The following is a 133,194-nucleotide window of genomic DNA, read 5'->3' as shown; positions in this document are numbered from 1 at the left end:
GCTGGACTGAGATGGACTGGGCTTAAACTGGGCTGGACTGGGACAGTCTGGGGTGGTACTGGGATAGTCTGGGCTGATATTGGGATGGACTGGGCTTAAACTAGGCTGGACTGGGATGGTCCAGGGTGATACTGGGTTGGACTGGGGTAGCCTGGGTTTGTACTGGACTGTGCTGGGCCCTACTTGGCCGTACTGGGTTATACTGGGCTCTACTGGGTTGTACCGAGCTGTACTGGGCTGCACTGGGTTGCAGTGAGCTGTACTGGGTTATACTGGGCTATACTGGGTTATACCGGCTTATACTGGGTTATACTGGGTTGTAGTGAGCTGTACTGGGTTGCAGTGAGCTGTACTGGGCCGTACTGGTTTATACTGGGGCCATCCTGGCGGTTCAGGCCGTGGATCAGCGCTGTCATGGAGCGCTTCGTGCTGGGGAACCGGGCGGCTCTGCAGGTACGGGGGGAACGGGGGGGATTGGGGGGCTCAGGGGGGCTCAGGGGAAAGGGGGGGAATGGGAGGAATTGGGGAACAGGGAAATGGGGGAGCAGAGAAATGAGGGAGCAGGAAATTGGGGGTACAGGGGGGGATTGGGGGTGCAGGGAATTGGGGGTGTAGAGGGAGGAACTGGGGTTGCAGGGGGAGAATTGGGGGTGTAGGGGGAGAATTGAGGTTCGGGGGATTGGGGAGCAGGCAAATGGGGGAGCAGGAAAACGGGGGTGCAGGGGGGAAATAGAGGCTCGGGGAAATGGGAGAGCAGGGGGGGAATTGGGTGCAAGAAAATGGGGGAGCAGGGAAGTGGAGGAGAAGGGAATTGGGGGTGAAGGGAAATGGGGGTGCAGGGGGAAAATGGGGAGCATGGAATTCGGGGTGCATGGAATTGGGGGTGCAGAGGGGGAATTGGGGGTGCAGGGAAATGGGAGTGCAGGGAATTGGGGGTGCAGGAAGGAATTGGGGGTTCAGGGGGAAATTGGGGTGCAGGGGATTGGGGAGCAGACAAATGGGGGCGCAGGGGGAGCAGGGAATTGGGGGTGCAGTTAAATGGGGGTGCAGGGGGAGATGAGCACCCCACAGACTGAACCAAGAGCCCCAAGTGTGGTGCCCCACTGGGGTGGCACAGCCACACCAAGGACACCCCAAAATGTCTCCCAGCCCCAGCCCCATCCCAGACCTGCCGAGGGGTTTGTGCTGCAGCTGCTCTGGGGTTGTTTTTTTTTCCTGTTTTACCACAAATTAGCAAATCTGGGTTATGGCAGCAGAGAATTGTCCCAAAAAATCAGAGCCTGGGGACGGGGTGGCTCCCGTGGGCGGGGGACAGGAGAGTGACATGTTTTCCCTGATGCTGCAAGCAGGCAAAAGAGGGTGAAACATCATTTTTGGGGTGACAAACAGCCCCAAACTCTAAAACAAATGGGTTAAAGCACTCAGGGCTGCGGGGCTGGGATGGTCCCTGGCCTCACCTGGTGGCTCAGGTGAGTTTTCCTGGAATCCCAACACACCTCACTCACCCCAAACCTGAGGATTTAGTGCCAGAAATGGATCCCAGGGGTGCCAGGAGCTGGTCTGGAGGTCAGAAATAGATCCCAGGCAGCTCCAGTGGTGCCAAGAGCTTGTCTGGAGGCCAGAAGTGGATCCCAGGCAGCTCCAGGGGTGCCAGGAGAGTGCAATCTGTGGGTGCCACCTGTGTTGGGTGGCTCCAGGAGCACTGATGAGGACAAGGGAGCAGTCTGGGGGATTTTGGAGGACAAGGCCACGCTGCTGCCGTGCCTGACACCTCCCATCCCTGCAGGATCACATCCAGCAGCACCAGGAGATCCACGTGGTGATGGGCAACGAGGCCTGTGACCTGGACTCCGCCGTCTCCGCGCTGGCCCTGGCCTATTTCCTCGCCCAGGTGAGGCTCAGCCACCACCCCAGGGACCCCTGATGGCCTCGGGGACACCTCCCTGGGTGTGACACCCCCTTTGCTGCAGACCACCCCGGCTCCCAAAGCCGCCTTCGTGCCCGTGCTGAACATCCCCCGCGCCGACTTCGCGCTGCGGACGGAGACGACGTTCCTGCTGCGGGAGCGGGGCATCCCGGACACCTCGCTGGTCTTCAGGGATGAGATCGACCTGGGGGGGCTGCACCACGCTGGGCTGCTGTCCCTGACTCTGGTGGATCACCATGTTCTGCCCTGGTGAGCTGGGGGTGGCACCTTGGGGACAGCCAGGGGACAGCAGAGCCTCGATGGATTTTGCTGTGGGATGGGGGGGATCCTGGACACCTCGCTCGTTTTTTGGTGTGAGATTGATCTGGGGGATGAGATGGACCTGGCATCATGCTGAGCTGCTCTCCCTGACTCTGGTGGATCACCATGTTCTGCCCTGGTGAGCTGGGGGTGGCACCTTGGGGACAGCCAGGGCCACCCATGCAGAGCCTTGGTTGATTTTTTGATTTTGCTGTGGGATGAGGGCATCCTGCCTACCTCACTCATTTTTTGGGATGAGATGGACCTGGCACCACGCTGGGCTGCTCTCCCTGACTCTGGTGGATCACCATGTCCTGCCCTGGTGAGCCAAGGGGTGGCACCTTGGGGACAGCCAGGGCCACTCACGCAGAGCCTCACTTGATTTTGCCGCCCAAGATGGGTGAAATTGATAAATTTCCAGGGAGTTTTTAGGGAAAAAAAGGAATAAGGGGCTTTGGCAGGCTCTGACCCTCCCCGTTGCCCACCAGTGCTGACGCTGCCCTGGAGGAGGCCGTGGTGGAGGTCCTGGATCACCGACCGCTGGAGCGGGCCCGAGGCCCCCCGTGCCAGGTGACAGTGGAGCCCGTGGGCTCCTGTGCCACCCTGGTGACCGAGAGGATCCTGCAGGGCCCCCCGGGCGTGCTGGACAGAACCACGGCCGCGCTGCTGCACGGTGAGCAGGGCACAGCGGGGGACGGTGGGGCACAAAGGGACCTGGGTGAAAATGAGCCAGCAGTGTGCCCTGGTGGCCAAGAAGGACAATGGCTCCTGGCCTGGATCAGGAATTGTGTGGCCAGCAGGAGCAGGGAGCTCATTCTGCCCCTGGACTCGGTGCTGGTGAGGCCAAATCTTGAGCGCTGTGTCCAGTTCTGGGTCCTCAGTTTGGGAAGGATGTTGAGATGCTCAAACACAAGGCTGGTGAGGGGCTGGGAACACAAACCCTGTGAGGAAGGTTTGAAGGAGCTGGGGATGTTCAGCCTGGAGAAGAGGAGGGTTAGAGGTGCCCTTATTGCTCTCTACACCTTCTGAAGGGAGGTTGTAGCCAGGTGAGGTCAGTCTCTGACAGAATCAGAGGACACAGCTTCAAGCTATGTCAGGGATGGTACAGGTTGGATATTAGGAAGAAATTATTCACCAAAAAAATTAAAAAGTACTGGAATGCTCTTCCCAGGGAGATGCAGAATCACCATCTCTGGATGTGTTTAAATACACACTGGACATGATGCTATCTAATCTAGTTGAGGTGTCAGGGCATAGGATGGATGATCTCAGAGGTCTCTCCCACCCTCATCATTCTGTGATTCTGTGGGGTCCTGGCTGAGCTCTGTCCCCGGGGACGGTGACACCACGGCCCTGCTTGTCCCCACAGGCACCATCCTGCTGGACTGCATCAACCTGAGCCCAGCTGCAGGCAAGGTGACCCCCAGGGACGTGGCCTGCGTGTCCCTGCTGGAGGAGAGGTTCCCGGAGCTGCCGGCCCGTGACGCCGTGTTCGGAGCGCTGCAGGCGGCCAAGTTCGATGTCACAGGTGGGTGTGCCAGGCCAGCGGCACCCAGGTGTGTCCCCCCCTCTCTCCTTGGGGACAGCAAGGTGACCTGGGATCATTGCTGGCCACCTCCCAGGGCTGACGACAGAGCAGATGCTGCGGAAGGACCTCAAAGTCCTCTCCAGTGATGAGGCTGTCGTTGGCATCAGCGGCGTCTTCGAGGACTTGGAAGTGAGACTGGGAGCTGAGGGGGAAACTGAGGCAGGGAGTGGCATGCTGGGGACATCACGGTGACACTGAGACCCCTCCCCTCTGCCCAGACCTTCCTGCTGCGGCCTGGCTTGCTGCAGGACCTGGAGGCTTTCTGCCAGGCCCGTGGCTACGCCGGGCTGGTGGCCATGACCGTGTCCTTTAACCAACACCACGAGCCCACCCGCAAACTCGCCGTGTACAGCGCACAGGAGCCGCTCCGCGGCACGGTGAGTCAGGGAGCCACGTCTGGGCACATCCAGCCCTGCTTTGCCCCACAACCTGGCAGTTTTGGGGGTGCTGGGCAGGTCCCAGCCCCATGTTTGCTCCCCCACAGCTGTGCCGGGCTCTGGAGGAGGCGACGGCGCCGTCGCTGCTGCTGCGGCCGCTGCCCAGCCCCTGGCCCTGCGTGGCCGCCTACGCCCAGGGCAACGCCGTGGCCACCCGTAAGAAGGTGCTGCCCATCCTCAGGGCAGCTCTGGGGGGTCTGGGGGCTGCAGGGGGCCCCGAGGAAGAGGTGGTGCCCCCGCCCACCCCCATGAACAGCCTGGTGGAGGAGTGTCCCCTGGCACAGGCCGTGCCCCCGCTGTGCCCCCAGGATGTCCTGGAGCGGGTCAGCCGCATCGCCGCGGGGCAGCCCCCGGGCTCCCCGAAATAACAGAGGCACCCCCGTGGATGTTTGAGGTCTGGATGAGAAGCTGGGGTCCCTGAGTAGGCCCCCGTGGGGTGCCTGGGTGTGGGGGGGTGGCAGCTGCCTCTGTTAGAGCTCAGCTCGTGGTTTGTCCCCCCCAATGGCTCCCTGTGCCCCAGTGGTCCCCAAGGTGGGGTTTTGGGGGTGCCATGGGCAGGAGTTGCACCCCCTTGATGAAGGCGTTGGGGTGGGGGAGTTAAGGAGTTACTGATGATCTTCCTTCCGTGGGGGGCAGAGGGAGGCCCCAGAGGGTGGGTCCGGACACGCAGCCGTCCAGAACTGTCACCGTTTTCCAAGGATTAAATTCCCCTTTAAATTTCTTCCAGTTGTGGCTCTTGGCTTTTATTCAGGGACGGGGTGCTGCCCCACTCGAGCTGGGGGCGCGCCCCCTCTTTCCCTGGGGTGCAATCCCCTCTGCAGTGGGTCAGAGGAACATTTTGGGGTGTCCAAGGAGGGGGCGTCAGTGCAGCCACGCTCCCGAGTCCAGCCCAGCCGGGAGGAAACTGGTTGTGCCATAAAAAGTCGTGAATTTCAGCTTTTCCCAGTGGATTTGGCTGCTCCAGGAGCAGAGGAGGGAGCGAGGAGCTCCTGCACCCACCCCTTGGGCCAGCACAAGGCATTTATTTCAAGGGTGGAATGTTTTTCCCAAAAACCCTGACCCGAACACGACATGGGGCTGGAAAATCCCAGCTCCCACCGGAGCACAGGGGAAAGGCTCTGTCACCCAGCACGTGCTAATTAATATTTAATCCTGGCACTAATTAAACTATGTACACCCGCACCTAATTGCAGAGCCCTTCTCGGGTCAGGCCCTGTCCGGCCTGGGGACAATCCCGGGTGAGGAGGGGACCCCACCACGGTCCTGCCCGGGGCCACAGAGGCTGCTCAGGGGGGTTTGGGAGCTTAAAAATAGGAACAGATCCTAAAAAAAGGAGGGAGGTGAGGGTTTGGCGGCGGTGGAATGCCAGCTGGAGGCACTGTGGGCTCGGAGACAGCCGAGCATTGGGGTTGGATCCTGGTTTGGCACCAAAGCAGCGGGGTTTGATCCCAGTTCTGCTCCTAAAAATTGGGGTTTAATCCCAGTTTGACATCCAATCCTGGTTTGACACCAGAACATCTTGGGTTTAACTCTGGATTGGCACCAGAATATCAGGGTTTAAACCCGGTTCTGCTCCTAAAAATTGGGGTTTAATCCCAGTTTGACATCCAGTCCTGGTCTGACACCAGAACATCTTGGGTTTAACTCTGGTTTGGCACCAGAATATTGGGGCTTAATCCTGGTCTTGCTCCTCTGGGATGTTCTGGGAGGCATCAAAGCTGCCTCTGCACCATGAACTGGTTCCCTGGGGAAACTGAGGCACCACCATGCAGCCCATGGGAGACATGGGAGTGGGAAAAGGGAGAACTGGGAGGATTTGGGACTCGTGGGCTGCTCCTGGCAGCTCCTGGCACGTTTCAGGGGGGTGGCTGTGTCCTTTGCAGGTGGGGCAGGAGCTGGGGGCTCCCTGCCCACGTCACCACAGCCAGTGCCTCCAGCAAGGAGGGATTTTCCAGAGGGATGAAGCCCCAAAGTCCCCGGGAGCTGGGCGAGGATGGTGCTGCATAAATACCGCGGGGTCAAAGCACTCCAGGTTGGCTTCTCCTCCAGCGGGGGGGGATCAGGCAGTTCAAGTTTGGGCTGAAAAAGCCAGGAATCTGTAAAATGCAAGAGGTGATGGGTTATGGGAGCGCCCAGGTGGTGGCTCAGGTGGGTGCTCCTCAGAGGGGAACGCTGGGGGTGCCATGGGCTGGTACTCACACGCTACAACACTCGGGAGCTGCTCCACTGTCGCTCCCGGCCGCCCTTGGACCTCATCTCCTGCACAGCACCAGTCTGCAGAGAGGAGCTGTCAGCACCTGTGCCACCCCCCTGGCCCGGCCAGGAGAGCCAGCACCCCAAAACAACACCCAGAAAACAACCCTGAGACCCAGCACCCCAAAACAACACCCAGAACCCCAAAAAAACACCCAGAAAACAACCCTGGGACCCAGCGCCCCAAAACAACACCCACCAACCAACCTGAGACCCAGCACCCAACTTTGAGATCCAGCACCCCAAAACAACACCCAACACCCCAAAACAACACCCACCAACCAACCTGAGACCCAGCACTCAACCCTGAGACCCAGCACCCCAAAACAACACCTAGCACCCAACTGTGAGACTCTACCACCCCAAAACCAACACCTACCACTCCAAAAGCACCACCTAAGACTCAGCACCCCAAAACAACACCCACCACTCAATTTTGAGACTCTAGCACCCCAAAAGAGCACCCAGCACCCCAAAACAACACCCAGCACCCAACCCTGAGACCCAGCACCCCAAAGCACCACCTGTCATCCAACCCTGAGACCCGGCACCCCAAAACAACACCCACCAACCAACTGTGAGACCCAGCACCCAACCCTGAGACCCAGCACCCCAAAACAACACCCACCAACCAACTGTGAGACCCAGCACCCAACCCTGAGACCCAGCACCCCAAAACAACCCTTACCACCCAACTGTGAGACTCAGCACCCCAAAATAACACCCAGCACCCCAAAACAACACCCAGCACCCAACCCTGAGACCCAGCACCCCAAAACAACACCCAGCACCCCAAAACCACCACCTATCACCCAGATGAGAGCCCCACCACCCCGACCCTGAGCCCCAGCCCCCAGCCAAGCCCCCAGGGTACCATGGGCAGCCCCTCTCCCGCAGCCATGTCCCCGGAGCCGATGTGTGTCAGGTGCACGAAGTTCATGGGCTCCCCGATCATGGAGCGGTCGATCCGTCTCCTCCTCTTCTTCTGCGAGGGGATGAAGGCCATCAAACCCTGCTGACCGCCAGGCCCCCTCCCCAAAATGGCTGCACAGGGAGGTACTCACGGGCTGGGGCTTCTCCACGACGCAGCAGCCCAGCTTGTGCCAGAAGTCGCTCATGCTGGCGGTGGTGGCAGCCAGCGTCCCCCCGGGCAGGGTCACTCCATGGGGACACCTGGGCAGGGTGGCACAGCGGGGAGAGGAGCGGCTGGCTGTGGGTGGGAAGGGAGAGTGATGCTTCCACGCCTCCCCAAAGCAATGGTAAAGCAATTTCCCATCAAGCAACAAAAGGCAGAGCCCGGGGTCACACACAGACCATCCAAGGGGACACCTGGGCAGGGTGGCACAGCGGGGAGAGGAGCGGCTGGCTGTGGGTGGGAAAGGAGAGTGATGCTTCCAGACCTCCCCAAAGCAATGGTAAAGCAACTTCACATCAAGCAACAAAAACTAGAGACCCCCAGCAGAGCCCTGGGTCACACACACAGCTAATCCTGTCATGGCAAGAGGGTCCCAGGGACCCTGAGCATCACACAGAGACCCCCAGAGTTGTCCCCATGGCCGTGTCTGGGCTTTGTCCCCCGCTCCAGGGCAGGACACAGCTGAAGGATGCTGCGGCAGGATGGGGGGGATGGAGGCAGCCATGGCAAATCCCAACTCCCTGAGCCAGGCAGCTAAAAATATCCCGGCCTTTCCGAAAAGGGGCCGGAGCTTCAGCTCTTCCGCTCCTGCTTCTGAAGAGCAGATGAGAGAGAAATAAACAGGGACTGGTGGGATTTTATCCCATACTCCCACGGTACTGCCTAGGGTAGGCAAGGAGGTGTGGAAAGGGGGTTTGACCCCCAAAATGGGGGCTTCTCCTCATGCTAAGGAGAGATAACTCCTTAAAAAATTAAGGAGCCAGTGGCACGCAGGGAACTCACCCACCCACGAGGGGCCGTGGCCGGAGCTCAGCCCGGTGTCAGCCACGGGAGAGCCCCCACGGGCGGTGGGTGCCGGAGCCAGGGCTCCCTCCGGCGAACGGGACAAGTTCCTTCCGCTGCCCCTGCGCCGGTGCCGCCGGATGGACCAAAGTCCGGCCGCGCTTCCTGCTGCCGGCGGGGAGGAGCGGGGCCGGGGGCAGCCCCCCAAAACGGGGGGCTCCGCCTGGGCACAGCCCTGTCAGCGCCTCCGGCCAGGATCTGTCCGCAATAACCCCACGGAATCACCCTCCAAGCGGGCATTCCATGGGGTGGGTGCTCTCTGTGCTGCTCCCCCATAACCAGAGGACCCCCGTGTCCCCCGCCGTGTCCCCCGCCGCGTCCCCCGCTCTGTCCCTCACCGTGCGCCCATTCCCGTTCCCCGGTGAGCCCCTCCGGGAGCGCTGGGATCGGGCAGGCTGTGACACGTCCCGCCCGGTGCACACCGGCTCCGTGCCCACGCCGTGCCCCCCCTGCCAAACCCAAACCCAAACCCGGCCTGTGCCCCTGGCTGCGGGGCTGATGAGGAGGGGGCTGAGGGGTAAATGAGGAAGGGGCTGCGTTTCCTTCCCAGCCCGATTTCCTCAGCAAAATCAGCGCTGGGATCCGGCCGTGCAGCGGCCGGGCCTTGCTGGGGAGGCGCCCCCCGAACTCAGCACCGCAGCCCCGGCCGCTGGGAGAGCCTCGGATGAACCAGCAGCGAAACCTCCGGGCTCCGCACGGCCACGACCCCCTGCCCGCAGCCCTCAAAGCCCCCAAAGCCCCTCCGGCACCCGCCAGGGCCTCACGGCCTCGACAGGGCGGCTTTGGGCCCGGCTCCGGGCGGCTCTGGTCGGTTCTTGCCCCCCGATCCCCGCTTTGGGGGTCGCACGCCCTCAGCCCACCCTGCGAGGAGCCGTGCCCGGGTTCAGCCCACCGGGGCAGCTCGGTAGCCCCGGGCAGGGCGGTTTTGGGCCCGGCCCTGCCGGCACAGGCAAAATGACTTCCCGGTTGGGAAAGCACCGCCGGGCTCTGCGTCACCCGCGGGCTCCGGGCAGGGGGGTCCGCTCCGAGCCCCCCAGCACTGGGATCACCCACTCATGGGGTACCCTCGGGGGTCTCGGAGGGAAGGCCAGAGTGTGGGGACAGGGCTGGACAGGGGGACAGTCCTGGAGTGCCCCGGTTGCGGGCCCGGGACCCCCGGGATGGGCGGCAGAGTGGAAGTGACCGTCCCTTCTTTGCGAGGGACGGTCCCGGTGCGACCCCAGGGCTCCGCGGGGCTCCGGCACTCCGGGGGTCCCAGCAGGGTTTGGGGGTCCCGGTAGGGTTGGTGGGACCCCGCAGGCCTTGGGACCCCGCTGGTCCCAGTGGGGCTGGAGAGATCCGGTGGATCCCGGGAGGGCTCCCCGGTTGAGCCAGCGAGCTGCAAGGGGGGTCGTCCCGCCGCCCCGCTCCCGTTCCGGTACCGATCCCGGTGCGCTCTCCGCCTTCCTACGGCGGTTCCGGGGCCCTTCCGCGGAGTCGGAAGGGTTCCCATCCCGGCCCGTTCCCGTCCCGGTGGCGGCCCCATTACCTGTCCCGGCGCGGGAGAGGCTCCCGGGGCCGGTGTCCTGCTCGCAGCCCCACGCGTGGCTCGGAAGTCCCGGTCCCGCTGCCGGTGTCCGGCTCGCAGCGGCCCCAAGCGTGGCCCGGGAGTGCAAGTCCCGATCCCTTTATGAGCCCCGGTCCCGGTGCTGGTCCCGGTGCCCCGCTCGCAGCCCAGGCGTGGCTCGGGGGTCTCGGTGCCGGTTCCGGTGCCGGTGCCTCGCTCGCAGCCGCAGGCGTGGCCGGGAGGTGCCGGTGCCGGTGCCCGCTCGCAGCCCCAGGCGTGGCCCGGTGCGGACGCGGCGCAGCTCCCGCCGCCCGGCGCGGCTCGGCCCGGCCCGGCCCCGGCACAGCGCCCTCCCCGGGAACCGCCGGCACTGCGGCACCGGGAGGAACGGGGGGACCGGTGGGAATGGGCGTCGAGGTCCCGGTAGGAATGGGGGTCCCGGTAGGAACGGGGGGACCCGGTAGGAATGGAGGGCCCGGATCCCAGTAGGAACGGGAACACGGGGTCCCGATAGGAATGGGGGGCCCGGGTCCCGGTAGGAATGGGAACACGGGGTCCCGATAGGAATGGGGGGTCGGGGGTTGCAGTAGGAATAGGAGTCCCAGTAGAAATGGGGTCTCAGTAGGAATGGGGTCCCAGTCCCGGTAGGAATGGAGGTCCTGGTAGGAATGGGGAGCCCAAGTCCCGGTAGGAACGGGAGTCTCCAGGGTCCCAGGAGCAGCAATTTGGGGATTCTTGAGGTCCTGTTACGGCTGGGGGTCCCCAGCTGGGGTTCAGGGGTTTGGGGTTTCCAGGAGCGCTGGGGGAATGCCAGGGGACCAGGTAGGGCTGGGGGTCCCCAGCAAGACTGGGGTCCCCAGGAAGTCCCAGTTATGCCCCCGAGCCTTATTTCTGCTTTTTCCATCATACACCAGAGCCCCTGGGGCACCCGAAGGCGTGGGAACACCCTGCAGCTGGTGTTGAGCGGTGTCACCACTTCCAGCTCGGTGCCCTTCCGCTTGCACAACATCTGGTGAGCTGCTGCCACCACCATTGTCCTATCACTGTCACCAACACAGTCCTGTCACTGCCACCACCATTGTCCTGCCACTTCCACAACTGTGGTTCTGGCATTGCCACCACAGTCCTGTCACTGTCACCACACAGGAGACGCCCCTGTGTGAGCCTCAGAGTGTCCCTTGCTGTGTCAGCCCCCAAATCCCAGCCATCCCCACTGCTCCCACTGCAGAAATCCTGAACAAGGCAGCACTGTCCCCACTCACTCGGGTCTCTGTCCCACGCCTGTCCCCAGCCATTGGGTGGCCCTGGCTGATAATACCCCAAGTGTTTGTGACCTCATTTCATTTTTTTTTTTTTGTGTTTGTGCTGCCAGAGGACATTTTCCCCCTTGCAGCCCTCCCAAAACCCACAGCAGTGCCTTCCATCCCCTTGGGGTTCAGCCCCATGTCCCTTCTCAGAGAGGGACACCACAGTCTTTGGGCTGTCACACGAGCAGGTGACACCCCAAAGACCAAGGAGATGGGTGACATCCAGCTCCTTATGAGGCTGCTCAGCCAAACTGCACCCCATGGCCTGGGGGACCCCCAAAAACCACAGCAGCTCAACCCCTTGGAGGGATCAGCATCCTCCAAAGGGCTCCCAGCTGGAATTTTCCCTGCAAGGGTCTAATTTGGAGCAGGATGCTCTCTGCCCATGACAGTGCTGAGAGGAGGAGGAGGAAGAGGAGGAGGAAGAGGAGGAGGAGGCAGAAATAGTCTGGCTGAAAGCCGAGCACTGGCAGAACAGCTTGGCACCATCAGAAACGAGCTGCACGCGGGGAACAGGGAGGAAAAAAGAGAGGAAAAAAAAACCCTAAAGCACCAAAAGAATGCTGATCTCAGGCAAAGCCCAGGGAGAGGAAGGCAAGGGCTGCTCGGAGCCTCTCAGGTGCATGGATGTGGCCTGTGCCCCCCAAAAAAGGTGTTTGGGGTCTCAGGGGTGCTAGGACAGACTCCCTGGTCTGAGGGGTTGCATTAGGGTTTGCTTTGTTGTCAGCTGTGGGGTGAAGTGGGGTGTGAGGTGCCCCCACCCTGGCCCTGGCAGTGATTGATGCCAGTTTTGGGTGGCTCCCTCTATTTCTAGTTCCACGTCTGGCTTCGGCCACAAAGCTGGGATATTTTTGCTGTGTGGCTTTAGGCTCAAATAGCCTCAGTCTCAGATTGAAAAAATAAATAAAAATAAAAATAATAAAAATAAAAATAATAAAAATAAAAATAAAATTAATAAAACTAAAATAATAATAATAACGTAAAATAAAGTAAAATGAAATTAAATAAAGTAAAATGAAATGAAATGAAATAAAGTAAAATGAAATAAAGTAAAATAAAATAAAATAAAGTAAAATAAAATAAAATAAAATAAAATATAGCAAAATAAAATAAAATAAAATAAAATAAATTGAAGTAAAATGAAATAAAATGAAATAAAACAAAATGAAATTAAATGAAATGAAATAAAATGAAATGAAATAAAATAAAATAAAATAAAATAAAATATAGTAAAATAAAATAAAATAAAATAAAATAAAATAAAATAAAATGAAGTAAAATGAAATAAAATGAAATAAAACAAAATGAAATGAAATTAAATGAAATAAAATAAAATAAAATAAAATATAAAATATAAAATATAAAATATAAAATATAAAATATAAAATATAAAATATAAAATATAAAATATGACATATAAAATATATTTTTAGGGGGTTTCTTGGAGCCAAATTTCCCCATGTTTGACCTACACAATGCCCTCCCAAAGTCTGGGGGTACCACATCCCCCCATATCTTCACATGCAGGTAAAATAAATATTCCCCAGCTCCTTCCTGGCTGAAAATTATCCCCCCAACACTCAGCCGAAGGTTTCAGGAGCGAACCAGGTTTAACATATCCTCGCCTTGGGGGTCCAGCACGCAGCATCCCCGCCCCTGCCGTCCTCCCTCTCCCTCCCTCCCTCCCTGGCGCGGGTGGGAGCCGCTGACTCATCTGCCATCATCACCACCATCATCATCATCGCCATCCTCCCCCCACGAGGAAGGGCAGTTCGAGGGGCTGCATTGCAGACCCAGCAGACAAAAGCGACGCCGCTCCCTCCGCCCGCGGCTCCCCGGCACAAAGAGCCCGGCCCGGCCCCGGCTCCGAGCGCAGCGCTCCCGGCACCGCCCGCCCGACCAGGTAAGGGATGCTCGGATGCTCGGGAGAGGATGCTTGCTGTCCCGGCAAGGATTTGGGTGCAGGGAGATGCTGGGATTTATTTTTGAGCGGGGAAATGAGCTACAGGCAGCGGGGATTTAAGTGGAGAAAGGTGGGTTTGGTTCCATGGGAAATGATCTTTTTTAGGGGTGACACGCCACACAAGAGGGGTTTTCCCCCTATATTCATTCCTTTTTGCTGGATATTTAATTATTTACTTGTCACTAAACTCTCTTTCCCCTTCTCTTGTCATTAAACTCCAATTTTTCACTATATGGAGTTTAAAAATCCATCACCACAACGCCCATCACCATTAATAATTATGTGTCGTTTTGCTGCAAAAAACTCACTGATAGATCCCTAGGGATAAATTCCCAGGGAAGAGACTATTTTAAAGTCCTGTGGCTCAGTTTACCCGGAGGGGATGACACAGGAGCCTTTCATAGCCTCTGAGTGACATCCAGAACCTTTTAAATTTAGCAGCTGAACGCACCGATCCAAAATATGCCTGAATCATCCTTGAGAATTCTGATGTTGAGGCAGGGAATCAGCAGGAAAATGAGGATGTTTTGGGTTAGTCTGGGCTTTTTTCCCCACCTCCGATGCCAATCCGGGAGGTGAATGACATAACCCTGCCAGGCAGTGACTCAGCTCCACCGAGAAAAGCTGAGCCACGTCTGGTCCTGCTCTTTCCCAATTTTCTGGTGGATCGGGGTGGGGCTGCAGGGGGAAATTCTGCAGCGGGGATGGATGGATGGCACGGCAGGGATGGGTGGGGTGTGGTGGGAATGTCGGGCGAGGCTCCTTCCAGCCCTTTCTAGAGGGTTCGGCCAGGGGAGGGAGGGATGGGGTGGGATCAGGGGGGAGGGGGATGCACAGGGACCCTTCCTCACTGCCCGTTCCGTGGGGATTCAGCACAGGGAAAGGTGTGGAGGGGTGGAAAAAGAGTTTATTTAGGTGCTGCTCTCCCACCTCTGCTCTGCCAGAGCTGGCAGGAGGGATTTCAGGAGGAGCAGGTGGGAAGGGGTTAATGCCCACTCTGATTTCACGAGGAGCAGGTGGGAAGGGGTTAATGCCCACCCACTCTGATTTCAGGAGGAGCAGGTGGGAAGGGGTTAATGCCCACTCTGATTTCAGGAGGAGCAGGTGGGAAGGGGTTAATCCCCACCCTGATTTCACGAGGAGCAGGTGGGAAGGGGTTAATGCCCACCCACTCTGATTTCAGGAGGAGCAGGTGGGAAGGGGTTAATGCCCACTCTGATTTCAGGAGGAGCAGGTGGGAAGGGGTTAATCCCCACCCTGATTTCACGAGGAGCAGGTGGGAAGGGGTTAATGCCCACCCTGATTTCAGGAGGAGCAGGTGGGAAGGGGTTAATGCCCACCCTGATTTCACGAGGAGCAGGTGGGAAGGGGTTAATGCCCACCCTGATTTCAGGAGGAGCAGGTTATCCTAAAAAAGGATCTCCTCTTTTTAGGGGGTTATCCTAATAAATTTGGGGATTATCCTAAAAATTATATCCCCCTTTTAAGGGACTAGCCTAAAAAGGACATCTCCTTTTTTGGGGATTATCCTTAAAAAGGATCTCCCCTTTTTAGGGGCTTATCCTAATAAATTTTGAGATTATCCTAAAAATGATAGCCCCTTTTTAGGGAACTATCCTAAAAAGGATATCTCAGTTTTTAAGGGGTTATCCTAAAAAGTTTTGGGGATTATCCTAAAAATCATAGCCCCTTTTTAGGGGATTATCCTAATAAATTTTGGGATTATCCTAGAAATCATAGCCCCCTTTTTAGAGGGCTATCCAAAAAAGGATATCCCATTTTTAGGGGATTATCCTAAAAAGCATATCCTCTTTTTGGGGATAATCCTAAAAAGAATAACCCCTTTTTAGGGGCTTATCCTAAAAAGGATATCTCCTTTTTAGGGGTTATCCTAAAAAGGATCTCCCCTTTTTAGGGGGTTATTCTAATAAATTTTGAGATTATCCTAAAAACGATAGCCCCCTTTTTTGGGGACTATCCTAAAAAGGATATCTCCTTTTTTAGGGGGCTATCCCAGAAAAGATATCCCCTTTTTTAGGGGACTATCCTAAAAAGGATATCCCTTTATTTGGGGGTTATCCTACGGGACAGCATCAACATAGCAACACCTGAAATTTCTACCCACTTTGGGCCAACTCCTGTGTTTTTAGTCGAACTTTTCTCTTCCTTTTCTTCCCCCTCGTGCCCTCCACAGTCTGAAAATGCTGGACACCATCAGCAGCCAGTACGACTCGTTCATCTACTGGAGGATGCCGATCCCACGGCTGGACATGGCCGAGCTGGAGGGGCTGGGGCTGGCAGACCTGGCCCTCTACAAGCCCAAGGGAGGCCTGGGCAAGCTTGCTGAGCACCGAGGCAGCCAGGAGCTCTCCCAAGAAGAGGACAGTCTGCTGCAGTTCAACAGCTTCAATTTCTGGCGAGCTCCCATTGCCAGCATCACCTCCTTAGATTTCGATTTAATTTGAAGCCTTTCTCTGTCACTCCTCACCCCCCTGCTCTCTGCCTTTCTGCCAGGATTTGGTTTTGGTGTCACTTTGGAGGTTGTTGGGTTGGGTTTTTTTTTTTTTTGGTTTCTGGGTGGTTTTGTCATTCATCATTCACTCAGCAGCTCACCGTGGCCTTGATGGTGATGGGCTCCCCAAAAATCTTCAACTCCACTCTCTCCCTTTTCCTCCTGGAATCACAACAGCACTGGGGGCAAACACGAGGGGAAGGGGCAGAAACAGCCCCTCCATTGCCCCTCTCAATTCCCAGAGGGTTTGGGAGGTGCTGACAATTTCTCAGCTCATTTCTCGAGTGCTTTTTTAAGAAACTCGTTTGTGCAAACGAGGAGCAATGGGAATCGCCCTCATTTTGCAGAAAGCATCGACCTCTGTGCTCCCCTGGCCCAATTTCTCAAAATTCCTCTTTGTCCCTTAACATTCCCCTTGGGAATGCAAGGTGGAAGAGGCAGGGATGTGCTCAAGATATCAGCACAAACCTTCTTCTTGAGGAAAATAATCACTTTGAGCCTTGTGGTGTGAGCCTAAGCAGAGAAAATTATGTCCAGGAGGGTAAATAGACATGGAAATGCTCTGACTTTGCTTAGGAGGGGTCAAGGTTGGGTGTTTATTGCCCCAGATTTGATTTTTTTCATCCTTTTTTTATGCCCCACATGGCTTATTCCCAGTGCTGGGTACATTGAAGGGCGATGGGGCAGAGCTGAAAGGTGGATCATGCTCCCAAATGAAAATATTTCAGCTTTTCCACCCACTTAATCCCTTTAAAACCAACAACAAACAACGCTGCGTTCATTCAAGTGGAAGCCTTGAGTTTTCTCCGGGGAGATTTTCACCTGCTAAGGTTTATTTCTGAGCATCATCTCAAAATGGGAGGAAAAAAACCCAACCTGGAATAATTTTTGGCTTTTAAACAGTTGGGGTTTTTTTCCCTTTCCAATATTGTTTTCTGGGATTGATTTGTCTTCTTGAATGTGCTTTTTTTTGGGTTTGATTGGGATGAAATGATGTGGAGCATCCCAAAATCATCCTGAGAGTTGGGGGGTATGTGGCTGGGGGCAGGCAGCACTTTAAAACGTGCCAGAAATAGGCAAAAAATTGGAAAAAATCTGCATTCTACTATGAAAATTGGTTGCAGCTCTCCTGTAATCTGCAGAAATAATCAAGTGTGCTGATTTTGAACCATCTGTGTAAAACCAGAGATGAAAAATGTAAACTCTCCTCTGCAGAGCTGTTTTGACTTCTGTGTTCCCAGCTAGGAAAACCTGCAGGAGAAGTATTTATTATGAAACTTTAAATAAAATCAGTTCAAAACATACACATTCATGTGGACATGCAGACTGGTATCAAGTTTTTTGGCATTAAAATGTCTCAAATCTCTTTACAGTGAGCTGGGAACTCACCCCCTATGTCTTTGCAAATGCTGTGGAAGACTTAAGCATGGAAAAACTAAGCCTAAAATATTATTATAAGCACATTAAGGATATTATTAACACTTCAGCTTTTCCAAGCCTCACGGGAAAACACTACAGAGAAGAAACAGCCCCTAGAGCTCCAATTTTACCTCAAAAAATGGACATTTTGGGCAACTCAGGGGTAATACCTTGGGTTAGGGGGGTTTGGCAGCCTGAGGGGAGCTAAATCCTGGACTGGAAGACGCTTAGAGGGGACAGATATACTCAAACTACTGAAATACGCATATATAAATACAAATATATTTACAAATCACAATTAACAAAGTTTCAAAGCACATCTCAACCACCCGGCCTCCGCGAGCCGCGGCCGCCATTTTATACTTGGCGCAAAAACGCCTCTGCCGGATCTAACTCTTGGAACCCCTCATAGGCCAACCCTACAGCTCGATATCCTTCCGCCAGGGGAAACCCCTCCCCTGCCAGGCCTCTCCTAACGGCTTCAGGGCGGGAAGGACGGCAGACAAAATAAGGAGAAATCTCCGCATTCCCCACAGTTCCCGCTGAGCGCAAGTGCGGGGCCAGCCCGATTTTTCTGCGCCGCCTTGGGGAACTCTTTTGTTGCAAGTCCTGTATCCTTCCGCCGCCTCACGGGCTCGCCGCCGGGGCCGCCATTTTGTGAGGCCGCGGCGGGAGGGGCGGGGCAGGCGCGGACCTGGGCGGGGCCGAGCGCCGTCAGCGGGGCCGCTGAGGGGAGACACCCGTGAGGGGAAGGGCTGCGATCTTGGGGGTCTTGAGGAGGGGGGATCCCCGTGAGGGGCTTTGGGGACCCCCATGAGGGGAAGGGCTGCGATCTTGGGGGTCTGAGGATGGAGGACCCCTGTGAGGCGTTCAAAGGACTCCCATGGAGGGAGGAGCCTCTGAGAGGGGCGATCTTGGGGGGGTCTGAGGAGGGGGGACACCCATGAAGGCTTTAGAGGGCTCCCAGTGAAGGAATGAGCTGGAGGAACCTCAGGGGTGATCTTGGGGGTCTTGAGGAGGGGGGACCCCCAAAGAACACCCAGAGAACAAATCCCATCACAAACATCCCATCTCGCCCTTCATTCTTACACCAGGGCAAATTCTCACTCTCTTCCCTTCAGCAACCCCTAAAACCACCTGATGTAATGTCTTAGGTGACCTCAAGTGTGAAATCCTTGGGATAAAACCCCTAAGATCGCTCTCCAGTAGAGGGCAGATGGGTATTTAGGAAAGTAAAAGTGCTGAAATGTGGCCAAACACGCCCAGCGGCTGCTTCCTGCCCCTGAATGTTTTCACCAGGGGAGATAAGGGAGGAGGATCCTACTCCTGGTGTAAATAAAGGTGGTTCCAGGGTGACTGGCTACTCCAGGTCTGGAGAAAATGGATTTGGCTGATTGCAAGAGAGGAATAATGAGAATTCCTGCCTGTGCCAAATCCAGAGCGCAACAGTTTGCTTTGCTCTTTACCGCCAGCGTTGAGTGTTTTGCTTTGTGTAAACACTGAGTAAGGAAATTCCTGGATAGGCAGGTCTAAGAAATGTGTAGGTTGCTCCTTATTTATTTTATTTATTCTATTTACTCCATTTATTCTTATTTATTCTATCCCATATTAGATGGAAATAAAGAGGTTTCCCATTGTTCCTTGAGCCTTATTTAGTCTGGGAAAATCCATTTGACTTGGTTCTAAGTGCAAATTACTCACAATTTTTCTAATAACTCATCAAGTTAATTTTTGTGCGTTTGGGGAAACCCCAAGTGCTGTTTCTCTGCAGTTTTGAGGCTGCTGAAAATTTTTGGGAAGCTTTTTTTGCCTCATCCTGCAAACACTTCTGCATGTGAGTACTTCATTGGTCAAGTGGGGCTGTTCACCTGGGTGAATGTTTGCTTAGTAATCAGAGAGTGCTTTTGAAACGGAATTAATTTTTGAGATCCTGACATTCCCACCCAGAAAGGGCACAGGGACAGCCCTGAGAGGTGAATTTTGCATTTCCCACGAGATGGCATCAGCAACCACTTTAATTGTAACAAAACCATTTAATTTATCACTTCCACATAAAGACTTTTCTTGTCTCTCGTTTTTAAATGGGAAAAAGGATCTTTAGCTGGGTTAAAGGGGAATCTGGTGCTGAAAAGGTGCTGAAAACTCCATGCTTGGGCTGTTTTCACCTGCCAGCCCAAATATTCTATGAAACAAACCTGATAAACTTGCTAAATTAGATAAAAGAAAAGAAAAAACAGATTGCAAGGGTTAAATGAGAAGAACTTTAGGTGAACTTCCCTCTGTGTGCCTATAATCTGTTGATCTCCGAGGAACAGGATCTCTTTTTTTCCCTTTTAAAGAGGAATTGTGGGTTCTGTGCACTGAGCTTGCGCCCTTTAGGTAATTTCCTGCCCCATTCTTCCATTGAATAGGAGCTACTACGGTCAATTGCAGGAAGAAACATTGTTTTTGGGGCTGAGAAGGTTTGTTTATCTCATTTCAGTCAATATCCCCTTGCAGTGAGTGCTTTTTGGGTGATTTATTGATTTAATCCCAGTTCCAACTTAATTAAAGGAACACTGATGGATACCAATAAAAATAACTTAATTCTTATTAAATTTTAAATGTCTGATGTTGCCGTATGCAGCCCTTGATGTGCTTTAACAGTTGTTTAATAAATAATATTTTAAAAATAAGTAATATTTTAAAAACAAATAATATTTTTAAATAAATAATATTTTAAAATAAATAATTGACTTACATAATTTATTTTAAAAATAAATAAAAATATTAAAAATAAATAAAAAGCAGTTTTAATAAATAAAAACTGTTGCAGAAGTGGATTGACTGTAACATACAAACCTGGATAAATAGTTCAGAGTGAAACTGTCTCAAATGTTTCCTGTCCCCATGTTGAGGCTCTGATAACTCCTTCTCACAAAAAGGTTTCTGTTGTTTTTTAAAATCATCTTTTTATGCTGTTTGACCTTTAATTAACTTTGAATTTAGGAATTTGATGAAGTGGAAGTTTATCTCACCCCTTACTTCTCAATTCCTTTCTCTTCCCCAAAGCTAAGCAATTTTTTTTCTCGAGTCTAGAGACAAGTAATTGAAATTCTTGGAGCCGCTGGTGCCACAGCCCTGATTTGTTGACCCGTGGTGCTCGAGTGTTTTCCTCTCTGGCACCCAGCACAGGCCAGGTCCCGTTTCCTGCCCTGGGAGCAGGATGCAGCCAAGGGAAGGGGCAGGGAAGGAAGCTTTGCAGAGCCAGGGCTGCTCCAGAGCTTTTCATTTGTGTGCTGCTCCTTATTAATGTGCACGAAATAAAGTTATTCAGGCTGGGAAAGGCCTCCAAAATCATCAATCAAACCTTGAAATGGACTTGGTGATCTTGGAGGTTGTTTGGGCCTCCCAGCTACGCCGAATTTACCCTGAGATCTTTGTTTTGCTGAGCTGCAGTGGTGTTGTTTTCTTTCTGCTAAAACCTGCTGTATTCCCACATTGTTTTCCATAATCCCAGGAGTCTCAAGCCACACGCTGGAGCCTTTCCCCTTCAGTTTCTATTCAAGGAAGAGGGGAGGAAACCCTGACTCTTTTCTCTGCTCTTTGCTTCATTTCCCAAGGCAAGAGGGAGGAAGTGGTGGAAACAGAAGCTGTGGATTGTGCCACCCGAGTGCCAGGAGGAGCAGGGTGAGGAGCAGCCAGGTTCACTTCCAGAGGGAAAAACTTCCAGCTCCTGAGTGCCACTGTCCCCAGAGCAGGGTGGGCAGCAAGGTGAGGTTAATTCCAGAAGGAATTATTCCAGATCCTGAGTGCCACTGAGGAACAGGGTGAGGAGCAGCCAGGTTCAATGCCAGAAGGAAAAAATTCCAGCTCCTGAGTGCCACTGTCCCTGCTAGGAGGAGCAGGGTGGGCAGCAAGGTGAGGTTAATTCCGGAAGGAATTATTCCAGCTTCTGAGTGCCACTGAGGAACAGGGTGAGGAGCAGCCAGGTTCAATGCCAGAAGGAAAAAATTCCAGCTCCTGAGTGCCACTGTCCCTGCCAGGAGGAGCAGGGTGGGCAGCAAGGTGAGGTTAATTCCAGAAAGAAACATTCCAGCTCCTGAGTGCCACTGTCCCCAAAGCAGCAAGGTGAGGAGCAGCCAGGTTCAATTCTAGAAGGAAAAATTCCAGCTCCTGAGTGCCACTGTCCCCAAAGCAGCAAGGTGAGGAGCAGCCAGGTTCAATTCAATTCCAGAAGGAAAAAATTCCAGCTCTGAGTGCCACCGTCCCCAGAGCCACCTGTCCCTGCCAGGAGGAGCAGGGTGGGCAGCAAGGTGAGGTTAATTCCAGAAGGAAATATTCCAGCTCCTGAGTGCCACTGTCCCCAAAGCAGGGTGGGCAGCAAGGTGAGGAGCAGCCAAGTTAAATTCTAGAAGGAAAAAATTCCAGCTCTTGAGTGCCACTGTCCCTGCCAGGAGGAGCAGCCAGGTTCAATTCCACAAGGAAAAATTCCAGCTCCTGTGAGCTCATGGGGTCTGAGGGCTGAGTGTCCGTGGGGTTTCTTAAACCACACTAGAATATTTTGGGTTTTTCCTGGAAACCCAAGGCCCTCAGGAGGAGAAATGCCAATTTGGCTGTTGTCTCTTTGGCAGAGACTGTCCCTTTGTCCTGTGGGGAACGTCCCAGTCTGGGATTAAATCATCCAACCCCTGAAACCCCAACCTGTAACTCCATCATTTATCCAAAACTTCATACTGGCCCATTAATATCAGCCTCAGCCCACCTTGTCCTGCCATTAAACTGCTCTGTAATCTCATTATTTTATGAGCCAGACCCAAATGAAAGCAGGGCACAGCTCCAGAGCTCTGCTTTGTTTCCTCAAGGGATGTCATTCCTGCCTTGCCTCCTGCCGCCCATTCTCGCCGCGTGTCCCAGGGATACTCGATTATTTGGATTAACTTCGGGGCAGGAAAAGAGGATTAGGAAGCAGAGCAGCTCTGAGAGACGGGTTACATCAGTCCTGTCTGTTTACAGACTTGCCCCGCTGAAAAAACAATTTTCTAAAGTTGTTAATTATTCTGAATTATTTGCCAAATTACTACAAATCATTCCTGGCTCGGGACCCGCCAGGGAGACAAAGGGGGAACTGTTTAGGTGGTGCTACCTTCAGTCACTCACATGAGCTTTCTCCTCCCTGCTTGGCCCAAACTCTGCCTTCCCAAAGCAAAAAAACTCATGTTTACAGATTTAAAATATTTATTCTCTGGAAATTTGCAGCTCTTGCATGTGCTTAAAGCTGCTTGGGAGCTTAGAGCCAGGAATTATCCAGGAGAGCTTTCTGTTCCTCTCCTTCACCCTGTCTGGGCTGGAAATTCCATTAGTGAGGCATCAAAATTAAACTTTTTTTTTTCCTCATGTGGTTCTTTTAAGATGAAAATGTTTGATTTTGGATTTTGTCAGCCCCATTGGGGTGAAACACTTGAATATTTCAGACTTGGAATTGCCTTCTAAGAGGCAAAGAGTGGAACAAAGAGGAACACAAGGTGGATACTCCTGATCCCGGAGGTCTCTGTGCCAAACCTGGAGCTCAGGGATGATTTAGGATTCCCAGTAGGAGCTGGGAATAATCCAGGTCTCACCAACAAAGCAGGAATTGCTCCTCATCCCTCCATCAGGAAGAAAAATATTTTTTCTCATTTCCCTCCCAACTTTTCCTCACTTGGAACTCTTTTATTTTCTTTGCACCTCTTTCCAACCTTTGAAATTCATCCAGGTGGGATCTCAGCTGCCTTCCCACATTTCCCTACGTGCTGTGGGATCACCCACCATGATGGCACTGTCACCTCCTATAAATCCTGGCATCTATAAAGCAAAATTTCTCTTTTTTCCTCTCTTTCTGGTTAAATCTGGGGCTGTTCCTGCTGCGCCCCCTCCAATCTCCCCTTCCTGCCATGCCAAAAAGTGCTTTGAAACCTCGACCTGCAGAGATCTGAAACTTTCCCCCAAAATTCCACCCAGCCAGGTGATCCAGGCTTATTCTGGGATGTCAATACCTGCATTGTTGGGAATGGGGAGAAATCCCACCCAGCTGGATTAGTGCTGAGCTGCCTGGGAATTCCAGCCTGAGCACAGACCTTGTGCAAGGACCTGCAAATCTCAGATCTGCAATGGCAACAAAAATATCCTCTTGCTGTGTTGCTTTGGGTGTGGAAGGGATTTTTTCCCTTTTTCCCATTATTTTCTTCTTCCAAAATTGGTGATTTTTGGATTGAGGCAACATCAAATGTTCGTCACATTGAGCATTTCACATTCTCAGGGAAAAGCATCCTTCACCTGTTTGTTTCAGGAAGAATTTGAGGGAGTTTTTCATCAAAACACCCAAAATAAAAATTTCCTTGGTTTTACAATATTTAGGCAAATATTCTACTTCCCACACTGGCCAGTGCTGTAAACACATGGAAATTCAGACATGGCAGCCTGGGATTCTGCTTGTCTTTGGAGAAACAAATGTCACTTTTTTAAACTAAAATTTCTATTTTTAAACAACTAAAACCTCTTTTAACATGCAGCTGATCTGTATTGTGCCTTCCTCCCTCAGTTATTGCCATCCTTCTCCTCAAAACAGGTGATTTAGCCAAAAAATCCCTTCAGCTGGGGAAAAAAGGAAGAGGAAATAAAAAATAAAAACTCCAAGGAGCTCTTGAGAACTGCTTTGGGTTATTTTTGGAGGAAATAAAGCTGAGGATGTTGTCACCTTTGGGAGGGGAATCCCCTGATTTAATTTCTGGAAATATCCATGTACCAAAGCTGACCAAAACTGATCTCTGCCTGGAATTCCAACCCAGCTCTTCCACAGAAAAACACCAGGAGCTTTTTAAGCCCAAAGCAGCATTTTTTAAGCCCAAAAGCAGCATTTTTTTTTTGGTCAGTAAATTCCCTCCCACGGGAGGTTAGGCCGGGCTGTGCCGTGTCAGGGATTTTCCTGCCCGCGCCATTCCTGAGAACACAGCCTGGCTGCCTTTCTCATCACACCCTTTGGGGTTAATTAATTAGCACCCTTTGGGGTTAATTAACACACTTTGGGGTTAATTAGCCCACTTTGGGGTTAATTGGACACGTGTTTCCCTCCTGTCTGCAGTGGGTGGTGTCAGTTCTCCCAAATCCTGCTGGGACACTCAAGAAAGGGGAGCACAGGCAGAGAATGGGGCACCCTCCGTTCCACCCCCATCCCCTTCCTGGGGAAAAATCTAATTATTTGATTAATCTGGACTTTATCACATTGTTCTCATCACTGAAGAAATCAGGGACACATTCCCTGAGTGCTGGGACAACACAAATGCTCAGCCCCCCCCCCTTTTCCACCAAGGGAAAATGCTTTGGAAGGCAGAAATGTCAACATTTAAATTCGTTTTTTGTTCTGTATTTTTTATTAAAATCCTCTGCCAATGTTGCCCTGGCCCAGCCCTGCTCCTACACAGTAGGATGGGCTGGGCCATGTGTCCCCCTTGCTGATGTCCCCAAAGGGGGGGGGTGACAGCAACTCCCACCCCTCCGAACAGAAAATAAATTAGAAAGAATAAAAACAAAGCAAAACCAGGGGGATGGGAGACGTGGAGACCTTGTGGGGACACGGGGATCCCTGTCACCCTGCTGGGGGCTGTCCTGGTGACATGGGGACAGAGAGCTGGGGCAGTGGGGACCCTGCACCCTGGGGGAGGTGACACTCAGGTGTCCTGGGAGGGTCTCAGGTGACACTCAGGATCCCCCCAGCTGCAGTTTTGGGGTGTCCTGGGAGGGTCCCAGGTGACACTTGGGGTCCCCCCAGTGCAGTTGGGGTGTCCTGGGAGGGTCTCAGGTGTCACTTGGGGTCCCCCCGGTGCAGTTGGGGTGTCCTGGGAGGGTCTCAGGTGTCACTTGGGGTCCCCCCGGTGCAGTTGGGGTGTCCTGGGAGGGTCTCAGGTGACACTTGGGGTCCCGGGAGGGTCCCAGGTGACACTCAGGGTCCCAGGTGACACTCGGGGTCCCCCCGGTGCAGTTTTGGGGTGTCCCGGGAGGCTCTCAGGGCCGCCCCGGTGCCGCGGGCAGCAGCAGCGGTTTGGGGAGCAGGGGGGGTTTCACGGACACCGAGCGCTCCAGAGCTCCGGGCCGGGGTCCCCAGGGCGTCCCCCCCGGTGTCCCCAACGAGTGCATGCGAGTGAGGCCCCGCTGCGGCCCGGGGGGGCTCACGGGGGTCCCCCCCAGCGAGTAGCTCTGCGCCAGCGGCCGCCGCGGGGCCGGGGGGCTGTCGGGGGGCACGTCCAGGCGCACCGGGCCGCGGTCGTGGGGGCCCAGCGGGGGCGCGGGGCCGCGGGGCAGCACCCGGTTGGCGAAGGAGCCGCTGCCCGGGGGGGTCCCGGGCCACGCCGAGCCCCCGGGCAGCCGCTGCAGCGTCTCCTCGCGGAGCGCCCCGCCCGGCGGGCCCGGCCCGGGGGGCTCCGCGGGGCCGCGCCGGGGCTCCCGCTCCCGGGGGGCGCGGGCCGGGGGCAGCGCGGGGGGCTCGGGCTCGGGGCCGGGGCCGGGGCCGCTCCCGTCCTGCGGCGGCAGCGCGGGGTACAGGCGGGGCACGGGCGGCTGGCTCGGGCTCCGGGGGGCGCAGGGAGGATCCGGGGGCGCTTTGGGGACGGCGGGGCGCTGGCAGCAGGTGGCCAGCAGCCCGGTGGCCAGGGCGCCCACGGCGAAGGCGCCCAGCACGCAGCCCACGAGCACCGGCACCGGAACCGTCGCTTCGGCACCGGGCCCGGGGTGCCGGACCCCTGCGGGACCTCCCGTCAGCCCGGTGTCCCCCCGCAAAACCCCCCCGGTCCCCCCTGCCATCCCTTCTCCTGTTCCTGGGGTCCCTCCTGCTCACTGGGGTCCCCCCATCCCAGGGTCCTTCTCCATCCCTTTTCCCCCCTTGGGATCATTGTCCCACCCCAGGGGTCCCTCTCCTGTCCCTGGGGGTCTCGTATTTGTCTCTGGGACACCACAATCCCCCCCCCCCCCCGCCAAGTTCTTGGTGTCCCCCTCCCCAAATCCTGGGGTCTCCCCCCACCCCAGGGTGCTCAGACAATGTCACTGACCGTGGGCCAGGTCTCCATCCTCGTCACCAACCCTTGTAGGCCCTGCGAGAGCAGAGCAAGGTCAGGCCAGGCCCCAGTGTGTCCCTTGGAGCCACCGATGTCCCCTCCACGTCCTCCCCATCCTCTGGCATCACCCACGTGTGCCAGAGCCACCCCAGTGCCACCCCGGTGCCACCTGCATCCCCCCGGAAACCCCCAAACATCCCCAGTGTCCCCCGTGTTCCCCCTTGGCTTCACCTTGGCAGGTCCCGCTGATCCCGAGCGATCCCTCCATGTCCTGCTGGAAGCCACTCCTGGGACACAGAGGGGACATCACCCGCTGTCCCCAGCGTGTCCCCACACGCGCCGGGAGGTCGGGGATGGGAGGGACAAAACTCACGGAAGGTCCTCGGAGAAGGGGACGCAGCCCCTGGAGGGCAGCCAGACACAATAGGGGTCTCGGGCAGCCAGGCAGCTCCTGCGGGGACACGGGGACACAGCTGCCATCCATGTCCCTGTGCCCGTGTGTGCCCGCGTCCCCTCCCCTGCCCTCGTGCCCTTCCATGACCTTGCACATCCTTGCGTCCCCATTCCCATTTTGCACATTCCCATTCCCATTTTGCACATCCCCGTTCCCTCCCGCCCCCTTTTCCATCCCTCCCGGCCCTCCCGAGCCCCGGCCCGGCCCCGCTCACCCTCGGCAGGAGCCGTGGCGGCCGCAGCGGCTCAGGGGCAGCCGCAGGAGGCACCCGGCAAAGGCCACGATCAGCTCCCGGCCCGGCAGGTGCAGCTCCAGCCCCAGCACCCGGCTGGGCACCCCGGAGCCCCGCGGGCTGTGGCACCTGCAGCCGAGGGCACCCGGGGTCAGCACAGCCCCTCTGAGACCCCCAAACCCCGATGGGCTGTGGCACCTGCACCCAGGGTCAGCACAGCCCCCCCTGAGACCCCCAGACCCCCATGGGCTGTGGCACCTGCACCCAGGGTCAGCACAGCCCCCCCTGAGACCCCCAGACCCACATGGGCTGTGGCACCTGCACCCAGGGTCAGCACAGCCCCCCCTGAGACCCCCAGACCCACATGGGCTGTGGCACCTGCACCCAGGGTCAGCACAGCCCCCCTGACACCCCCAAACCCCGATGGGCTGTGGCATCTGCACCCGAGAGCATCCGGGGTCAGCACAGCCCCCTTGAGACCCCCAAAACCCCTTGGGCTGTGGCACCCAACAGCACCCAGGGACAGCACAGCCCCCCTGACACCCCCAAATCCTCACAGCCCCACAGTGCCCAAGAGCCCTCCAGCACCACCAGCTCCAAGAGCACCCAGAACCCACCCCCCAAGCCCCCCAAGCCCCCCAAGCCACCTCTCAGTGCCCCCCAGCCCCCTCCAGCACCCCCCAAGCCCCCAGCCCCTCACCGCCCGGGGTCGTAGAGGCTGATCTCCTCGAGCAGCAGCGTGCTGTCCCTGCTGTCCCTGCTGTCCCCCAGCTCTCGGGGGTCCCTGGGTGCCGGGGTCCCCCCGGGGGGCTGCGCGGCCTCGGGGCTCGGTGCAGCTGCCAGCACCTTGAGCAGCCGCCCGTCCTCGGCGCCCAGGAACAGCACGGTGTGGTTCCCGCGGGGCCCCGCGCCCGTGTCCGCGGCCAGCTGGGTCAGCCTGCGGCAGGACAGGCTTTGGAAAGCCGGGCTTAGGGCTCAGGGGCTTCCTGCACCCTCCCGTGGCCCCACACACCCTTCTCAGGAACCCTGCGCAAGGACCGTCCCCACCCTGCAGCGCCCGAACCTCCTCTCATGAAATATTCCCTGTCCCCATGGCTGCTCCATCCACTCCCACAAATCCATCACTTTTCCTAAAAGTGATAACTTTTATCGTAGCTAGTTCACCCTTTTCCACAGCAGAGAGGAAAGAGTTCAAATCTCTCAGTGGGATGTTTTTCTTTCAATTTTTCCTGGTTGTAAATGTTTAGGGGGGGCGAAAAAATCACCTAATGTATCACTCTTAAAAGAAAGGACAGAAATGTGTTCCCTCATGATACCTTGGCTAAGTGGACTGTCTAAATATAAAATATATAAATATATATGTATAATTTGCTATATATTATTATATATTATTATATAATGTTATGTTATGTTATGTTATGTTATGTTATGTTATGTTATATTAATATATTAATTTTATTTATATAAATACGTACTATTTTTATAAAGATTAATATATAAATAAATTTATATATCATATATCATATATCATATATCATATATTATATATTATATATTATATATTATATATAGATAGAATATATAATATATTTATATAATAATATATAACGTATAATATTTATATAAATACTTATATATGAGTATTTACATATGAATTACATCATATTATGTTTATATGTTTTTAATATTTATGTTTATATATAAAATTTTTTATATATAAATATATAAATATATAAATATATAAATATATAAATATATAAATATATAAATAAAGATACCAGGTAAAAAGGCAATACTGGGGCAGCTTACAGTGCACCATGGTGATTTAGGAAACCAACTTCTGATGGCATCTCACTTCTTAAGTCCATCCCACCCCTGAGGCCACCTTGTCCCCAAGACCACCCTGTCCCTGAGGCCACCCTGTCCCCAAGGCCACCCTGTCCCTGAGGCCACCCTGTCCCCGAGGCCACCCTGTCCCCGAGGCCACCCTGTCCCCGCACCTGGTGCCGGTGTGGGTGAAGAGGGGCCTCCCTCCCGCGGGTCCCACAGCTCCGTGCAGCAGCGGGTGCTCCTTGGCGAACACCAACGTCTCATCGGGGAAGTCCCCGGAGGTGACAACGCCAGCAGCAGGTCCCATCCCGGCACAGCAGCCCGGCCTGCGGCACAGCTGGTGTGGGGACGCGGTTTCTGCGGCACCCAGGGGTGTCCCGGCGTGGGTGGGGGTACCTGGGTGTACCTGGGCTGGGGGACCCTGTCCTCTGGCACCGGGGCCCAGGCGGTGCCGCGGGGCTCGGCGAAGGGGCCCTCGAAGGAGCGCTCCACGTCCGCCAGGTAGAAGGCGCAGACGGCCGAGCCGGGGATGCTGCGGGGACAGCAGGGGGGGACAGGATGGCCTTGGGTTGAGCAGGGCCCCTCTGTGTCCCTGGTGTGTCCCCAGGCTCTGTTTCTTTGTGTGTGTCCTCTCTGTGTCCCCATGTCCCCATTTGAGTCCATCCCCATGTGCCCATTTGAGTCCATCCCCACGTCCCCCTGGACAATCCCTTTCTGTGTCCTCATGTCCCCGTTTGAGTCCATTCCCATGTCCCCCTGGACAACCCCCTCCCTGTGTCCCCATGTCCACATGTGAGTCCCTACTCATCACCCTGTCTTCGCATCCCCATGTCCCCGAGGTCCTCATGCCCCCAGGTCCCCAGGTCCTCATGTCCCCAGGTCCCCTGGTCCCCATGTCCTCATATCCCCATGTTCCCATATCCCTCTGTCCCCATGTCCCCACATCCCCATGTCCCTGTGTCCCCATGTCCCCATGACCCCATGTCCCACATCCCCATGTCCCCAGGTCCCCATGACCCCATATCCCCATGCCTGCGTCCCCATATCCCCACATTCCCCATGTCCCCATATCCCATGTCCCCATGTCCCCATATCCCCATGCCCCCACATTGCCATGTCCCGATGTCCCCGTGTCCCCACATCCCCACCTCCCAACGTCCCCACGTCCCCATGTCCCTGCCTGTTGGGTTGGGTGCCAAAGAGTGCCAGGACAGCGGGGCGCCCGTGCAGGGTCTGTGGCGGTGTCACAGCCTCCAGGACATCGAAGTAGAAGACGGTGTCCCCAGGGACGGAGCACTGCAGCCGCACCTTCAGGAAGGACGTCCAGCGCCGCTCCAGCACCCGCGGGGACCCGCCACTGTCATTGCGGCACACCCGGGCCACCCGCGCCACCAGCACCTGCACGGGGACTGGGTCAGAATCTGGACACCCTCAGGGTCACCACCTGGACACCTGGGTCACCACCTGGACACCTGGGTCACCACCCGCGCCACCAGCACTTGCACAGGGATGGGTCAGCATCTGGACACCATCAGGGTCACCTGGACACCCTCAGGGCCACCTGGACACCCTCAGGATCACCACCCGGGCCACCCGCACCACCAGCACCTGCACGGGGATGGGTCAGAACCTGGACACCATCAGGGTCACCTGGATTCCCTCAGGGTCACCACCTGGACACCTGGGGACAGCACCTGGACACCCTCAGAGTCACCTGGACACCCTCAGGATCACCACCTGGGCCACCAGCACCTGCATGGGGGTGGGTTAGCACCTGGACACCCTCAGGGTCAGCACCTGGACACCCTCAGGGTCACCACCTGGGCCACTTGTGCCACCAGCACCTGCACGGGGACTGGGTTAGCACCTGGACACCCTCAGGGTCACCTGGACACCCTCAGGATCACCACCTGGGCCACCTGGGCCACCTGGGCCACCAGCACCTGCACGGGGACTGGGTTAGCACCTGGACACCCTCAGGGTCACCTGGACACCCTCAGGGTCAGCACCTGGACACCCTCAGGGTCAGCACCTGGACACCCTCAGGGTCACCTGGGCACCCTCAGGATCACCACCCGGGCCACCCACGCCACCAGCACCTGCACGGGAACCTGCTGAGCACCTGGACACCCTCAGGGCCACCAGCACCTGCACAGGAACCAGGTCAGCACCTGGACATCAGGGTCAGCACCTGGACACCCTCAGGGTCAGCACCCGGACACCTGGGGGCAGCACCTGGACACCCTCAGGGTCACCAGCACCTGAATGGGAATGGGTCAGAACCTGGACACCATCAGGGCCACCACCTGGACACCTGGGTCACCAGCACCTGCACGGGAACCTGCTCAGCACCTGGACACCCTCAGGGCCACCTGGACACCCTCAGGGTCACCACCTGGGCCACCCATGCCACCAGCACCTGAATGGGGACTGGGTTAGCACCTGGACACCCTCAGGGTCAGCAGCACCTGCATGGGAACCGGGTCAGCACCTGGACACCCTTGGGGTCACCACCCAAGAGACCTGTGGGCATTGGCACCTGACACCTGGGGTCAGCACCTGGACACCCTCAAGGTCAGCACCTGGACACCCTTGGGGTCACCACCCCGGCCACCCAGGCCACCAGCACCTGCACAGGAACCTGCTCAGCACCTGGACATGTGGGGTCAGCACCTGGACACCCTCAGGGTCAGCACCTGGATACCTGGGGTCACCACCCAGGGGACCTGTGGGCATTGGCACCTGGACACCCGGGATCAGCACTTGGACACCCTCAGGGTCACCACCTGGACACCCTCAGGTCCCCACCCAGGGCACCTGGGCACCCCTGGGCATCATCATGGTCCCCCAGACGCCTCAGGGGGCACCCACAGGCCTGACACGCTGGTGAGGGGCTCAGGAGTCTCCCCTGCCTGGACCCCAGGGTGGGGGTCCCTGGCTGCCCCCCCTGTGCCCCCCATGCCCTGTGCCCCACCTTGCCCAGGGCGCTCAGCTCCACTGCCACCTCCCTGAAGAAGAAGTAGACGTAGGGGCCGTAGGGCAGCACCTGCACAAAGTGGGGTTCTGGGGGGAAGCAGGGGAGGTTGGAGTGACCATCAGCTCCTGCCACCTCCTGTCCTTGTCCCACAGCCTTGTGCTCAGCCCCCTCCCCTGTACCCCCAGATTGCAGCCCTGCACCCCCCGACCCCCATCCCCACATCCCCTTGCCCCACTCTGCCCCATCCCTCCACACCTGTACCCCCATCCGACCCCCACAGACCCCCCAAACCCCCACAGACCCCCGTCCCATCCCCATAGACCCCTACAGACCTTCTGTACCCCCAGATTGCAGCCCTGCACCCCCGACCCCATCCCCACATCCCCCTGCCCCATTCTGCCACATCCTTCCACACCTGTAGCCCCCTTCCCCACACTCTCCTACATCTCTGTACCCCCATCCCACCTCCACAGACTCCCACAAACCTCCACAGACCCTCAGAGACCCTCACAGACCCCCTGCACCCCCATCCCATCCCCACAGACCCCTGCCCCATTCTGCCACATCCCTCCATGCCTGTAACCCCTTCCCCACACCCACAGACCCCCACAGACCCCCTGTACCCCCATCCCCACAGACCCCCTGTACGCCCCATCCCATCCCACCCTCACAGACCCCCAGAGACCCCCAGAGACCCCCTGTACCCCATCCCATCCCCACATCCCCCTGCCCCATTCTGCCACATCCCTCCACACCTGTAACACCTGTAACCCCTTCCCCACACCCTCCTACACCCCTGTACCCCCATCCCACCCCCACAGACTCCCCAGAGACCCCCATCCCACCCCACAGACCCCCATCCCACCCCCCCAGACCCCCCCAGCCCCCCCATTTCGGGGTACCCTGCAGCCAGCGGGAGCTGTACTTGAGGGTGCGCAGCGGAGCCTGCCCGGGGCTCAGGCTGCGGTAGATCACGGCGTCACTGGCCTGGAAATCAGCCACGGTGGCCGAGTACAGGCTGCCATCTGCGGGGGGGGACACGCCGGGTCACCCCCGTGCCCCCCCGGACCCCCCCGTGCCCCCCCGTGCCCCCCAGCACCCACCGACAAAGAGAGCCACGACGCTTTGCTTGGCATCGAAGGGACACCGCGCCTGGCCGCTGACCTCGTCACCCTGCTGGGCCAGGCTGCTCACCTGGGGGGGGGGGGGACACGTCCAGAGGCCGTGAGACCCCTCCCCAAATAGTCAGCACCCCCTTTGTGCCATCCCCAACCCCATCGGGGTCCCCCCGGTGCAGTTGGGCTGTCCCAGGAGGGTCTCAGGTGACACTCAGGGTCCCCCTGGTGAAGTTTTGGGGTGTCCCGGGAGGGTCTCAGGTGACACTTGGGGTCCCCCCGGTGCAGTTGGGGTGTCCTGGGAGGGTCTCAGGTGACACTCGGGGTCCTGGGAGGGTCTCAGGTGACATTTGGGGTCCCCCCAGTGCAGTTGGGGTGTCCTGGGAGGGTCTCAAGTGACACTTGGGGTCCCAGGAGGGTCTTGGGTGACACTCAGGGTCCCCCTCAGTGCATTTTTGGGGTGCCCTGGGAGGGTCTCAGGTGACACTCGGGGTCCTGGGAGGGTCTCAGGTGACACTGAGGGTCCCAGGAGGGTCTCAGGTGACACTCGGGGTCCCCCAGCTGCAGTTTTGGGGTGTCCCAGGATGGTCTTGGGTGACACTCAGGGTCCCCCTTGTGCAGTTTTGGGGTGTCCATGGCTGAGAACCTCTGTGCTCTGGGAATTGCCCTGCTGGGGCTGAGACCCCCAGGATCCCCCCCCTCATTTCGGGGGTCCCCCCACCTGGTACGTGCGGCACAGGGGGCTGAAGGCGTTGGTGCCACAAGCCAGGAGGGTCTCGGCGTCGCGGGGCACCAGCACTCGGATGTAGTTGTGACACTCGTCCTGTGAGGGTGACACAGGTGACCCTGGTGCCACATCAAACCCCGCACCCCAAATTCCCGCACCCCAAATCCCCCTGACGCCCCCTCACCTGCCGCCGGCCCCTCATGGCGCAGTTCTGCCTGTCCTGCGTCTCCCAGGTGAGGTGCTGCCAGGTGAGATGTGCCAAGGGAGGGTGGGCACGGGGACCCTCGTGTGCCCCCCTGTGTGTCCCCTGCGTCCCCAAGGGTCGCTGTCCCTGTCCCCCCTTACCCGCTCCGGGTACAGCGTCCCCTTGTCCTGCCGCAGGTCGAAGGCGTAGATGTGGTCCCTGGAGGGGGGGGGGGGGTGAGTGTGCAAGGGGACACGGGGGTGTGCAAGGGGACATGGGGTGTGCAAGGGGACATGGGGACAACACGCACAGGGGGTGTGCAAAGGGACATAGGGGGTGTGCAAAGTGACAGGGGGTGTGCAAGGGGACACAAGTGATGTGCAAGGGGACACAGGGGTGTGCAAGGCACATGGAGACAACACAGGGGGTGTGCAAGGGGACATGAGGGTGTGCAAGGGGACACAGGGACAACACACACAGGGGGAGTGCAAGGGGCACAGGTGTGTGCAAGGGGACACGGGGGTGTGCAAGGGACACAGGTTGTGCAAAGTGACAGGGGGTGTACAAGGGACACAGGGGTGTGCAAGGGGACACAGGGACAACACGCACAGGGGGACAGTGCGGGGGTCACGCACTGACAAGGGCGCAGGAGCGTGCAAATCCTTGCACAAGCCCAGCTAAGGGTGCTCCCCACCGGAGCCGTGTCCCGGCGCACCGGGCGCTCACCGGGCGGCCACGAAGAGCGTCCCGTTGAGCCGCAGCATCCGCTGGAAGTCCAGGCCCAGCCGCGCCGTGCCGTTGTCCCCCCGGAGCCCCCCGAAACGCGGGTACGCGGCCGTGGCTGCGGGGCGGGGGGACACGGTGAGAGCCCGGGAACCCCCGGGATCGGGGCTGAGAACGGGAACCGGGACTGGGGTCTGAGAACGGGAATCGGGACCGGGGTCTGAGAACGGGAATCGGGACCGGGGTCTGAGAACGGGAATTGGGACTGGGACCGGGGTCTGACAATGGGAACCGGGACTGGGACTGGAACCAGGATCTGAGAACGGGAACCGGGACTGGGACCGGGGTCTGAGAATGGGAACCAGGACTGGGACTGGGACTGAGAACGGGAATCGGGACCGGGGTCTGAGAACGGGAACCGGGACCGGGGTCTGAGAACGGGAACCGGGACCAGAGTCTGAGAACGGGAACTGGGACTGGGACGGGTCTCTGAAAATGGGAATCAGGACTGGGACAGGGATCAGGGTTTGAGAATGGGAACCGGGACTGGGAAGGGCTGCGGGAGCTGCAGCGGGGCCAGGGCTGGGGGCAAGGCAATGGGGCAGTATTGGGGTCAGGATTGGGGCTGGGATTGGGGTTGAACTGGGATGGAAGCTGGGAAAATGGGGCTCGGATCGGGACCAGCATCAGAACCAGGATTTGGATTGGGATGGGACAGGGATTGCAGCCAGGATCGGGATCAGAATCGGAGCTGGGATTGGGATGGGATGGGACAGGGATTGGGATGGGACAGGGGTTGGGATTGGGATGGGACAGGGATTGCAGCCAGGATCAGGATCAGAGTCAGGGCTGGGATTTGGGGGTGGGACAGGGATTGCAGCCAGAATCGGGGCTGGGATTTGGGTTGGGATTGGGATGGGACAGGGATTGCAGCCCCCCCACCCCGGGGCCGCCCCCCAGCCCCGCTCACCTGCCAGCCCCACGGTGCTCCGAGCCACCAGGTCCCTCGGGAAGGACTGGGCGAGGGTCCCGGCGAGGAGGAGGAGGAGGAGGACGAAGAGCAGCGGGACCCCCGGCATCGCGGGTGGGGCTGGGAGCGACCCCCCCGCCCCGCCCCGGGCTGCGAGCGGGGGGAAACTGAGGCACGGGGATGAGAGGGGGAGTGGGGACAGTGTGGGGACAGCGTTCCCAGTGTCCCCAGTCCTCTCCGTGGTTCCCATTTCCCCAATGTTCCTGTCCCAAAGTCCCCAGCGCCCCCGTCCCAGTGCTCCCAGTGCTCCCAGTGCTCCCAGTGCTGCTGCCACCAGTGCTGGGACATTTCCCCCAGCACCCCTAAAACACCCCCCTACACCCCGACCCCGCACCCCAAATACCTCAAAGACACCCTCACAACACTCAGCGTCCCAGCCAAAATCCTAAAAAACCCTAAAACACCCCAAAACCCTAAAACACCCCAAAACCGCCCCGTCCCCAAGCTCCATGGCCCCATTCAGTGCCCTACACACGCCCTGCCCCAGCACCCCACAACACCCAGCCTACACCACAAAACCACCTCAAAACAACCCCAAACCACCCCAAAACTACCCCAAACCACCCCAAACCACCCCCTGCCCCAACACCCCACAACACCTAGCCTGCATCCCAAAACTACCCCTAAACCACCTCAAAACCACCCCAAAACTACCCCAAACCACCCCAAATCCACTCCAAACCACCCCAAACCACCCCTGCCCCAACACCCCCCAACACCCAGCCTACACCCCAAAACTACCCTTAAACCACCCAAAACTACCCCAAATCCATCCCAAACTCACCCCAAACTACACCAAACCCACCCCTAACTACCCCAAATCACCCCAAACCCACCCCCAGCCCCAAGACCCCTCCAACCCCCGCCCCTCCCGGACCCCTCGGCGCTCGGTACCGGCTCCGCTCCCCGCTCGGTGCCGAGCGGCTCCGCCCCGGAACGGGCCGGGACCGGGCACCGGCCGGAGCGGGGGCCGGTGTGGGGCGGGACCGGGGGACCCCCGTGGGGACCGCAGAGCCCCCGGGGCTGCCCCCGCCGCCGCCCTATAGATAGATAGGCGTTAATCCCCGTTAATGAGATGATCCTCATTAACTGCCGAGCCCGGGGGTGGGGGGTTGGGGGGGTTTTGCACGCGCGTGTGCGCGGCTGTGACACCCCCCCCTCCCCCCCCCCCCCCCCTCCGGTGCGCGCTCCCGCGTGTGTAACCGCCGGGCGCGCGCACGGTGCGGCGGCCACCGCGTGTGTGTCCCCTCTGTGTGTCCCCCTCTGTGTCACCTGCACCGTGTATGGCCACCGAGAGTTACTGGGAGTTACTGGGACGAACTGGGAGCACTGAGAAGCCCCTCTCCCTCGCGTCCCCGCTCAGGCTGCGCTGTCCCCGAGTGCCACCCCGTGGGGACATGGCAGGGGTGGGGGACGCTGGGGACACCCCTGAGAGTCGGGGGGTGCTGGGGGGGTCCCGAGGGGGCGGGCACGGGGTGACATCTGCTGGCATGGCCGGGGATGGCGCCGCTCGGGGACACGGGGGGGCGGTGTCCCCTCGGAGCGATGGTGGCAGCCCTGGGGACACGGCGGTGTCGCCGGAGTGTTGGTCGTGTCCCTGAGGGGTGGCAGGGGACAGTGTCGCCAGTGGGGGAATGCGGAGGACATGGACACACACAGGACACATGGGGGACACACATAGGGACACACAAGGGCGACACACGGCGGACACACATAGGACACACGGGGGAAACATGGGACACACACAGGACATAGGGGGGACACACACAGGACACGGGGAACACACACGGGACACACGGGGGACACATGGGACATACACAGGCCGCACGGGGACACACGAGGGACACAGACAGGACACGACGGACACCTACAGGACACATGGGGGACACAGACAGGACATGGGGGACACACACAGGACAAAGGGACACAGACAGGACAGAGAGACACCCACAGGACACACGGACACACAGCTGTCCCCAATCTCCGCTCCCCTCCCCGAGGGCGGCGCCATTCCCGGCGGTTCCTGCAGGGGGCGCAATCCCCGGCTCTGTTTCGGCCCCGCCCCCCCAAACGCGTCAAGCCCCGCCCACTCCCCAGGAGGCCCCGCCCCCCGTCATGGCGGGCGCGCGCGTGCTCGTGCACGTGCGGCGCGCGGGGGCGGGGGGGGCGGCGGCGTTCGGGCAGGTCCGGGGGGAACCGGGGGCAATGGGGGGGTCTGGGGGCAATGGGGGTAACGGGGGGACAGTGCAGGGCGGGGGGAGCGGGGACAGTGACAGTGACAGCGCGGGGACGGTGACAGCGCCAGCGCGGGGACAGTGACAGTGACCGCGGTGTCCCCGCAGAGTGTCACCGGCGTGTTCTGCCCCGCGCACACCGACGTGGCCCTGGTGAGCTGCGGGCTGGAGCGCGGCCGCTTCCTCATCTCCGATGTGCCCTTCCCCGGCTCCACCGTCACCGTCCTCAAGGTGCCACCAGCCCCGGTGTCCCCCTCCCGGTGTCGGAGCCATGGCACCCCTGACATGCCCTGTCCCCTCAGAGACCCCCGTTCTGCCCCGCCAAGCTGGGAGGGGACACGCCGGGTGACCGGGGGGGACACGCGGGGGTGACAGCAGCGGTGGCCGTGCTGCTGGAGGCCACCTGCGGCCACGTCCTGCTGACCCGCCGGGCCACCACCCTGCGACACTTCCCCAACGTTTGGGTGCCACCAGGTGAGCGCAAGGACGGGGACAGCAGCTCTGGAGGGGTCGCAGGTGTTTTGGGGTCCCCTGACCGCTGTCCCCCCACTCAGGTGGGCACTTGGAGCCAGGAGAAGAGGTGAGGTGACACCGCGGGGAGGGCAGGGGGTGCCCAGGTGAGTTGGGGACACCTGTGACACCCCGACCCCCCCAGCTAGTGGCCGCGGGGCTGCGGGAGCTGGCCGAGGAGACGGGGCTGCACCTGGAGCCCGGAACCTTCTCGTGGCACCTGCTCGGCCTCTGGGAGGTAACGACCCCTCCCCAAAGGGGGGCTGGGCGGGGGGTGACACCCCCGGGTGGCCGCTGTGTCCCACGGGTCACCCCTGCTCCCCTGCAGTCGCTGTTCCCCCCCTCGCTGAGCTGGGGGCCACCGCGGTGCCACCACATTGTCACCTACCTGGGGCTGCGCTCGGCCGAGCCCCGCCAGCGGCTGCAGGTGGGGGCAACTCGGGGGTGGGGGCACCACCGGGGTGGGGGCACCTCTGAGAGGGTCCCTTCATGGGTGGGGGGCACCTCCGGGGGTGGGGGCACCTCCATGGGGGTCCTCTGTGGGTGGGGGGCACCTCCGAGGGTAGGGTCCCTCCGTGGGTGGGGGGTCCCTCTTGGTCTTGCAGTCCCTCTCTGGGTGGGGGTCCCTCTGAGCATGAGGGTCTCTCTGAGGGTGGGGGTCCCTCCATGGGTGAGGTCCGTCCGTAGGTGGGGGCACCTCCAAGGGGGTCCCTCAATGGGCGGGGGGCACCTCCAAGGGGTCCCTCCATGGGTTGGGGGCACCTCTGAGAGGGTCCCTCAATGGGTGGGGGGTCCCTCTTGGTCTTTCAGTCCCTCTCTGGGTTGGGGTCCCTCTGAGGGTGGGGGTCCCTCATGGCCGGGCTATTCCTCCCCTGGAATCCCCTCCTGAGGCTGGGGTGCCTCTGAGGGTGGGGGTCCCTATGGAGGTTGGGGTCCCCCCCACCGTGGGGGTCTCTCCCTCCACGATGTCCCCATGCCCAGGCCCGGCTGTGCCCGAGCCCGGCTGAGGTCAGCGCCGTGGCCTGGCTGGAGCCTCCGGTCCTGGAGGCCATCGCTGCCACCGAGGATGGAGCCGAGGGACCGGGACCAGGACCGGGATTGGGATCAGGACCGGGATTGGGATCAGGACCGGGACCGGGATCACTCTCCAGCGAGCTGCCGGCCACCATAGGGTGAGACCCCCGCTGCCACCCTGGGGACAGCGACACGAGGCTGCAGAGCCCCTGGGGCTGCCCAGCCCCGTTCCTGACCCCGTTCCCGACCCCGTTCCCCGGTGCAGGATCACGGAGCTGAGCCCCGACGGCCTCCGCTGCTCCCGGATCCCCACCGGGACCCTCCTGCGCCGGGCCCCGGAGCGCGGCCCCGACCTGGAGCGCGTCAGCACCGGCACCAAATTCGCCCTGGGCCGGTGGCGGGCAGGGCCCGGCCGGGGGCAGGAGCGCGAATAAAATCCCGGCGGGATCCGAACCCCTCCTGGAGTGGGGTGTGCGTGGGGTCGGGGGTTCCAGGGCAATGGAGAGGGTGCACCCCGTTCCCTGGGGTGTGGGGATGGGGACACGGGATGGGACACAGGGTGGGAACACAGGATGAGACATGGGATGGGGACATGGGACACAGGACATGGGATGGGACACGGGATGGGGACATGGGACGGGACACGGGATGGGGACATGGGACACAGGATGGGACACGGGACATGGGATGGGACACGGGATGGGGACATAGGACACAAAATGGGACCCAGAATGGGACATGGGATAGGACACAGGACACAGAATGGGACAAGGGATGGGACATGGGACACAAAATGGGACCCAGAATGGGACATGGAATGGGACACAGGACATAGAATGGCACATGGGATGGGACATGGAATGGGACATGGAATCGGGACATGGGACACAGAATGGGACCCAAAATGGGGCATGAGATGGGACACAGGACACAGAATGGGACACGGGATGGGTACATGGGACACAGAATGGCACATGGGATGGGACACGGGATGGGAGCATGGGGCACAAAATAGGACCCAGAATGGGACATGGAAAGGGACACAGGACATAGAATGGGACATGGGATGGGACACAGAAAGGGACACAGAATGGGACACGGGATGGGACACGGGATGGGACACGGGACACAAAATGGGACCCAAAATGGGACATGGGATAGGACACAGGATGCAGAATGGGACATGGGATGGGTACACAGGTTTGGACACAGAATGGGGACACAGGACACAGAATGGGACACGGAAAGGGACTCATGATGGGGACATGGGACACGGAAAGGGACAGGGGATGGGGACATGGAAAGGGACACAGGATGGGCACAGGGGATGGGATACAGAATGGGACACGGGATGGGACATGGAAAGGGACACAGAATGGGACACAGGACACAGAAAGGGACACAGAAAGTGACACGGCCACGTGTGTGTCACAATTTCCCGGTTTAATGCCACAGCCCCGCTCCCGCCTCGGCCCGCAGGATCCGCAGCAGCGCGGCGTGCACGCCCTCGTCCATGAATCCCTGTGGAGGAACGAGTGTGGATTTTACCAGAATCCCACCCAAAACTGTGTCCCCACCCCCCAGAGACCCCGGGCAGGGCCGGGGGGTCCCACCTGGGCAGCCTGGAGGAGGTGGCTCCGGTACACGGCCACGGTGTCCCGGTGCTGCTTCTGCTGCACCTGGCGGGCACAGGGTGGCACTGGATGACTCAGGGTGACAGGAGGTGACAAAGGGTGACACGGGTGTGACACCGGGCGCTGTCCTCACCTCCAGCTGCAGCTGGAGCCGGGCGCTCCTGCCCCGCAGCCCCAGCACCTCGGCTGAGAGTTTCTCCGTCTCCACCAGCAGCTGCTTCAGCTGGGGGGGCAAAGTTGGGGCAGAATTGGGGGGCTGGGGGGGGGTTGGTTGCTCTCAGCACCCCCCAGAGCCCCCTTGGTTCCTGTCAGCCCCCAAAGTCCTGCTCAGCTCCCCCCGAAGTCCCCCCAAATGGGGCTGGGAGGGAGAAAAGGATGGGATGGGATCAATGGGAACAATGGGATCAATAGGATAGGATCTATGGGGTGGCATGGGATCAATGGGAACAATGGGAACAATGGGATCAATGGGATCAATGGGATGGGATTAATGGGATCAATGGGATGGGATGGGATCAATGGGAACAATGGGAACAATGGGATCAATGGGATAGGATCAATGGGATGGGATGGGATCAATGGGAACAATGGGATCGATGGGAACAATGGGAACAATGGGATGGGATCAATGGGATCGATGGGATCGATGGGATGGGATTAATGGGATCAATGGAATGGGATGGGATGGGATGGGATCAGTGGGAACAATGGGATCGATGGGAACAATGGGAACAATGGGATGGGATGGGATGGGGTCAATGGGAAGGGGACAGGGATGAAAATGTTGATGGGAACAACAGTGAGAAAGGGATGATGATGATGATGATGATGATGATGATGATGATGATGATGATGGAAAGAGGACTGGGAAGGGGATGGGGATGGGAGGGACATGGGGATGGATATGGGAGGAAGAAGAAGATGGGAAGGGGTCAGCGATGGTGACAAGGATGGCAGGAGGATGATGATGGGAATGGGAATGGAACTGGTGCTGGGAAGGTCCCGTCCCCGTCCCCAGCCCGTCGCTCACCTTCCCGTCCTTGTCGCGGCAGGCGCGCTCCAGCCGCCCCGCGCGCTCCCGCAGCGCCGCCACGCTGCGCTCCAGCCCCTCGGCCGTGTCCCGCAGCTCCCGCAGCTCCCGTTCCCGCCCGGCCGCCCTCTCCTCGGCCGCCGCCGCCGCCTCCCGCCACCGCTGCGCCTCCGAGCCCGGCGGGACCCCGGCGGTGCCGCGCTCCGTGCCCTGCCCTTCTCCCGCTTCTCCCGGTGTCCCGCCCTCCCCGTCATTCCCGGGGGTCTCTCCGGCCTCTCCCTCCTCCATCTCCGTGATGAGCTGCAGGGCCTCGTGCTGGGAGCGCACCAGCGCGTCCAGCCGCCGGTGCAGGTCCCGGAGGATTCCGGCGCCGCTGTCGCCGCCCGCCTCCCGCACCCGCGCCCCGAGCCCGTCCCGCAGCGCCCGCAGCTCCCGGCGGAGCCGCCACGCCTCGTCCCGCTTACCGGGATCCTCCCGCAGCTCCCGCAGCTCCCGCTGCAGCCGCTCCCGCTCCCGGCCCAGCCGCGCCAGCTCCACCAGGAGCTTCCCGTTCCCCTCCCGCAGCTCCAGCAGCTCCTTCTCCATCCTCCCGCCCTCCCTCGGCGTCTCCTCCCGGTGCTTCCCGCCCGGAGCCGGCTCTGTGCCGTTCACCGAGCACCGGCGGAGCTTTTCCAGGAGGGTTCGGGATCCCTGGAGCATCCTGGCGTGGATCTGGTCCTGCTGCTCCAGCGCCTGCTCCAGCCCCGCCGCCAGCTGCTCCCAGGCCCGGAGGGAGCGCTCGGATTCCCGGCGCAGCTCCCGGCTCCGGGAGAAGGCTCCGGCCTTCGCTTCCCGCATTTTGGAGCACTCCTCCCCCAGCCAGGCCAGGAACGGGATCAGCGCCGGAGCCTCGGAGCTGCCGTGTCCTCCTCCTCCTTCCCACTCTTCATCCCTCGTCCTCTTCCTCAGCTCCGCCACGCGCCGGGCCAGGAGCTCCAGGCAGGCGCCGTCATCGTCCTCATCCTCATCATCCTCATCCTCATCTTCCTCCCGTCCCGGCAGAAGCCGCACGAGCTCCCGCAGCCGCCGCCGGACGCCCTCGGCAGCTTCCTCCATCCTCCGGCATTCCAGAGTCTTCCTCGCCAGCTCCTCCCGCAGCCCCCGGGCAGCGCGTCCGTCCCGCTGCTCCTCTCCCTCCTCCTCTCCCTCCTCCTCCTCCTCGCCCTGGATTCCCACCTGTCCAGCGCCGTTCTCTGCAGGAGGGAACAGCGCAATCCCGTTTTCCCGATTCTTCTCCATTTTTTCCCATTTCCCCCCAATTTTTTCCTTTTTTTTGGGGGAGGGAGATCCAGGAGGTCTCACCTCTCCTTGGGACCTTCCGGAGAGCCCAGCTCGGGGTCTCCCCGGTGACATTCCCGGTGACATTCCCGGTGACGTTCCCGGTGTCCTTGTCCCCCTTGTGGCCCTGCAGCAGCTCGGCCACTTCCAGGCTGCCGTGAGCCAGGGCCAGCTCCAGTGCTGTCCTGAGCCGGGGATGTGACACGGAGGGACAGGGGAATGTGACACTGAGGGACAGGGGATGTGACACCGAGGGACACAGGGATGTGACACTGAGGGACAGGGGATGTGACACTGAGGGACACAGGGATGTGACATGGAGGGACAGGGAATGTGACACTGAGGGACACAGGGATGTAGCACCAAGGGACACGGGGATGTGACAAGGAGGGACAGGGGATGTGGCACCGAGGGACAGGGGGATGTGACACAGAGGGACAGGGGATGTGACACCAAGGGACACGGGGATATAACACCGAGGGACACGGGGACAGTGAGCGATGGCAGGGGGTGGCACAGGGGCACGGTGACAAGATGGCACCGTGACACAGTGGCACAGGTGACTCCCATCCCTTCCCCGCATTGGTGACACCACAAACCGATGTCCCCAGTGTCCCCAGTGTCCCCAGTGTCCCCTGTCACCCACCTGCCATCCCTGTCGGCCAGCCCAGGCTCGGCCCCACGCCGCAGGAGCTGGGCACACACAGCCGCGTGGTTCCCCTGTGCTGCCAGCATCAGGGGGGTCTGCCCGTGCTGGGGGGACACGTGGGGTGACCACCAGCCCTCGCTGTCCCCTGCCACCCCCTGCTGTCCCCCTGTCCCCACTCACGGCGTCGGGCACATCCAGCGGGGCCTCGTGGTCGCAGAGCAGGAGGACGCTGGAGGCGCAGCCCGAGGAGGCTGCGGGGGGACGGGGTCACTGCAGGGACTCTGGGGGACCCCCCTGGTGTCCCCCAAATCCCGGGGTGTCCCCGTGTCCCCCCCCTCACCGGCCCAGTGCAGCGGAGTCCGGTTCTGCCCGTCCACGTGGCGCTCGTTGGCTCCGTGCTGGGGGGACAGCGGGAAGGGGATGGGAATGGGAATGGGATTGGAAATGGGAATGGGAAATGGAGATGGGGATGGGGATGGGAATTGGGAATGGGAATGGGAATGGGATTGGGAATGGGATTGGGATGGGAATGGGAATGGGATTGGGAATGGGAGTGGGAGTGGGAGTGGGAATGGGATTGGGATTGGGAATGGGATTGGGATGGGAATTGGGAATGGGATTGGGAATGGGAGTGGGAATGGGAATGGGAATGGGATTGGGATTGGGAATGGGATGGGAATGGGATTGGGAATGGGATGGGAATGGGATGGGAATGGGATGGGAATGGGAATGGAAATGGGAATGGGAATGAAATGGGAATGGGAATGGGAATGGGATTGAGAATGGGAATGGAAGTTGGATTTGGAATGGAAATGGGATTGGGATTGGGAATGGGAGTAGGAATGGGAATGGCACTGGGCCCCCCATCCCAGCCCTGTTCCCATCCTTGTCCCTGTCCGTATTCCCTGTCCTTGTCTCCATCCCCATCCCCATCCTCATCCTCCTCTGCATCCCCAATCCGTGTCCTTATCCCTGTCTCTATCCTGGCCTCCATCCCTGATTTCACCCCCAGCTCCATCCCATTTCAATTCCCATTCCCATCCCCATCCCCATCCCATCCCATTCCCACCCCATTCCCATCCCCGTACCTGCAGCAGCACCTTCACGCACTGGGGCTGGCAGGCGATGGTGGCCAAGTGCAGGGCGGTGCTGCCTGTGGGGACAGGACGGGCTGGGGACACTCCTGGGGACACCTGCACCCCTAAGGGACACCCCCAGGGGACACCCTGCTCCATGAGGGGACACCCCATCCTTAGGGACACTCCCCACGGTGCTCCCGGGGGTCCCTCCCTTGAGGCACAGCTCTGGCCTCCTCCAGAGGTGACACAGGGACCTGCCTGGATGTCCCCAAGGTGTCCCCAAGGTGTCCCCACCCACCGTCATCGTTGCTCTCATTGACGGGAGCCCCGTGCTCCAGCAGCAGCGTCAGGCACTCGGTCAGACCCCCGGCCGCGGCCAGGTGGAGCCTGGGGGAGGTGACAAGTGGCCGTGACCGGTGTGTCCCCCCCTCCCGGGCCCCTGCCCGCGTCCCCCCGGCGGTGACATACGCGGATTGTCCCCTGGCGTTGAGCTTGGCGGGGCGGGCGGCCTTGCGGGCGGCCAGGGCGGCCACCCGGGCCACGTCCCCTCGTGTCACTGCCTCCAGGAGCTTCTGGTCCTGCCGCGTCCAGCTCTCCATCTGCTGGGGAGGGGGGTCCCCAAATCCAGGACAGGACCCCAAACCCCAGGACAGGGCCTCAAACCCCAGGACAGGACCCAAACCCCAGGACAGGACCCCAGACCCCAGGACAGAACCCCAAACCCCAGGACAGGACCCCAAAGTCCACCCTGAGACAGGACCCCAAATCCAGGACAGGACCACAATCCAGGACAGGACCTCAAACCCACGACAGGACCCCAAACCCCAGGACAAGACCCCAAACCCCACCCCAAGACAGGACCCCCCCCCCAGTGCGGGTCCCCCCCACGCATCTCCTGCCTCAGTTTCCCCACCCCGCGGGGCTCGGTGCGGGATCCGGGATCCCCGCGGAGCCGGGAGGGGGCGGAGAGGCCGGAGCGTGTCCCGGCCTGTGCCCGCCCGGCTGGTTTGGCGAGTGCCACCGAGCTGGGCTGGGCTGCAGCGTGGCACCGGGAGGGGCGGCACCGGCACCGGCACCGGGGTCTGAGAACGGGAACCGGGACTGGGATGGGCTGCGGGAGCTGCAACAGGGCCAGGGCTGGGGGCAAGGCAATGGGGCAGAATTGGGGTCAGGATTGGGGCTGGGATTGGGGCTGGGATTGGGGTTGAACTGGGATGGAAGCTGGGAATGGGGCTCGAATCGGGACCAGCATCAGAACTGGGATTGGGGCTGGGATGGGACAGGGATTGCAGCCAGGATCGGGATCAGAATTTGGGCTGGGATTGGGATGGATTTGGGGCTGGGACAGGGATTGCAGCCAGGATCGGGACCAGAATTAGGGCTGGGAGTGGAATTTGGGTGGGATCGTCGGAGCTGGATTGGGGTCGGGACTGAGGCAGCATCGGGGCTGGGATCAGGGCTGGCACCGGGGTTGGGATGGCAGCTGGGATCGGGATCGCAGCTGGAATCGGGATTGGGATCGCAGCTGGAATCGGGATTGGCATCGCAGCTGGGATCGGGACAGGGATCGCAGCTGGAATCGCGATTGGGATCGCAGTCCGCACGGGCCCCCCGTTCCCCGCCGGCACTCACCGTCACTTGCGAGCTGGAGCAGGAGAACATCCTCTTCATGGCCGGGACCCCCGCCCCGGGATCTCCCGGACCCCTCCCCTCCGTTCCCGGCCCCCCGACCCCTCCTGGCTGCGGGACCCCCCGGGAGCCGCCGCTCCGGGGCCGCGTCCTCCGCCCGCCCCGCCCGCTCCGCGCCCGGTCCCGCACCGGCCCGGCGGGTTCGGCACCGCCCCGGGAACGGCCCCGCCCCGCGGGTGCGCCCCAAACCCGGCCCAGACCCCCGGGCTGAGACCCCCCATCACCGACCGACACCCTCCCTGCTCCGTGCCACCCCCAGCCCACTCTTCATTTTAGCTCCAAACTCTCCATTTTCACCGTTTTCCAAATTTTTTTGTTTTAATATTTTTTTCATTTCTTTTATCCTTTGTTTTTACAGTTAATCCGCGGGGACCCCGTCCCTCCCCGCCCCACCCTCGGGCAGCCCCCCGATACCGGGGGGGGGGGTCACTGTCACCGCTGACCCAGGAACGGGAGGTGTCCGTGTCCCCCCCCACCTCCCGCACCCCAAAACATCCAAATAAATAAATAAATCCCGGCGGGAAGAGGAGGGACACGCTGTCACCCCTGTCCCCCCCGGGTTGGAGTAGGGGAGGGGGCGACAGGACCCCCCCGCCCCCCAAATTCCCATAAGGCTCCCGTGGGAATAGCAGCGTCCCCATCCCGCTTTTCCCAACGCTCCCCACAGCTGCATCCAGCCCCCGGCGTGTCCTGGGGGGGAATCGTGGGGTGCTGGGGGGGCTGCGGGGGTCCCTAACTGTCCCCGTCGCCCTCCTTCAGCTCCTGGCTGTTCTCCACCTCCTCGGGAATATCCTGCATCCTCAGGAAATCTATGGAAAAACTCCGGGTTAACAAAATAAAATCGGGACACCAAGGTGGGATTTACCCCCCCCCCCCCCCCAAAAAACAGGGACCCACCTCGGGGGCTGGCGGGGGGGGAGTGGCGACCCCCCAAGCCCCCCTCGTCCTCCAGGAGCACGTCCAGGGTGTCCTCGCCCTCCCGCAGCCTCTCGGGGTCGGTTCCGCGGAATTCCAGCTCGTCCCGGGAGCCGGGGAAGGCGGGGCCGTGGAACGGGACAGCGGCGGGGGGGCTGGCGTGGCTCAGCTGCGGGGGGGGAACGGGGAGGGGGTCACCCAGAGCCCCCCTTCACGCGTGGGGGGTGCGGCCGGATACAACTCACAGAGACTCCCCGGGCTCTGCCCATCCCCGGTGCCCCCGGTCCCTCTGGTGTCCTTGGTGCCCTCGGCGCCCCCTGTCCCTCCGGTGCCTCCGGTGCCCCCAGTGCCCTCGGTTCCTCTGGCGCCCCTGCTCCCTCCGGTGCCCTCTGGTGCTCCTGGTCCCTCTGATGCCCTCAGTGCCCCCGGTGCCTCCGGTGCCCCTCTGTGCCCCTGGTCCCTGTGGTGTTCTCGGTGCCCCCAGTTTCTCTGGTGCCCCCAGTGCCCCTGCTCCCTCCAGTGCCCTCAATGCCCCCAGTCCCTCTTGTGCCCTCGGTGCCCCTGGTCCTTCTGATGCCCTCAGTCCCCCCGGCGCCCTCAGTGCCCCCCAGTCCCTCCAGTGCCGTCAGTGCTCCCACTGCCTCCAGTGCCCTCGGTCCCTCTGGTGGCCCTGCTCCCTCCAGTGCCCTCAGTGTTCCTGGTCCCTCCGGTGCCCTCAGTGCCCCTGCTCCCTCCAGTGCCCCCATTCCCTCCTATGCCCTCGGTGCCCCTGCTCCCTCTGATGTCCTCAGTGCCCTCGGTCCCTCCAGTGCCCTCGGTGCCCTTGGTCCCCCCGGCGCCCTCAATCCCTCTGGTGCCCTCGGTGCCCCCAGTCCCCCCAGTCCCTCCCATTCCCCCAGTCCCTCCCATTCCCCCAGTCCCTCCCGTTCCCCCAGTCCCTCCGGTGCCCTCAGTGCCGCCGGTGCCCGGCGCTCACCTGCGGCGGGGTGAAGCTCAGGTACAGCGCATCCCCCGCCGGGAGGCTCCTCCGCCGAGGCTCCGCCGCCCTCCGTCCCCGCGGCGCCGCCGCCGCCGGTGCCCCCCGCGCCTCCTGCAGCTCCCGTTCCAACCGGGAGCGCTCCCGTTCGCTGTCCCGCAGGCGCGACTCGAGCGCCGCCGCCTCCTGCGCCCGCTCCTGGCACAGCTGGCGGCAGCGGCTCAGCTCCTCCTGCACCAGCCCGTGCTGCCGCTGCAGCAGCGCCAGCTCCGCCCCGGCGCCCGGTTCCGCCGCTCCCGTTACCGGCACGGCCGGCTGCGAGCCCCGGCGGGGCCGCGGCCGCTGCAGCCCCTCCGGCAGCTGCAGCTCCAGCAGCACCTCCTGGTGCGTCAGGTGCACCTGGGGGCACGGAGGGGTCAGGGGAAGGGACAGGGGAAAGGACAGGAGGGAAAAAAGGGGAGGGAAATGGGGGGGGAAATGGGGGGGAAAAATGGGGGGGAAAAGGGGAAAAAAAAGGGGGAAAAGAAGGGGGGGAAAGGGGAAAAAAGGGGGGGAAAAGAAGGGGTAAAAAGGGGAAAGAAGGGAGAAAAAAGGGGAGAAAAAAGGGGGGGAAAAGGGAGAAAAAAAGGGAGAAAAAAGGGAGGAAAAAAGGGAGAAAAAAGGGGGGGAATGGGGGGAAAAAGGAGGAGAAAATGGGGAAAAAAGGCAGGGGGGAAAGGGAGAAAAAAGGGGTAAAAATGGGGGGGAAGGGGGAAAAGGGGAGAAAAAAGGGGGGAAAACAGGGGGAGAAATGGGGAAGAAAAATGGGGGAAAAGAAGGAGGAATAGGGCAAGAGGGAACAGGGGGCAATGAGAAAGAGAGGAATGGGAAGGGAACAAAGCAGGAAAGGAGGAAAAGGGGGGAATGGAGAAAAAGGGGGGGAAAGGGGGAAAAAAGGGGGAAATAAAAGGGAGGAAAAAAGGGAGAGAAAAAGGGAGGAAAAAAGGGAGAATAGGGTAAGATGGAAAGGGGCAATGAGGAGAAAGAGGAATGAGAAGGGAACAAAGCAGGGGAAAGGGGGGAAAGGGGGGAATGGGGAAAAGGGGGGATAAAAGGGGGAATAGGGCAAGAGGAAACAGGGGGCAATGGAGAGAAAGAGGGGAATGGGAAGGGGACAAAGAGGGAAAGGGGGAAAAGGGGGGAATTGGAAAAAGGGGGAAAAAAGGGGGAGAAAGAGGGGAAAAGGAGGAGGAAAAAAAGGGGAGAAAAAGGGGGAAAAGTGGGATAAAAAGGGATAAAAAAGGGGAAAAAGGGAGAAAAAAGGGGGAGTAGGGCAAGAGGGAATAGGGGGCAATGAGAAGAAAGAGGGGAATGGGATGGGGACAAAGAGGGCAAAGAGGACAGGGCATGGATTTGGGAGCAGGATGGATTTGGGAGCAGAATCGATTTGGGCAGGGGTACCCCCTGTGTCCCCCCTCGTGTCCCCCTGTCCCACCTGCAGCCGCAGCAGGAGCCCGTACAGGTTCACCAGGCGCTGGTTGATCTCCTGCAGGGAATAGAATTTGGGGAGAGGGAAGGTGAACCCCAAGTGCCACACCGGGGGGACCCACTGAGCACCACGGGGTGAGCACCACCCCAAAACCCCAAAACCCTTTGCTCACCTCCTGGGATCCCCTCGGCGGGACCTGGTTCCCATTCCCGTCCTGTGGAAGAGAGTGGGGTGACGCTGAGGGTCCCAGTGTGGGTTGGGGGTCCCCAAATGTCTCCCTGTGCCCCCCAACCGTCCCTCCTTGTGCCCCCTCCCCAACTCACCCGCTGCCCAGCGTCCGGATCCGCCCGGAATTCCAAGGAGCCGTTGATGCTGCCGGAGTCACCGTCTGCAGGGGAGGGTTGGGTGAGCCCCAAGGGGGTCCCGGGGGTCCCCCCAACCCAGGAACCCCTCCCTGTGTCCCCCCCTTACTGCTGGCGCTGGGGCTGGGGCAGCTCTCGGCCTCGGGGGGGTTGTTCTGGTTCTGGTTCTGGTTCTGGTCCCGGTCCCGGTTGCATCCCGTGAAAATCTCCTTCAGGCACTCCACTGTGGGGGAAAGGCGGAGCCCTGCCTCAGTTTCCCCATCCTGAGGCATCCAGAATTTTCCATCCCCACCCCAGAACATCCCATACTTCTCCTTCCCACCCCATCCCAGAGCTGCTTTTTGTTGATGGAGTGACAAAATGATTTTTTTTGTTCTCTTCAAAAGGAAAGAAGCCTGGAAGTTTCTCTCTTTGATCAGGTGAAAAAAGCCACCTCATAAACCTAAAGAATCGCACCTTAAACTTAATTTCACCTAAAACTTAAATTTCGCCTTAAACTAAGCTGATTAGACAAAACCCAAAAAGTCCCACCTAAGCAATTAACTAGAAAAAGGAGTAAACAAAGAAACAAACCACTTCTATAAAATGTTTTACCAGAAACAAAAACACCTGTTAGTCTAACACCTAACTCAATTTTCTCAGTTTACTATTTCGCCTTTTGTTTATTATTTTATGGTTTTTATTTCCGACACTACAACAAAAAAGGGGAAAGGGGGAAAAGGGGGGAAAAAGGGGAAAAAAAGGGGAATTGGAGGCAATGAGAGGAAAGGGGGGAAGGGGACAGAGCAAGGGAAAGGGGGAAAAGGAGGGAATGGGGGAAAAGGGGGAAAAAAAGGAGGAATAGGGCAAGAGGGAACAGGGGACAATGAGGAGAAAGATGGGAATGAGAAGGGAACAAAGCAGGGAAAAGGGGGGAATGGGGAAAAAGGGGAAAAAATCCCCCACTCTATTAATTTTTACCCCTCTAAAAGTAACTAAGCTATATTAAATATGTTATAAACACCCAAAAATGTATTAAAATGCCTCAAAGAAGGTTCCAGAAGGCTGCCGTACCTTCCCGGATGGCGTCGTGCAGCAGAACGTCCCCGCGGGGGCCCCGGGCGGGGTCCCCAGGGAAGGGGGTGCCCCGGGGGGCTGCGGGGGGCTCGGAGCAGCCGCTGCCCAGCGCCAGCATGTCGGCAAAGATGCCAACCTTGTCCTCCAGCAGCGCCGCGATCTGCCGGTCCTGCTGCTCCATCCGCTCTGGGGATTGGGGTCAGCGGGGATTAATTGGGGTGGGAGCCATGGGATGGGATGGGATCGGTGGAATGCGATCAATAGGATCAATGGGATCAATGAGATGAGATGGGATTGATGGGATGGGATCGACGGGATGAGATCGATGGGAACGATGGGATGGGATAGGATGGGATGGGATGGGATGCATAGGATGAGATGGGTTGGGATCAATGGGATAAATCGGATCAATGGGATCAATGGAATGGGATCAATGAGATGGGATGGGATCGATGGGATGGGATCAATGGGATGGAATGGGATGGATGGGATGGGATCGATGGGATGGGATCAATGGGATCAATGGGATGGCATGGGATGCATAGGATGGAATGGGATCAGTGGGGTGGGATCAATGGGATGAATGAGATGAATGGGATGGGATGGGATGGGATGCATAGGATGGGATGGGGTGGGATCAATGGGATGGGATGGGATGGGATCAATGGGATCAATGAGATGGAATGGGATCCATGGGACAGCATCAATGGGATGGGATCAATGAGATGGACGGGAAGGGATGGGATGAACAGGGATGAGCCCCCACCTTTCAGCTTCCTCAAGGACGCCTCAGTCTCCGTCTCAATCAGGGGAAAATCCTGGCGGCTTGGACAGCTGGGAGAGCCGGGATGGGGAGGGGGATCAGAACCAGAACCCCCCAACCCCATCACCCCACACCCATCCCCTTTTCCCCTCCACACCCCACACCCATCCTGTACCCATGGCCCCCCAAAGACTCCCAAACATCCTGAGGGGGCTCCCAGGTGTCCCCAGTTCCCAGGGGACACTCACAGGCTGACGGCCTGCTGGATGACCTTCATCCAGTGGTTGCGGTCGTCCCGCGAGGCCGCGTGCACCTCGTACATCTCGGGCGGGGCCGCGCTGATCAGGAACATGCCCTTCTCCTGGTTGGCGATGTCCCTCACGATCAGGTTTTGCAGGGAGATGACAGCAGGCTTGTCCTGAGCGGTTGGGGAGCGTTGGGAATGGGGAATGGTGCCCTGGAGACCCCAGTGAGGGTCAGGGTGAGGAGGAGAAGCTCACCAGCATGGGGAAGGTGTATTTCTGGTCCTTCTCTTGCAAGAACACCAGCACGTCCGTCATCAGCAGCACCAGGACGTCTGGGATGGGTCACAGACAGATTTGATGAAAAATCCTTTTGCTAGGATTTTTTTTCCTGAGAAGCCTCAGGAATGAAATGTAAACAAAGATTATCTGCTGCTGTGGAATGCAACAGGTGCATTTGTGATTGGTCTCATGGGGTTGTTTCTAATTAATGGGCAATCACAGTCCAAGATGTCTCAGACTCTCTGAGAGTCATAAGATTTTGTTATCATTCCATTCCTCTCCTTTTCAAGCCTTCTGATCAATGGAATCAGTGGGATGGGATCAATGTGATGGAATGGAATGGGATGGGATCAATGTGATCAATGGAATGGGATGGGATCAATGGGATGGAATCCATGGGATGGAATCCATGGGGTCAGATCAATGGGATGGGATCCATTCCTTTCCTTTTCAAGCCTTCTGATGAAATCCTTTCTTCTATTCTTTTAGTATAGTTTTAATATATTATATATAATCAAATAATAAATTAGTCTTCTAAAACATGGAGAACAAGATTCTCATCCCTCCCTTCATCCTGGGACCCCTGTGAACACCACCACAATTGGTGACCCCGAGTGAGGAACATTCCCACGTTTGGTGACCCTGAGTGAGGAAAAATCCCACAGGGATGAATTGGGGTGAGTGGGAGGGTTCACCCTGCTGAGCCCCCACAAATCCCAGGGCTGACCCCAAATTCAGCCATGGCGAGAGCAGCTCCGCCAACATCCTCCTCCATGTGCATCCCCATTCCCTGCACATCCCCCAATCCCATTTTTCCCCCCAAATTTTCCCACCTTTGAAGCGCCCGGCCGCCGTTTTCCAGAGCATGCCCCCGCTGTGCACCAGCTTCCTGCGGAGCAGCTCGTCCCTGCCGAAGGCGCCGGGCCGGCTGTCCCAGCACAGCGGCACCTTGGCGCGGGGATCCACGCGCCGGAACACATCCCAGAGGCGCCCGCGGAGCTCCCAGGCGTGCACCTCCTCGTCCACGGCCGACAGCAGCTCCTTCACCAGGCGCAGCGCCCGCGACAGGTCCGCACAGTCGCCCTCGTTGTCTGCGAGAAGGGAAGCGAAGACGGTGTTGGGATCTTTGGCTGCTCAGAGCTACCCCGAGAAAAGTTCCAAAGTCTCTCTTCCCAGCTTGGCACTTGAAGGAGGAGCCAGGGCTCCTCATTTCTCGGTCTCAAGAGAGAATCCATATCTTTATCTTATCTGTAAAAAATTTTCTCCTGCCTTGCTGAGGTCACCTCAGCAAGACAGTCCAGGTACTCTGAGTGGTGTTATCTTTATACTAAAAACGACGTGTACAATATTTACAATTACTTTCCAATACCTATCACCTATGTTAGTGATCTTCTACTCCAGACCAATCTATAAGTGTCAACATCACAGCAGGAGCTGGAGACCAAGAAGAAGAAGAAGAAGGAGAAAGGCAGGACACACCCAGTTCCCTCCATCTTGCCTCTTGAACTCCCATACCAAACCCCCTAAAATCTACTTTTCTACCCCGTGATAACTTCACTAATATTCTACCTAAATTGTTGTGGCTTGCAGATCTTCATACAAGGCTGGTGATTTGCTCCACAGGTCGTAATCAAACCCACAGGGGCACCTTGGGCTCTGTGCCAGGGTCTCTGAGCCCCCTGGCAGGGTCTGGGCTGCTCAGGACAGCCACAGGGATGTCCTGGGTCTCCTGACATCATGGAATTCCTGCCCTGAGTGGGTCCCAGCCCCTCCCAGGTACCTTTGGAATTCTTGAGGATGCGCTCGATGAGCACCGGGTACTTGGTGATGCGCTGCGTCACCAGCAGGATGCACTCGGGGACGCCGTGGCGGCGGAGCAGAGGGGAGCGCGTCACCCGCTGGGGGGGCACAGCGTCAGCAGAGAGCCCCGAAAGCAGAGACCCCCAAAAGCAGAGACCCCCCTCCATCAATGACCCCCCCTTCCCGCAAAGCAGAGACCCCCGGAGCTCAGGGAGGGAGGGACACAAGTTGGGGAAACTGAGGCATGGGGGTAGGAGAAGGGTTTTCCACTGGAATGTGCTGGAGGATGGAGACCCCCATTCCAGGGGTCCCCCAGAGGATGCAGACCCCTCTCCCCGTCCTGGGAGTCCCCCAGAGGATGGAGACCCCAAACCCCATCCCGGGGGGATGCAGACCCCCATCCCCATCCCAGGGATCCCCCAGAGGATGGAGGGATGGAGAACCCAACTCCCATCCTGGGGATCCCCCAGAGGATGGAGACCCCAATCCTCAGCCCAGGGGTCCCTCAGAGGATGGAGACCCCAGCTCTCACCCTGGGGGGATGCAGACCCTGATACCCATCCTGGGGGTCCCCCAGAGGATGGAAACCCCAGCTGCCATCCCGGGGATCCCCCAGAGGATTGAGACCCTGATCCCCATCCCAGGGATCCTCCAGAGGATGCAGACCCCAACTCACATCCTGGGGAGATGCAGACCCTGATACCCATCCCAGGGGTCCCTCAGAGGATGGAGACCCCAACCCCTATCCCAGGCATCCCCCAGAGGATGCAGACCCCAAACCCCATCCCGGGGGGATGCAGACCCTGATCCCCATCCTGGGGGTCCCCCAGAAGATGCAGACCCCACTCCCCAGCCCGGGGGTCCCCAGGGAGCCCACCCTGATGAACTGCTGGAAGCGTTTGTCCCGGGCCAGCAGGTCCTTGTACTCCTTGAGCGCCTTGGTGTGCTTGCTGCAGAACTCGGCGTAGGCTTTGCGCAGCTGCTCCGCGCTGGGGCCCGAGAACTTGGCAGTGGGAACAATGAGGGGACATCAGTGAGAGCGTCCCCTCCGCCATCCCCACCCCAGAGCACCCTGCTAACCCATTCACCGCCTCCCAGTCCCCCAAACCCTCATCTCCCTGCATCCCACCCCCCAAATCCCCATTTTCTGCCCACCTGGGTGACGAGGATGTCACCGAGGCGGTCGATGACGAAGTTCTTGTTGCTGTCCTGGGCCAGCGACTCCCGGCGCCGCTCCAGGAGCTGGGCCAGGAAGCGCTCGTGGATGTGGCTGAGCTCGTCCAGGCAGGGGAAGATGCGCTGGACGGTGCCGGGGTCCAGCTGCAGCTCCTCCAGCATGGCCCTGCGGAACAGGGCGCCCATGATCTTCAGCGTCCGCACGTGGTGCAGCTCCGTCTGCATCAGCTCTGCGGGGGCACGGCGGGGTCACCAGGGCACAGGGACGCGCCACGGGGACAGGGACACAGCCATGGGGACAGGGACAGAACCCATGAGGATAGGGACACAGCCCCAGGGACAGGGACACACCACGGGGACAGACCCTCGGGGACAGGGACACGCCACAGGGACACCACACCCAGGGACAGAACCCTTGGGGACAGGGTCACACCATGGGGACAGAACCCTAGGGGATAGGGACACACCCACAGGGACAGGGACACAGCCCCAAGGAAAGGGACAGAATCCTCAGGGTCAGAACCCCCAGGGACAGGGACAGAACCCTCAGGGACAGGGACACAGCCCCAGGGACAGCACTCTTGGGGACAGGGACACACCACGGGGACAGAACACCCAGGGACAGGGACAGAACCCTCGGGGACAGGGACACAGCCATGAGGACAGGGACAGAACTCTTGGGGACAGGGACACAGCCCCAGGACAGGGACACACCACAGGGACAGAACCCTTGGGGACAGGGACGCACCATGGGGACAGGGACACAGCCCCAGGGACGGGGACAGAAGCCTCAGGGACAGGGGACAGAGACAGCACCCACAGGGACTGGGACAGAGCCCTTAGGGACAGGGACAGTGTCCCCTGGGACTGGGATAGAACTCTCAGGTACAGGGACACAACCCCAGGGACAGCACCCCACCCCTGGGGACAGGGACAGCACCCCAACAACAGCACAGAGGGAGCAGGACCCCAGGGACAGCCACCCAGCCTGGCCCTGTGTCCCCACTCCCGCCTCCCTGTCCCCTCACCCTCTGTCCTGTCCTTTTGTCCCCATTCCTGCTTCTCCAACCTCTACCTGCATCCCCTGTCCCCGTGTCCCCCATCTCTGCATCCCCACCCCTGTATCCCTTTCCCATCCTCACATTCCCCACGCCTGTGTCCCACCCCTGTCCCCGTGTCCCCGTCCCTCCGTCCCCTCACCGTAGATGACGTCCTGCCGCTTCATGACGTCCATGCGGTGCTGCTGCAGGAAGCTGTTATCCACCGCCAGGCTCCAGGAATCCGCCTCAAACTCCTTCCCATCCGCCTCCAGATCGCTCAGCAGCTGGCTCAGGATGACGTCAGGGCCTGCAGGTGACATCAGCGGGGACATGGAGCCCCCGTGTCCCTCCCCTGCGCCCTCACGGCATCCCCAGCGCTGTCCCCACCTTCGTCGATCAACGACTCCACCGAGAGCGTCCGGTTGCGCATGTTGAGGGAATCGGTGGACTGGGACAGGATGCGCCGGATGCCCAGGGGAGAGTCATCGTTGAAATTCCTGGAGAGGGGGTGGGACATGATGGGGACATGATGGGGAAAAGCCACCCCAAAAAAGCCACCCCAAAAAAGCCATCCCAAAAATCCACCCTAAAAAAGCCACCCCAAAAGGGTCACCCCAAAAAAGCCATCCCAAAAAATCCATCCCAAAAAAGCCACCATGGCACAGTCGTCGTGGCAAGGCCACCCTAAAAAAGCCACCATGGCATGGTCATCCTGGCAAAGCCATCCCAAAAAAGCCACCCCAAAAAAGCCGTCCCAAAAAAGCCACCATGGCAGAGTTGTCCTGGCAAGGCCACCCCAAAAAAGCCACCATGGCACAGTCATCCTGGCAAAGCCACCCCAAAAAAGCTGTCCCAAAAAAAGCTGTCCCAAAAAAGCCACCATGGCAAAGCCACTGCGGCAAATCCAATCTTGCAAAGAGGCCCCGGCAATTCCGCCCCCCAAAAAAAGTCATTGTTGAACGTCCTGGAGAGGGGGTGGGACATGTTGGGGACACCGGGGACACCTCCTGTCCCCCCTGTCACCCGTCCTTACCCCGAGATGTTGGTGGTGGAGACGCTCTTGGACAGGGACAGCGAGGGGCGGCCGCGGCGCGGCCCCAGCAGCGTCTGGCGGAAACTCTCCGAGGGGTAGATGGCAGAGTTGGGGCGCTCCCGGATGGCATCTGGGGAGGGGACAGTGCTGGGACACCCCTGTCACCCCCCGGGATGGGCAGGGACACGGGGGAGGGGAGGGAAAAGGGAAAAAAGGAAAGGGGAAAGGGAAGGAAAGGAGAAGGAAAGGGGAAGGAGAAGGAGAAAGGAAAAGGGGAAAGGGGAAAAGGAAAGGAAAAGGGGAAAATGAGAAGGAAAAGGGAGAGGAAAGGGGGAAGGGGGAAGGGGGAAGGGAAGGGAAGGGAAGGGAAGGGAAGGGAAGGGAAGGAAAGGAAAGGAAAGGAAAGGAAAGGAAAGGAAAGGAAAGGAAAGGAAAGGAAAGGAAAGGAAAGGAAAGGAAAGGAAAGGAAAGGAAAGGAAAGGAAAGGAAAGGAAAGGAAAGGAAAGGAAAGGAAAGGAAAGGAAAAAAAAGGAAAGGAAAAAAAAGGAAAGGAAAGCTGCCCCCACTCACTCTTGTTGCGCAGGGACACCGACTGCAGCGCTGAGCTGTTCTTCAGCAGCGCCGCCTTCTGCTGCTGCGGGGGAGCGGAAGCGTCACTGTCCTCGTCACTGTCCTCGCGTGTCCCCAGCGCCACCTCCCCCGTGTCCCCTCCTCCCCACGGCTCCCCCACGCCCCGGTGGCGCCGCGCTCACCTTCTGCTTCACCTTGGTGCAGTTGGGCAGCGTGTCCTTGCAGCGGTTGTGGATGGTGACGTTGCAGGCTGGGGGACACCGAGAGGTGACAAAAAGGCCACGGGGACCCTCCTGCCACCCCTCCTCCCCCGGCTGCTGGCAGGGCAGAGTGACGGCAGCAGATGTGGTGGGAATGAGGGTGGGTGAGGAGCACACGGAGCTGCAGCTGCCACGGAGCAGCTGCCCCAGCCTGAGGGCACCGAGCCAGAGCGGGGCCACCAGCGCCAGGGAGCTGCGACGTGCCAGGGTGGAGAAATGGAGAAAGCATCTCCTGCTCCAGGCAGCAAACCGGGCAGGAATGGGGCTCTGGGAACGGGCACTGCGGTGCCCATGCGGCAAAGCCACCCCAGAAATGGCATCTTGGGAAAGCCACCATGGCAAGGCCACCCCAAAAAAGCCATCTGAAAAAAGTCATCCTAGCAAGGCTACCCTAAAAAAGCCACCCCAAAAAAAGCCACCTTGGCACAATCATCATGGTGAGGCCACCCCAAAAAGCCACCCCAAAAAAGCCACCTTGGCACAATCATTCTGGTGAGGCCACCCCAAAAATATATCCCAAAAAAGCCACCTTGGCACAGTTGTCCTGGCAAGGCAACTCCAAAAAAGCCACCCCAAAAGAGTCATCCTAGCAAAGCCACCCCAAAAAAGTCACCCATTAAATGCCACCATGGCACAGTCATCCTGGCAAAGCCGCCCCAAAAAAGCCGCCCCAAAAAAGCCACCCCAAAAAATTATCCTGGCAAGGCCACCCAAAAAAAGCTGTCCCAAAAAAACCATCCTGGCAATGCCACCCCAAAAAAGCCACCCCAAAAAAGCCACCTTGGCACATTCACCCTGGCAAGGCCACCCCAAAAAGTCATCCTAGCAAAGCCGCCCCAAAAAAGCCATGCTGGCAATGCCACCCCAAATGAAATCATCCCAAAAAAGCCGCCCCGGCCAAGGCACTGCGGCAAATCCAATCTGGCAAAGCCACCCCAGCAATTCCGCCCCAGCAAAGCCACCCCAAAAAAAGTCATCCCAAAAAAAGCCTCCTGAGGAAAAAAAACCACTGCGGCAAAGCCACCCCAGGAAAAGCCACCCTGGCAACTCCACACTGCGGCAATGCCACCCTGGGCATGCCAGCACAGAAATGCCACCCTGGCAAAGGCACCAGAGAAATGCCACCCTGGCAAAGCCACCCCAGAAAATCCATCCTGGCAATTCCACCCCAGCAAATGCATCGTGGCAAATCCATTCCAGCAATTCCACCCTGGCAAATCCATTCCAGCAATTCCACCCTGGCAAAGCCACTGCAGCAAAGCCGCCCCGGAAATTTCATCCTGGCAAAGCCACCCTGGCATTTCTGCCCTGGCAGAGCCAACCTGCAAAAGCCACCCCATCAAATCCACCCTGGCAATTCTGCCCTGGCAAAGCCGTGATGGAAAAGATACCCCAGAAGTGCCATCCCAAAAAAAAATCACTGCGGCAAAGCTACCCTGGCAACTCCAGTCTGGAAATGCCAACCTGGCAATGCCACCCTGGAAAAGCCACTGCAGCAAAGCCACCCCAGCAATGCCACCCTGGCAATTCTGCCCTGGAAAAGCCACTGCAGCAATGCCACCATGGCAATGCCACCCTGCCAAAGCCGCTGCAGCAAAGCCACCCCTGGCAATGCCACCCTGGCAACTCCACTCTGGAAAAGCCAACCTGGCAATGCCACCCTGGCAATGCCAACCTGGCAATGCCACCCTGGCAATGCCAACCTGGCAAAGCCACTGCAGCAAAGCCACCCCAGCAATGCCAACCTGGCAAAGCCACTGCAGCAAAGCCACTGTGGCAATGCCAACCCTGGGAAAGCCACCCCAGTGATGCCACTGTGGCAATTCTGCCCTGGAAAAGCCAACCTGGCAAAGCCACCCCATCAAGTCTGGCAATGCCACCCCATCCAATCCACCCTGGCAATGCCACCCTGGCAAAGACACCCTGGCAATGCCACCCCCAGCGATTCTGCCCTGGCAAAGCCACTGCAGCAATGCCACCCTGGCAAAGCCATCCAATCCATCCTGGCAAAGCCACTGTGGCAATTCTGCCCTGGAAAAGCCACCCTGGCAAAGCCATCCCATCAAATCAACCCTGGCAAAGCTGCCCCAGCAATGCCACCCCACCAAATTCACCCTGGCAAAGCCACCGCAGCAATGCCACCCTGGCAACGCCACCCTGGCAAAGCCACCCCAGCCATGCCACCCCCAGCAATTCTGCCCCGGCAAAGCCACCCCACCAAATCCACCCTGCCAAAGCCACCCCAGCCATGCCACCGTGCCAACCCTTCCCTGCCACATCCCCCCAGAAAATCCCCCTTGGCAAAATCCCCCTGGCAACCCCTTTTGGCCACCTCCAGCTGGCATTTCCCCCCCCCTGGCATCCCCTTTTGGGCACCTCCAGCTGGCATTTCCCCCCTGGCATCCCCTTTTGGGCACCTCCAGCTGGCATTTCCCCCCCCTGGCATCCCCTTTTGGGCACCTCCAGCTGGCATTTCCCCCCCCTGGCATCCCCTTTTGGGCACCTCCAGCTGGCATTTCCCCCCTGGCATCCCCTTTTGGGCCCCTCCAGCTGGCATTTTCCCCCTGGCATCCCCTTTTGGGCACCTCCAGCTGGCATTTTCCCCCTGGCATCCCCTTTTGGGCACCTCCAGCTGGCATTTCCCCCCTGGCATCCCCTTTTGGGCACCTCCAGCTGGCATTTCCCCCCCCCTGGCATCCCCTTTTGGGCACCTCCAGCTGGCATTTCCCCCCCCCTGGCATCCCCTTTTGGGCACCTCCAGCTGGCATTTCCCCCCTGGCATCCCCTTTTGGGCCCCTCCAGCTGGCATTTTCCCCCTGGCATCCCCTTTTGGGCACCTCCAGCTGGCATTTTCCCCCTGGCATCCCCTTTTGGGCACCTCCAGCTGGCATTTCCCTCCCCGCCGTGCCCCCGGGCACTCACTGGGGCACACCAGCGCTTCCTTGGCCGTGATGCTCTTGTTGCAGGCGAAGCACATGGTCATGCCCGACACGGAGATGGTGGTGAAGAGGTGCCCGTTGGTGTAACGCGCGTCCTTCTCCTTGCCCTCCTTCATCCTCTCCTTGTCCTTGCCCTGTGACAGCGGCACCGGGCGCCTGACGGGGCTGCGGCACCGGGGCCGCCCTCCCGGTGCCGCTCCCGGTGCCCTGGGCACGCGGCTCATGGCCGCGGGCAGCCGCCGCTCCCCGGTGCCGCCCGGGGCTTCACCGGAGGACGGGGAGAGCCCGGCCCGCTCCCGGCGCTCGCCGCCGCTTCCCTGCATCGCCGGTTCCGCCGTTTCCACGGTAACCGGAGGCTCTGCCGGTGCCATCCCGCCCCCCCCCCCGGTGCCAGCCCCAATGGGGACGGGCTGCGGGGGCGCAGCCGGGGGTGACGCTGCCCCTGTGGCGCCCCCCGCTCTCTATTTATAGCCCGTCACCCCCGTTTTTCTCCCCCCTTCCCCCCAAAAAAAGTGGGGAAGCAGCTGAACCCCCCCCCCCCGCCCCCGCCCCACACGGGGGTGGTTTTGGGGTTTGGGGTTTTTTTCCCATATGGAAAAGGGGAGCGAGTCGGTGCCACCCCCCCCCTCACTCACCCCCCCCCCCCCCTTTTTACAGCCTCGGACCCCCCCGTGCCCCCCCCACGGGCACAGAGCGGCCTTTGTGCCCCCTGCCCCCCCCTTGGCACCCCCGCGGCCCCGGCCGTGCCTGGCACCGGCGGGTGCCAACCAGCAGCCCCCCCAAAAGCGCCTCGGGACCCCCCCGGTTCTGCTCCCCGATCCCAAATGGGGGTCCCGGGGTCTGTCCCTGCTCCCGACCCCCAATCTGAGGGTGGGGAAGGGGCTGAGGGACCCCCGGGGGGGGCTGGAGGGGGGGAGAACAGGGGGGACCCCATGGATTGGGACAGACATCCCTCGGACACCTTTGGGACCCCATGGGCACCTTTGGGACCCCTTGGATTGGGACAGGAACCCCATGGGCACCTCTGGGACCCTTCAGAGCAGGAGAGGGACCCCATGGGCATCTTTGGGACCCCACGGGCACCTTTGGGACCCCAGGAATCAGGAGAGGGACCCCATAGACAGGAGTGGGACTGCATGGGCACTTTGAGACCCCTCAGATTGGGACAGGGACCCCATGGGCACCTTTGGGACCCCTTGGATTGGGACAGGGACACCTCGAGCACCTTTAGGACCCCATGGGCACCTCTGGGACCCCTGGGATTGGGACAGGGACCCCATGGGCACCTTTGGGACCCTGGGGATCAGAAGAGGGACCCTATGGGCATCTTTGGGACCCCATGGGCACCTTTGGGACCCCTTGGATTGGGACAGAGACCCCCTCAGGCACCTCTGGGACCCCACGGGCACCTTTGGGACCCCTCAGGCACCTTTGGGACCCCTTGGCTTAGGAGTGGGACCCCACAGGGACTTTTGGGACCCGTCGGATCAAAAGTGGGACCCCACGGGCACCTTTGGGACCCCTTGGGCACCTCTGGGACCCCACGGGCACATTTGGGACCCCTCAGCTCAGCAGTGACACCCCAATGAGACCCCACAGCTGGGACCCCCCGTGTCCCCCCCATGTCCCCAAGCCCGGGCGGGGGTCTCGGGGCGGGGTCTCACCCTCCGGGGTCCCTCGGGCTCCCCCTCGGCCGGGAACGGGGCGCAGGAGCAGCAGCACATCCCGGACCCCCCCCCCCGAGCCTCGGCCGCGACATCCGCCCCGAGCGCGATTGTTCCCGCCCGCTTGTTTGTCCGCCTTTGATTTCTGCCTCCGCTCCGCCGGTTTTGTTCGCTTTGCTTCTTTTTTCCTCCCTTTTTTTGTTCTTTTCTTTTCTTTTTTCTCTTCCCTTTCTTTGCTCGCTTTTCTTTTTCTTTCATGTTTTGCTTTTTTCCTTTCCTTCCCCTTTATTCTTTCCTCCCTTTTCCCCCCTGTTTTTCCCTTTCCATCCCTTCACTTTCTTTCCTTTATCTTTCTGCTTTTCTTTCCTTTTCCACCCCGATTTTCTTTCCTTTTTTTACCATTCCTTTTTCCCCACCTTTCCCCTTTTTTTACCGTTTTTTCCCTTTTTTATCTCTTCATCCCCTTTTTCACAGCATTTTTCTTTCTAACTGATTTCCCCATCTTTCCCCCTGTTAATTTCCCCTTTTTTAAAAATATTATTTTCCTTTTTTCTCCTCTATTCCCCCGCCACTTTTTAAAAGTCTATTTTTTTTTTTTAACCGTTTTTTCTTCTTTTTCCCCCCGACTTTTCTCCCCCTCTTTCCCCGCTTTTCTCCTCACCCATTTCCGTGTTTTCCTCCCCACTTCGGGCCCCCCCCGGCCAGAGGAGGAAACCGAACCGCGCCAGACAAAGGCGGGAGCCGCCGCCGCCGCTTCCTGCCCGCCCCGGGACCCCCCCGAACCCCAAACCCTCAGGAAAAATTGGGGATCACAACCCAAAAAAACCCCAAAATCACCCTGGGAGGATTTAGAGATCCCGCATCTCCCTTTCTGTAAATTTGGGGGGGTCTCGGACCACCCTCCTAAAAACCCCGGGGGTGGGAAGGGGAAGAGATCGCACCCCAAAAATCCCCAAAAAAAGCCCCCCCGAACCCCAAAACCTGCACGAACCGCGCTGCGGGGACACGCGGCTGCTCCGAGCGGGGAATTTTGGGGTCCCCGCGCTCCCGAACCCCCCCCGAGCTGGGGGCGGAGGAAGTTTCGGTGCTTTAAATAGAGCCGGGGCTTTTCGGGTTCCTGTTCCGGCCCCAAAAACTCCGCGCGGAGCTCGGGGGGAGCTTTGGGGCGCTCGCAGACCCCACCCTAAAACCGGCTTGGGATGGGGGGCTGAAATGGGGGAGCCCGCACCCCGAAACCCAGCGAGATTTGACAGAGATGAACCCCAAAACAGGAGGTCGAGCTTCTCCTTTTTGGGGGTAATTTCCTCATTTTTGGGGACGGTCTCCTCCCCCCTTTTTTTTGGGGACATCCCCCCCTTTTTTGGGGACATTCCCCCCGTTTTTGGGGACAGCCCCGGCGCCGAACAAAGCCGCGGCCGAGGCAACAAAGACCCCGCTGGGTCCGGATGGGAAACACGGGGGGGATCCCAGCAAATCCCCCCCACCCCCAAAAAACACCGGGTGACCCCCCAGACCCCCTGAACCCCCAAATTTTCCCCCTCCAGATTGGACCCACCCGGGATTTAGGGGGGATCTGGGACCCCCTGAGATATTTTGGGGGGTCGCTGATAGGAGTCCCCCCCCCCCCAAAATGCAGGTGGGGATCCCCCAAAAAACCGCGGGGGGGTCCCCAAATTTCCCCTCCCAGTCGGGTCTGGGGGGTCCCGCTGCTTTTTGGGGTCGTTCCGTCCTCGGGGGGGGCACCCCCGATTCCCCCCCCCCGGCTCTGGGTGTGGCCAAAACGTCTCGGACGAAACTTTTTTAAACCAAAAAAAACCAAAAAAAAAATTAAAAAAAAAACCAGGGACCAACAACCACTTCCCTCTTCCACAAAACCACCCTAAAACCCCCCCAAAAACCCTTTCCGGGGTGGGGGCACCCCCAAATCCCCCCCCCCCTTTCTGCCCGAACAACTCAGAGCATCCAACAGCGCTCAGAGCGGGAGGGGGGGTCCCCAAAAAATCCAAATTTTGGGGTAAATTGAGGTGTTAGGAGGGGCTCAGAGCATCGAAGCCCCCCCAAAAATGCCCGGTCCGGGCACACAAAGCCCTTTGGGCTCCCCCCCCGCCCGGTTTCGCCACGCCGGCATTGCCACATGCCCGGTCCCCCCCCCGCACCCCCCCGGTCACGGGGGTCGGAGCGGCGGCCGCGCTGCCGTGCCTCAGTTTCCCCATCCCCGAACCCCCTCCAAGCCGGGCTTTGTTTCCATGGAAAACAAGAAATTGGGGTGGGGGTCCTGAAAATTTCTTTCCTCCCCCCCCGCCCGGCAGGAGGGGAAGGCGACTTCCTCATCCTCATCCTCGCGTCACCCGGGGCTCGGGCGGAAAGGAGGATGAGGAAGAGTCGGGGCCAAGTTTGGGGCGGCGGAGAAGTTTGGGGAGGGGAGCGGGGGGACACACGGGGGTCCCCAAAGCTGCGGGGTGGGGGGGGATCCTTGTTGCAGGCAGCACCCCCCGATGCACAATGGGGAGCAGCTGGGACCCCTCCCAATTTCCATCGGGACCCCCGAGGTGCGGAACCCCCACACACACCCCGAGCATCACCCCTAAAACCTCCCCAAAAAAACCCGAAAACCTCCCCAAAAAAACCCCAAATCACCCCAAAAATAACCCAAAAAATCCCCGCGGCCGCCTGGGACAGGGCAGAGCCCCCCAAGTTTGGGTGAGGAATGGGGCGACCCCTCCCTCCCCCCCCAGACAGGAGCGGGGAGGGAAGAGCCCCCCACCCCAAAATGGGCTGGAAAATGGGGTGACCCCGCTCGGGGGGGGGCTGCGCTGCCGGGACCCACCTTGGCGCGATCGCTCCTAACTCGCGACAGCGACTCGATACGGGACATAATCCAGGGAGCGCTCCCGGCTCCCTCCCGGTGCTCCCCGGTGCTCTCCCGGCTCTTTCCCGGCTCCTTCCCGGTCCCCTCCCGGTGCTCCCGGTCCCTGCCCGGTCCCCGCCGGTCCCGCCCTCCCGGGGGCGGGTGGCGCCGCCCCCCGGCCTCGTGCTGCCCGCGGGGCCTTTGTTCGAGCGCGGTCCCCGGGATCCGGCCGGGATCCAGCCGGGATTCCCGGGATCGGCGCCCCGGAGCCTCGCCCCGGGATCCGCATCCTCCGCCGGGACCGGCACCGGCACCGCGCCCCCCTCCGGGACCGGCACCGCGCCCTCCGCCGGGACCGGCACCGCACCCTCCGCCGGGACCGGCTCCCGAGGGAACCGAGCCGGGACTCAGCCCAGATCTGGGCACGGAACCGCAGCGTCCGGAGGGATCTGAATCTGAAATCCCGAGGGATCTGAATCCAACATCCCCAGGGATCTGAATCTGAAATCCCGAGGGATTTGTGTCCCAACATCCTGGGGGATCTGAATCTAAACATCCTGAGCGATCTGAATTCCTGCATCCCGAGGGATCTGAATCCAAAATCCCAAAGGAACTGAATCCGAAATCCCGAGGGATCTGTGTTCCAACATCCTGAGGGATCTGAATCCAACATCCCCAGGGATCTGAGTCCCTACATCCCAAGGGATTTGTGTCCCAGCATCCCAAAGGATCTGTAATCAAACATCCCCAGGGATCTGAATTCCTGCATCCCGAGGGATTTGTAATCCAACATCCCAAGGGATCTGTATCCGAAATCCCGAGGGGATTTGTAATCAAACATCCCGAGGGATCTGAATCTAAACATCCTGAGCGATCTGAATTCCTGCATCCCGAGGGATCTGAATCCAAAATCCTGAGGGATTTGCATCCCAGCACCCCAAGGAATCTGTGCCCAGCACCCTGAGGGATCCGAATACAAAATCCCGAGGGATTTGTAATCAAACATCCCAAGGCATCTGAATTCCTTCATCCCAAGGAACCTGTGCCCAACATCCCAAGGGATCTCTAATCCTGCACCTCCAGGGATCTGAATCCAAAACCCCAAGGAATCTGAATACAAAATCCTGAGGGATCTGAATCCCAGCACCCCGAGGAATCTGTGCCCAGCGTCCCGAGGGATCTGAATCCAACATCCCAAGGGATTTGGAATCCAGCACCCCAAAGGATTTGTAATCCAACATCCCAAGGGATTTGGAATCCAACATCCCAAGGGATTTGGAATCCAGCACCCCAAAGGATTTGTAATCCAACATCCCAAGGGATTTGGAATCCAACATCCCAAGGGATTTGGAATCCAGCACCCCAAAGGATTTGTAATCCAACATCCCAAGGGATCTCTAATTCTGCATCCTGAGGGATCTGTGCATCAGCCCCTGCAGCCACACGAGATCACACCCAGCATCCTTTGGGATTGGCCCCCAGGCTCATCCTGGATCACCAACCAAAATCCTTTGGAATTTATCTCTGAAGTCCCCTTGGACCATCCCCAGCATCCGTGGGGATCAGTCCCTGGATTCCCCTCGGGATCAATCCCCAGAATGCCCCCAGACCATCCCCAGCATCCGTGGGGATCAATCCCTGGATTCCCCTCGGGATCAATCCCTGGAGTCCCCTGGGGATCAATCCCTGCATTCCCCTCGGAATCAGACCCCAGAATCCCCCCGGACCACCCCCTTCATCCCTTGGGATCAATCCCTGGATTCCCCTCAGGATCAATCCCCAGAACGCCCCTGGACCATCCCCATTATCCCTTGGTATCAATCCCCAGAATCCCCCCGGACCACCCCCAGCATCCCTGGGGATCAATTCCTGCATTCCCCTCAGGATCAGACCCCAGAATCCCCCCAGACCATCCCCTTCATCCCTGGGGATCAATCCCTGGATTCCCCTCGGAATCTGACCCTGGAATCCCCCCGGACCATCCCCTTCATCCCTGGGGATCAATCCCTGAATTCCCCTTGGGATCAGACCCCAGAATCCCTCCACACCATCCCCTTCATCCCTGGGGATCAATCCCTGGATTCCCCTCGGGATCAATCCCCAGAATCCCCCCAGACCACCCCCAGCATCCCTGGGGATCAATTCCTGCATTCCCCTCAGGATCAGACCCCAGAATCCCCCTGGACCACCCCCTTCATCCCCGGGGCCGCCCCTCGGATCCCCCCCTGCTCCGGCCCCTGCCTTCCGGATGTGGCCCCGGGTCCAGCCCTTCCTCTCCGTGCCTCAGTTTCCCCCCTGCCACACTCCCTGGAAAGCCCCGACCTTTGGGAACACCCCCTTCCCATCCCGAAAGGAAGCAGCAAATCCCATTTGTGAATTCCGCCCATCCCGAAGGCCCTGCACGCCCCAAAGCTCCGGTTTTGGGGTGACACAAATCCCTGCCCTGCTCTCCTTCAATTTGGGGCTCTCATCTCCCACCTGCACCAAATCCTCCCCGGGAGAGCCCCTCCACGCTGCTGCCGCTTCCCTGGGGGTGGAAATCTGGGATAAAAGTGTTATTTTGGGGGAAATGTCACTTTTTCCCCATAAAACAGCGGCTTGGGAGCGGCCCTGGCAGCGGGAGCCGGGCTGGCGTCGCCGGTTGAACATTAACTCTGCCGAGATAAGCCGGGATTTACGGCATCAATCCGGGATAACGCTCCTGATGCCAGCTGTGGCTTTTTGGGGATCCCCCAAGTCCCCAAGTGTCACTTGGGGAGCGCCAGGACAAACCCAAACCCCGCAGTTCTGGGATGCAGAGGAGTTAAATGTCGTTTTATCCCGAATTTCCCGGCCTGGTGGCACCGAGGGGACACCGAGGGGACGGGGACGGCAGCGCCACCGGCAGGGCTGGGATTAATGAATAACCAGAAAAATCCAGCGGTGCCAACCAGAGGTGCCGCCGCTCCCGGCTGCCTCAGTTTCCCTGGGGAAAAACAGCGACTGTGGAAAGGGAACGGTGCCAAAAATCCCCGGGGAGAGGGGCAGGATGCATTGGGATGGGCATTCCTGGGGAAAAATCCCTAGAGTTCAGGAAAACATCCAGGAAAACATCCCTGAGATACAGGAAAATATCCCTAAGATCCAGGAAAATATTCCTGGGATTCAGGAAAACATCCCTGAGGTACAGGAAAATATGCCTGGGATTCAGGAAAATATTCCTGGGATTCAAAACATCCCTGGGATCCAGGAAAATATCCCTGAGATACAGGAAAATATCCCTGGGATTCAGGAAAATATCCCTGGGATTCAGGGAAACATTCATGGGATTCAGGAAAATATTCCTGGGATTCAAAACTTCCCTGGGATCCAGGAAAACATTCCTGGGATCCAGGAAAACATCCAGGAAAACAACTCTGAGCTACAGGAAAATATCCCTGAGCTACAGGAAAATATCCCTGAGATTCAGGAAAATATCCCTGGGATTCAGGAAAACTTCCCTGAGATCCAGAAAAATATTCCTAAAATCAAGGAAAATCTTCCTGGGATTCAGGAAAATATTCCCGAAATCAAGGAAAATATTCCTGGGACCCAGAAAAACATCTCTGGGATGCAGAAAAATATTCCTGGGATGCAGAAAACCCCCCAGGTGCCGAGGCCAGGACGGGGCAGATCCCTGGCAGTTCCTGGGCCTCTCTCCTGACTCATTCCCGGCTCCTTCCCGGGCCTGCCAAGGCCGGGTTTTAATTAAACTGCGGGTTTTAATTAAACTGCGGGTTTTAATGAACTCCTGGTCACCAAAGCGTGATCAAACCCTCGGGGGGAGGCTCGGAGCGGGGGGAGGACGCGCTCAGAGCGCCCCTTGCACCCCCTTTCCCCATCCCAGATCCCCATTTCCTCCGGGTACACCCGCACCGCGGCTCCTCCTCCTCCTCTTCCTCCCGAAACACCCAAAAAGCACCGGGGAAACCCCGGGGTGCTCCGGGAGGGAGCCCATGTGGGAAGGGAAATGGGGGGGGTCCGGTCATAGGAGACCCCCAAAGTCACCCCAACAAGGATCCCTCATCAGAACTTCCCATTGGGAATCCGCGGTACCGGATCTGGGGGTTGGAGCCCCCCAAAGGAGACCCCCATGGGAATATTATTATTATTATTATTATTATTATTATTATCATTATCATTATCATTATCATTGGTATTATTATTGGTATTGGTATTGTTATTATTGTTATTATTGTTATTATTGTTATTGCTATTGTTATTACTATTACTATTCTTATCACTATTATCACTATTACTATTATTTATATTATATTATATTATATCATATTATATTATATTATATTACATTACATTACATTACATTACATTACATTACATTACATTATATTATATTATATTATATTATATTATATTATATTATATTATTATATTAATTATATTACATTATATATATATATTTTTTTCCAAAATAGCCATTTTAAGAAGAATATTTCATCCATGTCCCCCTTTTCCAGCCAGGACCGACCCCCTCCCCACCCCAAAACGGAGCCCGAAGCCCACCCCGACTTCCAGGCGCCTTTTCCCCTGCAACAAACCCCAAACCAACAATGCAATAATCCAAATAAACATCCCGAGGCAGGCCGGGTTCCGGCCCCGTTGCGCTGCCGGGATGGGGCCGGAGCCGCTCCCCGGGCGGTTCCGGATCCCGGGCGGGATTTGGGACCGGGGGGGGACACGCGGGGCCCCCCCAGATGCGAACAGCTGGCGGCTGATCCGGCGGGAGGAGGAGGAGGAGGAGGAGGAGGAGGAGGTCGGGGATTAACGGCTCCGCTTGGCGGCAAATCGGGGCCGCCCGGGGGGGAAGGGGGGTGGGGCGAGCGGGGTTTGACCCCCCCCCAAAACCGGGCACAAAGCCAGGGCCGGCTGCGGGGTCCCCTCGTGCCTCAGTTTCCCTCCCTGAGGAGGGAATTGAGGGGGGTCCCCCGTCCCCTGAGGCACCAAAGCGCCTCAGGAAGGGGCGGGAGAGGGGAAACTGAGGCACGGGAGGGGAAGGAGGAGGAGGAGGAGGAGGAGGAGGAAAACATTCCCGAGGAAGGGATGGCGGCGGGAACGAGCGCTGGGGATCCCTTCCCCGAGCACATCCCGCGCTTTCCTTTCTTTGGGATCTTTTAGATCCCAGAACCTGGCAAACAGCGAGCGACGGAGCCGGGCGGGAGAGGGGAAACTGAGGCACGGCGGAGCATCCCTGAACCCATCCCGTTATCCCGGTTTTCCATTTTCCCGTTCTCCGGTTTTCCAATTCTCCCGTTCTCCCGGTATCCCGTTTTCCCGTTCTCCCGGTATCCCCTTTTCCCGGTATCCCGTTGTCCCATTATCCTGTTTTCCCGATTTCCCGCTTTCCCGTTGTCCCGTTCTCCCCCTTTTCCCGTTGTTCCCTTGTCCCGCCGCGCCGCTCCCGCCCCGTTGTTTTTTCCCGTTGTTTTTCCCCGTTACCTTTGTCTTGCCGGTCATCCTGCGGATGAAGCTGAGGGTCCTGTCCAGGGGGGTCCCTTCCCGGCCCGGGGGGGTCCCCGCCTCCCCCGCCAGCCGCTCGCGGCTCCCGGTGCTGCGGGAGGAGGATCGGGATGGGCGAGCCCGCCGGACAATCCCGGCTCTGTCCCCGCCACAACGGGGAGGAGCGAGCGTGTCCCCTCCCCGCCGCCAGCCGGGCCGTACAGAGCCCCCTCTGTGTCCCCCCTGTCCCCTCCCTGTCCCCTCTGTCCCCCCTGTCCCCTCCCGGGGGTCCCCCCGTGTCGCTGCCCCCCGATTTGGGGAGCGGGGAGGGGGTCCTGGTTGCTTGGGGACATCCTCGGAGGGGACAAAGAGCTCTTGGAGGGGACAAATCATCCCCCGGAGGGGACAAAGCCAGGCTTGGAAGGGGAGAAAACACCCTTGGAGGGGATAAATTCCCATTTAGGGGGACAAATTCCCTTTTGTTGGGACAAATTCCCTTTGGAGGGGACAAATTCCCATTTCGAGGTGACAAATTCCCATTTTGGGGGGACAAATCCCCATTGGAGGGGACAAATTCCCATTTTGGGGGGACAAATCCCCATTTTGGGGGGACAAATCCCCATTGGAGGGGACAAATTCCCATTTTGGGGGTACAAATTCCCATTTTGGGGCGACGAATTCCCATTTGGGAGTGACAAATCCCCATTTGGGAGTGACAAATCCCCATTTTGGGGGGACAAATTCTCCCTGAAGGTGACAAATCCCATTTTGGGTGGGGACAAGCCACCCCCGGAGATAAATCACCCTCGAGGGTGGGGACAAGATGCCCTCGGGTGAGGACAAATCGCCTTCAGAGCCACTTTTAGAGGGGGTAAACCCCCATTTTTGGCAGGGCAGCGTGTCCCCATCCCTGTCCCCATCCCTGTCCCCATCCCTGTCCCCGTCCCCATCCCTGTCCCCCGGGGCCCCGGGCCAGCCCCGGCTGTGACGATCCCGGGCACAGCCGCCCTAATGAGGACGGCAATGGGCTGTGACAGGCGCGGGGAGGGGACAGCGACAGCGCGGGGACACTCAGGGGACACCAAGGGGACACTCACCCTCCGAGCAGGCTCTGCTGGGAGGCGAACGGGGGGATTTCGGCAGCTGGAAAAGGAAAAAAAAAGGAATTTAAAAATGAATTTTGAAAGGTGGCGATGAGCTGGGGATGGAGGGGGTGATAATTAACTAATTAACTGCGGCGGCAGCGCCATCGATTCTGGGTCGTTAGCGGGGAGGTCGGAGCAGGGACAGCGCCAGGGGGGACACGAGGGTCCCTCCATGGGGGGACAGACGGACGGACAGACTCACCCTCCTCGCCGGGGACGCTGGCGATGACACCGAGGGACGCGGATTTGAAACGGGACCAGCCCCGGGAGCGCGGCCCGGCCCGGGGCGCCGGGAGCCGCCTGGCGTCCTCCTGCCGGCGGGGACAGCGACAGTGGTGGCACTGCCACCCTCCCTCCCCGACAGCGGGCCCCAGATGGAAGCGGCTGCCGGGGGGAAGGAGCGTCCTGGGCACTCGGGGCGGTGGCAAAGCCACCCGCGATGGTGGCAAAGGCACAAGGACAGTGACAAAGGCACAGGGACAGTGGCAGAGCCACTCAAGGAGGGGACAAAGTGTCTCAGGACAGTGGCAAAGTCACTCTGGGCAATGGCAAACCAGCAGGACAATGCCAAAGCCACTCAAGATGGTGACAAAGTGTCTCAGGACAATGGCAAGGTCACTCTGGGCAATGGCACGCGGGATGGTGGCAAAGGCACAAGGAGAGTGACAAAGCCACTCAAGATGGTGACAAAGTCACTCTGGGCAATGGCAAACCAGCAGGACCATGGCAAAGCCACTCGTGGTGATGGCAAAGGCACCAGGGCTGTGGCAAAGCCACTCAAGATGGTGACAAAGTGTCTCAGGACAATGGCAAAGCCACTCTGGGCAATGGCAAGGCACAAGGACAGTGACAAAGCCACCAGGACTGTGGCAAAGCCACTCAAGGTGGTGACAGAGTCTCGCAGGACAATGGCAAAGCCACCTGGGATGACAGTAAAGCCACCCAAAGTGGTGACAGGCTCACCCCAAATGATGCCAAAGCCACACAGGACGATGACAAAACCACTTGGGGTGGTGCCAAAGCCACCAGGACGATGCCAAAGCCACTCAAGATGGTGACAAAGTCTCAGGACAATGACAAAGCCACTCAAGATGGTGACAAAGTCACTGTGGGCAATGGCAAAGCCACCCAGGATGATGGCAAAGGCACAAGGGCAACGACAAAGCCACCAGGACTGTGGCAGAGCCACTCAAGATGGTGACAAAGTTACTCTGGGCAAAGGCAAAGCCACTCTGGGCAATGGCAAACCAGCAGGACGATGGCAAAGCCACCCAAAGTGACAACAGACTGACCCCAAATGATGCCAAGGTTGCTCAGGACCATGACAAAACCACTTGGGGTGACAACAAAGCCCCCCAGGATGTGACCAAAGCCACCCAGGATGTGACCAAAGCCCCCCAAGATGGACAGCAAAGCCACCAGGATGTGACCAAAGCCACCAGGACGGACAGCAAAGCCACCAGGATGTGACCAAAGCCCCTCAGGATGGACAACAAAGCCACCAGGATGTGACCAAAACCACCAGGACGGACAGCAAAGCCCCCAGGATGGACAGCAAAGCCCCCAGGATGTGACCAAAGCCCCCCAAGATGGACAGCAAAGCCACCAGGATGTGACCAAAGCCCCCAGGATGTGCCTTTCCCCCAGTGCTCCCCTCCCTGGTGTCCCCTGTCCCCTCCCCTGGCTCGGGTGGCCGCTGGGTGACCCCCAAGGTGACAGGAGGGTCCCACCTGTGCCCGCCTCACGTCGGCCTCGTCCTCCTCGTCCTGCGAGAGCAGCGAGTCCAGCTCGTCGCTGCTGTGCACCAGGGGGGCTCTCCGGGGGTCCCGGGGGCGCCCACAGAGCCCCCCCAGCTGCTCCGCGCTGGAACCCAGCTCGGGGCTCCTGCTGGGGGGGGACACGGGCAAAGTCACCCCCAAAGCGGGTCCTGGAGGGGGGGACAGCCCCAAAGCGGGTCCCCGAGGGGTGAGCAGGGAGTTTGGGGTGTCCCCACCGAGGCAGGGATGCACGGAGGGTCCCAATCCCCAAATCTGGGGGGCTCAGGGATGCAGGAAGATCCCCGACCCCGCTGGAATTGGGGGTGTCCCCACCAAGGCATGGAGGGTCCCAATCCCCGGATTTGGGGGGCTCGGGGATGCAGGAAGACCCCTGACCCCGCTGGATTTGGGGGTCTAGGTTGGGGGTGTCCCCACCGAGGCAGGAATGGATCCCAATTTGGGTTTGGGGGCTCGGAAGACCCCCGACCCCGGTGGATTTGGGAGTGTCCCCACCAAGGCATGGAGGGTCCCAGTCCCTGGATTTGGGGGGCTCGGGGATGCAGGAAGATCCTGACCCTGCTGGATTTGGGGGTCAGGGCTGGGGGTGTCCACACCAAGGCAGGGATGGATTTGGGGGCTCAGGGATGGAGGAAGACCCCCAACCCTGCTGGATTTGGGGATGTCCCCACCCAGGCAAGGATGTACCCCAATCCCCGTGTTTGGGGGGCTCAGAAGACCCCAGACTCCCCAATCCCCGGGTTTGGGGGGGCTCGGAAGACCCCCAGACCCCTCTGGATTTGGGGGTGACGGTGTCCCATCCCGGGGGTGCCCCCGTACCTGAGCTGCCCGTAGCCCGGGATGCCCCGCGGTTCCTTGCCCGGTTCCCAGCTGTGCCTCCGGAAAGGGTCCAGGGAGCTCCGCAGGGCCCGGGATCTGCGCAGGGCCACGCCGGGGATCCGCCCTTCATCCTCCTCCTCCTCATCCTCATCCCAGGCCGTGCCGGGCTCCAGGACGGACACGCAGCGGCGCCTCGGGGGCGGGAGCCCCCCGTAGGGCTCTGGGGTGACTTGGGGGGGCTCCAGGATTTTGGGGGTCTCCAGAACTTGGTGGGGCTCCAGGATTTTGGGAGGTTCCAGGATTTTGGGAGGCTCCAGGATTTTGGGAGGTTCCAGGATTTTGGGGGGCTCCCGGTGCCGCTCAGGGCCGGACGCTGCAGGAAGGGGGAATGGAGGGGTTAAGGGGGGTCCAGCCCAGCCCTGAGGGGATTTTGGGGGGTCTCAGCCCGAGCAGGGGGGGTGTTCCTGTGTCCCCACGGTGCTGGAGGGTCCCCAAAGCCCCCAGGGGGGCGGAAAATTCAAAATTCACTCCCCGGCCAAGGCTGAGCTCTTGTGGTTATTCATTAAACTGGGAGGAATTCGGGAAGGGAGGAGAGAGGCGGGGAAGGGGAAAATGGGAATGGGAAAATGGGAAAGGGAGAGGAAATGGGAAAATGGGATTGGGAATGGGAGAGAGAATGAGATTGGGAATGGGAACAGGAAAGGGAGAGGGAATGGGAAAATGGGAAAATGGGAAAATGGGAGTTGGAGAGGGAATGGGGAAATGGGAAAATGGGATTGGGAATGGGAACGGGAACAGGAATAGGAGTGGGAATGGGAGAGGAAATGGGAAAATGGGAATGGGAAAATGGGAATGGGAGAGGGAAAGGGATTGGGAATGGAAAAGGAAGTGGGAGTGGGAAAAGGAATGGGAATGAGAATGGGAATGGGATTGAGAATGGGATTGGGAATGGGACTGAGAGAGAGAATGGGATTGGAATTGGGAATGGGAACAGGAAAGAGAGAGGGAATGGGAAAATGGGAAAATGGGAAAATGGGAAAATGGGAAAATGGGATGGGATTGGGAATGCAACTTGGAGAGGGAATGGGAAAATGGGAAAATGGGAAAATGGGAAAATGGGAAAATGGGATGGGATTGGGAATGCAACTTGGAGAGGGAATGGGAAAATGGGAATTGGAGAGGGAATGGGGAAATGGGAAAATGGAATTGGGAACGGGAGTGGGAATGGGAGAGGAAATGGGAAAATGGGATTGGGAAAATGGGAATGGGAAAATGGGAATGGGAATGAGTACAGGAATGGGAATGGGAGAGGGAATGGGATTGGGAATGGGAGTGGGACCTCCCACCCCAGGGGGACCCCTCAAGGGTGCAGCTCCCCTGAGCCCCCAAATTCCCACCCCCTGAGGGGAGGGATAAACCCCCCCAGAGTGGGGAAGGGGCCCAGGGGGCTTTAGAGGGAGCAGGGAGTCTGGGATGGGATCTTGGATGGGACCTGGGGTGAGTTTGGGATGGGGCGGAGAGGCTGTGGGATGGGAACACGGCGAGGTTTGGGATGTGATTTATGGCGAGGTTTGGGATGGAGCAGGTTTTGGGGTGGGATCTGAGTTGGGATCTGAGCGGGTTTTGGGGTGGGATCTGAGTTGGGATCTGAGCGGGTTTTGGGGTGGGATCTGAGTTGGGATCTGAGCGGGTTTTGGGGTGGGATCTGAGCAGGTTTTGGGGTGGGATCTGAGTTGGGATCTGAGCAGGTTTTGGGGTGGGATCTGAGCAGGTTTTGGGGTGGGATCTGAGCGGGTTTTGGGGTGGGATCTGAGTTGGGATCTGGGGGATTTCAGCCTGGCCATGGCCCCTAAAAGGCCCCACAAGACCGGGAAACCCCTGGGTATCCCGACCTCCCTCCCAAAATCCCAACATCCCCCCAGAACCCCAACACCCCCCGAGCATCCCGAGCCAGCTGCTCCTGCTGGGATCCCCTCCTGGATCCTGGGCTGCTCCCGATGGATCCCCCCAGTCCCTGTGCCCCAGCCCGGTGCCACAATCCCCAAATCCCAGCCCCGTCCCCACATCCTGGCCTGGCCGGACTCACCCCGCTGGGCACAGGGAGAGCACTGGGATGAGCTGGGATGAGCTGGGATGAGCTCAGCCGTTTTTCCTGTTTTTACATTCCCAGCCCGGTCAGCTGATTTAAAAAAAAAAAAAAAAAAAAAAGAAAACAACAAAAAAACCAAAAGAAAAAACCGTTTTCCTTTGTGGATCTGCCGGGGATCGGGCACAAACGTGGGATAATAAACATGGAATCATAAAAAAATGAGGAGAGGAGCGTGGCCATGGCTCCAGGGGGAAACCACGGGCACGGCTCTTCCCAAGGACACACGAGACCCCCCAGCTCTCAGATTTTGGGGTTCCCGGGCTCATCCAGGTGCAGGAAAGCAGCCGGGATGTGCAGGAGCCTGCCGGGAATCTCAGGATGCAAATTCAAACTCCGGAGCAGGGAAAGGGAAATCCTGCAGCAGCTGCCCCCAGATCCCAATTTCGTGGACAGATCCCCCTAAATCCCGATCCTGGGGGAAGCTCCAGTCCCAAATCCTGATCCTGGGGACAGATCCCCTAAAATTGTGGTCCTGGGGGCAGTTCCAGGCCCAAATCCTGATCCCCCTCCCAAATCCTAATCCTGGGCACAGCTGCCCAAAATCCTGATCCTGGAGACAGCCCCCACCCCAAATCCCGGTCCTGGGGACAGTTTCACCCCTAAATCCCGATCTTGCATCAACTCTCCCCAAATCCTGATCCTGGGGACAGCTCCAGCCCCAAATCCTGATCCCCCTCCCAAATCCCCATCTTAGGGACAGTTCCCCCCAAAATCCCGGTCCTGGGGACAGCTCCAGCCCCAAATCCCGATACTGCAGCATCTCCCCCCCAAATCGCGATCCTGGGACATCTTCACCCCTAAATCCCGACCCTGCATCAGCTCCCCCTAAAATCCCGGTCCTGGGGACAACCCCGAAATGTTGGTGGTGGAGTGACGGGTTTGGATCCCGAGCGGGACTCGGGAACAGCGGGATAACACCGGGATAACACCGGGATAACACCGGGATAACACCGGGACAACGGCGGACCGGGAATTTCGGGCGCTGCTCCGAGCTGGGAACGACCAAACTCATCCCCGGGATGGGGCGTGCCGGGATTCCCGCTGGGAATTCCGGGATTCCCGGAGGGGTTCGGACCCGGAGGGGCTCCGGTGTTTTCCCAGCACCGCCCGGTACCGGCGGGGAACGATCGGCGGGGGATCCCCATCCCGGGGGTGCCGGAGGGAACCGGGATCGCGACCTTGGGGGGGCCACGGGGAAGGTGGCGCAGGGGTGGGGTCGGGGGGGCTCAGAGGGGATTTTGGGGGGTCCTGCTGTCCCCAGGTCACCCCAGTTCACCCCGGGTCACCCCGGTCCTACCTGCGGGTGACGGGAGCGGGGGTTGAGCTCGGTGCCAGCCGGAAATTCCCAATTCCCAAATTTCCAATTCCCAAATTCCCAATTCCCAACGAGGTCCCCGCGGTTCCCCAGGAGGGGTCCCAGCCCCGCGCCCCCTCCCCCTTCCTCGCTCTCGCCTCCCGCACTCCAAACAAACCAGGAACCACCCGGCCGAGCGGAGCCTTTTCCCTGTTAACCCTTTGTCCCGCAGATCCGGGGGTGCCGCTGCCGCTCCCCAAATCCCGAACCGCTCCCTGTTCCCCCCCCCCACAGCTCTCGGCACCCCCCGATTCCCTTTCCCAGCGATTTTCAGGGATCGGGAACAGCCCCCGAGTCCCCCTCGGGGTGAAACTCTCCCTTCCCCTCTCCCCGAGATCCTTCCCATGGGATTTATGGGTGATTCAGCCGGGAACCCCCAAAACACCGCAGGGCAGGGCGGGGCTGGCTCCGTGCCTCAGTTTCCCTGCCCCAAAGGCAAGAATTCCTTCACCCCCGCTGGAATATTCCCATTTTTCCAACCCCGCGGCCTGCAGGACCCCACATCCCACTGGGCTGAACCCCAAATCCACGGCGCTGCCCCCCCATCCCCGCCTTGTCCCGGTTCCGCACGGGTCACGCACCTTGGGCAATGCCAGCGCAGCCGGATCCAGGCGGGATTTCATCTCCTGGGAAAAACCGGCACGGAACGGGTTAATCCCGCCTGCACCGGCTCCATCCCGCTCCGGAGGCACCTGCGGGCCCTCAGCACCCCGATTCCCACCCAAGGGAATATCCGGCAGCGTGGAAAAGCTCCGGGATCGCCCAGATTTTCCCGGGATTTCTCCTCGCCGGCAGAAATCCCAAGAAAATCCCAAATTTTCGCCCCCTCCGGAGCCAAACGGCCCCGGGTTCCGTCTCCCTGTGGGTATTCCCGGGGATTTGTCCCGCCGGGAAGGTGTTTGTTTAAACAAACGGGCGGAACGGGGACCTTTGTGCGGGGTTCGGGAGGTGCCAGGAGGTGCCAACTCCCCGGGACCGGAGCCGTGCCCGCTGCCGAAGCTTTTCCAGGGATTTCCTCGGGAATTCTCTTTCCCAGGGCAGGGATTGAGCGAGTCTCCTTTTCCCAGGTTTTTTGGGGTTAAATTTTGGCCTCGCGGTTTCCTGGTTCTGCGGGTCCGCCCCGCGGCGCTTGTGTGCATAAACCTTTGGAATTAGGGTGGAATTTGGGAAGCTGGGGCTTGTGTTCCTGGATGGAGGCGGGAATGGGGTCTTTGGGTCTTTGCCGAGCCAAGCTGTGATCCCATAGAGGGGCAAAAACTCCTTCCCCAAATCGCCAGAAATATTCCAGGTGTGAAATCTTTCTCCGAAGCCTTTTCCAACCTGAATAATTCCACAATTTCCAAGGGGATTCTGGAATTTTCTCCTCCTCACCAGGGTCCCCTCGGGGAGGGTTTCATCCTTCCCCATGCCGCAGCTCCACCCCCCCGAAATCCAGGGAGGTGCCAGGATTTGGGATCCAACGGGGACAACTCCTTTTCCCAACAAAACCTCGCCCTAAATCCCAATTCGGCCGCTGGGAATGAGCCACCCTCGCCCTTTTTCCAGCTGGAAATCCCTCTGGGATCATCCTTACCCCTCATCCCGGTGAGATTCCCGGCGCTCCGATCCTCCCGGCTGCTCGGATCCCCCCCGGCAAGGGAGGGGTGGGATCCGGGGGTGAGGAATTCCAGCCTTGGGGACATTGTTTAGGGACAAAAGGGACAAAAGGGACACTGTTCTCTCGGGATCTCCATCCACCAACACGGAATTCTTGGCTGTGGGGTGATGGGAGCCACCAAATATTGGGATTTTTTGGGGGGCGGGTTATCTCCCAAATATCGGGATTTTTGAGGCAGCAAGATGCAAATCTTTTATTTTCCATGGAATATCTGCAATCCCAGCAGCGTCACACTGGGGAGGGAAATCGATGTCCGGCATCGCAGCAGCTCCAGAGGGAGGAACCCATGATCCCAGTGATCCCAGTGATCCCTGTGATCCCAGTGAACCTGGTACCCAATCCCAATAATCTCTGTGATCCCAGTGATCTTGATACTGGAATCCCAGTGACGCCAGTGATCCTGGTACCTGATCCCAATGATCCCAGTGACCCCTGTGATCCCAGTACCCGATCCCAATGATCCTGGTACCAAATCCCAATGATCCTTGTGAGCCCAGTGATCCCTGGGATCCCAGTACTTGATCCCAAAGATCTCTGTGGTCCCAATGATCCCAGAGATCCCTGTACCCGATCCCAATGATCCCTGTGGTCCCTGCGATCCCAGTATCCAATCCCAATGATCCCAATGATCCCAGAGATCCTTGTACCTGATCCCAATGATCCCCGTGATCCCAATGATCCCTGTGATTCCAGTATCCAATCCCAATGATCCCAGAGATCCTTGTACCTGATCCCAATGATCCCCGTGATCCCAATGATCCCTGTGATTCCAGTATCCAATCCCAATGATCCCAACGATCCTTGTGAGCCCAGTGGTGCCTGGGATCCCAGTACTTGATCCCAAAGACCCCTGTGATCCCAACGATCCCAGAGATCCTTGTACCCGATCCCAACAATCCCAATGATCCCAGTGATCATTGTACCCAATCCCAATGATCCCTGTGATCCCAATGATCCCAGTACCCAAACCAAATGATCCCTATGATCCCAGTGATCCCAGTACCTGATCCCTATGATCCCAGTGATCCCAGTACCTGATCCCAATGATCCTTGTGAGCCCAGTGATCCCTGGGATCCCAGAGACCCCTGTGATCCCAGTATCCAAGCCCAATGATTCCAGTGATCCCTGTGATCCCAGTATCCAACCTCAATGATGCCAGTGATCCTTGTACCTGATCCCAATGCTCCCTGTGATCCAAATGATCCCTGTGATCCCAACGATCCCTATGATCCTAGCACCCAATCCCAATGATCCCAGTGATCCCAATGATCCCAGTATCCAACCTCAATGATGCCAGTGATCCTTGTACCTGATCCCAATGCTCCCTGTGATCCAAATGATCCCTGTGATCCCAACGATCCCTATGATCCTAGCACCCAATCCCACTGATCCCAGTGATCCCAATGATCCCAGTATCCAACCCCAGTGATCCTAGTGATCCTGACACCCAATCCCAACGATCCCTAAGATCCCAGTGATCCCTGTACCCGATCCCAACAATCCCTGTGATCCCACCACCCGATCCCTATTACCCCTGCGACCAATCCCTGCAGGAATCACCATTTTACTCCCAAAACCCCAATTTTCCTCCCCAGAAATAACTCCCTGGATCCCTACCAACAACATTCCCCCATCCCATGCCCCGGATCCCCTCCCAACCCACGGATCCAACCACCAGACAATGCCCAGTGCTGGAAAGCGACCCTGGAAGAGGAGGAATCCCCGGAATCCATGGAAATCTGGAGCTTGGGGAGGTGCCTGGAGTGCAGGTCCAGAGCAGGTCCAGAGCAGGTCCAGAGCAGGTCCAGATCGGGTCTAGATGAGCGGGTAGGAGGCGTAGCTGGCGATGCCGCAGAGGTTGGAGGCGTTGCGGGCCATGCGGATGTACCCGGCGTCCCCGAAATACACACCCCAGCTTTGGGAACAGGGAGAAGAAAACAGGGGAAATTCTCTTTTTTTTTTAAAGAAGAAGGTGCCAGAATCCTGGGATTCATGGAACCGTTTGGTGTGGAAACCCAGGGCACCACAGGGAATATTTCTCTGTTTGCTCTGAGGTGTTCTGACGCCCAGGGGAACACTGATTTTGACCCTCATTCATGGAGAAAGTTTTCTAAACTTCAAGATAGACTAAAATCCATAAAAGTGGGAAATTATGGAGAGTTGCGTAGAGGTATCACTTGGTGAGAAATTTAAATTTTGGGATTTTTAGTGTGCAAGATGGAGGGCACAGGGTGTTGTCCTGAGTTTCTTGTTCTTCCCCCTTCTTCATGGGTTTGGGTGGCATTTTATAATTGGGCGGAAAAATCCGCATTTTTGGGCTCTTTGGGATCAGTTATTGGGTTAAAAGGGAAAATAATTTAGGTGTCAGTTCTTAATTGGATAGTTTAGTCTTAAAAGACCTTGGAACAAGAGCTTGTTGGCCATTTTGTGCCTTGCTGCCCACAGTAGTGAAATTGTTTAACTGATAAGAAATAATCAACACTTGAGTCCCAGCATGAAATATCACCTCAAATGCCTCCAGTCCAGACCCAGAGAAACTCACAACTGATACCACCATAATTTGGGTTGGAAAAGTCCTCAGAAATCACAAAGTCCAACTGTCCCCAAGGCTGCCGAGGCCACCACCATGGGAATGTGACCCCAAGTGCCACATCCACACAGATTTGGGCAGCTCCAAACACAAAATTGTGAGATTATGGAGTGAGTTGGGTCAGAATGGACCTTACGGATCATCGTTCAAACCCTCCCATGGGTGAAGAAGCACCTGGACAAGGCCCTGAGGGACAAGGTGGGAGTTTTGGGGTGTCCAGGGCTGTGACTTGGACTCTTTGTGGGTCTCCATCCAGCTGGGAATGTTCCAGAATTCCCTGTGGATGCCCAGGGTTTTTACCTGTTCTTCACCAGCCAATATTCCTTGTTTTCCAGGGAGCCGTATCCCACCACCAGCACGGCGTGGTTCACCTTCTCCTGCGAGCACTGGGGGTCATCAAACACACCTGGGGAGGGAGAAAATTCAGAATTCCAATGGATCCCAGCCTCCCTCCAGGAATTCACCACCAGCCTCCCAAACCCCACCCAAATTCCCAAGGCTCCCTCTCACCGGGGAAGGATTCTGGGGCGAAAGAAAGGAAGAAGACGGATTTGGAAAGTTAGAAGGATTCTGTAAAGAAAGGAAGAAGGTGGATTTGGAAGGTTGGAAGGATTCTGGAAAGAAAGGAAGAAGGCGGATTTGGAAGGCTGGAAGAATTCTGGGGTGAAAGAAAGGAAGAAGGTGGATTTGGAAAGTTGGAAGGATTCTGCACAGAAAGTGGATTTGGAAGGTTGGAAGAGTCCTAAAGGCCTCAAGACCATCCCACCCCAGCCTCCCTCCAGGAATTAACCCAAAAATCCCCAAATTCCGCCCAATCCGGAGGCCTCACCGGAGCGGTAGAGGAAGAAGCTGGGCCGGGTGGCGTCGATGGCCACGGCCACGGGGCCCACGGTGGCCACGGCGTCCCTGAGCGCGGCCTCGTCGCCCTCAGGCAGCTCCACGAAGCGGGAGCAGGAGGCGGCGCGGGCGGAGGCGTTGTAGTGGCACGTTCCGTTCTGATGGGAAACGGGCAAAAATGGGAAATTGGGAATGAGGTGGGAAATGGAAATGAGACAGGAAATGGGAATGAGCCGGTAATGGGAATGAACTGGGAAACGGGAATGAGCCAAGGAACAGGAACGAGCCAAGGAAATGGGAATGAGCCAAGGAAATGGGAATGAGGAGGTAAATGGGAGTGAGACGGGAAAGGGGAACAAGCTGGGAAATGGGAATGAGCCAAGGAATGGGAATGAGATGGGAAATGGGAATCAGATGGGAAACGGGAATGAGCTGGGAAACGGGAATGAGATGGGAAATGGGAGTGGGCTGGGAAATGGGAGTGAGCCGGGAAATGGGAATGAGCCAAAGAATGGGAACAAGCCGGGAAATGAGAATGAGAAGGGAAACAGGAGTGAGATAGGAAATGGGAATGAGCCAAGGAACAGGAACAAGCCGAGAGACAGGAATCAGCCAAGAAATGGGAATGAGCAAAGAAATGAGAATGAGCCAATGGGATCCAGGAGCATTCCCAGACCCCCAGACCCCCATCCGAGTCCTGCCTTCCCCATCCTTGGTTTGTTTCTCACAGGATTCCCTGTCCTTTTTCCTCAAAAACATCCAAAATTCCAACCCCATCCTGGGGTTGGTTCCCCTTCCCAATCCCAACTAAATCCAGCACAAGCCTCCATCCTCATCCTCCTCTGCCCTGGAGCCACCATCCTCATCCTCCCTATCCACAGATGCTTCTCATTCCCTCCAGACCCCAGGAACAGCTTTTCCCTCTGTGGCTCCACGTTCGGAGAGTTAATTCCCACTTTTTCTTGGATTGAGCTGTTGTTGCACTGACCCATTTCCTGGGATCGTGTTTTCAGGAGGCTCCTGACCCATTTTCCCCTCCCCTCCAGCTCGTTGCTTAAGAAATGGTGAAATAACCAGGTAGGAATTCCAGCTCCTGGTCCAGTCACTCCCCTCCAAACAATCCCAAAGTTCCTGGCCTGGCTTTGGATCCTGAGGTGCCACCAGGAAACCGAGGCAGGGGGAATTGGACGGGAGAGGAGGGAAGAAAACAGGAACAGGGTGAGGTTTCCATGAGTTTTCCAGGAAAAGAGGTTTTCCAGGCCCACCTGAGCCGTGTAGGGATAGGACTCCTCGGACTCGATGCCGCCGTTGTCGATGATGTACTGGAACGCCTCCGTCATGAACCCGCCGGCACAGCCCTTGTTCCCGTACATCCCGGAGCAATCCACCAGGTTCTGGACGCTCAGGGACACCAAATTCCCGGTTTTCAGCTTCAGCTGCGCCTCCAGCGCTCCCACGGCGCTGAAGGCCCAGCAGGATCCGCAGGCGCCCTGCGAAGGAGGCGGGAGAGGCTCAGGAGCTGCCGTGGCGAGCGGCGGGAGGATCCTGGCGTGAGGCTCACCTGGTTCTTCACCTCGGTCACACAGCCCTTGTCCCGCCAGTCCAGAGCCTCGGGGATGTCCCCAACAGGCCGGGGACGGGCTGGGAATGCAGAATTCCGGCGGGGACGGGGACGGAGCTGGAGCCCCGTCAGCGATGCCGCCACCTCCTCGCTGGTCTGGGGGGAAGGAGAATCCCAGAGGGTGATTCCAGCTCTCTGTCAGCCCCACTTGAGGGTGGCGCGGGATTTCTGAGGTGGAATTGGCTGTGGGGGGATCCTCAACTCCTTGTTTTTCCATTTAATTTCCAGAGGTTAATCAGGAAAGGAAAAGCTCAGCCCCAGCTCCCCAAATCGCTGGAAAATGGGTCATAACCCCCCCGCAAATTTGGGATACAAAAGAAGGATGATCCATAAATATCCCAAATGACCAGGACAGCTCCTGTGTGCCCCAAATCCCACCCCCAGGGAGTTCTTTCCTCACAGAATTCCAGACAGCTCTGGTGTGTCCCAAATCCCACCCCAAGGAGCTCTTTCCTCATAGAATTCCAGCCTGTCCCACCAGGATGGGCTGAGGGGGATGTCAGGAGTTTTCCCACCCTAGATCCACCAAAATCCAGGTTCAGTCACCCTCCAGGGCAATTCCAGAGGGCTGGAACCGCTGCCAGCACCCACCATGTCCCCCAGGTGGTTCATGCCCAGCGTGTAGGAGCGGAGCCCCAGGGAGTGCTCCAGGTTGTGGAGGGTCACCAGCCACAGGTTCTTCTCCCACGTCAGGCGACGGAGCAAATCCTCCTGCAATTCCAGCAGGGCCCTGTCAGAGCCGGGACAGCCCCTCCAGTGCCATCCCACCCCAGTTCATCCCAGTAAAAGCCGTTGGGAGCCCCAGCTGGGTCATCCCTGGGGAGCGGCCGCGCTCGGAAGCGCCATCGGATCTTCTCCAACCAGGAGAGCCCCAGAAAATCCTGGGACATTCCCAGGACATTCCCAGCTCCCCCTCTGCCACATTCCCACCTGGGGGTGATATTCCTTGCCGTAGGATTTTTTCCAGAGCTCCCAGTGCCGGTCCAGCGCGGGGTCGGGGTGTCCCAGGGCCAGCACCAGCAGGGCCAGGAGGGCGGCGGGAGCCAGCGGCTCCATGCCGGGATTCGGAGCAGGAGCCGAGGACTCGGAGCCGGGATTGACCCCTCGGTGACAAATCCGGTCTGGGCAGGGAGGTGACAACACCCCGGTGACCTGGCGGTGCCACCGGCCCGCCCGGACACGCAGCACAAAATTCCCTGCAGGGGAGAATCCCGGAGCCAGCCCCGTGTCCGTGAGGACAGGCCAGGACACATCCGAGCTGCTGGGACAAATCCGTGCCCAAAAATCCCCAAATTCCCTGGTTTTACCCGAGCAGCGCCCCCCAGCATGGGATACACCGACAATCCCACAATCCAGGTGGAGGTTCGGGATAAAACAGACCCTAAACCCCCATAAATCCACTTGTCCCCGAGTTTTACTTCCTCCAAGCGCTCCTGGGGTGGGGATTAAAACATCAAAGCCGCCCAAATTACCTCCAGAAGCTGCTCCGGGCTGGCTCTGACCTCCAGGAGGGGCTGGGGAGGGGATCTGGGGATTCGGGCTCGGATCCGGAGCGTTCCCGGCGCCGGCACGCCGGGATTTGGGGCGCGGGGCAGCGGCGCCGTGGGGAGAAATCACGAGCCAGGAAATGAGGGAATGAGGAACCGAAAGTCCCAAGTTCGATTTCAGTTCAGCTCTGAGGGGGCCGGCAGGGTGAGAGGTTCCAGAAAACACCCAGGGAGGGAGGGAGGGTTTGTTGTTTCAGCACCCCAAAAATGCGGGGTGAGAGCGGGGTCACAGCTCGGGGTGGGTTTGGGGAGCTCCAGGTGGGAATGGGGAGAGCTGAGCCCCCAGTTCACCCCACCAGAGCCAGATCTGGGGAAAACATCTTGGTTTTTCCCGTCCAGATGGAAAAAGAGGATCCACATTAGGATCAGAACATGGATCCATGTTAGGATCAGCAAGGGGAGCAGGAGACACGGATATTCCCAGTTCTTCCAGTTAAACCACAGACAGAAAAGGTTTATCCAGGTGGAATTCCCAATTGAGCATCCCCACAAGGACAGGAAGGAGACTTGTCCCACCCCAGGGTGGTGGTGGCACCACCTGGATTGAGAATCATGGAATGCTTTGGGAAGGGACGGCAGGGACACCTCACATGAAGGAATTCCCTCCCCACATCCCCAAACCCCGCAGTGTCCCTGCAGCCAAGAACCAGACCTGACCCGTTTCGGGTATTTTATCCAAAATTTATTAGCGGGAAGCGGAGGGGGCGACAGGGACAGGGCGGAATTCCCGTGTGTCTCCGTGGCATCCCAGCTGCCTCAGTGCTGCTTCCGCCGGAACGAGCAGCCTGGGGGAGCAAACACAGACCTGGCAATGCTGCATCCCTCTGGGAACGGCAATTCCACCTCTCCCATCCCAAATTCTGGGGAATTCTGATGGTAAAAGCTTTCAAAACAGCCAGAATTCCAAACCTCTCCTTGCAATTCCAACCCTCCACCAGAATTCCAAAACTACTGAGCAGGGGAATCAGCCCTGCTGAGGTCCCAAATCCCCCCACCCCAAACACGAACCAGCCCCTCCAGTGGGATCCACACCGTGTCCCCCCACCCCAAACATCCCCAAATCTCCCCAAGCCCTCCTTGGGTGGCACCTCCCCATGGAGCAGCCCCGGATTCCTCCATCCCCTCCCACCCTCGGTATTCCCAAAGTCCCCCCGGGATACCCACCCTCGGTGAGCCGGGCCTTGCCCCCCGTGGGCTGGCACAGCACCGTGGAGCAGCCCACGCAGAGCACCACGGTCTGAGCATGGCTGAACACGGTCGTGATCTTGTAACAGCCTGCGGGGACAGCGGAGTTACCGGGGGGACAAGGGTAGGGGGACCGGGACACGCGGAGGGACACGGAGGGACAACGGGACAGGGAAGGAAACGCGTGAAGGGACACGAAAGGAGGATAGCGGGAGGGACACGGAGGGAGAGCCCAGTGGGAAACGGGGAAAGACACGTAAAGACGGCGGGACTTAGGGAAATAAACACGTGGAAGGGCAAAGAGAGAGCGGGGACAACAGCGGGACACGGGGAGACCCTCGATGCCCACCGGGGCACTTGACGTCCATGAAGTACGAGTTGGGGCTCTGCACCAGCCGCTTCTTCTTGTGCTTGCGCTTCTCCTCCTCGGGAGACGGGTGCAACAGGTCCTTGGCGAGCTGTGGGCACACCGGGATCGGTCAGTCCTGGGCGCACCGCGATCGCTCCCGCTCCCCCCACCCTCCGTCCCCTCACGCCGCTGCCGCCATCTTGGGGCTCCCCCTTCGCGCTCCTCGCCCTCAGCGCCCCGCGCGCCCCCGGCCCCGCCGCCCTCCCTGCGCCTTCCCCGCGCCCTCCCGCCCCTCGCTGGCCCCGGCGGGCGCGGTTCTGGGGCGGCCGCGGGGGCGGCGGAGCCCCGGCAGGGTCGGGCCGCACTCACAGGCATGGCGGCGGCGGCGTGAGGGGCCGGAAAGGGACGGGCTCAGCCCCGCAGCGCCATTTCCGCTGCGGGGCGGTCCCAGGGGCGGAAGTGGGGCGGTGCCAGCGTTGGGCTGTGGCGGCGGTGCTGACGCCATTTTGGGAAGGTCGCTCACTGAGCCGCCTTTTGGGACGGTCGTTAAAGTTGCGTCACTTTGACTGAAGCTCCATCATTGCCGCCATTTGGGGAGATCCTTTAAACTGTCGGAATTTAGGAAGGCGCCTCATTGTCAGGTCGTTCGTGTTTCCGCCATTTTGATGGTCCCTGTGTTGCCGCCATCTTGGGGAGGCATTCATGGCCGTCCGCCATTTTGAGAAGGTCATTGAACCGCTGTCATCTTGGGATGGTGGCGCTAGCGCCATTTTGGGAGTGGCATATGGGTGTAGTGACGTAAGAGTACCGATTTTGGTGGCGTCATCTGGGCGTGGCGTCACGGCGGGAGGCGGGGCCGCAGCCAGGCCCCGCCCGGGGGGGGCCGGCCCGGTCCCGGTGGCGGCGGGCGGTGGCGGGGGCCATGGCCAAGGCCTACGACCACCTCTTCAAGCTGCTGCTGATCGGGGACAGCGGCGTGGGCAAGACCTGCCTCGTCATCCGCTTCGCCGAGGACAACTTCAGCAGCACCTACATCTCCACCATCGGTGAGTGGGACCCCCTCGGGACCCCCCCGGGACCCCCCTAATGGGGACCCACCGGGATTCACCGGCACCCCCCAAACCGGGACGCCCCCGTCAAGTGGGACCCTCCCCAAGTGGGAACCGCCGGGATTCACCGGGACCTCCCAACGGGACCCACCGGGATTGTTTGGGACTCCAATCCTGGGACCCCTCTGGGATCCCCCAACCGGGATTCACTGGGATCCCCCCTCTCTGAAATCACTCAAGGACCTTTCCCAGATGCTTCCACCCCGGGACCCCCATCCCGGGATTCACCGGGACCCCCAACCCGGAATTCACCGGGACCTCCCCTCTCTAAAATCCCCCCGGGACCCCTCCCAGGTCTCTCTGCCCCGGGACCCCCATCCCGGGATTCACCGGGCACTCAGCAAGAACCCCCATCCCAAAATGCCCGGGACCCCCAGGCTGGAACTCACCGGAACCCCCCACCGGGAGCCTACCGGGTTCTTCCCGGGAACCTCCACCCCGGGATTCCCCTCCCGGATTTTGCCCCCCCCTTTCCCGGAGAGCCAGATGGTTCCTGGGCGCCGGAATGCCGGCGCTGGGAGCACTGGGAGCGCTGGGAGCACTGGGAGGGGACTGGTTCTGCTCCTCAGTGCCCCCCTCTCTTTCCCCCAGGCATCGACTTCAAGATCCGCACTGTGGATATCGATGGGAAGAAGATCAAGCTGCAGGTCTGGTGAGTCGGGGATGAGGAATGCTCAGGGAAGGTTGGAGACCCCCAAATCCCCCCCATAAAATTCCCTCAAAATCCCCAAACCCGCCCCGTTTCCGCAGGGACACGGCGGGACAGGAACGCTTCAAAACCATCACCACGGCCTATTACCGCGGAGCCGTGGTACGGGGAGGGGGCTGCAGCCCGGGGGGGGTCGGGACCCCACCCCAAAACCGCGGGAAGGGGGTCCCGAACCCCCTCCCGTGACCCCCGATCCCCCCCCAGGGCATCGTCCTGGTGTACGACATCACGGACGAGAAATCCTTCGAGAACATCCAGAACTGGATGAAAAGCATCAAGGAGGTGGGTGGGGGGATTCTGGGGAGAGGGGGGGAATTGGGTGGGGGTCGCGGGGGTCCTGCCCGTGTTTCCCTCCCCTGTCCCCAGAACGCCTCGGCCGGGGTGGAGCGGCTCCTCCTGGGCAACAAGTGCGACATGGAGGGGAGGAGGAAAGTGCAGCGGGACGCGGCCGAGAAGGTGGGAGGGGGCTCGGGGAGGGGGCTGGGAGGGAATTCGGGGTGTTAAGGGGGTCCCTGGGGGTGCGATTGGGGGGGTTTTGTGGGATTGCGGGGTCTGGAGGCGGCTTTGGCGCTGGGGGGCTCTGGGGACACGCAGGAGGTATCTGTGGGATTGGGACTGTGGGGGCTCCATGGGAATTGGGGGGGTCACAGGAGGGTTGGGGGGGGGTTAGTGGGATTGGGGGGTTTGTGGAGGGGTTAGTGGGATTGAGGGGTCACAGAGGGTTTGGGGGGAGGGTCCCAGGGGGCTGGAGGGGCTGCAAGGGGATCACAGGAGGGTCACGGTGCCTCAGCTGGCCAAGGAACACGGGATTCGCTTCTTCGAGACCAGCGCCAAGTCCAGCCAGAACGTGGAGGAGGTGAGGAGGGGTCCCTGGGACTGCACCCCTAAATTTGCCGGTATGGGGGTCCCTCCTTCCTCCTGGAGGGTCCCTGAGCACTGCCCTCCCCTCTGAGCAGCCCCTGTCCCCCCAGGCTTTCTGCACGCTGGCACGGGACATCCTGCACAAATCCTTCAGCAAAGCCGTGAGTGGGGCCGGGATTTGGGGGTGGGGGACAGCCCAGGGACCCCCCCTGCGCCCCCCTGACCCCCTCCTCTCTTCACAGCCCCCCGGCAGCAGCAGCAGGGCCCTGCTGGAGCCCGGCGCCCCCCGGAAGGCCGGCGGGAGGTGCTCCCTGGGGTAGGGGCTCGGGAGCTCCCCGAGACCCCCGGGGCAGCGCGGGCGCCTCTCCGGAGGGATCTGGGCGGGAATCGGGGGGGATTTGGGGCTGCCCCCCTCTCTCCTTGTGCCATAAAGCCCCGCTGTGCCTTGTCCCGGCTCCGGAGTCTCTTTGATGGGGATTTGGAGGGGGCGGAACGGGGTTGGGATCGCGGTCGGGACCGGGATTGCGATCAGGATCGGGACTGGAGACGGGACCGGGATCCGGGACCCGGATCGGGGTCACGACCGGAATCGGGACCGGGACCGGGACCGGTATCGGGATTGGAGACGGGATCGAGATCAAAATTGCGATCGGGACAGGGACCGGGACTAGGATTGCGATGGGGATCGGGATCGGAGACGGGAACGACATCGATACCGTGATCGGGACCAGGACCAGGATTGCGATCGGGACCGGGACCGGGACGAGCGGCAGCGAAGCCGCGCCCAAGCCACACCCACAACACCAAACATGGACATTTTAACCACGCCCACTCACGGAGCCACGCCCCAATCTCATCAGCATATCCCCGCCCCTAATTAAACTGAAAACACGCCCCTCATAAATTAAGCAGTGCCCGATATGGTCAAGCCACGCCCCTTTTGCGAGCTTCTAGTCACGCCTCTCTCTCCCATTGGCTGAGCCTCCAGGCCCCGCCCTTCCCCTCCCGGCACCCCCGGCAGTTCCAACATGGCGGCGCCGCCGTCGCGGCGGGGCCGGGCCCGGTAGTTCCCGGTAGATCCCGGAGGATCGCAGGGGTTCCGGGGCTTTCTGGCGGATTCCGCCGCCCCGATGGGGCCCGGCGGCCTCGCGGTGCTGCTGGCGGTGCTGAGCGGGCTGCGGTGAGCGGGGAACGGGGGAGACCGGGGGGTGGAAGGGACGGGCCCGGTGCGGTGCCCTCACGGCAGCTCCTCTGTCCCCACAGCCCGGCGGCGGCGGCGGCGGCAGCGAGCGAGGAGCGGCCTGGTGAGCAGGACGGGGCCGGCTTTTGGGACGGTGCGGGGGGCTCGATGTGGTCCCGGGGGGCTCGGTCTGATCCCGGAGCTCGGTCCGGTTCCGGGGGCTCGGTCTGGGGTCCGAGGGGCTCGGACCGGGATAGATCCGGGGCTGTGAGGCTGGACACGGACGGATCTGTCCGGTAGCGTGCTCCGGGGCTCTGTCCGGTACCGAGGCGCTCCCCGCCGGTTCCCGGTAACGCGATCCCCCCGCCCCGCAGCGAGCCCCGCGGTGGCCACGCCGTGCTGGCGAGTGGAGCAGTTCGTGGTTGCCCAGGAGTGCACGCGGTGCTCCGGCTTCGAGATGGTGAGTGCGGCTCCCCGGGCTCGGGGTCCCCCCGTTATCCCGGGGGTCTCTCCGTGACCGAGCCCTCCGTGCTCCCGTTGGCAGAAAACGATCCCGGCGTGCGGCCCCACCGGCTTCATCGAGAAAATCAACTGCGCCTCGTCCCACCGGGATGAGTACAAGAGGTGGGGCCGGGAATTAACGGGATTGGGGCTGGGAATGAACGGGATAAGGTTGGGAATTAACGGGGATCGGGGCTGGGAATTAACGGGAACAGGGCTGGGAATTAATGGGAACGGAGCTGGGAATTAATGGGAACAGAGCTGGGAATTAACGGGGGATCGGGGCTGGGAATTAACGGGATTGTGGCCGGGAATTAACGGGATAGAGGCTGGGAATTAATGGGATCGGGGCTGGAAATTAACGGGGGATCGGGGCTGGGAATTAACAGGAACAGGGCTGGGAATTAACGGGATTGGAGCTGGGAATTAACAGGGGATTGGGGCTGGGAATTAACGGGATAGGGTTGGGAATTAACGGGATTGGGGCTGGGAATTAACGGGATTGTGGCCGAGAATTAACGGGAATGGAGCTGGGAATTAACGGGATCGGGGCCGGGAGATCCTGGGATCGGGGCTGGGAATTAATGGGATAGGGTTGGGAATTGACGGGATTGGAGCTGGGAGTTAACAGGGGATTGGGACCAGGAGATCCCGGTATTTGGGCTGGGAGATCCCAGGATCGTGGCTGGGAATTAACGGGGGATCGGGGCTGGGAATTCCATCAGGGCCGGGAATTCCTGTGAGATCGGAGCTGGGAATTCCCGGGGGATCAGGGCTGGAAATTCCAGGGGAATCTTCGATGGGACCTCCCGTGGGATCCAGGCTGGGAATTAACGGGTGATCGGGATTGGGAATTCCATCGGGGGCTGGGAACTCCTGTGGAATTTGCTCTGGTCATTCCCGGGGGATCAGAACCAGGAATTCCCGTGGGATCGGGGCAGGTGATCTGGCCGGGAATTCCCGTGTGATGGATGGAGCGGGAATTCATTCATTCATTCATTCATTCATTCATTCATTCATTCATTCATTATCCCCGGGCCCGCCGCAGCTGCCGCTCGGCCGCGCTGGAGGCTCAGCGCTTCTGGCGCTTCGTGGGCTCCGCTCTGGGCGTGGCGGCGGCGGCGGCGGCGCTCGTGGTGCTGCGGCAGCGCGTGCTGGACCGGCGGGCGCTCGAGAAGGTCCGCAAGCAGATCGAGTCCATTTAGCCGGAGGCTCCCGAGGGCTCGGAGCCGGGAATTCCGCTGGCCCGGAGCGCTGCGAGGAGAGGCGGCCCCGGCTTTGCTGCCCGGAGCTGGAGTCCTGCTGGGATCTGCCTTGGGCAGCATCCAGGGCATCGCCCGGAGCGGGTGTGGAATAAATCCCTGGGTTTGTCCTTTTGGGGGGGATCGCCGTGCCCCCCAGCACTGGGATCTGCTCTGGGATCATCCTCCAGGAGAGGGATGTGGAATAAATCCTGGTCATGGTTCCTGGAGTGAGGCTGTGGTTGATTCTTGGGGGGATCCCCATTTATTCCAGGGCTGAGGGTCCCCAGGGGGGTGGAATGTGGAATAAATCCCAATCCCTGTGGCTGGAGCACGTTTGGCCTTTGGGGGTCCCCCCGACATTCCATGGGGTGCAAACACAGTTCAGGTTTATTCTGGAACGTTCCCCCATCACATCTCATCCCCGTGTCCCCGTGTCCCTCCTGTCCCCGCGTCCTGCCTGGAGGAATTGGTGCCCGGATCCCTTTGGAGGGCGGGAATTCCATCCCCAGGCCCCTCCCCGCCTCCGTCCTCCGCTCCCGGTCCCGGCTCTGGCCCCGACATCCACGGGAGGAACGGGAATTGTGCGACCTCTCCCGGTTCCCGCCGCGTCAGGATGTTCCTGGAGATCACTGCGGGAACGGGGACACCGATGGGGCGGGAGGGGCTGTTCCGGTTCCCATCCCGGTGCTCCCGTTACTTCAGGCCATTCCCGCCCCCCTCCCGGTGCTCCCGTTACCTCCGGTGGGCCCGAGGCCGTCCCGGTTGCCGCCCCGGCGGAACGGGCTGGAGCCGGGCAGCAGGATCAGCCCCAGCGACAGGAACAGGATCTGCGGGAGGGACGGGAGCCGTGAGCCCGGAGCGGGACCGGGAATATCCCGGGAGGGTCCCGGAGGGGCCGTACCAGGACACAGGTGCCGGTCTGGGCGGGCTTGGTGGAGGTTTCCTTGATCAGCGCCTGGAGCTGCCGCAGGAGAGACCTGCGGGAACGGGGTCAGCTCCGTGCCCATCCCGGTGCCCCATCCCGGCTCTGTGCCCTTCCCGGTGCCCCATCTCAGCTCCGTGCCCCTTCCCGGTGCCCATCCCGGTGCTCCGTCCTTGCTCTGTGGCCATCCCGGTGCCCCTTCCCGGTGCCCATCCCGGTGTCTCATCCCGGGGCCCATCCTGGTGCCCCATCCCGGCTCTGTGGCCATCCCGGTGCCCATCCCGGTGCCCCATCCTGGCTCCATGCCCATCTCAGTGCCCTTCCCGGTGCTCCATGCCCATCCCGGTGCCCAATCCCGGTGCCCCATCCCAGTGGTCCATGCCCATCCCGGCTCCATGCCCATCCCGGTGCCCTGTCCTGGCTCCATGCCCATCCCGGTGCCCTGTCCTGGCTCCATGCCCATCTCGGTGCCCATCCCGGTGCCCCCTCCCGGTGCTCACCCGTTGCTCGTTTCCAGCTCCTGCACCTTTTTCCGCAGCTCCTGGTTCAGTGCTGAGCACGCGGCCGCCCTACCCGGACAGAGAGAGGGACAATGACCGGGAATGGGGCACACCGGGATAACGGGAACACCGGGATAACGGAAATGCCGGGATAACGGGAACACCGGGATAACGGGAACACCGGGATAACAGGAATGCCGGGATAACGGGAACACCAGGATAACGGGAACACCGGGATAACAGGAATGCCGGGATAACGGGAACACCGGGATAACGGGAACACCGGGATAACAGGAATGCCGGGATAACGGGAACACCGGGATAACGGAAATGCCGGGATAACGGGAACACCGGGATAACGGGAACACCGGGATAACAGGAATGCCGGGATAACGGGAACACCAGGATAACGGGAACACCGGGATAACAGGAATGCCGGGATAACGGGAACACCGGGATAACGGGAACACCGGGATAACAGGAAAGCCAGGATAACGGGAACGCCGGGATAACGGGAATGCTGGGATAACGGGAACACCATGATAACAGGAACACCGGGATAACGGGAACACCGGGATAACAGGAATGCCGGGATAATGGGAACACCGTGATAACGGGAACACCGGGATAACGGGAACACCAGGATAACAGGAATGCCAGGATAACGGGAACACTGTGATAACGGGAACACCGGGATAACGGGAATGCCAGGATAACGGGAACACCGTGATAACGGAAATGCCGGGATAACGGGAACACCGTGATAACGGGAATGCCGGGATAACGGGAATGCCGGGATAACGGGAACACCGTGATAACGGGAATGCCGGGATAACGGGAGCCCCACCTGCTCTCCAGCTCGTCCAGGTATTCCTTCTTCCTCCTCCGGCTGTCCTGCGCCGATTGTTTGTTCCGGATCTTTCTCCGCACCTTTTTCAGGAGCCGCTCCTGGGCCTGGGGCACCGAGGGGTCACTGCTGTCCCCACCCCCCCCCTCCGGTGGCACCGAGCCCCCCCCCGTGTGCCCCCCGGCCGTACCTGGGTGAGGGGCAGCGCCCCGGGCAGGGTCACCCCCTCCTGTGCCAGCAGCCGCTGCTCCTCCTCCGTCAGCCGGAGCTGCGCCACACGGGGGGAACGGGGGAAACGGGGCTGAACTGGGGGGACTGGGGCAAACTGGGGGGACTGGGGGTGAACTGGAGGGACTGGGGTGAAAACTGGGGCGAACTGGGGGGAACTGGGGGGACTGGGGTGAGCTGGGGGATTCTGGGGGTGAACTGGAGGGACTGGGGGCGAACTGGGGTAAAGTGGGGGGGGGGTCCAGGAGTGAACTGAGGGGGTCTGGGGATGAGCTGGGGAGGTCTGGGGGTGAACTGAGGGAGCTGGGAGTGAACTGGGGGGGTCTGGGAGGGAACTTGGGGGGTCTGGAGGTGAACTGGGGGAGCTGGGAGTGAACTGGGGGAGTCCAAGGGTGAGCTGGGGGGACTGGGGTGAACTGGGGGGGTCCAGGGGATCAGCTGGGGAGGTCTGGGAGCAAACTGGGGGGACTCGGGGTGAACTGGAGGGGGACTAGGGTGAGCTGGGGGGGGGTCTGGGAGTGAACTGTGGGGACTGGGGCAAACTGGGGGGGGGGGGTCCAGGAGTGAACTGGGGGGGTCTGGGGGTGAACTGGGGGGGTCCAGAGGCAAACTTGGGGGGGGTCGGGGAGTGAACTGGGGGCGTCCGGGTGGGAGCTGGGGGATTTGGAGATGAGCTGAGGAGGTCTGGGGGTGAACTGGGGGTGTCTGGGGGTGAGCTGGGGGATCTGGGGGCGAACTGGGAGCACTGGGGGCAAACTGGGGGATCCGGGGATGAGCTGGGGAAGCCCGGAGTCGAACTGGGGGGACTGAGAGTGAACTGGGGGGGGGGGTCCGAGGGTGAACTGGGGATCTGAGGATGAGCTGAGGGGTCTGGGGGTGAACTGGGAGGGTCCAGGGGCGAACTGGGGGGTCTAGGGATGAGCTGGGGAGGTCCGGAGTCAAACTGGGGGGTCCGAGAGTGAACTGGGGGAGGGTCCGAGGGTGAACTGGGGATCTGAGGATGAGCTGAGGGGGTCTGGGGGTGAGCTGGGGAGGTCGGGGAGTGAACTGGAGGGTCAGGGACTGAACTGGGGGGTCCGGGGGTGCGCTGGGGGGTCCGGGGTTGAGCTGGGGGTGCAGGCACTCACGGTGGGCTGGGGGTCGGGCTGCGGGGCCAGCTGCACGCCGGGGAACAGCGAGGGGTGCAGGGGGGCGCTGAGGTCACAAACCACCTCCAGCAGCACCGGCGGGGGCCCCTCGGCCCGGGGGGGCTCCGGGCCGGTGCCGAGCCCGCAGGCGATGTCGGGGTTCACCGTCAGCCCCAGCAGCTCCTCGGTGCCGCTGCCCTGCGGGGACACCGGGCCGGGGTCCGTGACGGGACCCCCGCGACATCCCGGTGTCCCCGGGATATCCCGGTGTCCCCGGGGGGGTCCTGCCCTCCCGCGCCCCTCCCGCCCCCACTCACATCGTCCTCCGGGAGCGTCAAGATCTGGAAGCCCAGCACCGGCACCGGGAGCGAGGCGGGATCCGGGAAGAGCCCGTCGGGCTCCGGGAGCTCCGGTGCCTCCATTGGGGTTCCCTGGGGATCCCTCGTGCCCCGAGGATGAACCCCCTGCGGGTCCCCCGGTCCCCGGTGGTGCCGCCGCCTCCGCCCGGTGCCGGCGCTGGGCACCAGGATCTCCGGGATCCCGGGGAACGCGGCCAAGTCCCGCCCCGTGCCGGGAAGGGCCGCGATCATCCCTCCCCCCGCGGGGCTCGGGGCTCCGGCCGCCCTACCGGGGCACCGGGGGCACCGGGGGGTGCGGCTGCCCCGGTACTGCGTCCCGGAGGGTCTCGCGGGGGAACCGGGAACGGGGCAACCGGGCTTGGGGCGGCTCGGTACCGGAGCCGGTGCCCCGCGCGCCCCCCGGTAACGGAGTTGGGGTGGAGGAACGGGGAGATGCCCCCGATAACGGGGTCCGGGAGTGCAGGAACGGGGAGATCCCCCCGGTAACCGGAGCATTCCCCCGCCCCGCCCGGCCGAGCGGACACGTGCGCGCTCCCGGGACCGCGGGGCCGCGCGGGCTCCGCTCGCTTCCCATTGGCTGCGCCGCGCGTCAATCAGTGACGTAACCGGGGATTCCGCGCCGCTATTGGCTGGGCTGGCGGCGGTGCCGATCCCGGAGTTCCCGGGACGCCGTTGGGATGCGGCGGGCGGTGAGTGCGGGGCGGGGGGAGCGGGGGTCCCGTGGGTCCCGTCCTCGGTTCCGACCCCCATTCCTGTCCTCGGTCCCGGTTCCGATCCCAGTCCCGGCAAAACCGCTCCTTGACTCCCGGTCTCGGTCCTTATTTCCCGATCCCCGCTCGGTCCCGGTCCGCAATCCCGGTTCTTGATCGTGGTCCCAGTCCCGGTCCTTGATCCCGATCGCGGTCGTGGTCCCCGGTCGCGCTCCTTGACCTCTAACGCGGTCTGTGGTCCCAAGTTCCCCATCCCGGTGCCCGATTCCGGTCCCGGTCCTTGTTCCCATTCCGGTCCTTGTTCCCATTCCGGTCCCTCCCCGCCGCCCTGTCCGTGTCCCGGGGCCCCCGGGCGGGGTGGGGGTCGGTGCCGGGTGAGTCACCGGGGCCGGGGGCGGCTCTGACCGGCCCGTCCCGTTCCAGCCCCGCTTCCCGGGGATGCGCAGCGCGGCTCGGATCTTCCCCGGCGGCTGCGGGCGCTGAGCACCGGGAGCACGATGGACACCGGCATCGGGGCCGCGCTGGCCTGGAGCCCCGGGGCGGCCTCGCAGCCCCCGCCCGGGCTGGGGGTGAAGTTGGGGTCGCTGGTGCTGCTGCTGCTGCTGCCCCTCGCCTGTGGCCTCGCACCCCTCTGGTGCTTCCGACAGCCCCCCGGTACCGGGAATTGGGGTTGTCTCGGGGGTCTCAGGGGTTCGGGGAGTGGAGGGCTCATGGAGTTTGGGGGGTTCAGGGGTGTCTTGCGGAGTCTGGGGGTGTCCGAGGGGCTGGGACCAGCGCTGTCCCCACCTCAGCGCTGTCCCCACGGGGCCTGGCAGGGTGCAGGGTTGAGGGGGGGGTCTCGTTGGGGTCTCAGCTCCCCCAATTTGCCCCGCAGACCCCCGCAGCCCCGTGCTCAGCCTGGTGAGCTGCTTCTCGGGCGGGGTTTTCATGGGCACCTTCCTGCTGGACCTCCTGCCCGACTACCTGGGCAGCATCGGCGCGGCGCTGGAGGGGCTGCGCATCACGGTGAGACCCCCGGGGCTGGCACTGTGCCCACGGGTGTCCCTGTCACTATGGATGTCCCTGTCCTCATGGGTATTTCTGTCCCCGAGATTGGGAGGGGGTGGCTGGGATGGGGACAGTGCAGGGGGGACAGTGAGGGTGGGACAAGGACAGGGGGGTACAGTGGGGATGGACATTGAGAAAGGGACAAGGACAGAGACATGGACAGTGAGAACGGGACAAAGAGCACGGACATTGCAGAGGGTACAGTGAAAATGGGGCACTGAGGACATTGAGGATAAGGAAGCACAGGGCAGCTGGGACAATGGAGAAGGGACAGCAGGGCCAGCCGGGTGCCAGCAGAACAACCAGCATGGTGACAACATCCCCCAGAATGGTGACAATATCCCCCAGCCTCTCCAAAGTTCCTCTCCCAGCTCTGTGCCTCAGTTTCCCTGTCACATGATGCACGGACAGATCCTCCTCTGCCCGCAGCTTCCCCTTGGCACTGTCCCGTCCCCCTTGGCACTGACTGTCCCCACTGTCCCCTCCCCACAGCTGCAGTTCCCCCTGCCCGAGTTCATCCTGGCCATGGGCTTTTTCCTGGTGCTGGTGCTGGAGCAGGTGACGCTGGCGCAGCGCGAGCTGGCCGAGCCTCCCGAGGAGTCGCGGGCGCTGCTGCCCAACGGTTCCTCCATCCAGGCCGCGGCTCCCGGCCCCGGTGTCCCGGTGGGCTCGGCGGTGCCCGGTGCCCCCGGGGCGCTGCGGGCCGGGGCGCTGGCGCTGGCGCTGGCGCTGCACGCGGTGCTGGAGGGGCTGGCGCTGGGGCTGCGCGAAGGGGACGCGGCGGCGCTGCGGGTGCTGCTGGCGCTGCTGCTGCACAAGGGCGCCGTGGCCTTCGGCCTCTCGCTGGAGCTGCTGCGGAGCCGCCTGCGCCCGCCCGCCGTGGCCTCGTGCCTGGTGCTGCTGGCCCTCATGTCCCCGCTGGGCGTCGGGGTGGGCACGGCGCTGGCGGCGGGCGCGGGGCCGAGGCAGCGCCTGTGCCGGGCCGTGCTGGAGGGCTTGGCGGCCGGCACCTTCCTCTTCGTCACCTTCCTGGAGATTCTGCCCCAGGAGCTGGGGGTGCCGCGGAATCGCATCCCCAAGGTGATCCTGATCCTCGCCGGCTTCGCGTTGGTCAGCGCCATCCTCTTCGTCAAGGGGTGAGATCTGCCGGGATCTGCGCCCCGGCCTTGGAGGATCCCGTGGGATTCCTGTGCCCCGAAGTGCCAAAGTGCCTCTCCCAGCTCTGTGCCTCAGTTTCCCTCTCTAACCTGTCCTCTTTCTCAAGCCCGACCTGGGATCCCCCATTCTCGCTCCCACCCTGCACCCCCCCCTTTTCCAAAGTGCCAAAGTGCCTCTCTCAGCGCTGTGCCTCAGTTTCCCCATCTGCACAAGGGATCGGTGCTGTGACCCCCCCCCCAGGACACCGGGAGGGGGTGAATGTCCCCCCACCCCCCCAAAAACCACAAGTGCCCTTATGGACTCCCCCGGATTTGGGGGTGTTGGATGAAGCAAATAAAGAACTGAACCCCAAATTGCTGCCTGTGCCTGGGGAGGGTGGGACCGAATTTGGTGTCGCAGTATCCTCCCTTCATCCCCCAGGATATATGGGCTGGGGGAGTCTGGTACCCCCTAATTTTGGGTCTGGGGAGTGTCTGCTCAGTTCCCAGGCTTGGGGAGGGGGTGACCCCGCTGTACCCCCAGAGCCGCCCCCATTTCTGAGCCCCTCCGTGCTCGTCCGGCCCATTCCCCTCACAGCGCAGACCACGCCCCTTCCCCGCCCCGCGCTCTCGCGTTGCTCTCCGGGATTTGTAGTCCCAGTCTACCCCCAGTACTTCAGAACCCTGGGCCTGCGCAGCGCCGCACAGACCGCTGGGAGTTGTAGTCCGGGCACTCAGCACACTCTGATTTTGGTACGGCCTGCTAAACTACAGATCCCGGCATGCCGCGCGCGCGTTGGAGGGGTCCCTTTAAAGGGCTCAAAACTTCGAAGGGTATTAAAAAATCTTTATTCACTGAGTCAAAAATAAAACAATAGGAAAATCAGAATAAACCTTTGGAATGCTTATCTCCCCCCCACACACCCTCAGTCTGGCCCGGCTGCTGAGTTCTGGCCTGGCTGAGTCTGGCCTGGTTCAGTCTGGCCTGGCTGAGTTCTGACCCTCCCCAGCCCAGCCAGGCTCAGCTGAGCATCTGCAGCCCCTGGGCTGTCACGGATGAGATGGACAAATGACACACACACACTTGTGCAAATACAGTAACAGTTGTACCTCCTTTATTATTATAAATTGCTCTCCAGTGTTAAAGCAATAAAAATTATTTGCATCAAAACAGTGCAACACATTCAGACAGCAAAAATTTGTTTTAAGAAATCATCATTTCAGAAAGCATAATTTCAGAAGGCACCATTTCAGAAGGCATCATTTCAGAAGGCAGGAGCTTATTGCCTTTTACTGGTCCAAATAAATAATGTCAAGTAGTGAAATGTCAAGTGTTGACAATAAATTATTAAGGCATTAGTACTGCTCAGTAAGGCACACTTCAAATATCCCTTTTGTGTTAATACTGTCACAGTTTCTGTGCTAATGGCCTTGATTCCTCCTTGCTACGGTAAACTCGTATTTTATCAATTTGGTCTTTTCCTGAGTTGTTTGGTCTGTAAACCAGGTGAGATATTAACTCAGTGCGTCCATCCTCCCTCCAGAGAGGAAGGACAAAATTCTGGTGTGTAGAGGAGCACCATGAAGACACTGAGGTCAGTGAAGAGGAATCGAGACCCAGATGGGAGGGGTGAGGAGATGCCTTTAATTTTAGGCTGAAATCCTAAGATAAAGAGAACCTTTGCTCTTGAACAGCTCATCCTTCATACAGTACCCCATAAACTGACACAGCGCATGAACACAGCTTGTGGAAAATGAGGGGAATGGAATGGAGAGAACCACGAGAGAACTGTTTCCTTGTGGAGAAGTCTCCATAAAATTAACAAGAGGGACCTCTCTCCCTAAGTGAAATGAAGGAGGACAATTCTAGAAGTAGTAAAGTGACTGAAATTTTAGGTTTTGTCACTTTGCATTGTCAGTAAGAAAAGGAAAGTTGTAGGGGGGGAAGGGGAATGTTCTGAAGGTTTTAATTCTTAGTGTTCCTTCTTTTTAGTTACTGTTACATAAATATCAAAACAAACCGTAAAAATATAAAGAAAATAACAGGACACTAAATAAAAAATAAATTTTTCTTAATGCTGTTTTCAACTTCAGCGGCTGCTTGGCCATTCCCTAATCCTACCTCACAACAGGAAAATGGTAATTACATTCCAGTGTCCCATGTTATTTTCTTTATGTGTTTTCACCTTGTCCCTTTTCCTTATCTGGGAGAGAATTAGTGTTTGTAGGTTTGTTTGTTCTAAAGCTTTATCAACAGCATTTGGAGTGTTGCATAGCACCAAAGGGTTGATCTGCTCCATCACAGAGATTCCTCTTCACGTGAGTCGTCCTGGCTGCCAATGCTGGTCCAGCACCTTCCCCTCATCCAGGGCACTGGTAAAAACAAAAAAAACAACCTGCTGTCGCTGCTTTTGCCCTTCTGTGTGCAGCACACCTGGCTAAAAGCAGCGAAGCAAAGTCCAGTGCAGGCCAGGCTGAGAGAACCCAGCCCTGAGGATTTTGGAGCTGCCCAAAGTGCTGGCCATGAGGCTGCTCCTGGTGTTGGGACAGTCCTGGTGGCATTGGGACACTCCTGGGGACACGGTCTGACTGTGGCATTGGGACACTCCTGGTGGAAGGCCCAGCTGAGGCAGAAATCTCAGCCCAGCCCCACCGTGGGGCCGGCCAGTGACCTGTCCCCAGGCCAGAGGAAACAGAGCTTGGGCTTTGTTGGTTTTTAAAAATCTGCTTTTCTACAGAGGCTGTTCAGCTCCTTTCAGTGGTTTCAATCACACACCCAGCCAGCACATTGGCTCTGCCCCACAGGGAACCAACCCCACAGCCCCTGGGCTCTGTGCCACCTAAAAACTCAACAATGTGTTAAACCATGAGGAGAGATGAGACAGAGTCAGGAGAACCCCAAATCAGCACCAAATCCACCCCAAATCAGCACCAAATCCACCCCAAATCCATCCCACCCTGCCTCTGTCCCCCTCCCAGGTCCCATCTCCAGCTCCCCAGGGCTCCAGGGATGGTTTTCCATACTCACATTTATATTTACAGCAGACCACGAGGCAAATCAGTAAAAGCACCACGACTGCAATGACAAGTATGAAGCTGATCAAGATCCAGAACAAGATCCAGATCCAGCTGCCGGAGTGGGCACCTGCAAAAGAAAGATCCAGGGGTGACATCCCAAAATCAACCTGGCTCTTCCTGGCATTGGGGCAGAGGGGATTTGGCCCCAAACCCCACCCTGATCCCTCATTCCAGGGGATCTCACTCCAAGCCAGGGCAGAGGCGGCGCTGGATGAGGACGAGCGGCTTGGCGGAGGCAGCAGCAGGAGAATCCCAGAATCCCTAAATCCCCAAACCCCAGAATCCCCAAACCCCAGAATCCCAAAATCCCCAAACCCCAGAATCCCAAAATCCCAAAATCCCCAAATCCCACAGTTGTTGGGTGAGAAAGGAACTGTGGAGATCTCCCAGCTCTGCCAGGACAGGGTCACCCAGAGCAGGGGACACGGCCAGGTGGGTTTGGGGTGGCTCCAGAGGGGACACTCCATGGGAAGAGGTTCTCAAACAGGGATGGTTTCTTGGGGTTGGGTTTGTGGCCACCACTCCTTGTCCCGTCCCTGGCTCCTCTGGGAAGAGCCTGGACATTCCCAGCACAGGGATTTTGGGAGGAGCTGGAGGGTGCTGGGCTGGGGCTCCCCAATCCCCCTTCCCAGACAGGCATGGAAAAGCTGCCCCGGGCATTCAGGGACAATTGGGGACAATTGGGGACACTCAGGAGCACGGCTGGACATGGACAGGGGTGGTGCTTACCTGTGCTGGGAGGGACCGTGCTGATTGCTGGTGAGGAGAGAGAAAGGAACACGGGTCAGAGCTTCCCTCTGCATCTGAGCCACCGCTCCAGGGAGAGCCAGAGCCTGGAGAGTGGGATCAGCTCAGCCCAAACCCAAATCCCAGCTTTTGCTGCTCTCAGGGATATCAGGATCAGCCCATCCCAACCCCAACATTCCCGTGTTTCTCAGGGGATCAGGATCAGCCCACCCCACCTTTCCCCCGCCTGTCCGCGGCTCTCACCTGCGCAGAGCTCCCTGAGGTTGGTGACAGTGACGTTCCTGCTGCTGACGGGGTTCTGTGCCATGCACATCGGTGGCTCCTTCATTTCCAACAGTGATTTATTCACCACCAGCATGGGGCCCTCAGCCAACAGCTGATCCCCCGCCCACCAGCCGTAGGAGACATCCCCGAAGTCGGTGCTGTTCACGAAGTCGATGCCAGACAGGGAGCACTGCAGGTAGTGGTGGTGGCAGCTCCCGTCCGAGCAGTTCTGGGCCTCATTGGTGACCGTGAGCTCTGGCAGTTTCCCTAGGGGAACAGGGGTGTCACAAACCTCTCTTTCAGAGTAAAGCCCCCCCAAAATAGCATTAAAAGCACCTACTGAACACGTAGAGAGTGAAGTTGTGTGCTTTTCCGCTGATTATTGCAGAGTAGTTCCCGGCATTCTCCATCCTCAGTGGGGCGACTGTGAGCGCACGGCCTTTCTCGGACACAGTATAATAAGGTTTGTATGTGTCGTTATGAAAAACGGCAATAGAAGGCTCCTTAAACGGCACAGTCGCTATCAATTTATTCCCAGAACGCCACAGTGCCGGGTTTTCATCTGTGGTGTTGACGCGGAAGGTCACGGACTCGCCCAGGACCCTGATCACCACCGTGATGTTACTGGCAGGGGGAGAAAAAGTGAGGAGAGAACTTGGGATGGAGGTCAGTTGAAGAAGGGATGAAGGTGGGATCAAGGTGGGATGAAGCGGCTGAACCCAGAGGATGAAGCCCATCAGGCCTGGGGGTGCTTGAGGGCTCATGGGGGGCTCATGGAAGGGTCCCTGGGAGAAGGAAGAGCACGAGGCCACCCCCAGGCCGAGCCCCCTGAGCCTCGTGCCAAGGATGGAGCCCGGAGGGGACCTGAGAGGGAAAGGGGAACGAGGATTTGGGGATGGGAGGGTCAGGAAGGGTCACTGAGCAGGACAGGGAGCTCCTGGTCAGACCTGCAGCTGCTCCTTGGAGGAGAATCTGGGAATTGTGGAAAAGTTTGGGTTGGGAGGGACCCAAAACTGCTCTCATTCCACTCCCCTAAAATCCCCAAACCTTCCCCCAGCCCTGCCCAGCCTGGCCCTGGACACTGCCAGGGGTGCCTGGGGCAGCTGCACCACGGCTTCTCCACAGGGAAGGGAACCTTGAAACTCTGAAACTCACTACAAAAGAGGGGATGGAGAGGGGTTGGCTGCAGGTTTTGGGGGATTCTCCTCGGTTCTCTCACCTCACACTGGCTGGAGCTGCCATGATGGGCTCGTCTCTTACACTGTTCGTGTCATACGTGCCTGGAAGTGACGAGATCCACGCTCACTTTCAGAATTTTAATGGTTTGGTAATAAACTTTGACAAAATACAGCAAAGGACTGAACAACAGAAAAGCGCAGTCACGGGAATTAATGAATTTGTGTGCCCAGCCAATTTTCTTGTGGCATGCTGGACCCCTAGCCAAAACTTACTCTTACTTATATTACTCATATATGCATATTCTTACTCAGTGGTGCAGGATACTTTTTTTACTGTTTATTTTTCAAGATCAGGTGATATTACATCACGCCATGCCCTCCACAGGAGCTGGCTCTATGTCCCTGGCAAGCCAGGCTGAGCAGGGGCCTATGGGGATGTTATAGATACATATTATAATATAATATTGGCTTTTTGCAAATATTAAAATGGGTCTTATATGTGTGATGTTAATGTAACTTTGTTATAAAGATGCGGTTTTTATTTCTGTTGTTAATTAAGGATGTTATAGATACATATTATAATATAATATTGGCTTTTTGCAAATGTTAAAATGGGTCTTATATGTGTGATGTTAATGTAACTTTGTTATAAAGATGCCGTTTTTCTTTCTGTTGTTAATTAAGCTCAGTGAAACAGATGATTTAAGGATGCTTGTGTTAAAATGCCTGCTTGGATGGGATAACAACCAGTCCACACAGGATGAGGACACCTGTACAGACCTGCCAACCATCAGCACTCACCTGAAGGCACTGCAGGCCAGGGCCCAAAAACTGGAGGGGATAAGGATGGTTTAAAACCACAACCAAGAAAAGGCACGCTTTAAAAAGGGAGACCCGAGGAGGGGCCACATAAAATAGCTCCTGGAAAATGTAAACTAGTTCATGGATATGCATAAGGGGGTGTATGGATATGCAACAGACTGATGTAATTAAAAGGTATTTAAGGGGTATCCCTGAAGATAACAGCGTGCTCTTGGCTGAGTGGCCATAATAACCTTTGCTCTATGGTCCTTGTCATATTGCCCCTTATTAAACTTCTTCAATCCTCCCTGGAGTGAGAGAAAGGAATAAAATACAGGCAGTGCAGAGGAACCACATAAAACACCAAGCTCAGTGAAGAAGAATCAAGGCAGAGATGAGGAGATACCTTTAGTTTTGGGCTGAAATCCTCTTGTAAGCTATGGAGAAAGGCTCTTTTCCCCCTACAACGCGTGAAGGAAGAGGGAGGCGAAAGCGCTCAAATTGCAGATCTCGAGCAAAAGCCTCCATGCCAAAGCAAGCAGATGTTAAAGCAGCTGTGATCCCATGAGAAGCTTGAGCAGAGAAGGAGAGAAGAGTGATGAAGATCCAGTGCCCCTGGGAAGATCATTTCAGAGACAGATAATGAAAACCTTTGCCTTTGAACAGCTCATCTGTCAGACAGCTCCCCAGAAGCTGACATGGCCCATAAACACAGCAGTGGGAAAAACTTACAGAAAATGAGAGGGCTTTTTTATGGATTTCCCTGGGGGGCTGCTATTCCTGGAGAGAGCCACGAGCAAACCAATTTTTGTGGAGAAGTCTCCAAAAAATTAACAAGAGGGACTTCTCTCCCTAAGTGAAATGAAGAAAGGCTATTCCAGAGGTAGTAAACAAACCAGAAATTTTAAGTTTTGCCTCTTTACAATCTCAGTGGGAAAGAAAATGTTGTAGAGAGGCAAGTTGGAGAGGGGAAGTGTTGTAAAAGTTTTGTTCTGATTCTTATTACTCTTTCTTTTAGTTACTGCTGATAAATTTTTCTTTATACCCTTCTAAACTTTTGAACCTGCTTTACCTTTCTCCTGATCCCACATCACAACAAAAACCAAGTAGCTACATTCCAATGAGTGCACTAATGATTAACCAACATTAACCCAGCATAGTAACAGGTGCATCAGCAGAGAAATCTGAAATTAGCAAATTAAAACCACTGCAAGAACATCTGGAGCAGAGGCTGGAGCAGACCTCTCCTCTTTAGAGGGTTCCCATGGCCTGGGGAGAGGCCAGGGCATCTTTCCCCCTTGGCTGCCCCATCCTGCACCCCTGTGGGGCTCACCCCACGCATCCCCACCCTCCTGGGGGTCCCCAAAACCCCCCATGGGCTCCTTGCCAAGGGGCAAGGAGATCCTGGCACAAGCAAAGGGGCACGAGGACAGAGCCTGGAGGGGAAAGTGGAAAGGAGAAAGTTGGAGAGGGCTTGGAAAGGTTCGCTCTGAGCACCAAACTCTGAGCTCAGGGACCTGAGCAGCACAGGGGAGCTCCTGGAGCTGCTCCTTGGAGGAGAGTCGTGGAATTCTGGAGAGGTTTGGGTCGGGAGAGAACTTCAAATTATCCCGTTCCACCCCCCAGAACCTTCCAGCGTGCCAGGAGGCTCCATCCTGGCCTTGGTGACTCCAGGGATGGCAAATCCATGGAATAACCTCTGCCAGGAGCTCCTGGGCAGCAGCTGGCCAGACATGGACCCCAGAGAGGCACACAGAGATGGGAACCAGCCCTCTACCAGCAGGTTTCCATGCCAGCCCTGGATCCCAACACTGGGCACAAATCCACCCCGTGGAGCTGCTCTGGTGCTCCCACACAGCCCTTGACCCCCAAAACCCCAAAACCACCCCAAGATCTTCTCAGGGAACAAGGAGCACGCTGCACTCACTGGTTTGGTGGAAGGGGACGAGGATGGTGAGATGAAGAATCCAAAATATGTCCATGGATGTCCAGAAACAGAGAGGATTTGGGGCGCCAGCACCCAAAAATGAGCACCACGAAGAGGAGGAGCACCTGGGTGGTTTTGCAGTGCCTGGGTGGAGAGGAGGTGGCTTTAGACGTGGTGTGTTACAAAAATGGAGCGTCAAGGAGGAGCAATTTACACTCAAACGTAATTTTGAGGTGATTTAAAAAAACCACTCTGTTTTCAAGGGAAAAGGAGGAAACTCGAAGTGTTTAAAACTGACCCCAACCCCAATCCCAAGGAAAGATGAAGGTGGCTGCTGGGACAGAGAGTGTCACCGTGGCCGTATGTGACAAATGGCTCAGGTGCTCCGTGGGGACCAGCCTGGAGAGCATTATCCCAGAGAATGTCATGGTGCCCATGGAATTGGTGCCCATGGAATTGGTGCCCATGGAATTGGGTCTCCAGGGCATCCCTGAGGAGCCAGGCTGAGCCCAAATCATGGAATGGTTTGGGTGGGAAGGGACCTTGAAGCTGATCCTGTGGGCAGGGACAGCTCCCACCAGCCCAGGCTGCTCCAAGCCCTGTCCAGCCTGGCCTTGGAAACTTCCAGAGATGGAAATCCACGGGATAACCTGGGCCAGGGAAGGATTGATCCCTAAAATCCCATCTAAAGCAGCCCAGGGAATCCTGGAATGGTTTGGGATGAAAAGGAACCTGAAACACCAAAAAATCCCACCCAGTTCCATGGGCAGGGTCCTTCCCCTATCCCAGGTGGTTCCAGCCTGGCCTTGGGCACTCCCAGGGATGGAAATCCACGGAATAACCTGGGCCAGGCCCTCACAGGGAACAATTCCACCCCAAACCCAACCCAAATTCCCCCCCTGACCCCACTCCCCCTCATCTGGGCACTCATCCCTTGGGAAAATTCTCCCTCCATTTTTCCTGAAGCCCCTTCAGGTCCTGCCAGGCCACAGCGAGGTCCCCCCACAACTTCTCCTCTCTGCTCCCAGATCTCCCCGCCTGGGGGTCGCTGCTGCGGCAATTCGGGAATTGCGGGAAAAGCCGAGGCGGCGAGAGGGGCTCGGGGGAGGGATGGAGAGGGGCTGGCTGCGGGTTTTGGGGGTTTCTCACCTCGCGACGGCCGGAGCCGCCTTGGTGGTCCTGCCTCTTATGCTGCTCTCCGTACGAGGTCCACACCCTTCCAAAATTAGAAAGGTTTGGTAAACCGGACAAAATACAGCAAAGGACTGAAATAAGGGAAATGGACGAGTCGCATCCGCCTCCCCGGTCCCCGCCCGGACCCCAGCCCCGGCCCCGGCGGTCAATCTGGCTGGTCTGCGGCGTGGCCCGCGGCCATGCCTGCGGTCCTTCCTTTCCGCACGCTCTGTGAACCGCCCCGACCGCGCCAGGGCTCCCCTCGGTGCCCCCCGCCTCAGCGCGACCGCTCCCCCATACCTGCCTGCTCTGCCTGCGCCGGAACCGCAGGGAACGGGGACCACCAGGCGTGGCAAGCTCTCCCGCCTGATAGGCCCCGTACATGCTCCGCCCCGCACATGCTCCGCCCCGCACATGCTCCGCCCCGCACATGCTCCGCCCCGCACATGCTCCGCCCCGTACATGCCGCGCCTCCAGCACACTACCGGCCTACGTCCCGCCCTTGGAGGGCCGAGACTCGGCGCGATCCCGCCCCCTCAGCGCCACGCCCTCCCCTCAGCCTCGTCCCGCTCTGTGCGTTAACCCTTTAGGAGCTCAGTTCAAAGGTAGCCCTCTCCAAATTCTTTCTCAAAACATGGGAGAAAGGCTATTGAATATAACAAAGAAAAAGATCACGGGATTGGTGTATTTCTGCTGAAAGAGCCGGCGCGGTCGCAGCCGTGCCAGGAGTGGGGACTGGCCGCGGCGGGCGGGCGGACTGGCAGGAGGGGGAGAGCGACCCTGGGCGGTGGCGGGAGGCCGGAGGAGCGGCGGAGGGGCGGCGGGGAGACCATGGCGAGCGGTGGCAGCTCGTAAGCTGGGCTGGGGGGGCTGCTGGGCCGGCGAGAGGGGCTCGGGGGAGGGATGGAGAGGGGTTCACTGCGGATTTTGGGGGTTTCTCCTCGCTTCTCTCACACCGGCCGGAGCCGCCTTGGTGGTCCTGCCTCTTATGCTACTCTCCGTACGAAGTCCACAAACCTTCCAAAATTAGAAAGGTCTGGTAAACCGGACAAAATACAGCAAAGGACTGAAATAAGGGAAATGGACGAGTCGCATCCGCCTCCCCGGTCCCCGTCCCGACCCCAGCCCCGGCCCCGCCGGTCAATCTGGCTGGTCCGCGGCGTGGCCCGCGGCCATGCCTGAGGTCCCTCCCTTCCGCACGCTCTGTGAACCGCCCCGACCGCGCCAGGGCTCCCCTCGGTGCCCCCCGCCTCAGCGCGACCGCTCCCCCATACCTGCCTGCTCTGCCTGCGCCGGAGGCGGGGAGCGCCGGGCACGGAGCCACCAGGCGTGGCAAGCTCTCCCGCCTGATAGGCCCCGTACATGCTCCGCCCCGTACATGCCGCGGCTCCAGCACACTACCGGCCTACGTCCCGCCCTTGGAGGGCCGAGACTCGGCGCGATCCCGCCCCCTCAGCGCCACGCCCTCCCCTCAGCCTCGTCCCGCCCTGTGCGTTAACCCTTTAGGAGCTCAGTTCAAAGGCAGCCCTCTCCAAATTCTTTCTCAAAACACGGGAGAAAGTCTATTGAATATAACAAAGAAAAAGGTCACGGGATTGGTGTATTTCTGCTGAAAGAGCCGGCGCGGCCGCAGCCGTGCCAGGAGTGGGGACTGGCCGCGGCGGGCGGGCGGACTGGCAGGAGGGGGAGAGCGACCCTGGGCGGTGGCGGGAGGCCGGAGGAGCGGCGGAGGGGCGGCGGGGGAACCATAGCGAGCGGTGGCAGCTCGTAAGCTGGGCTGGGGGGGCTGCTGGGCCGGCGAGAGGGGCTCGGGAGGGGATGGAGAGGGGTTGGCTGCGGGTTTTGGGGGTTTCTCCTCGCTTCTCTCACACCGGCCGGAGCCGCCTTGGTGGTCCTGCCTCTTATGCTGCTCTCCGTACGAGGTCCACAAACCTTCCAAAATTAGAAAGGTTTGGTAAACGGACAAAATACAGCAAAGGACTGAATAACGGGAAACCGCAGAGCTACGGCAAAGGGACGACGTCCGCACACGGCTGCTTCCCCCCGGCATCCACCTGCCCCGAACCTCAGCCCCGGCGCCGGCGGTGAATGCGGCTGGTCCGCGGCCACGCCTGGGGTCCCTCCCTTCTGCACGCTCTATGAACCGCGCTAGGGCTCCCTATCGGTGCCCCCCGCCTCAGCGCGACCGCTCCCCCATACCTGCCTGCTCTGCTCTGCCCACGCCGGAGATGGAGGGCACTTGGCACCTGGCTAGCACCAGGCCGCGGCGCGGGCCCCCCCCTTACACGTGCTCCGGCCTGACAGGCCTGGCGGTCCCATCTAAGCTTGGAGGACCGAGACTTGGCGTGATGCCTTCCCCTCGGCGCGATGCCTTCCCCTCCTCAGCCCCGTCCCGCCCTGAGCTCCGTTCCCTACTAACCACATCGGTGCTCAGGTTAACCCTTTAAAGCTTAGTTCCAAAGGCAGCCCTCTCCAAATTCTTTCTCAAAACACGGGAGAAAAGCTATTGAAAATAATAAAGAAAAAGATGAAGGGATCGGTCTATTTTCCCTAAAAGAGCCGGTGCGGCCGCAGCCGTGCCGGGAACGGGGACTGACCGGGGCGGGCGGGCGGGCTGGCAGGAGGGGGAGAGCGACCCTGGGCAATGCCAGAGCGGCCCGGTTAGCGGGGATCACCCCGGGCGGTGGCGGGAGGCCGGAGGAGCGGCGTGGGGCTGCTGCGGGAGGGGTCATGGCGAGCGGTGGCCGAGCGATGGGCGAGGCTGGGCCGCGGCGCGCAGCTCGCAAGCTGGGCTGGCGTGGCTGCCGGGCCCGGCGGGGAGGAGCGGCACTGCCCGAGCGCCGGTGCCGGGAAACCGAACTGGAGCGGCGGCAGCACGGGGTGGACTGGGGAGCTGGGGCGCCCCGTGTCCCGGCCACAGGTCCCCAACCAGAAATGGGGACCCAGACCTGCGCTGGAACGCCGCCAGAGAAGCAGGGAGGAAGGGATGGCAGGGTTCAGGTAGTAACTTACATAAAGAGCTCTGCCGCCGAGACAGACGTTCTCGGCAGAGCGGCAGAGACGGCGAAGACGCAGCAGCGGCGGACGCAGATCTGCCATCGCCGGCGCTGAGTCATGTTGGAGGGGCGAACCGGCAGGTTCGAGAAAAGTGCAGGCGCCCGACCTTGCCGGAGCTGCCCCGTAATGGCGGCCATGGCTGCGAACTAGAGTTCGTTGTTCCTTTGCGGACGTAATCTCCCGGCGAGGGTGACGCTGCTCGTAGGGGCGGGAGGGGAACGGGGCCGCCGTGATGGCGGAACCGGGGCTGGAACCGCGGTAGCCGGGGCAGCACGGACTAACGGGAGGGCGGGAGCGGCCCTGGGGTGCAGTGGGGCGGCCGGGACCGGGGGAACGGGTGCCGGGACCGTGAGGGCGGCAGGGGGTGAGCGGGACCGCGGTGCCACATTTGTCTTCCCAGAGAAAAGCAAGGCGCCGTTCTTCCTGTGAAAAATGCATGTATTTTATGGTTGGCTTTTGGCAAATATTAAAGTGAATGTTATATGTGTTGTGTTAGAAAGTAATGCTGTATTAATTCTCTTTAGTGGTGTGTTAAATATAGTTTTAGGTTATAAAAAAATGTTAAAATAGAAATGATGCTGCATACAATACTTTTTTAAAGAAAGGTAGTTTCCAAAGGAACAAAGTGCTGCAGGTGAGACCCCAAAAACACCAAAAATAACCCAAAAAAACCCCCCAAAAACCCCCAAAATCCCCCAAAATCGACCCCAAAACCCCATAAACCCAGACAGGGGTTCCAAAAAGCCCAAAAGGAGCCCAAAAGGAACCCAAAGTAGCGAGATAGCAGCCACAGGACACCTGAATCTTTCGGAGAAAAATAATTTATTGCTCTCTTATCAGAAGAAACTAAATTCTTCCCACCTCAAAGGCGCTGTTAGGATTCAGAGGAAGAAGTTGACACTGACCAGACAGAGTTCTGTATTGGAATGGAATTTATGCATCATGTATAAAGTTATGAATATGCAACAGGTTATTGTTTTTAAGGGTTAATCCTCAAAAAAAGGTACCCGGACATCGGTAACCCTTTATATTTGTTGTCTCATATTGTCTTAATTTCAAATGCCCAAAGTATTATTACTCTAATTGTATTACCCTTTTTATAACCATTTTATTACTAATAAACTTTTAAAATTTAAAAAAAAAAATTTGCCCTGGCTTCTCCCCCAACTAAAAACCCAACAATCCATTAAACCATGAGGGGAGATGAGATGGAGTCAAGAGAACCCCAAATCAGCCCCAAATCAGCCCAAATTCCACCCAAATGAGCCCCAAACCACCCCCACTCTGGCTCTGTCTCTCTCCCAGGTCCCACTTCCTGCTCCCCAGGGCTCCCAGGTTGGTTTTTCACATTCTCATTTATATTTACAGTAGGACACGAGGAAAATCGATAAAAGCGACGCGAATTCAACCCAGGCCACGACGCCGATCCTGATCCAGCTGCCGGAGTGGGCACCTGGAAAGAGAAGATCCAGCTGAAACAACCCAAAATGAACCTGGCTCTTCCTGGCATTGGGGCAGAGGGGATTTGGCCTCAAACCCCACCCTGATCCCTCATTCCAGGGGATCTCACTCCAAGCCAGGGCAGAGGTGGCGCTGGATGAGGACGAGCGGCTTGGTGGAGGCAGCAGCAGGAGAATCCCCAAATCACTTGGGGACACTTGGGGACACTCAGGGACTCTCAGGAGCGTGGCTGGACATGGACAGGGGTGGCAGCTTACCTGTGCTGGGAGGGACCGTGGCGATTGCTGGTGAGGAGAGAGAAAGGGACACGGGTCAGAGCTTCCCTCTGCATCTGAGCCGCCGCTCCAGGGAGAGCCAGAGCCTTCCCATCTTTCTCAGGGGATTGGGATCAGCCCATCCCACCTTTCCCTTCACCTTTCCATGGCTCTCACAGGAAGCAGGATCAGCCCATCCCAACCCCAGCCGTCCCATCCCATCCCAACCCATCCCATCCCATCCCATCCCATCCCATCCCATCCCATCCCATCCCAACCCCAACCTTCCCGTGTTTCTCAGGGGATCGAGATCAGCCCATCCCAACCCCAACATTCCTGTCTTTCTCAGGGGATTGGGATCAGCCCATCCCACCTTTCCCTTCACCTTTCCATGGCTCTCACAGGAAGCAGGATCAGCCCATCCCAACCCCAAATCCCAGTTTTTCCTGCTCTCAGGGAATTGGGATCAGCCCATCCCAACCCCAACCTTCCCTTCCCATCCCATCCCATCCCATCCCATCCCATCCCATCCCATCCCATCCCATCCCATCCCCAACATTCCCATGTTTCTCAGGGGAGCGGGATCAGCCCATCCCAACCCCAAATCCCAGCTTTTGCTGCTCTCAGGGGATTGGGATCAGCCCATTCCAACCCCAACATTCCCATTCCCATCCTATCCCAGCCCCAACCCTCCCATGTTTCTCAGGGGATCGGGATCAGCACATCCCAACCCCAAATCCCAATGTTCCCATGGCTCTCACGGATCGGCATCAGCCCATCCCAACACCAACCCTCCTGTGTTCCTCAGGGGATCGGGATCAGTCCATCCCAACCCCAAATCCCAGCTTTTCCTGCTCCCAGGCAATCAGGATCAGCCCATCCCAACCCCAAATCCCAATGTTCCCATGGCTCTCAAAGGAATCAGGATCAGCCCATCCCAACCCCGAATCCCAGCTTTTCCTGCTCTCAGGGATCAGGATCAGCCCACCCCACCTTTCCCCCACCTGTCCCCGGCTCTCACCTGCGCAGAGCTCCCCGAGGTTGGTGACGGTGACGTTCCTGCTGCTGACGGCGTTCCGCGCCATGCACGTCACCGGCTCCAGCCCATCCTGGGATGTTTCGTTCACCTGCAGCACCACGGAGCTCCCGTCCCATGTCTGATCCCCCATCCTCCAGGTGTAGAAAACATTCCCAAAGCCGGTGCCGGGCGTGGAGCAGCGCAGGGAGGAGCTGCAGCTTCCACCCGAGCAGTTCTGGGCCTCGCAGGTCACTATGAGCTCTGCCAGCTCCCCTGGGGACACCGCGGTGTCACAAACCTCTCTTTTAGTGTGAAACACCCCAAAACAGCACAAAAAGCACCCCAAAACAGCACTGAAAGCACCCCAAAACAGCACTAAAAGCACCTACTGAACACCTGCAGGGTGAAGGTGGATCTTTTATCTCCAATGGTTACAGAGTAGGTCCCGGCATCCTCCATCCTCAGCTGGGGGATGCTGAGCGCGTGGCCGTTCTCGCAGACGGCGAAACGGGCTTTGAATTTGTCTTCGAAAAATATGTGTCGAGGAGGGCTCTTGAACACCACAGTCACTATGGGGTCACTCCCAAAACTCCAGAGGGCCACGTTTCTGTCGGGGTTGTGGCTGCGGAAGGTCACAGAGCCGCCCACAGCCCCGATCACCTCCCTGGTGTCGCTGGCGCTCGCTGGGGAGAGAACTTGGGATGAGGGTGGGATGAGGGTGGGATGAGGGTGGGATGAGGGTGGGGTGAGGGTGGGATGAAGGTGGGGTGAAGGTGGGGTGAAGGTGGGATGAAGGTGGGATGAAGGTGGGGTTAAGGTGGGGTGAAGAAGTGCTGAGTTTGGGCTGGAGGTGGGATGGAGTTGGGTGGAAGGCAGGCTGAAGACGGGATCAAGGTGGGACTGAGGTGGGATGAAGTGGTGGGATCCAGGTGGGATCTCACCATTCCAAGTGGGCTCCCATCATTCCAGTTGGGTTCTCACCATTCCAGATGGTGAGATCTCACCATTCCAGGTGGGCTCTCACCATTCCAGGTGGGTTCTCACCATTCCAGTTGGGTTCTCACCACTCCAGGTGGACTCTCACCCTTCCAGGTGGGATCTCACCATTCCAGGTGGGATCTCACCACTCCAGGTGGGATCTCACCATTCCAGGTGGGATCTCACCATTCCAGGTGGATCTCACCATTCCAGGTGGACTCTCACCATTCCAGCAATGAGAACCCTCCCACCCTCCTTTGGGTGCAGCCCAGGACAAGGTCCAGGACCCCTCTGGACCCATCCCTTCCCTCCGGTGACCACACCAGGCCCTCGGCTCACCAATTCAAGGAGGAAGGAGCTGTTTTTGTTATTTTCACAACTTCCCATTCCCAATTAACCGTGTCATCCCATTGATACTGGGAATGGAGTTCTCCTTCCCAGTTTTCCCAACAGGGAACTCATCCTGGCTCCATTTCCAGATTGGGCTTGGGATTTCTGGCTCCCTCAGCCTCAGCCACCCCTGGGACACGGGCAATGGAGAATGTGGCAGGAAAAAGCTGCAGGATAAGACAAACTCGCGGGAAATTTGCTGAATACTGCAGCCACCAGGTGGTTCATGTGATAAACCCCACTCAGAAGACGTGGGGAAGGGCTGGGGCTGAACCTTGCCCAATTTCCCTCTTTTCAGCCAGAAAACACCCCAAGATGAGACCTCCAAAAACCAGGAGGCAACGTGGAGAGGAGCAGGAGCTGAAGGCAGAGCAGGATGTCTGGAGAACATCTGGAGCAGAGGCTGGGCCAGAGGTGGACAACAGAGATGGACACAGAGATGGACACAGAGAGGCACACAGAGATGGGAACCAGCCCTCCAGCAGGTTTCCATGCCAGCCCAGGATCCCAACACTGGGCACAAATCCACCCCGTGGAGCTGCTCTGGTGCTCCCACACAGCCCTCGACCCCAAAAACCCCAAAAACACCCCAAGATCTCGTCCCCATGGGACAAGGAGCACCCGGCACTCACTGGTTTGGAGGACGAACACGAGGACGGTGAGATGAGGGATCCAAAACACGTCCATGGATGTCCAGAAACAGAGAGGATTTGGGGCGCCAGCACCCAAAAATAAGCACCACAAAGAGGAAGAAGAAAAGTGCCCGGGTGGTTTTTCAGTGCCTGGGTGGAGGGCAGGGCTTTGGATGTGGTTTGTGACAAAAAAGTGACTCATCGAGGAAAGGCGATTCTCGCTTCGATGAAAATTTGAGGTGTTTAAAAGAAACCAAACCCGCTCCATTGCCCAGCAAGATGAGGGTGGCCGCTGGGACCGAGAGTGTCACCGTGGCCGTGTGTGACAAAATGGCTCAGGTGCTGGAGGGCGTTACCCCAGAGAATGTCATGGTGCCCATGGAATTGGTGCCCATGGAATTGGTGCCCATGGAATTGGGTCTCCAGGGCATCCCTGAGGAGCCAGGCTGAGCCCAAATCATGGAATGGTTTGGGTGGGAAGGGACCTTAAAGCTGATCCTGTGGGCAGGGACAGCTCCCACCAGCCCAGGCTGCTCCAAGCCCTGTCCAGCCTGACCTTGGAAACTTCCAGAGATGGAAATCCACGGGATAACCTGGGCCAGGGAAGGATTGATCCCTAAAATCCCATCTAAAATCCCTAAAATTCCATTCCATGGAATCCTGGAATGGTTTGGGATGGAAAGGAACCTGAAATCCCCAAAAAATTGGGCAGGGTCCTTCCCCTATCCCAGATGGTTCCAGCCTGGCTTTGGACACTCCCAGGGATGGGGAATCCATGGAATCACCTGGGTCAGGGAAGGATTGATCCTTAAAATCCCATTTAAAGCAGCCCATGGAATCCTGGGATGGTTTGGGATGGAAAAGAACCTGAAATCCCAAAAAATCCCACCCCATTTCCATGGGCAGGGTCCTTCCCCTATCCCAGGTGGTTCCAGCCTGGCTTTGGAAACTTCCAGGGATGGGGAATCCATGGAAAAACCTGGGCCAGGGAAGGATTGATCCCTAAAATCCCATCTAAACCAGCCAACGGAATGGGCTGAAAACACCCTCAGGCACAGGGTGGGATTTTGGGGTGCCTGTGCAAGAGCTGAATATTTGTGAATATTTGGACATTTGTTAATATTTGTAAATATTTGATTTTTGGGCTCTTTGTCCCAGCTGCCACACTCATGGCTCAGGATATCAATATCTTGTGCAGGATATTTCAAAATTCCATAATTTTTGCATCCCTAATGGCATCACCTCCCCCTGACAGCCACGGGTGACAGCAAAAGGAGCTCTGTCCTGACTTTGGGGACACCAGGGATGGGGAGGGGACACAGCTTCAGGTCACCCCGAGCCTTTTGTCACCTGATTTTGGGGCTGATTTCCATCACTTTGCCCCCTGATTTTTGGGCCTGATTTCCATCACTTTGCCCCCTGATTTTGGGGCGGATTTTTGTCACCGCTGTACTCAGATTCTGGGTCTGAATTTTGCCACTTCATCACCAGGTTTGGAGGCTGAATTTGTCACCCTCTGTCACCTGATTTGGGGTCGGTGTGCTGCAGGACAGGAAGCAAAGGGCAGGAAATGGCTCTGAGCTCTCTTTATTTGCCTTATTTGAGCTAAAAACCCACTGGGGGCTGGATGTGGCACCAGGAAAAAAACCCTAAAATCTCTTTTTAAGGGGACAGAAGTATCTTGAATATTCATAGAAAATATCTTGAATATTCATGGAAAATATATTGAATATTCATAGAAAATATCTTGAATATTCATAGAAAATCTCCAATATCCATAAAAATCTCCTGTCTAAAGCGGGATCCCATTAATCCATAGAAATATCTGCAATTGTAGTGGGTTTTGAACAATAACCAAGACTGATAGCTAAAGGAAAAGATGATGGAAGTTATTCACTCTGACGAGTGCAAGAACATGGGCAGGGATTTTTATGGAGTTTTAATGGGATTTTTGGGGGTGATTTGGGGGGATTTTTATGAAGTTTTAGTGGGATTTTTGGGGTGATTTGGGGGGATTTTTATGGAGTTTTAATGGGATTTTTGGGGGATTTTTATGGAGTTTTAAAGGGATTTTGAGGATGATTTTAGGGAATTTTAATGGAGTTTTAATGGGATTTTGGGGGATTTTAATGGAGTTTTAATGGGATTTTTAGGATGATTTTGGGGGGATTTTAATGGAGTTTTAATGGGATTTTTGGGGATGATTTTGGGGGATTTTTATGGAGTTCTAATGGGATTTTGGGGGATGATTTTGGAGGATTTTAATGGAGTTTTAATGGGATTTTTGGGGGATTTTGGGGAATTTGTATGGAGCTTTAATGGGATTTTTTGGGGGATTTTTATGGAGCTTTAATGGGATTTTGGGAGATTTTAATGGAGTTTTTATGAGATTTTTGGGGGTGATTTTGGGGGATTTTTGAGGATGATTTTAGGGGATTTTTATGGAGCTCTGATGGGATTTTTGGGGTGATTTTGGGGCGGTTGGGAAAATTTAGAGGGGATTGGGGGATTTTTATGGAGTTTTAATGGGATTTTTAGGGCGGCTTTTGGGGGATTTTTATGGAGTTTTAATGGGATTTTGGGGGGATTTCATGGGATTTTAATGGGATTTTGGGGGTCTCACCCCGTCCTTCCCAGGACCCTCCTCAATCCCCCATCCCCCCCCGCATCTCCGGGGCTGTTGGGGACGTTGGGGACAGCGCCGCTCGCACCGGGGGCAGTTGGGGACATCTCGCGACAGCCGCTGCCTCTCCCCTCGGCCGGGCCCTGCGACAATCGCGACATCCACCGATGGCCACACGCGACATCCGCCCCTGCCCGGGATCCGCCTCCCTCCATCCCGGTGCCCCCCGGGCTCCCGGGTCCCCTCCAAAGCCCCCGGTGCCACCCTCGGTCCCTCCGGAGCCTCCCGGTCCCTCCCGTGCGCCCCGGGCTCGGCGGAGGCTCCGCAACAGCGCCGGGGCTCGGAGCCCGCCCGGGGAGCGCCGGGGTGCGGGGTCGGGAACCGGGAGGGAACCGGGGACACCGGGGGGACACCGGGGGGACACCGGGGAGGGGAACCGGGGGGAACCGGGGAACACCGGGGTGAACCGGGAGGGAAACCGGGGACACCGGGGGACACCGGGCAGGGCTGGGGATGGGGGATTTGGGCACCGGGCAGGTTTTTTGGGGATGGGGGATTTGGGGCGCCCGGGGGTATTTTGGGGGTGCTGGAGAAATTTAAAGGGGTTTTGGGGTGATTTTAGGGGATTTTTGGGTTGATTCAGGGGGATTTGAAGCCGATTTTGGGGGGATTTAGGGGTGGTTTTGGGGCGATTATGGGTGGTTTTGGGGGTTTGGAGTGGATTTTAATGGGATTTTTTTGGGGTGGATTTTGGTGGGGACTTGGAGGGAATTTTTGGGGGGATTTAGTGGGAATTTTGGGGCGGATTTTGGGGCGGATTTTGGGGGGACTTGGTGGGAATTTTGGGGCGGATTTTGCGGGGATTTTGAGGGAATTTTGGGGGATTTTGGGGTGATTTTGGGTGGTTTTGGGGATTTGATTTTGGGGTGGATTTTTATGGATTTTGGGGCCGATTTTGTGGGGACTTTGAGGGAATTTTGGGGCGGATTTTGGGGGCACTTTGAGGGAATTTTGGGGGGATTTTGAGGGCACTTTGTGGGAATTTGTGGCGGATTTTGGGGGGGACTTTGAGGGACTTTTGGGGGGATTTAGTGGGAATTTTGGGGCGGATTTTGGGGCGGATTTTGGGGGGACTTGGTGGGAATTTTGGGGCGGATTTTGCGGGGATTTTGAGGGAATTTTGGGGGGATTTTGGGGTGATTTTGGGTGGTTTTGGGGATTTGATTTGGGGTGGATTTTTATGGGATTTTGGGGCGGATTTTGTGGGGACTTTGAGGGAATTTTGGGGGCGGATTTTGGGGGCACTTTGAGGGAATTTTGGGGGCGGATTTTGGGGGGGACTTCGAGGGAATTTTGGGGTGGATTTCGAGGTCTCACCCCGTCCTTTCCCGCAGCCCGAGGGACGCTCCAGCCCCATCGTGCTGCTCCAAGATGTCACCAATGTCACCAATGTCACCAACGCCCCTGGAGCGCTGCCCTCGCTCCGGGACAAACCCAAAACCATCCGGGTCATCACCAGGGACGTGATCCGGGAGCTCATGTGAGGCTCCCCAAATCTGCTCATTTTTTCCCCAATAATCCGCGATTTTTTCTATAAAATCCAGGATTATTTCCCCCAAAATTCGGGGGGTTTTTTGCCAATAATTCAGGATTAAAAAAAAACCCAAAAAACTGATTTTTTTAAGCCAAAAATCTGGCCGCTTTTCCCACCAAATCTGGGATGTTTTCACCAAAATTCGGAAATTTATTTTATAAATTTCATTATTATAATTTTTTATTTTTTAATTATTAAAAACATTATTTTTAATAATTAATTAAATTTACTATAATAAATTTTATTACTACGAACATTATTATTTTATTATTAAAATTTTTTATTATTTTATTATTATCAAATTTATTACCCTCAAGATTCATGATTATTTCCCCCCAAATCTGGGATTTTCCCCGCAACATTTGAATTTTTTCCCCCAAAATTCAAGGATTTTTTCCCTCAAATCCGTGACTTTTCCCCCAAAACCTGGGATATTTTCCCCCTGATGGTGGTTTGTGTCCCCCAGAATTCCCAGGGATCGGCCCCCGGGCTCGCTCATCATCGGCAATGAGGAATTCCAGCGGATCCAGGAGCAGGCTCAGCCCCCGCGGCCGCTGGCGGATCCGCCGCAGATCCTCAAATCCCGCCAGGACGCGGCTTTTGTGGGCATCTCCCGATTCCCTGAGCCCCAATTTCCCTATCCCAAATTTCCTGAGCCCCCTTTTTCCAATCCTGCTTTTCCTGATCCCGATTTTCCCAATCTCGAATTTCCTGAGCCCAGTTTTCCCAATCCCAATCCTCTCGATTTTCCCCATCCCAATATTCCCTCCTCTCCTCCTTTTCCCATTCCTCCTTTTCCTGATCCTGCTTTTCCCCATCCCAAATTTCCTGATCCAGATTTTCCTGATCCCAAATTTCCCACTCGCTTTTCCCGATCCCCTTTTCCCGATCCCTTTTATTTTTATCCCAATTTTCCCTGTCGTGAATTTCCCACTCGCTTTTCCCAATCCCCCTCTTCCCAATCCCTTCCATTTTGATCCCGATTTTCCCAATCCCTTTTTTTTTTTTTTTTTTGTAATCCTGTTTTTCCCAATCCCTTTTTTTTCTTTTTTTATCCCAATTTTCCCAATCCCGCTTTTCCTGATCCTTCTTTTCCGGGCCCTGTGTTTTTCCCGATTCCATTTTTCCTGCTCCCGATTTTCCTGCTCCCGATTTTCCTGCTCCCGAATTTCCCACTCGCTTTTCCAATCCCCCTCTTCCCAATCCCTTCCATTTTGATCCCGATTTTCCCAATCCCTTTTTTTTTTTTTTTTTGTAATCCTGTTTTTCCCAATCCCTTTTTTTTCTTTTTTTATCCCAATTTTCCCAATCCCGCTTTTCCTGATCCTTCTTTTCTGGGTCCTGTGTTTTTCCCGATTCCATTTTTCCTGCTCCCGATTTTCCTGATCCCGATTTTCCTGATCCCGAATTTCCCACTCACTTTTCCTAATCCCCCTCTTCCCAATCCCTTTCATTTTGATCCTGATTTTTCCAATCCCTTTTTTTGTTTTTCTACCCCGATTTTCCCAATCCAGCTTTTCCTGATCCCTCTTTTCCGGGCCCCGCTTTTCCCGATTCCATTTTTCCTGCTCCCGATTTTCCTGCTCCTGACTTTCCTGCTGCTGATTTTCCTGATCCTGGGAATGCCTCAGGGTGTCCCATGGAAATATCCCTGGAAATGTCCCCAAGATGTCCCCTCAATGTCCCCTTGTCCCCACAGGAGCAGCTGCGGCGAGCGCGGAGCGCGGAACTGGCTAAGGATGAGAACCAGGACAGGGACAGGGACAAGGACACAGACAAGGACAAAGAGGAAAAGGGGGAGAGGGCAAGGAAGGTGAGGCTGGAGGAATTTTGGGGGAATTTTGGAGGAATTTTAGAGGAATTTTGGGGGAATTTTGAGCAATTTTTGAGGAATTTTGGGGGAGCTTTGGGGGAACTTTGGGGGACTCTCACCCCAAAGTCTCACCCCAAAATTGGATGGATTTTGTGGGGGATTTTGAAGAGATTTGGGGGATTCTGAGGTTTTGGGGGGGGATTTTGTGGGGGCTTTTGAGGTGATTTTGTGATTATTTTTATGGGATTTTGGGGGGATTTTGTGGGGGATTTTGAGGTGATTTTGTGATTATTTTTATGGGATTTTGGGGGGATTTTGTGGGGGATTTTGAGGTGATTTTGTGATTATTTTTATGGGATTTTGGAGGGATTTTGTGGGGGCTATTGAGGGGGATTTTGTGATTATTTTCATGAGATTTTGGAGGGATTTTGAGGGGGCTTTTGTCATTATTTTTATGGGATTTTGGGATGATCTCGTGGGGGTTTTGAAGGTGGATTTGTGGGACTATTTTGGGCTGATTTTGGGGTCTCACCCCATTTTTCTCCCCAGATTTCAGACCCCTCCAGCCCCATCACGCAGCTCCGGGACGTGAGGAGCGCCCCGGGCCCGGTGCCTCAGGACAAACCCAAAACCATCCGGGTCTTCACCAAGGACGTGGTCCGGGACCTCGTGTGAGGCTCAGGGGGGATTTGGGGACCCCCAGGGACTCAGAAGGGATTTGGGGACTCACAGGAATTGGGGACCCTGAAGGGATTTGGGACTCAAAAGGGATTTGGGGACCCTGAGGGATTTTTAGGACTCCGGGGAATTTGGGGACTCAGTGGGGTAAATGGGGACTCAGAGGGGATTTGGGGACACCAGGAGCTGTCCCCATGTCCCTGATTGTGCTCTGTGTCCCCCAGAATTCCCAGGGATCGGCCTCCGCATCATCGGCAATGAGGAATTCCAGCGGATCCAGGAGCAGGCTCAGCCCCCGCGGCCGCTGGCGGATCCGCCGCAGATCCTCAAATCCCGCCAGGACGCGGCTTTTGTGGGCATCTCCCGATTCCCTGAGCCCCAGTTTCCCGATCCCAAATTTCCTGAGCCCCGATTTCCTGAGCCAAATTTTCCCCATCCCGATTATCCCCATCCCGCTTTTCCTCACCCTGATTTTCCCCCACCCCAATTTTCCCCATCCCGAATTTCCCCATCACAAATTTCCTGATCCCCCTTTTCCCACTCCCCTCGTGCCAGGGACCCTGGAATGTCCTAGAACTGTCCCCCCAGGAGGCCCTGGGAATGTCCCCAAGGAATGTCCCTGGGAATGTCCCCCCAAGACCCCGAGAAGGTCCCTCCCCCCAGGAATGCCTTGGGAATGTCCCCTAGGATCCTGGGAATGTCCCTGCAGGAGGCCCTGGGAATGTCCCCAGCAGTGTCCCTGTCCCCAGCAGTGTCCCCACAATGTCCCTGTCCCACAGGAGGCCCGGCAATGTCCCCAGCAGTGTCTCTGTCCCCACAGTGTCCCTGTCCTGCAGGCAGTGTCCCCAGCAGTGTCCCTGTCCCCACAGTGTCCGTGTCCCCAGCAGTGTTCCTGTCCCTGTTCCCACAGTGTCCCTGTCCCTGTCCCTGTCCCCAGCAGTGTCCCCAGCAATGTCCCCACAGTGTCCCACAGTGTCCCCATAGTGTCCCTGTCCCTGTCCCACAGTGTCCGTGTCCCGCAGGAGGCTCAGCAATGTCCCCACAGCGTCCCACAGTGTCCCACAGTGTCCCTGTCTCACAGGCAGTGTCCCCAGCAGTGTCCCAGCAGTGTCCGTGTCCCGCAGGAGGCTCAGCAATGTCCCCACAGCGTCCCACAGTGTCCGTGTCCCGCAGGAGGCTCAGCAATGTCCCCACAGTGTCCCACAGTGTCCGTGTCCCGCAGGAGGCTCAGCAATGTCCCCACAGTGTCCCACAGTGTCCGTGTCCCGCAGGAGGCCCGGCAATGTCCCCACAGTGTCCCACAGTGTCCGTGTCCCGCAGGAGGCTCAGCAATGTCCCCACAGTGTCCCACAGTGTCCGTGTCCCGCAGGAGGCCCGGGAATGTCCCCACAGTGTCCCACAGTGTCCGTGTCCCGCAGGAGGCCCGGGAATGTCCCCACAGTGTCCCACAGTGTCCGTGTCCCGCAGGAGGCTCGGCAATGTCCCCACAGTGTCCCACAGTGTCCGTGTCCCGCAGGAGGCGCGCAGCCGGGCCCGCAGCGCGGAGCGGCGGCAGGAGGAGCAGCGGGAGGCGCGGGAGCCCTCGGAGCTGGGGCGGCAGCTGGAGCTGGAGCGGCGGGAGCTGCTGGAGCGCGCGGCCGGGCTGAGGCTGGAGCAGGAGGACGAGATGCGGCGGCTGAACTCGGTGCGGCCGGAACCTTCCCCTGTTCCCTTTCCCTGTTTCCCGTTTCCTTGTCCCATTCCCATTTCTCTTTCCCATTCCCATCCCCATTCCCATTCCCGTGTCCCGCAGCTCCTGCTGAGCACCCGCTGCAGCTCCATCCTGGTCAGGCAGGACAAGGGGCTGCTCCAGGGCTCCCATTCCCATTTCCTATTCCCATTTCCTATTCCCATTTCCCATTCCCATTCCAATTCCCATTCCCATTTCCCATTCCCATTTTCCATTCCCATCTCCTATCTCCCATTCCCTTTCCCATTTCCCATTTCCTTTCCCGTTCCCATTTCCCTTCCCCATTCCCATTCCCATCCGCATTTCCATGCCCGCAGCTCCTGCTGAGTGCCCGCTGCTGCTCCATCCTGGACAGGCAGGAGAAGCTTCAGGACTCCCATTTCCCATTCCCATTCCCATTTCCATTCCCATTTTCCATTCCCATTTCCCATTCCCATTTCCCATTCCCATTTCCCATTCCCATTTCCATTCCCATTTCCCATTCCCATTTCCCATTCCCATTTCCCATCTCCATTCCTGTGTCCCGCAGCTCCTGCTGAGCACCCGTTGCAGCTCCATCCTGGACAGTCAGGAGAAGCTCCAGGGTTCCCATTCCCATTTCCCATTTCCCATTCCCATTCCCATTCCCATTCCAATTTCCCGTTCCCATCTCCATTCCCATTTCCCATTCCCATTTCCATTTCCATTCCCCATTTCCCATCTCCATTCCCGTGTCCCACAGCTCCTGCTGAGCGCCCGCTGCAGATCCATCCAGGACCGGCAGCTGGCAGAGAAGCAGCAGCTGCAGGGGGAGCTGCAGGCGGAGGAGCAGCGCCTGGTGCGGCTCCTGGACAGCGAGCGGGAGAAGGAGCTGCAGATGGAGGAGGAGGTGCAGCGCCGCAGGAAGCAGGAGATCATCAGGTCCGTGCTTCCCTTTTCCTCTTCCCTTTTCCTTTTCCTCTTCCCTTTTCCTTTTCCTCTTCCCTTTTCCCTTCTTTTCCCTCTCCTCTTTTTTTCCTCATCCCTTTCCTCTTATCTCTTCTCCCTTCCTCCATTCTTTTTTTCCTCCTCCCTTTTCCCTTTCTCCTTTTCCCATTTTCTTCCCTTTCTGTTCTTTTCTGTTTCCCCCTTTCTCTTTCCCCTTTCCCTGCGTTCCCTTCTTCCTTTTCTCTTTTTCCCTCTTTCCCCTTTCCCTTTTTTCCTACTTTTCCCCTTTTCTTTTTCCCCTTTTCCATTTCCCTTTCTCCCTCTTTCCCTTTTCCCATTTTCTTCCCTTTCCCTTCTTTTTTTTTTCCCCTTTTCTCTTTCTCCCTCATTTTCCTTTCCCTTCTTCCTTCTCTCTTTTCCCCTCTTTCCCTTTTTCCCTTCCTTTCCCATCCTTTTCCTTCTTTTCCCTTTTTTTGCCCTTTCCCTTTCTCCTTTCCCCTTTTTCCTTCTTTTCCCTCCTTTTCCCTCCTTTTCCCTCTCTCCTTTTCCCCTTTTCCCTTTCTCCCCCTTTCCCCTTTCCCTCTTTTCCTCCTTTTCCCCTTTTATTTTCCCCCTTTTCCATTTCCCTTTCTCCCTCTTTCCCCTTTCCCTTCCTTTTTCCCTTTCCCTTTCCCACCCCGTGCACTCCACAATTCCGGAACCGGACCGGAACTTTTCCATTCCCAAATTCCCGAATTCCCAAATAATTCCCGAATATTTCCTGAATCCCCAGCCACAAGCTGGAGGTGCTCAAGCAGGTGGAGCAGCACCAGGAGCAGCGGGCGCTGAAGGCTGAGCAGAAACTCCAGGAGCGCCAGAGGCTCCTGGAGCACCTGGAGCAGATGAAGAGGGAGGATCACGAGGTTGGAGATTTGGGAATTTGGGAATTTGGGTTGGAAGGGTTGGGAAGAGCAGGGAGTGGGATCGGGGCTCTGGTGGCCTTGGGGACATGATGGCATCAGTGGAAGGGGACATGGAGCTGGTGGTGATCCCAGGGAATGGGGGATCCAGGGAATGGGGATTCCAGGGATTGGGGATTTCAGGGATTGGGGATTTCAGGGAATGGGGATTTTGGGGAATTGGGATTTTGGGGAAATGGGGATTTCTGCGAATGAGGGTTCCAAGGAATAGGGGATCACAGGGAATGGGGATTTCAGGGAATGGGGGGTGGGGGAGGGCTGAGGAGGGGAATCCCAGGGATTTGGGATCCCAAGGAGTGGGAGATCCCAGGGAATGGGGGTCCTAATGAGGGGGATCTCAGGGGTTTGGGATCCCAAGGAATGGGGATCCTGACGAGAGAGATCCCAGGGATTTGGGATCCCATGGAATTGGGATCTCTAGCTGGGGAATCCCAGGGAGTGAGGATCCCAGGGAATGGGGATCCTGATGAGGGAGATCCCAGGGATTTGGGATCCCATGGAATTTGGGTCTATAGCAGGGAAATCCCAGAAAATGGGGATTCCAGGGATTTGAGATCCCAGGGAATTGGGATCCATAGCAAGGGGATCCCAGAGGTTTGGGATCCCACGGAATTGGGGTTTATAGCAGGGCAATCTCAGGGAATGGGGATCCCAGGGGTTTGAGATCCCAAGGAGTAGGAGATCCCATGGAATGGGAATTTCGGGGAGTGGGAATTTCAGGGAATGGGGATCCATAGGAAGGGGATCCCAGAGGTTTGGGATCCCATGGAATTGGGATCTATAGCAGGGGAATGTGGGTCCCACGGAATTGGGATCCATAGGAAGGGGATCCCAGGGAATTGGGATCTGTAGCAGGGTAATCCCAGGGAATGGGGAATCTCAGGGAATGAAGGTCCCAGGGAATTGGGGTCCATAGGAAGGGGATCCCAGGAAATGGGGATCCTGAGCAGGGCAATCCCAGGTGTTTGGGATCCCAGGGAACGGGGGATCCCAGGGGTTTGGGGTCCCCGGGGAATGCGGGAATTGGGATCCCCATGGGCAGGCGGGGTTTGCGGGGCTCTGCGGTGACGGGATCGGTGTCCCCGCGGTGTCCCCGCGGTGTCCCCGCGGTGTGGCAGGCCTGGCAGCAGCGGCAGCAGCGCAAGCAGCAGCTCATGGCCGAGATGAAGGCGGTGGACGCGGAGAACCAGCGGCTGCGGCAGCGCGAGCGGGAGCGCGAGAGGCGCGCCGAGCTGCGGGCCCTGGAGGAGCAGCGACAGAAGGGGGTGAGGGCGGCGCTGGCAGGGAGATGTCACCTCCCCGAGGTGTTGTCACCTCCCCAGGGCGCTGTCACCTCCCCAGGGTGCTGTCCCACACCGAGGCGCTGTAACCTCCCATGGCACTTTCCCATCCTGGGGTTCTGTCACCTCCCCGGGGTTCTGCCACCTCTCCAGGGCTTTGTCACCTTCTCAGGGCCCTGTCCCCCACTATGTCCCTGTCCCTAGCCGATGTCCCTGTTCCTAGTTGGTGTTGCTGTCCCCAGCTATGTCCCTGTGTCAGTGTCGCTGTCCCCAGCCGGTGTCCCTGTTCCCCCAGTGTGTCCCTGTCCCCAGCACTGTCCCTGTGTCCCCGTCTCCAGCAGTGTCGCTGTCCCCAGCCAATGTCCCTGTCCCTAGCAGTGTCCCCATCCTCCAGTGTGTCCCTGTCCCGTTGTCGCTGTCCCCAGCTGATGTCCCTGTCCCGAGTGGTGTCCCTGTCCCCCAGTGTGTCCTTGTCCTGGTGTCCCTGTCCCGGTATCCCTGTCCCCAGCTGTGTCGCTGTCCCTGGCGGTATCCCTGTTGCAGTGTCCCTGTCCCGGTGTCCCTGTCACAGTGTCCCTGTCTCGATGTTGCTGTCCGGTGTCCCTGTCCCGGTGTCGCTGTACGGTGTCCCTCTCCCCAGCACTGTCCCTGTCCCCCGCGGTGTCCCTGTCCCCAGTGGTGTCCCTGTCCCCAGCGGTGTCGCTGTCCCGGTGTCCCTGTCCCGGTGTCCCCTTGTCCCCAGCGCTGTCGCTGTCCCCAGGAGCGGGAGGTGGCGCTGCAGGCGGAGCGGGCGCGGCTGTGCCAGGAGCAGCAGCGGGAGCTGGACCGGCTCAAGGCCGAGAAGGAGCGCGAGCGGGACTGGCAGGAGGCGCAGGTGGGTGGCACTGCCACCCCTGTCCCCTCCCCAGGCTGCTGTCCCCTCCCCAGGGCGCTGTCACCTCCCCGGGGCTCTGCGGACCAAGAGCAGCCAAGTGGCGGCAGAGCGCGCCTGGTGACACCGGGAGCTGTCCCTGTCCCCAATGTCCCAAATGCCCCCTGTAGCTGTCCCTGTCCCCAATGCCATTAATGTCCCCAATGCCTCCAGTGTCCCCTGTCACTGTCCCCAGTGTCACGAGGCTCTGCACTCAAAGCGCAGCCAGGAGGTGGCAGAGCAGGACTGGCAGCGCTGGGAGCTGTCCCTGTCCCCAGTGTCCCCAATGTCCCCGATGCCCCTGATGTCCCCAATGTCCCCGATGCCCCCAGTGTCCCCGATGCCCCCAATGTCCCCGATATCCCCAATGTCCCCAATGTCCCCAGTGTCTCCAATTCCCCCGATGTCCCCAATGTCCCCACATGAGGCTCTGCGCTTCAAGCGCAATGAGGAGGCGGCAGAGCGGGACTGGCACTGCCAGGACGTGTCCCTGTCCCCAGTGCCCCCAATGTCCCCAATGTCCCCAATGCCCCCGATGCCCCCGATGTCCCCAATGCCCCCGATGTCCCCGATGTCCCCAATGTTCCCAATGTCCCCAGTGTCCCCAATGTCCCCGATGTCCCCAATGTTCCCAATGTCCCCAGTGTCCCCAATGTCCCCGATGTCCCCAATGTTCCCAATGTCCCCAATGCCCCCAATGTCCCCGATGTCCCCGATGTCCCCAATGCCCCCAATTCCCCCAATGTCCCCGATGTCCCCGATGCCCCCAATTCCCCCAATGTCCCCGATGTCCCTGATGCCCCCAATGCCCCCAATTCCCCCAATGCCCCCAATGTCTCCAATGTCCCCGATGTCTCCAATGTCCCCAATTCCCCCAATGCCCCCGATGTCCCCGATGTCCCCAATGTCCCCGATGTCCCCAATTCCCCCAATGCCCCCGATGTCCCCAGTGTCCCCGATGTCCCCAATGTCCCCGATGTCCCCGCAGGAGGCCCTGCGCTTCAGGCGCAGTGCGGAGGCGGCGGAGCGGGAGTGGCGGCGCCGGGAGCTGCAGCGGGAGCGGCGCCGCGCGGAGCAGCTGCAGGAGCTGCAGCGGGGCCGCCAGGAGGAGGCGACAAAGCGGCGACAGCAGCGGGCGCTGGCACTGCAGCAGGAGCGCCGCGACTTCCTCACCCTGCTCAGGTGGGTGGCACCGGGGCTGGCACCTGAGGGTGGCACGGGGACAGCAGGTGACAGCAGCGGCGCTGGCACTGCAGCAGGAGCGCCGCGACTTCCTCACCCTGCTCAGGTGGGTGGCACCGGGGCTGGCATGGGGACAGCTGCGGGTTGGGGACTCCGGCGTCACCCTAGGCGCTGTGCCAGGCGTGTCCAGGGGACGGTGTCAATGTCCTGGAGCCACCCCAGTTGTGCTCAGGGGACTGTGGCGGTGTCCCAGTGCCAGTGTCCCACTGTCACAGTGATGTCCCCGTGTCCCCAGTGCCCAATAGGAGGAGGTGGCCCAAGAGCAGCAGCAGCTGTGCCAGTGTCAGTGTCCCCGTGCCAGTGTCCCGGTGCCACAATGTCACGGTATCAATGTCCCAGTGTCACAGTGGTGTCCCCATGTCCCCAGTGCCCAGCCGGAGCAGCTGGAGCGGGAGCAGGACCAGCAGCTGGCATGGGAGTGGGCACAGTGCCAATGTCCCAGTGCCAATGTCCCAGTGATGGCCCCAGTGTCCCAATATCACAGTTCCAGTGCCAATGTCCCCATGTCCCCAGTGCCCAGCAGCAGCAGCAGCTGGCACGGCAGCGGGCACAGTCCCAGTGTCCCCATGTCCCCAGTGTCCCAGTGCCAATGTCCCCATGCCAGTGTCACAGTGGTGTCCCCATGTCCGCAGTGCCCATGAGGAGCAGCTGGCGCGGGAGCAGCAGCAGCAGCTGGCACGGCAGCGGGCACAGCTGTGCCAGTGTCACTATGCCAGTGTCACAGTGGTGTCCCCGTGTCCGCAGTGCCCAGCAGGAGCAGCTGGCACGGCAGCGGGCACAGTCCCAGTGTCCCCATGTCCCCAATGTCCCAGTGCCAATGTCCCCATGCCAGTGTCACAGTGGTGTCCCCGTGTCCGCAGTGCCCAGCAGGAGCAGCTGGCACGGCAGCGGGCACAGTCCCAGTGTCCCCATGTCCCCAATGTCCCAGTGCCAATGTCCCCATGCCAGTGTCACAGTGGTGTCCCCGTGTCCGCAGTGCCCAGCAGGAGCAGCTGGCACGGCAGCGGGCACAGTCCCAGTGTCACAGTGCCCGTGTCCCCATGTCCCCCATGTGTCCGCAGTGCCCATGAGGAGCAGCTGGCCCGCGAGCAGGAGCAGCAGCTGGCACGGCAGCGGGCACAGCTGTGCCAATGTCACAGTGGTGTCCCCATGTCCGCAGTGCCCATGAGGAGCAGCTGGCGCAGGAGCAGCAGCAGCAGCTGGCACGGCAGCGGGCACAGTCCCAGTGTCACAATGCCAATGTCACAATGATGTCCCCATGTGTCCGCAGTGCCCATGAGGAGCAGCTGGCGCGGGAGCAGCAGCAGCAGCTGGCACGGCAGCGGGCACAGCGCGCGCACGGGGAGGCGCTGCGGGAGCAGATCCGCGAGTCGCGGCAGCGGCAGCGGCGCCACAGAGCCG

General features: G+C 58.8%; 13 protein-coding genes and 1 long non-coding RNA gene across 20 annotated transcripts in view; 6 read left to right on the top strand and 8 right to left on the bottom strand.

Moving 5' to 3' along the window:
- LOC128949889 (uncharacterized) overlaps window positions 1–423 on the bottom strand; it is a 901-nt gene extending 478 nt beyond the window's left edge. For both annotated transcript variants that reach the window (XR_008484293.1, XR_008484292.1), the window contains exons 1-3: window positions 334–423; window positions 112–302; window positions 1–58 (exon numbers count right to left, since the gene is read on the bottom strand). The exon at window positions 1–58 is cut by the window's left edge. This is a non-coding gene — a long non-coding RNA (uncharacterized LOC128949889). The remainder of the gene's footprint in view (window positions 59–111; window positions 303–333) is intronic.
- On the top strand, window positions 278–4,973 carry PRUNE1 (prune exopolyphosphatase 1). Of its 2 annotated transcripts, XM_054294768.1 has the most exons (9): window positions 278–316; window positions 348–453; window positions 1,787–1,891; window positions 1,971–2,176; window positions 2,716–2,900; window positions 3,597–3,755; window positions 3,850–3,944; window positions 4,034–4,192; window positions 4,300–4,973. In XM_054294768.1, the coding sequence occupies exons 2-9, from the start codon at window positions 415–417 to the stop codon at window positions 4,618–4,620; spliced, it is 1,269 nt and encodes a 422-aa protein (XP_054150743.1). In that variant the 5' UTR covers window positions 278–316; window positions 348–414; the 3' UTR covers window positions 4,621–4,973. The 2 variants fall into 2 exon arrangements, with proteins under 2 accessions (XP_054150743.1, XP_054150742.1); XM_054294767.1 differs by lacking the exon at window positions 278–316 and having other exon boundaries at window positions 323–453.
- Window positions 4,974–5,385: 412 nt separating this feature from the next.
- Window positions 5,386–10,308, bottom strand: CDC42SE1 (CDC42 small effector 1). Of its 3 annotated transcripts, none has more exons than XM_054294772.1 (5): window positions 10,012–10,308; window positions 7,570–7,715; window positions 7,380–7,490; window positions 6,452–6,526; window positions 5,386–6,348 (listed from the first exon to the last, which is right to left on the bottom strand). In XM_054294772.1, exons 2-4 carry the CDS (start codon window positions 7,621–7,623, stop codon window positions 6,455–6,457), a joined length of 237 nt encoding a protein of 78 aa, XP_054150747.1. In that variant the 5' UTR covers window positions 7,624–7,715; window positions 10,012–10,308; the 3' UTR covers window positions 5,386–6,348; window positions 6,452–6,454. The 3 variants fall into 3 exon arrangements, with proteins under 3 accessions (XP_054150747.1, XP_054150748.1, XP_054150749.1); XM_054294773.1 differs by having other exon boundaries at window positions 7,570–7,711; XM_054294774.1 differs by having other exon boundaries at window positions 7,570–7,678.
- Window positions 10,309–13,135: 2,827 nt separating this feature from the next.
- On the top strand, window positions 13,136–17,115 carry MLLT11 (MLLT11 transcription factor 7 cofactor). Its single transcript, XM_054294770.1, has 2 exons — window positions 13,136–13,239; window positions 15,494–17,115. The coding sequence occupies exon 2, from the start codon at window positions 15,501–15,503 to the stop codon at window positions 15,762–15,764; it is 264 nt and encodes an 87-aa protein (XP_054150745.1). The 5' UTR covers window positions 13,136–13,239; window positions 15,494–15,500; the 3' UTR covers window positions 15,765–17,115.
- Window positions 17,116–25,235: 8,120 nt separating this feature from the next.
- Window positions 25,236–36,468, bottom strand: SEMA6C (semaphorin 6C). The gene is made up of 18 exons (XM_054294792.1): window positions 36,462–36,468; window positions 35,508–35,674; window positions 34,541–34,655; window positions 33,976–34,033; window positions 33,815–33,871; window positions 33,625–33,726; window positions 32,892–32,982; window positions 32,691–32,813; window positions 31,786–31,874; window positions 29,992–30,209; window positions 29,218–29,343; window positions 28,982–29,137; window positions 27,682–27,918; window positions 26,964–27,110; window positions 26,669–26,746; window positions 26,527–26,582; window positions 26,290–26,331; window positions 25,236–25,983 (listed from the first exon to the last, which is right to left on the bottom strand). The coding sequence occupies exons 2-18, from the start codon at window positions 35,614–35,616 to the stop codon at window positions 25,250–25,252; spliced, it is 2,538 nt and encodes an 845-aa protein (XP_054150767.1). The 5' UTR covers window positions 35,617–35,674; window positions 36,462–36,468; the 3' UTR covers window positions 25,236–25,249.
- Window positions 36,469–37,682: 1,214 nt separating this feature from the next.
- Window positions 37,683–39,781, top strand: NUDT17 (nudix hydrolase 17). The gene is made up of 8 exons (XM_054294790.1): window positions 37,683–37,751; window positions 37,910–38,032; window positions 38,104–38,275; window positions 38,356–38,381; window positions 38,457–38,549; window positions 38,640–38,738; window positions 39,293–39,483; window positions 39,591–39,781. Exons 1-8 carry the CDS (start codon window positions 37,683–37,685, stop codon window positions 39,757–39,759), a joined length of 942 nt encoding a protein of 313 aa, XP_054150765.1. The 3' UTR covers window positions 39,760–39,781.
- Window positions 39,782–40,768: 987 nt separating this feature from the next.
- Window positions 40,769–46,705, bottom strand: ANKRD35 (ankyrin repeat domain 35). The gene is made up of 12 exons (XM_054294789.1): window positions 46,667–46,705; window positions 45,503–45,633; window positions 45,333–45,421; window positions 45,044–45,108; window positions 44,296–44,353; window positions 44,136–44,206; window positions 43,953–44,059; window positions 43,331–43,491; window positions 41,990–43,221; window positions 41,093–41,182; window positions 40,939–41,004; window positions 40,769–40,846 (listed from the first exon to the last, which is right to left on the bottom strand). Exons 1-12 carry the CDS (start codon window positions 46,703–46,705, stop codon window positions 40,769–40,771), a joined length of 2,187 nt encoding a protein of 728 aa, XP_054150764.1.
- Window positions 46,706–47,135: 430 nt separating this feature from the next.
- ARHGEF2 (Rho/Rac guanine nucleotide exchange factor 2) lies at window positions 47,136–71,610 on the bottom strand. 3 transcript variants are annotated; one of them, XM_054294788.1, is made up of 22 exons: window positions 71,593–71,610; window positions 61,589–61,739; window positions 58,589–58,656; window positions 58,407–58,470; window positions 57,837–57,966; window positions 57,191–57,300; window positions 56,964–57,110; window positions 55,743–55,993; window positions 55,465–55,590; window positions 54,568–54,685; window positions 53,621–53,878; window positions 52,764–52,840; window positions 52,512–52,681; window positions 52,267–52,334; window positions 51,498–51,686; window positions 50,554–50,667; window positions 50,406–50,470; window positions 50,255–50,296; window positions 50,089–50,139; window positions 48,615–49,013; window positions 47,621–47,807; window positions 47,136–47,532 (listed from the first exon to the last, which is right to left on the bottom strand). In XM_054294788.1, the coding sequence occupies exons 1-22, from the start codon at window positions 71,608–71,610 to the stop codon at window positions 47,456–47,458; spliced, it is 2,880 nt and encodes a 959-aa protein (XP_054150763.1). In that variant the 3' UTR covers window positions 47,136–47,455. The 3 variants fall into 3 exon arrangements, with proteins under 3 accessions (XP_054150763.1, XP_054150761.1, XP_054150762.1); XM_054294786.1 differs by lacking the exon at window positions 71,593–71,610 and adding an exon at window positions 66,097–66,114; XM_054294787.1 differs by lacking the exon at window positions 71,593–71,610 and adding an exon at window positions 66,097–66,114 and having other exon boundaries at window positions 58,407–58,467.
- Window positions 71,611–82,151: 10,541 nt separating this feature from the next.
- Window positions 82,152–87,129, bottom strand: LOC128949911 (cathepsin S-like). Its single transcript, XM_054294797.1, has 8 exons — window positions 87,013–87,129; window positions 86,471–86,661; window positions 86,132–86,251; window positions 85,481–85,636; window positions 85,185–85,409; window positions 83,912–84,077; window positions 83,383–83,488; window positions 82,152–82,407 (listed from the first exon to the last, which is right to left on the bottom strand). Exons 2-8 carry the CDS (start codon window positions 86,594–86,596, stop codon window positions 82,308–82,310), a joined length of 999 nt encoding a protein of 332 aa, XP_054150772.1. The 5' UTR covers window positions 86,597–86,661; window positions 87,013–87,129; the 3' UTR covers window positions 82,152–82,307.
- Window positions 87,130–87,753: 624 nt separating this feature from the next.
- Window positions 87,754–89,044, bottom strand: RPS27 (ribosomal protein S27). Its single transcript, XM_054294809.1, has 4 exons — window positions 88,991–89,044; window positions 88,622–88,730; window positions 88,252–88,362; window positions 87,754–87,872 (listed from the first exon to the last, which is right to left on the bottom strand). The coding sequence occupies exons 1-4, from the start codon at window positions 88,994–88,996 to the stop codon at window positions 87,844–87,846; spliced, it is 255 nt and encodes an 84-aa protein (XP_054150784.1). The 5' UTR covers window positions 88,997–89,044; the 3' UTR covers window positions 87,754–87,843.
- Window positions 89,045–89,489: 445 nt separating this feature from the next.
- RAB13 (RAB13, member RAS oncogene family) lies at window positions 89,490–91,732 on the top strand. The gene is made up of 8 exons (XM_054294777.1): window positions 89,490–89,667; window positions 90,322–90,382; window positions 90,481–90,541; window positions 90,644–90,721; window positions 90,806–90,895; window positions 91,230–91,295; window positions 91,411–91,461; window positions 91,543–91,732. The coding sequence occupies exons 1-8, from the start codon at window positions 89,544–89,546 to the stop codon at window positions 91,618–91,620; spliced, it is 609 nt and encodes a 202-aa protein (XP_054150752.1). The 5' UTR covers window positions 89,490–89,543; the 3' UTR covers window positions 91,621–91,732.
- Window positions 91,733–92,427: 695 nt separating this feature from the next.
- Window positions 92,428–94,452, top strand: JTB (jumping translocation breakpoint). Its single transcript, XM_054294812.1, has 5 exons — window positions 92,428–92,480; window positions 92,564–92,604; window positions 92,855–92,940; window positions 93,025–93,104; window positions 94,030–94,452. The coding sequence occupies exons 1-5, from the start codon at window positions 92,431–92,433 to the stop codon at window positions 94,184–94,186; spliced, it is 414 nt and encodes a 137-aa protein (XP_054150787.1). The 5' UTR covers window positions 92,428–92,430; the 3' UTR covers window positions 94,187–94,452.
- Window positions 94,453–94,633: 181 nt separating this feature from the next.
- On the bottom strand, window positions 94,634–98,347 carry CREB3L4 (cAMP responsive element binding protein 3 like 4). Its single transcript, XM_054294814.1, has 8 exons — window positions 98,167–98,347; window positions 97,850–98,047; window positions 96,685–96,762; window positions 96,495–96,601; window positions 95,648–95,716; window positions 95,127–95,202; window positions 94,962–95,052; window positions 94,634–94,854 (listed from the first exon to the last, which is right to left on the bottom strand). Exons 1-8 carry the CDS (start codon window positions 98,269–98,271, stop codon window positions 94,634–94,636), a joined length of 945 nt encoding a protein of 314 aa, XP_054150789.1. The 5' UTR covers window positions 98,272–98,347.
- A 1,068-nt stretch (window positions 98,348–99,415) lies between these two features.
- On the top strand, window positions 99,416–101,448 carry SLC39A1 (solute carrier family 39 member 1). Its single transcript, XM_054294811.1, has 3 exons — window positions 99,416–99,572; window positions 99,793–99,923; window positions 100,458–101,448. The coding sequence occupies exons 1-3, from the start codon at window positions 99,416–99,418 to the stop codon at window positions 101,103–101,105; spliced, it is 936 nt and encodes a 311-aa protein (XP_054150786.1). The 3' UTR covers window positions 101,106–101,448.
- The last annotated feature ends 31,746 nt before the right edge of the window (window positions 101,449–133,194 follow it).

The sequence above is a fragment of the Melozone crissalis genome, unplaced genomic scaffold, assembly GCF_028551555.1.
Source record: "Melozone crissalis strain CALT ecotype California unplaced genomic scaffold, PUWL_Pcris_2 ptg000323l_1, whole genome shotgun sequence".
Classification (NCBI taxonomy): Eukaryota; Metazoa; Chordata; class Aves; order Passeriformes; family Passerellidae; genus Melozone; species Melozone crissalis.
The sequence above is the reverse complement of the archived record's forward strand: the minus strand, read 5'-3'. Positions and strand labels throughout refer to the sequence as shown.

Coding starts and splice junctions, on each gene's coding strand:
- PRUNE1 (XM_054294768.1), top strand. CDS start 415: ATGGAGCGCTTCGTGCTGGGGAACCGGGCGGCTCTGCAG. Junction 3,756..3,849: donor GGCCAAGTTCGATGTCACAG/GTGGGTGTGCCA, acceptor GCCACCTCCCAG/GGCTGACGACAGAGCAGATG. Junction 4,193..4,299: donor AGGAGCCGCTCCGCGGCACG/GTGAGTCAGGGA, acceptor GCTCCCCCACAG/CTGTGCCGGGCTCTGGAGGA.
- CDC42SE1 (XM_054294772.1), bottom strand. CDS start 7,623: ATGAGCGACTTCTGGCACAAGCTGGGCTGCTGCGTCGTGGAGAAGCCC. Junction 7,491..7,569: donor TCGTGGAGAAGCCCCAGCCC/GTGAGTACCTCC, acceptor ATCCCCTCGCAG/AAGAAGAGGAGGAGACGGAT. Junction 6,527..7,379: donor CGGGAGAGGGGCTGCCCATG/GTACCCTGGGGG, acceptor TCCTCTCTGCAG/ACTGGTGCTGTGCAGGAGAT.
- MLLT11 (XM_054294770.1), top strand. CDS start 15,501: ATGCTGGACACCATCAGCAGCCAGTACGACTCGTTCATCTACTGGAGG.
- SEMA6C (XM_054294792.1), bottom strand. CDS start 35,616: ATGCCGGGGGTCCCGCTGCTCTTCGTCCTCCTCCTCCTCCTCCTCGCC. Junction 29,138..29,217: donor GACAGGGTCCCCCAGCCCAG/GTACACCCAGGT, acceptor GCTGTGCCGCAG/GCCGGGCTGCTGTGCCGGGA. Junction 26,583..26,668: donor CCCTTCTCCGAGGACCTTCC/GTGAGTTTTGTC, acceptor TCTGTGTCCCAG/GAGTGGCTTCCAGCAGGACA.
- NUDT17 (XM_054294790.1), top strand. CDS start 37,683: ATGGCGGGCGCGCGCGTGCTCGTGCACGTGCGGCGCGCGGGGGCGGGG. Junction 37,752..37,909: donor GGGCGGCGGCGTTCGGGCAG/GTCCGGGGGGAA, acceptor GTGTCCCCGCAG/AGTGTCACCGGCGTGTTCTG. Junction 38,550..38,639: donor ACCTGCTCGGCCTCTGGGAG/GTAACGACCCCT, acceptor GCTCCCCTGCAG/TCGCTGTTCCCCCCCTCGCT.
- ANKRD35 (XM_054294789.1), bottom strand. CDS start 46,705: ATGAAGAGGATGTTCTCCTGCTCCAGCTCGCAAGTGACG. Junction 44,207..44,295: donor GACTCCGCTGCACTGGGCCG/GTGAGGGGGGGG, acceptor GTCCCCCCGCAG/CCTCCTCGGGCTGCGCCTCC. Junction 41,183..41,989: donor GCCGCGACAAGGACGGGAAG/GTGAGCGACGGG, acceptor TTGCCCCCCCAG/CTGAAGCAGCTGCTGGTGGA.
- ARHGEF2 (XM_054294788.1), bottom strand. Junction 57,967..58,406: donor GGTGTCCCTGCGCAACAAGA/GTGAGTGGGGGC, acceptor TCCCCTCCCCAG/ATGCCATCCGGGAGCGCCCC. Junction 55,591..55,742: donor GTGACATCCTCGTCACCCAG/GTGGGCAGAAAA, acceptor CCCACTGCCAAG/TTCTCGGGCCCCAGCGCGGA.
- LOC128949911 (XM_054294797.1), bottom strand. CDS start 86,596: ATGGAGCCGCTGGCTCCCGCCGCCCTCCTGGCCCTGCTGGTGCTGGCC. Junction 86,252..86,470: donor GCAAGGAATATCACCCCCAG/GTGGGAATGTGG, acceptor CTGGAATTGCAG/GAGGATTTGCTCCGTCGCCT. Junction 85,410..85,480: donor TGACCGAGGTGAAGAACCAG/GTGAGCCTCACG, acceptor CCTCCTTCGCAG/GGCGCCTGCGGATCCTGCTG.
- RPS27 (XM_054294809.1), bottom strand. Junction 88,363..88,621: donor CATGGACGTCAAGTGCCCCG/GTGGGCATCGAG, acceptor CTGTCCCCGCAG/GCTGTTACAAGATCACGACC. Junction 87,873..88,251: donor CAAGGCCCGGCTCACCGAGG/GTGGGTATCCCG, acceptor TTGCTCCCCCAG/GCTGCTCGTTCCGGCGGAAG.
- RAB13 (XM_054294777.1), top strand. CDS start 89,544: ATGGCCAAGGCCTACGACCACCTCTTCAAGCTGCTGCTGATCGGGGAC. Junction 89,668..90,321: donor CACCTACATCTCCACCATCG/GTGAGTGGGACC, acceptor TCTTTCCCCCAG/GCATCGACTTCAAGATCCGC. Junction 91,462..91,542: donor ACAAATCCTTCAGCAAAGCC/GTGAGTGGGGCC, acceptor CTCTCTTCACAG/CCCCCCGGCAGCAGCAGCAG.
- JTB (XM_054294812.1), top strand. CDS start 92,431: ATGGGGCCCGGCGGCCTCGCGGTGCTGCTGGCGGTGCTGAGCGGGCTG. Junction 92,605..92,854: donor AGCGAGCGAGGAGCGGCCTG/GTGAGCAGGACG, acceptor CCCGCCCCGCAG/CGAGCCCCGCGGTGGCCACG. Junction 92,941..93,024: donor GGTGCTCCGGCTTCGAGATG/GTGAGTGCGGCT, acceptor TCCCGTTGGCAG/AAAACGATCCCGGCGTGCGG.
- CREB3L4 (XM_054294814.1), bottom strand. CDS start 98,271: ATGGAGGCACCGGAGCTCCCGGAGCCCGACGGGCTCTTCCCGGATCCC. Junction 98,048..98,166: donor TGACGCTCCCGGAGGACGAT/GTGAGTGGGGGC, acceptor GTGTCCCCGCAG/GGCAGCGGCACCGAGGAGCT. Junction 96,602..96,684: donor GGGCGCTGCCCCTCACCCAG/GTACGGCCGGGG, acceptor TCGGTGCCCCAG/GCCCAGGAGCGGCTCCTGAA.
- SLC39A1 (XM_054294811.1), top strand. CDS start 99,416: ATGGACACCGGCATCGGGGCCGCGCTGGCCTGGAGCCCCGGGGCGGCC. Junction 99,573..99,792: donor GTGCTTCCGACAGCCCCCCG/GTACCGGGAATT, acceptor TTTGCCCCGCAG/ACCCCCGCAGCCCCGTGCTC. Junction 99,924..100,457: donor TGGAGGGGCTGCGCATCACG/GTGAGACCCCCG, acceptor CCCTCCCCACAG/CTGCAGTTCCCCCTGCCCGA.